Raw genomic sequence first — 102325 nt, forward strand, 5'->3', positions numbered from 1 at the left:
CAGGCGCTGCTCTAACAAACAGACACAGTTATGACAGAAGGACGCAGAGCTGAAGATGAATTCACGCTGTTCAAAGAAACAACTGATGCACATAAAAGCGGTAACTTCAGAAAGTCCTGAGTAACTAAACTAATATCAAACCAGGATTTAGATTCTGACAGATAGTGAACCTCCGCTAATGAATGCTTTGATACAGACTGCATGAACGAGGAAATGAAACTCTGTAAGATGGAGGAGACAGAGAAACCCAGAGTTGAAGTTAACTCTCTCTCTGTTTCCCTCATCTCAGGGTGAACACGCTGTCGATTTATTTCCACAAACACAGGACTTGTTTGATCAGATGATAACATGTTTACTACTCACTATCCTACAACCACTTAAAAAAAAAAAACCTTTCAAATCCACACGGACATTGTGAGATCATCCATCCAAACACAAAGACTGTGCAGTGATAACATCTACATTGATTGTTTTAAAGCATCAGTTTATCTTTAAACAGCCTTTAAAGAGGCCATATTACACCCATATTTTTCCACAAGTTAACACAGTTCCCTGGAGTCTAAATAAAATGTATCGGAGATGCTTTGATTAAAATACCACAAAGATCAAGCGCTGCAGCCTTCTCATCCTGTATTTTCATCCTTAATTGCAATAAACGGATCAAAAGGAAAAAAAAAAACATTGATTTGTAAAAAGTCTGAATTCATCCTTTGTCCGGTTTGTCTGCAAGACCACAAGTTCAGATGGATCAGAGCTATGCTAACATTGTATCTGCTCCATCCACACTAAAAATAACTAAAGACATAAATACAGCAGCGACGTTATTGTTTATACATATAAACATACTGTGTAACTTTGTTAACTCACCGGCGTTTATTACTGATGACAGCAGCGGAGGTGGTGTGTGGTTCCGGTGTTAGCTCCGGCTAGGTTGAGAAGTGAGATTAAACATCCTCAAAAAATCCACTTCCCAATCGCAAAAGTTTAAAAAATAACCTCCTCTTGGCAGTAAAACTGCTCTGGATCAGAGCAGAATCAGGTGTTTGTTCCTCCAGAAGACAACAGCAGCAGCGACACCAGACTCTTCAGCCAGTGCTCTGTTAGCAAGCAGCGGCTCTTTGTCCCGCAATACGAATTTTTCACCTTTAGCTTAGTTTAGTTTAGCTTTACCCCATGTGATGTAAGAAGGGGCATCGAATCTGAATGGCTTGTTGAATCTCATGAGTGCAGAGTATGCCAGCACACATCAAACTGACTGGCTGGGTGATATTTCACTGCTTGTGTGCTAGTAGAGACCTGAATACATACACAGAAGCACTGAAATAATTTCATAGTTTGGCCTCTTTAATTGTTTCCAGACAGTGTTTTGTCATCGTGTGCAGCTCTGCAGTGATTACTAGAAACAGTAACTTGTAATTTATTTTCATGTTGACAAATCTGTACCAGAGGGCAACATATCACAAGAAATAAACATTTCTCTATTATAATAAATCATTTTACTGTATGAAGGTTTAGATAAATTCATTCCAAACGTTAAAACTTTCCTGTAAGGAAAAAGCTCTTTTAGAGTAAGTGTGTGGCCCTTAAAAGAGCCTTTGTGTTCTTGTCTCAGCAGGTCTGGATCAGGTTTAACCTCCGAAGCCGTACAGGGTGCGGCCCTGCCTCTTCAGTGCGTAAACCACGTCCATGGCGGTCACGGTCTTCCTCTTGGCGTGCTCGGTGTAGGTGACGGCATCACGGATCACGTTCTCCAGGAACACCTTCAGCACACCGCGGGTCTCCTCGTAGATCAGACCGGAGATACGCTTCACGCCGCCGCGGCGAGCCAGACGGCGGATGGCGGGTTTGGTGATTCCCTGGATGTTATCACGGAGGACTTTACGGTGACGCTTAGCGCCTCCTTTACCGAGTCCTTTGCCGCCTTTTCCTCTTCCACTCATTTTCGATGATAAAGCTTCTTTATCTGAAATGTTGCACCAGCCTGATGCCCAAAAATATATGTCCGACATGAGGACGTAATTGAAGACAGAGGCGGGTCTTTTCTCCTTCTTTGGATTTGAGTTTCCTGTCGATATTTAACTTTTTTGGCTCATTAGCGCCTCCAGCTGAACATGAATCAGGGACACTTTATATCTATAAAATGATCAGAATCACAAACAGGTTTATTGCCAAGTAGGTTTTCACTTACAGTGAATAACAGCCAAAATATGCAAAATAGAAATTTACAATAAAATGTGTAAAATATATTCTGAGTGAAAAGAGTTTTTACCAGTTCAAAGTTTAAACTGAAGAGAATGAAATGTACAAAATATGTGCAAATGTTCATAGTGTGAACAGCAGTGTGCAATTAATAATAACACATGTTTGCATCAATGTAACGTGCCGTGTTAGCTGTGCTGGGTAATGAGTTAATATAAGGTGTGATGTCTATGGGAGGGATAGAGTCCAGGTCCGTCGGGGTCTCGGGTCTTGTTGATGAGGCAGCTGCAGTCAGGAAGAATAAAAATCACCTTAATTGACTGAGATGCAGTCAGACTGTAATGTGCCACAGCAAAAAAGGTTTGAATACTTTTCTAAATGATTTTTAATAAATATACAAAAACAGGTTTTCACTTTGTGAATCCACTGTATCTATAATACAAACATAAAGCTGCATCAGATCACTGTGACTCTGTCATCCTACCTGTCCTCAACATCCTCGTTTGAAAGTCAGAAAACTTTCACTTTCACACAGCAATGAAGCCGACAGAGTCACATATAAAAGAAGTTTAATTTATTTCAGAGCAGACTCATCTCTGCACAGTTCAGCCCGTCATCAGTGTGAGCGCTCGTGGACAAGAGGTCATAAACCAGAGTCGTGCATTGTGGAATAAAACAGCTGTGATTTGATGCTGGATGGATGCAGGGACGCACACACACAGTTTATAAGATGCTGACAGCAGTCACACAGTGTTTGAGCCGATATAACAGAAATACAGTCCATGGGTAGATAGAAGGTCAGAGTGTACGTTGAGTACAGCACAACATTTAGACGGCAGCGTTGCAGCAGGAAAACTATAATCCATAAATACCTAACTCTGCTTTCATTAAAGCATTTATATTATTAATTATAGGGAGCTCAAAGCTGACGCCACTTCTTTTATTAAACATTCTGACAGCTTGTTGTTGACTCAGCTTGTCATCAGGAAGCAGAACATGAACAACAAAACAAATGTGATGACAAGACACTAAAATATGAATCTTCCAGATAAAACTGAACAGCTGCTTGTTAACTTTTGTTCAAACATGTCAGAGCTGCAGTGTTTGCTGTAAATGAAGCTTCTCACAGAGTGAAGGATGTTCAGACTGCAAACTGATTTTACTGTTTATAGTGGTGACAGATTCACTCTGCATCAGTAACTTCAGGGTGATAATGTGTCTGCACCACATAACACTTAAATTATGCAACATACTCTGCTTCATATTTCAATCAGCAGATCTTTTTACAGGTATTAAGATAATAGACAGCTTAATGTTTTATGAAAATGAACACCTGTGAGTTTCGTTCTCCAAACTGGATGTTACTCTTTAAGGTAAATGTGGTTGGCTCTTAAAAGAGCCGTTGTTGTGTTGTTGAGGAGCCGGTTCCGTGTTTACTTCTTGGCGGGTTTCTCGGTCTTCTTGGGCAGCAGCACAGCCTGGATGTTGGGCAGCACGCCGCCCTGAGCGATGGTCACTCCGCCCAGCAGCTTGTTGAGCTCCTCGTCGTTGCGGACAGCCAGCTGCAGGTGACGGGGGATGATCCTGGTCTTCTTGTTGTCGCGGGCAGCGTTTCCGGCCAGCTCCAGGATCTCAGCGGTCAGGTACTCCAGCACCGCCGCCAGGTACACCGGGGCTCCGGCACCCACACGCTCCGCATAGTTGCCCTTCCTCAGCAGCCTGTGGACTCTGCCGACCGGGAACTGAAGCCCGGCCCGGGAGGAACGGGTCTTTGCCTTTGCTCTGACCTTACCGGCACCCTTACCACGACCAGACATTCTTCTGTATTTAACTTCTCTCGTAAAATGAAACGAAGATAACGCCTGCAAAACTATGTCTGATATATATACAAAGCGTCTCGTCGTTCATTGGTCGAGTAGAGCTGCTGTGTGGTCGTCCAATCAGAAAAGGCCACATCAGCGTTACTATAGCAATCATGACACTTCCGCCTCGCAGTAGCTGAGATTTACAGAATAAGACTTAACATAATAATAAAAAGATAAAACTAAAAGCTCATGATAAAATTTTAATGTAATGCTAAAATAATATGTTTTTAGGATACATTTTAATGAATATAAAGAGTTCATTCTTAATTAAGTGAGCTTGACTGAAGTATGATTAATAATACTAGTTTTATTTGTATAGAACTTTTCTTAACCCAGTTACAAATTCCTTTAATAAAGGATATAAAAGATAATGACAAGATTAAAGTAAATACATTTTAGAGTAAAATAAAATATAGAAAAAACAACTAATTATACACATCAATGTTAAATAACTTAAAATGCCAAAAGTGAAACTGATTTCACCAAATGTAACTGAACTTCGACTGAATTAATCTGAATGAATTAATACTGAATTTGTTGTAAATTTGAAATTACTGAGCAGATCTGAGCAGCCACTTATTGATACTGGGATTGATGTTGGGCGACTATTTTGACCTTTAACAAAATGGTAAAATACTTCCAAATGACATTCAGATAAATATATATCATTGTATGTAATGTAAATTTGATTTGTTTACTTTGCAACTAGTATTATACTTGATCATTTTACTTAGGAAACATGGGACTAACATGTGACATGTTAAGTCTTATTCAAGTCATCACTAATGCCAGTTTGAAATCAAATCATGTAAATAAATCATAATTAAATGTCAGTGAGTCATTATAGCAAGTTACACAATTAGTATAACGAAACCATAATTACAATCACCTGTTATTCCTGATGTTTTTGGCTTCTTGAAGAGCTTTTCTCTCACTGTTATATGCTTCTTACTTTAAAACTGGATGTTCATAGTTATACTTTAATATAATACACAATTTAACTGTTGTCTTGTTGGTTTAAGATAAAAACTACTATGTAAAAGACACTGTTGAACATGTCACATACAACTAACTGCCAAACATATAAAAATATACATTTATTAGCAAAATAGAACAGCAATACTAAATGTCTTTAACAAACTGAAGGGAATCCTGTAATATACAACTTTCACTCGTTTCCCGAGATGTCAACATTAAAAAAGGAGAAATTATTCAACACACAAACAAAACACGTTTGGAGGAAAAGTGCTCTTTTTGGATTTGGGTGGCTCTTAAAAGAGCCTTTTTTTCGGAGTGAAACCTGCTTTGGAAAGTTTACTTCTTGGCTGGTTTCTTGGCTGCTGCTGCCTTCTTCGCTTTGGGTTTCACCACCTTCTTGGCGGCTTTCTTGGGTGTCGCTGCCTTCTTCACCACCTTCTTTTTCGGGCTCTTTGTGACCTTTTTCACAGACTGTTTCTTGGCTGCTGCGGGTTTCTTGGCCTTCTTGGGAGTCGCTTTCACTGCTTTTGTCTTCTTAGCTGCGGGCTTCTTGGCGGCTGCTGCCTTCTTAGCAGCGGGTTTCTTCGCTGCGGGCTTCTTGGCCTTCACGGCGGGCTTCTTTGCTGCGGGCTTCTTAGGCTTCTCAGCGGCTTTGCTCGCCTTGAAAGATCCGGACGCTCCGGCTCCTTTTGTCTGCACCACAGCTCCTTTCTCCACCAGGCTCTTCACGGCGCGTCTGATGTGAGCACTCTTGTGCTCCACATCGTAGCCCTGAGCTGCCAGGGCCTTCTTCAGGGCGATGTATGAAATACCTTTGCGCTCCTTGGAGGCAGTGATCGCTTTCAGGACGAGCTCGCTGGCGCCGGGTCCGGACTTCTTCGTCGTCTTGGTGGCTTTCTTCTTCGGGGCCTTGGCCGGTGCGGCCGGGGCGGCGGGTGCTGCTGGAGCGGCGGGAGCAACTTCTGCCATCGTAGTATCGAGTATCTTCTCACAACTAGTCTTATCAGACTGATAATCGACCGGCAGCAACGAGAGGGACTTAAACACACCATGAGAACCGTGGAGACTCAACTCAGCCTGCTGCTTCCCAGAGCATCAGGAACACAGCCACACTTGTGTTTTCTCGCCACATATAAATGTATAAAATACACATTTAAACGAAACAATCAAGTGTAAAATTTAATCCAGCGGATAGCGATGAAGTTCTTCTTCATGTGGAAGCTCCGTAAATATTTGAACTTTTCTGTATTTAATTTGGGAGGCGTTTAAACCTCTCCTATCTGCCGCGGAGTGAGGCTCTGCGCGGTGACTTTTCTCTGTTATTTCCGTCCTAAATGCTTCGAAATACACCAGAAGTCCACTAAAAATATGTAGATAGTGAGAGGACATGTTTGTTTCGAGTACCAAAGTAAAAAAAGTCCCCATCTGTGAATATGTTTTTAATAAACTGACGTTATTTCGGTATCTGCAAGCACACTCAACGTGGATGCCATTTGCACCTCCTATGACACAGTTAGTGTTTGTCCTTTATTTCCTATGTTTATTATTTTTAATTCATACTTAATACAATGATACTTATATTATAGTTATTACAATCTGACATGTGTGACACAGATAGATGGATATATTTCGTTTTGTAGAATATGAATCGGACCAAGCAACCAATTACTCAAATGAGGAAGATATAACCAGACACCCAGGAAGGGGCTTTGGGGGAAAAGAAGCCACTTAAATAACAAGCAAAAATCTTTGAGTAATATAACTAAACAATTCAAAGGACTTATTATGATACTTAAATACATGGAAAAACACATTACAAATTTAAATTCTCAAAGTAATGGGAGTTATATAGTTGAATCACACTGTCAATGTGAAAAGACACATTGACAGTATAGTTATAATGAATAAGCCCTGAATGCAGTGAAAGTAAATATGTACAATTAAATATATATTAAAGAACAGCTATATTTGTTATGCTCTAACTTCACAGAGTTGCCAGTTTTGTGAGGTACACCAAGCTGAAACTAATGCAGTCTAATTACAACAGTCTAAACTATTTGATATAAACCAGACAAACTCTCTAAAACAAACAAAATCAGATCATTATAGCTTTGACTTTTAGCTAGAAATGCCTAATAAACTGGCAACTGAATGTTGTTAGGGCCGGAGCACAAAAGTGCCAAGGGCCCTAATCATCCCTCGCACTGAAAGTGTGAGGAACGTCTTGTTTTTGTACAGATTATTAGGGCCTGAGCATGAAAGTGCCAGGGGCCCAACAGTCCAGCCACTGCATTCTTGAGGGGCTTGGGATGCTCAAAAAGTCACAAAAATTGGCACACATGTCAGAACTGACGAAAACTGCAAAAGTCCTGGTGGCTGGGCCCGGGCCAGGCCAGCGGGCTCTATAGCGCCCCCAAACGCAGTGCCATGTTGGACTAAACTTGCTTTGATCTTCATGAAATTCAGTTGAATCATTGCTCTCATCATTTTGGTCACAATACATATTTTTTCATACTTTTTTTCCAGACAGGAAGTCAGCCATTTTGTGTGTCAATTTTAAGTTCACAAACACATTTGAGGCCTTTAGGATGCACAAAAACTCACAGACTTTGCACTCATGTTCCAACTGGTAAGTATTTCGATTTGATATCGTAATTGGGCTTGGGCATGGCATGTCGGCTCTATAGCGCCCCCTAATTACTTTTAGCATTTTTGAGGTGCTAGGGGTGCTTGAAAACTCACTAAACTTTGCACAGGGATCAGAAGTGGCGTAACTTGATATCTGATGTGGGTCTTGGGTTTGGGTTTGGCAAAATGGCTCGTGGGCACCCCCTAGAAAATTTCAAAGTCAAAGCCCCCAACTTTAAATTTAATACAGATGTACAAAATTTGGTTGGCGGATGTAACAGGCTTTACCAGGCTTTAAACATAAAGCCTCATGGAGACATACCCTAAGTCCAACAGGAAGTCAGCCATTTTTGTATTTATTGTGCAATTTTTCCACAAAGTGCAGCCATTTACAGGCTTTGTAAACAGAATTAACCCAAGCAACTTCAAATTTTATAGGTGATATCTTAAGACCTTTGTGATGCTAAATTGCAAAGCTTTTAATGAAACAGGAAATTGTTGTAACTTAAATGTACATTGTCCAATCTGCCCCAAATTTCTCATACTTGAGTCCAGGCCTGAACAGATCTACATGTCAACATTGAGTCAGAGTCATAGCACCACCTACTGACTGAGGAAGTCAGGCTTATGTGACAAACATCATCTAGTTTACATGAAATTTACATGGTGTGGTCTACAAATGATATACAACATGACATATAATTAGTGAGTGTTCTCTGGTGCCACATAGTGGACACAGGAAGTGATAGGTATCTCCTACATGCAATGTCCAATATTCAACATCCATGTCAGTTGCCCTCTGGTAAATGTATTGCTGCAATAGTATTTCACTTATGTAGTATTGCCTACGGCTAACAGGAAGTAAAGCCTAAATGACACCTAGTTCATGAAATGTAAAGGCAATTTCCAATATGTCATCTCCAGCTTCACATACAGCACACAAAAAAGAATATATTGTCCAATAATCCTGAAAATTCAGAGACATGTCAACCGACCTCCAGTAGCGATACCACGGCTGAGGCTATCTCTGACACACGTGAGGTGCGAGGGTTCGTTCATTGCCACTTGCAGCTTTAAATCTTGTATTATATTTCGTAAGAATTTCCTCTTCTTCATTAACTTCATTAACAAGCTGGAATCAGAGAAGAATTCTTAAAGAATGACACTAATCAATGAATTGATTATCAAAATAGTTGGTGATTAATTTGATAGTTGGCAACTAATCAACTAATCATCGCAGCTCTACCTTTGTTGCTCTCATTAAGGGCTTGTAAATTAACATATTAAATATGACAGATTAAAGGACAGGCTATTAAGCTGACGTTATTATATTATATAGTATTTACATATTATTATTAAATGTAACATGTAATAATATAGTGACTATACTTTAAGGCAAGGCACTTTTATTTATGGTGTATTTTTTTACAGGTAAAGTCAATGTTTTTACATTAAAGTGACAGTTAACATGTACAGAAACATGCAATAAACAATAAACTTGCATTATCTGACAGACAAAAAGACCCACAAAGTGACTACTTATAGCCAAAGAAATATATAAATATGGTTCCCAGCCTGAGGGTCCAGTCCCAAGATCATTAATAGGTGAAGAAAGAAAAACTACTGTATATTTTTCTGTTAAACCAAATTTTTTGATTGTTCTGACTTTGTTCTTGTTTTCTATAAAATGCTGAACACTTCAATACTCGATGAGTAGTCACAAGTAAATATCGCTTCATTCATTTTAAAGCGGGATCACGAGCCAATGTGTTGGAAAGCACTGCTAAAGATTTCAGTCTGCATTTTCTTTTAGAGAACACTAACTATTCCATGTAGGCTACAGGAGGAAAATCACCACCTGATGACATGCTGATATCAGACTGTAGTCAATGAGCAGGTTAGAAATATACTTAACCATTACATAATTGAAATAATCTTAAAATATTAAAGTTGATTCTGTATTGCATTGGAAAAAATAAAGAAAGAAAATGTAATATAGTATCAATTACAGTAGCTTCAGCTTTGCATATATTGTAGTTGCTATTTATCAATAATCCAAATCAAATTTAAAATCAAAGGCCATCGATGCATCATGAGGATGTGACGTATGCAGGGAAATAAGTTCATAGTCCAAACAAAGTATTGTGTTTTTCTTTAGGTTAATTCATCAAATGTCACCAAGCAAACAATAGGACACAGAAATCCTGGCTCCTGAAAACCATAGACTGTCCCATTGACCCTCCAGGTGCATGCTGGTCCCAAACCTGCCCACCTACCTGTATCACCTGAATCTCACCAAACAAAACAAAATGCCAGCAAATCAAACTAAATATGCTTAACAAAACAAATGATCACCACAAGGAAATACCATTGAAATCAGGTCTAATTAAAGAACACTCAGAAGACATACTAATTATTAATAAAACAGCAAACAAATGAATAATTAGCTCCTACATGTGCCATGTAAAGCTAACTGCTCTGTACTGAATCTGTTTGAGCCTTGTTGTTTGTGTAATCAAGCAAAGACAGAATGACAGTATGCCAACTCATTTAAGATAAAAGTATTAACCAGTTTCTTGGATTCAGCTTGACATATTAATTCTCAAACTCCTGATACGTTCCTCAAGTCATAGAAAGCCACTTAGGTTACTGATGTAACTAAAAGTTAAGATAACAAAATAACAGACATTGTTGATGCGCTCACTTCTTTTCAGAGACACTGGATAACTTTCCTGTGTCAGGTTTTTGGATCTATGTAAAACCAAATATTCAAAAACATATTCAAGTCTACCTTCAATAATCATGTATAAAACCGATGAGCCAGGCTGCTTTTAAACCAAAAACAATTTAAACCCAATTGTAGTTTGGAAATCAGCTGAAAACATTTGCATTCCAAGATATTTTTTACGTGAATAATACTACTACATACTTAACAATAAATCAGTACCCTGACACTTATCAGATTTATATACTTATTACATTTACATTTTTTTTATTCAATAATGTAATTCACCACAACTTAACACATGTCTTATTGGGTCACAGGAGAAGCTTGTGTTCAGTAGATCACATCATCCAAAATGAAAAATAAATACGTAAAATGTTCATTTTTTGTGCATTCATTTTAATGACAGACAGTTTTTCTAAGTACATGTGAAGTTATAACGCAGACTAAAATAAATGATATACACAATGACTGTGTGTCATAGGTGTAGAGTCCTGACTCGAGTGTGCTTGCAGACGCCAAACTAACCTCAGTTTAATACAAAATTATTGTTAGGAACGGAGTGTTTTTACTTTTAGTCTTTGAACAAACATCCCCTTTCACTAACTAACTGGTTTTACTGGGCTTACAAAGTATTTTAAAGCATTTCGGAGTGAATTTATTGGGAAAAGTCCCGGAGCATTGCCTCACACGGAAGTAGTTGGCGGAGGTTTACAGGCTTCCCAGACGAAATACAAAACTCTCCAAAGCTTTATTTGATTTACACATGAAGAGACACTTCCCCGCTATCAGCCCAGTTTGAATTTAGAGGTTAGTAATGTTTCCCAGTGTTTATTTTACACATTTATATGTGGAGAGAAAACACAAGTGTGGCTGTGTTCCTGTTGCTCTGAGGAGCAGTAGGCCGGGTTGAGTCTCCGCGGTTCTCATGATGTGTTTAAGTGCCTCTCATTGGTGTCGGTCTATTTACAGTCTACTCAGATTCGCTGATCAACACGAGACGATGGCAGAAGTCGCCCCAGCAGCACCCGCCGCCCCGGCCGCACCGGCTAAGGCTCCGAAGAAAAAAGCCACCAAGGCGACCAAGAAGTCCGGACCCGGCGCCAGCGAGCTCGTCCTGAAAGCGATCACTGCCTCCAAGGAGCGCAAAGGTATTTCATACATCGCCCTGAAGAAGGCCCTGGCAGCTCAGGGCTACGATGTGGAGCATAAGAGTGCCCACATCAGGCGCGCCGTGAAGAGCCTGGTGGAGAAAGGAGCTGTGGTGCAGACAAAAGGAACCGGAGCTTCTGGATCTTTCAAGGCGAGCAAAGCCGCTGAGAAGCCTAAGAAGCCCGCAGCAAAGAAGCCCGCCGTGAAGGCCAAGAAGCCCGCAGCGAAGAAACCCGCTGCTAAGAAGGCAGCAGCCGCCAAGAAGCCCGCAGCTAAGAAGACAAAAGCAGTGAAAGCGACTCCCAAGAAGGCCAAGAAACCCGCAGCAGCCAAGAAACAGTCTGTGAAAAAGGTCACAAAGAGCCCGAAAAAGAAGGTGGTGAAGAAGGCAGCGACACCCAAGAAAGCCGCCAAGAAGGTGGTGAAACCCAAAGCGAAGAAGGCAGCAGCCAAGAAACCAGCCAAGAAGTAAACTTTCCAAAGCAGGTTTCACTCCCAAAAAAAAGGCTCTTTTAAGAGCCACCCAAATCCAAAAAGAGCACTTTTCCTCCAAACGTGTTTTATTTGTGTGTTGAATAATTTCTCCTTTTTTAATGTTGACATCTCGGGAAACGAGTGAAAGTTGTATATTACAGGATTCCCTTCAGTATTTAAAGACATTTAGTATTGCTGTTCTATTTTTCTAATAAATGTATATTTTTATATGTTTGGCAGTTATTTGTATGTGAAATGTCCGACTGATTAGAAACTTGAAACGTGTCGTATCGATTCTATCTATGTATTTATCTTTTTTTTATAAAACATCACTTATTAAATAGTTGGTAGATTAAAATATATCCATGTTAATATTGTTCCCTAACCAGGTAATATTGATATAACTTTCCATTGATATTCCAAATCTTGTTTATTTTATAAATGAGTTTTACAGTATAAGTTTTACAATATATAAATCAGTTTGCAATAGTTTTTCCTCAAATTATTTTTTATTTTATAAATCATAAACACCCATAATGAGAACAAAATGAAAGAAGAAAGAAATAGGAGAGAAAAAGCAGTACTTAAATAATTATCTTTTGTCCATATAATTTTTCCCCATAAAAATATATTAGATCTCTTTTATGTCAATGAATCTTTGTCCCACACAACATCAGATACAAGTTTTAAATGGATCAATAAATGATGAAATAAACGAGTTGTTTCTGTGTCAGTAAAGGTTTAATAATCATACTCTTCCTCTCAGCGGTTAGTAGTTGGTTTTGATTTTTAATGCTTTCCTCTGATAGGTGTTCTGCTGTGTCACGTGCATACAGAGGGCCAATAGGCGTTGCCATCGTCTCAGCGCCGCGTATATAAAGCAGAAACTCCGCAAACAACTGATTCTCTAGAGGAGAAAGTTGACGTAAAGTCGCGATGGCCAGAACCAAGCAGACCGCCCGTAAATCCACCGGAGGAAAAGCTCCCAGGAAGCAGCTGGCCACCAAGGCCGCCCGTAAGAGCGCCCCGGCCACCGGCGGAGTGAAGAAGCCCCACCGTTACAGGCCCGGTACCGTGGCTCTGAGAGAGATCCGCCGCTACCAGAAGTCCACCGAGCTGCTGATCCGCAAGCTGCCCTTCCAGCGCCTGGTGAGGGAGATCGCTCAGGACTTCAAGACCGACCTGCGCTTCCAGAGCTCCGCTGTCATGGCTCTGCAGGAGGCCAGCGAGGCTTACCTGGTTGGCCTGTTCGAGGACACCAACCTGTGCGCCATCCACGCCAAGAGGGTCACCATCATGCCCAAAGACATCCAGCTGGCCCGCCGCATCCGCGGAGAGAGAGCTTAAACTCCCCCAGACCTGCTGATACTCACAACGGCTCTTTTAAGAGCCACACATCTACTTTAGAGAGCTGCTCTCCTGTTAATATTAACCAATACTGCAGAATCTGTCTAGAATGTTTAACTAGCAGGTTATTAATTGAAAAGTAAAACGGCAAATGCCAAAACAAAGACAACCAATATTCCTTAAGGGGTTCTTTATTCCCAAGATGAACGAAACAGGCTGTTATCTAGAATAAGTTAGTACAACGTCATCTGGTCTAACAAGGGTGCAAGTGTTTACTTCCTGAGAGTCACTTATCAAAGTAGTAGTACTGAGTTACTTTATTCTTCAAAGTCAGGTCTCTAGGGAATAAGTCATGTGCCATGTGAGATTGTTTAACATTGTAAACAGCATCCAACGCCACATTATATTCAAGCCTCTTCATACATGAAATTGTGAAGTTACTACAGTAAAAACACGGATATCGTCTCTTAGAGGAAGTGGCGGCTCTTAAAAGAGCCTTTGTGTTCTTGTCTCAGCAGGTCTGGATCAGGTTTAACCTCCGAAGCCGTACAGGGTGCGGCCCTGCCTCTTCAGCGCGTAAACCACGTCCATGGCGGTCACGGTCTTCCTCTTGGCGTGCTCGGTGTAGGTGACGGCATCACGGATCACATTCTCCAGGAACACCTTCAGCACACCGCGGGTCTCCTCGTAGATCAGACCGGAGATACGCTTCACGCCGCCGCGGCGAGCCAGACGGCGGATGGCGGGTTTGGTGATTCCCTGGATGTTATCACGGAGGACTTTACGGTGACGCTTAGCGCCTCCTTTACCGAGTCCTTTACCGCCTTTTCCTCTTCCGCTCATTTTTTTCGATTTGTTACTTCTACGGTGAAGACAAACTGATGTCGACTTTCCGCAGAGCACCGTATATAAATCCTCTCTGCGGACGTAAGTGAAGTCAGTCAGCTCGCGCTCTGATTTCTGGCCAAGTTTCCGCTTCCTGTAACTAAGTTAAGAAAGAATAATAAGGCACTGCATATCCGGCTAAGACATTGAGCCTTCAAAATAAAAGCAAAACTATAACAGGAAAAAAATCAAACGACTATCACAGTATAGTAATTAATTTACCTTTTAATTACCATCGATTTCAACCACCCACTACACCAAATCAGCTACAATATTAAATAAATACATAAAGACATTGTTTATATTATATATTGTTTTGAGTTAAAAGCATTGTTTAAAGCCAGTCTATTTAGTTCATTTTTATTCTATTTAACTGAAGCCCTTGACTGACTAATTAAATGAGGATCCCGTTTCTGTTTCTTCTTCGTTGTTGTAGTAGTTGTTTCTAGAATAAAGAAAATCTCTGAGACACAAAGCTGTGCAGTGTCTGTGTGAGTGTATGAACTTTGATGGTGGAAGTGGTTGTGATACAAGGGGCACCAGCTAAACTCTTGCCTAGGGCACCAAACTGGTCACAGCCGGCTCTGCATACAGTAAAATATTTTGGACCCTCTTCAAAGAAGTATAAATAAATAAATCTGTGCTGTTTGGAGTAGGGAATTACCATTTAAAGACTGATATTTATACAGCATTTACCTGCTTTTGATTTTTGGAAAGTGCCACATTCATATCAGAAAATTCTCAATCCAAACACCAAACTTGTATGTTTTAATGCCACTTTTAGTATCAGAGTAGTATGGCAGAGACTTGCTATGCCATAAAAACTGTCTCTCATATACGTTCAACCCTCAATCATTTGTTTTTTATTTAATATTTACCTGTGATGTCTGCATCGCATATCTTAGATCCAGTTTTGTTTGCTCCTCCTAATTTTTTTCATCTTTAAAGATTTTTTTTTTTAAAGCGCATCATATCATTAATTTAAACATTTTTTCTACAAGACATTAATCCCAACTTTAACCACAAATAATGAATTATGTAAATAATAGAATATATGTTAAAGACAAAGTGTGTGATCTCAATGTAAAGTTAAAAACAGGATTGAAACCTCCTTTGCACTTGAATCATACAGACAGTATAAATCCCCAACGTCACCAACTGGTGGAAATAATCTTCTGGTAAATATTTCTGTAGAAGTTCACACTGTGTGTCGGGAACATGTGAGTTAATTTTGACCCATTTAACTAATCAAAAGGAACAACGTACTTGTGACCCTGCATTAGCAGGCAAGAGGACTGCACTATTCATAAATGTGTCTACAATTTGCAGGTAACAGTCATTTGTAAAACGGACCCCAGCTCTATAATGTTCAAATCATTTGTTATCATGTCGATATGTGAAATATTCAGAAGACAAAACCTTTAGCTTTAAAAATTAAACAAATATATCTTTTTGTTTAGAATAAACTGATTGGGAAGTTTTAAGACAAACAAAAAATTATTAATCTTAATATGATTATTTCCCTGCTTTTTAAGTACTTTCCATCTTTTATTGTGTGTAAAGATCTTGATGGCCATCCTTAAAGGACAGGTTCACAAGCTTTCAATTGTGTCTTAAAACAACACGTGAACATTAAAGCTGTTTTTCTTGCTGTAATCATTCCTCCTGTTCATACTGACCATTAGAAGATCCCTTCATAATGACCTTACAATGGAAGTGATGGGGGACAAAATCCACAGTCCTCCTTCTGTGAAAAAATGTATTTCAAAGTTTATCTGAAGCTAATATGAAGCTTCAGCGTCCAAATGAGTCAAATCAAGTAGATATCTTTCAACGTTACAGTCTTTTTAGTGCCAAAGTTCCTGTTTTTGTTACTATACTTCCACCTGCAGCTCAACAGGGAAACACTGTCCGAGGAAACACAAAGAGGGAATTTGATGCTAAAAAGACTGTAAATGTGTCAGATATCCACTTGATATGACTAACTCAGACTGCTGAAGCTTCACACAGACTTTTAAATAACTGTGTGGACACACTGTGGATTTTGGCCTCCATCACTTCCATTGAAAACACATTTGAAGGATCTTTTAATATCCAGTATGAACAGGAGGAATGATTACAGCGAGGAAAACCTCTTTCACTGTTCATATGGACATCTGACTGCTGTTATAGACACACTGGAGACATGGTGAACCCGTCCTTTAATGAATGTGTGTACTACATGGTAAATCTGAAATGACACGCAGAAGTCTTCACAATGGCGCCATCTAGTGGTATAAAATGCAATGCAACCTTCCTCATTGCTCCTAAATCAACAGCAAACAGCCACATTTGAGTTTGTTTCAGTTTATTTCATAACTCTTCTGCATATATTATTAACAGTTTAACAAACAGGATTCTTTTTGTTAAAAACACAATGTAACATTAACGGGATGAGGTTTAACATGTGATACACTTAAACCACTTATACACAGAGAACGTCAGAAGTTTTGGCTTATTCAGACCAATTTGGCAGCGTTGTTTTGGGGAACGGTGTCAGCAAAGGTACTTGATGGACGGAGGCAGTTTCACGGATGATTCACACTCACAGGCAGCAAAGTCTACTGAAACTACCTCCACTACTGTTGGCAGATCACAACATCCCTGGGTGAATATGAATGTAGGGCTGTATTCAAACAAAACCATGCATTTGTTTAAAAAATAAAATAAAATACACTTTGCAGGTACGCCTACAAACAGTCGCTTTTCAAAAATATTGAAAAATGTCAAAAATGCAAAATGTGCATTTTGTGCACCACGAGCCCCAGTTTGTGCCTCTGAGGGGTTTTTATCATGATTACACTCCAGCCACAGAAACAAGCTGCTCTCGTCATTAAAACTAAGCATAAATCAAACTTTGAAAATCCAAAAAGCTTTCCTAATTCTGAGATATTTAAAGACTCTTATATCCCAACTGTACAAAAATATTCCACCTCTTGTTCCGTAAAGTAGATTTTAAACCAGTTTCACAAGCTGTGACTCTTCAACCAAACAAAGAAGGAAACCTAAAGTGACATTTTGTTATGCATCACCAAAATACAGACATTTTTTTGTCGGGTTCATTTTAAGTATTATTTTCTGTTGTTTCATATTTTCATACATTAATAACATGTTTATATTTTCTATGCTTCCTGCAAGACGAGAAAGAAAATATGGCCACGTACTTTTAATGTACTTTTGCTCTGGGGCTTGGTATGAATTAAGCAGAACTCTTTCTACAAATCAAGTAGAACTTTTTGTACAACTTAAGTAGAACTCTTGATACAAATTAAGTAAACTCTTTGTACAAATTCTTAATTAAGTGAACTTTCACGCCAGATGTGCAACTGTTCATGCCCGTGCACATGGCAGATCATTTTTGTTGATGTAATCCTCGTCCCTACAGCAGCACAGCGGAGCTCTTTGCTTGATGGAATTAGATGGAACCACCAAAACCACCTGGAGAAAAACCTATAACTGTTATAATGACCACAATGCAAAGCTTAGTGTGTGTAACTTGGTTCTCATAATTAGAGAAATGGTCCAACAATAGCATATGTAAAGTATTTAAGTGATCATGACAGCAAAGCCCCCCAATAACGATACATTTTGGAGGGAAGGGATTGAAAAAAAACAGTTGCCATGTTACATTTAAATCAGCATTAACATCACAAGTAGAAACAATAATTAAACATTTTGTTTCTTTTGTTGGAATAAAGCCAAAATGTTTTTTATATGACAGATCAAATTCCTACTTTCGGTTGTACTGATGGTCCAATTCAACACAGTCTGGAAAAATCCAACATATCCATGATCAGATAGCCACAAGCAGGCAATACTGTCGGACATTCATCCTCCATTAGAATGAATGACTTCCTGTCTCTGTTAATCTGAGTTGTGCAAGCAGTGTTAAGGCCTCAGTATGCGTCAAACAAAGTGCTTGTTGAGTCCTCAAACGTCTGAAACCTACTCCCCCAACACCTTTCCCATTTTGGAATTTGAGGCTGCATCTCACAATTTTTGTAACTTTCCAAAACCTATAATCACAAAGTTTGGAGGTGTGAAAGTATGCAGGGTTTTATCTTATAAGGGTGTTTTCAAAGCTGCGTAGTTCAGTGTGATTAAATAGGATTCTGCTTGGTTTTCCGCCTTGTTACGATTCATTTGGGCAGATCTGAACTGAGCAACCGGACCAAAACAACCACACAGAGACTCTTTGAGGAAGTGATCCGACCTCCATCTGATGACTACAAGGCTGCCGGAGAATGAATCGAGGTCTGACCTGGACTAACAACCAAGCACGTTGTCTTCTTGATATTTGGGCAGATAGGAACTTCTTCAGGATCTTCTTCCTATGTTTACGTTCTCACTCCCACCCCAGACACATCTGACCAATGAGAGGAGAGAGCGTTCTCACCTGGATTTTAGTGATGCATTTGAGTTTGCTTGGATTTTCGCACAACTATTTACGTCACTATTTACGTGAACAACTGAGTACAACACTATTAATGTCTTTGAGGAAAGAATTTCTGAAAGTACACGCCCTTATTCCCATTTCTATGATTCATGGCGTCTCTATGATGGCAGGTTTTTCACCACGACATAGACATGTTCAGACGAAACATTCGCTTGAAGCGTACTGAACCTTTTTAGACAATAGTGTGTTTCCATCTTTGTCGCAACAGTTTGTCTCTTTTCTGTCTCAATATGACAATTCCCCTGTGTGCAAAGCCAGCTCCATAAAGAAAAGGTTTTCCCAGTTTGGAGTGGAAGAACTTGACTGATCTGCATAGAGCACTGACTTCAAAACCTTCCAACACGTTTGGGATGCACCTATGGTTGAATTGGAGCCAATTTCTCCTTAAAAAGATCAATAAGGTATCTTCACACTGCTGTCTTAATCCAAATTCTTTTTTTATTCTAAATGGATATGACAACATTTTCATCACAAATTTGGAACAAGACAGCTGTGTGAGTCCTTTTTTGTGCAGTTAATTGTTACCTAATTGCCTAATTGTGCAGTTACCTCCTGATGATACCAATCCTTTTTCAAAATGATCCCAAATCTTTTAATGCAGATCAAGGCTCCTGGTTTTGGTATGACATGTCCAACTGTCCTGTCCCCATACTATTGGCCATGCACTAAAGAGGTTACCATATTTGTTTGGTTAAAGGAATTACTGAACATGAGACAAAATAGTTTTTGAAAGGTAGAAAAGTCTTTTTGGATCAAAACACAATTAATAAATTTGAAAATAACGATTCCCTGAAAGGCACAAACTGAATTGAGTGAACCATTGATGCATTTAATCGAGCTCATGATGTGTGTGTGTGTGTGTGTGTGTGTGTGTGAGAGGTATATGGAGAGCTAATGGGAGGATGTTTGTAGGACTTCAGGGATAAGGCTGGGCATCTCCAGTCTACACAGTACAGGGATAGCAGCTTTAAGGATACACATAACACAATTTACAATTGCAGAAAACAGGATTGAAACAATAAAACAGGAATTACTGTAAATTCTCAAATAATGGTGCAGGTCTTTATAAGAAACTGGATATTATTTATAATAGTTTCCCCTGTTTCCCAAGTATATTTTATCATATCTTATCATATATTTAGCTGTACAGAGGGCGTAATACTTATACTTTCCTGCAAGACCTGTGTTAAACATCTGCAGAAATTGTTGAATGTAATTACCCATCAGCTTAAAGTGATAAAATCAGAGTGAGAACAATATAATATGATAATAAGGAGAAGAAATCATGCTCTGGAAACGTGAAATACACTGAATTTATCGTGTGAGTATTTTTTGCTAATGTAAATTTGCATTTGACAGTTTTGTGACATATTTAACAATAATTCAGCACAGAAACACAGTCCCATGGATGATTAAACATATTATTTTAATATGTTAGAAATTAAATTGCTAAAATGTAATTCATGGGCAAAATTATTTTGGAAAAAGGGCTCTAAACACTACGGTAATTTTAGTCACTCATTAAATGCTAAATTCTGCAAATTTCTATGTATCTAAATGTTTTATTTTAAACACCCCAGGATATAATGCCAGGGAATATATATATACATATATATATAGGCTAATATTTGTTATCTGTGTATAACTGTAGATTATAAACTCAGGCCATGACCTTGTTTTTTTTTTTTTTTTTTTTCAAGTTTTGTCATTGCAATCAGAGACAAAACTCACTATCATGATTTGAATTGATCAAAAATGAATGACTTTACCTTGCCATCAGAGACACAGCAACATAATTTGAAACTCTTTGATTTTTTTATCAATAAAACCATAATTTCCCAACACAATTAATAACTGTACATACTGATGATTTACCCAGGAGAGTTTAATGCCCATTCAAGAGCTGGAAGCACTCCAATAGCCAGTCACCTAGCACCATTATTTCTTTACCATAACTCCCAAATGCCAAAAATGGATAATCACATTCACACAGGATTGTGAATGTTCTTTTCTCATTCACTAGTTTGTGAACGATAGCTAAGTTAATTAGACCAGATCTACCGGTAGACTGAGATTAGCTAACAAGGCACGAATCTAACATAACAATTAGTGGGTTTAGTGACATCTTCGTGTCATATAGGATGGATGGTAGAGGTGAGAAAGGTTCTGAGGTTTACAACTTCAGAAATGGCCATGTGAAGGTTAAAAATACTGTGACAATATAGCACTATACCCTTTTAATTTGTGTTTAATTACCTTGAACGACAGGCTGACATCAATAAACAATAAAATGGTATATTACTGTTAGCTGAGGTTAACAAACTAGCAAGAAAAAGAACAGGAACATGAGCATTCATCATTCTTGACCTCTGGGAACGATGTGGTGGTGGTGAAGAAAAAGTGTGCACAAAGACTGTATAAGCTTGTAAACTAATAAATGGACCTTTGTTGTTACATTTGGGAATAATTTATGCTTTAACACCACAGAGATTGTGTTTATCTTGTGCTGTAAAGACAAGGCAAGAATGGAAACTCAATTTGAATGTTGGTGTGAACATATTTACATCTCTGAAACTGGTAATTGACATAAGCTATGATATAAACTAGGATCCAACATTAGCTAACAGGGTACAAAGCTAGTACAGCATTAGCATGGCTAAGCTTCACATGAAATTTTTTTTTTCTTTTCTTTTTTTTTTTTCAGCAGAAGCTTTTCCTTTTCAAATGAATAACGTTCCAGAGCAGATAAATCTTCAGGATTGCACACAAACATTACTTTGGTGTTCAGCATTTGGCCAAGATACCAATAGTTTCACAACATTTAACTAACCAATTAATTAGCATTTTCTACCACCACTAATTTTCTGTTTTTTTTCTTCCCATCTTTCATTCTGAACTGGGCTTTATTTGTGACCTGACCACTTTTATTTGATAATTTACAGTATTTTACCTTCCATTCTGGCGAACACACCCATTCGCTTTTCTCACTTACACACATGCCACTTATAGTTGCTTGATTGATATGTAGGAGGAAGTACAAAATAACAGCAAGAAGAACAGGCCACACAAAGGTAGAGAATACTAAATACTTTAGATTCAAGCCCCTGAACAAACAGTAGAAACCAAAACATTGCTCAGAAAATCCAACAGCTAAGATGAGCTGACAAGAGGAGCCTGTGGTGTCGGCCCCAAAACTGCGAGACCCTGAATGCATCTTGCTGTTGGGGACAATGGTGCATTGTTAGCTGAGATAGGCTATGGCTTTGGCCCTGTCAGGGCAGGAGGGGATGCTGTTGAGGAAAACTAAACTTGGACAAATTGTCTTTTAGCAACAACCAAACGTCTCCTCTCCCTTAATGTGTTCAGATGTTTTGTTTTTTTTTTCTCCTAAGTCTGTCTTACACCGTTATCCTTTTAGAAAAATAGAAATCAGGAAAACATCATTACAAAAATAAACCAAAATGAGCAAAAGTTCATCCAAAGTCTACATCCACATGACAACTTCACATAAATATCGACTGATATTGCACAGCGAGGGATTTCTTCCGATATGAAGTAAATCACTGATACGATTTGTAGAAAAAAAAAAAAAAAACACACAATAGGACATTAAAATGATTAAAAGTTGCATGTCCTGATTAGGTTTGATTTTTTTTTTTCTCCAGACAGACAAAGAGTGAGAGCAGCAGCACGATCCCCAGCCCTCCTACATCAGGCAGATACTGTATATCCTCTGAGTCCTGCTCGAAAGAAAAAAAAAAAAAAAAAAGCAAAAAGAAAAAGCAAAAAAAAAGCAAAACAAAAGCTTCAGAAGTATCACCGGTGAATTTTGGTTGAAGGCACAGAGTTCCAAAAAAGGGTAGATGATGCTGTTTTTTGAAGTGCAGCAGCAGTTTTTGTGTGTGTGTGTGTGTGTTCTGGTGGAGGGGTTTCCTGTGGTCGGATCAACTCTCCTGATGGTCGGAGGGCAGGGCGTCAACTCTCTGTGGAGACAAACAGAAGATGAGAAAATTAGGAAAAAGAGGAAAAGATTTTATTATTCAAGTGTCTCTTTTCAGAAGCTTCGCCAAAGTGATGAAAGCAATAACTGGCGTAGATAAAAGTTGGATTAAATGGGACACACAGCAACCCAAGAATGAGAATTATAAGTGTGTAAATTGTCCTGCCGTAAAGGCGTGTTCGGACAGAACACAACGAAAATGGTCACTTTGCGTTATTTGTGTGAATTAGACTGCACTGTCGTCAGTTCTTGTCTCCATACTTACATAAAAGGTCATAAAGCCACTGCGTCCATTAAAGGGGACGCATCATGCACATCTCCAGCTCTATATTTATATTCTGGGGCTCTACTGGAATATCTTTGTATGATTTCCAGTTAAAAACTCCTTATTTATCTTCTACTGGTCCTTTATGCAGCCCCTCAGTTCAGCCTCTGTCTGAAACAGGCCGTTTTAGCTCCTGTCTCTTTAAGGCCCCGCCTCCCGATGAGCCCACTCTGTTCTGATTGGTCAGCTTCAGGAAGTTTCCTCCGGCTCCGGAGGCTACGTAAACAAACTATAGTAGCAGAATTTCATTTCTTTTTCTCCTTTACTCCAAATGTCAACTTCTCTAATACATCCGTACATGTTGGAGCTGCTGAAATATGAGAGTATATACAGTATATACACTATAAAATTGACCAATCATAACCATATCTTCCCTCTAAATGGGCGGACTTTGTTGTCGCTACTTTATGACATGTTTAAAGATTAAACTCCATTTAAACACATAGTTTAAACAGTTTTCCCGGCCTTCACTATTCCGTGTCAAGCGGTGCACCAGCGCACTGAAATGGAGCACAACCAATCACAAACTAGCGGGACAAAAACAGATAAACAAGCCGGGAGTAACCATGGCTGGTGAGGATTATCCATGCCATGTTCAAGATTAACTTTTAATCAAAAGTTGGAGTTAATCGGCAAAGGAAGACCTTCACCAGAGCTAATTTGCTGCAGAAAACCGAGGCTTTATTCAACTCTAGGATTTTGTTTTAAAGTAACTTGTGTTAATGTGATCATCAAAGGGTGAGTTTTTAAAATCTAATAACGGCCGCCGTGCCAGCTGATATTATCCTGACCGCTGCTGCCACTGTTGTGTATGTTACGGTTTATTTTGGAAAACGGTCATTAATATGCACATGTAGCTACTGTTGACTGTGAGCATGCTGTGGTGTGTGTGTGTGTGTGTGTGTGTGTGTGTGTGTGTGTGATGTGTAGGTTGGTTTTGTGCTGTCGTGCACCTTTATTCTGCTGAAGTGCACACAGCTTGTGTGTTGATGTGATTTTTTTTGTAGGGAGGAGGTTTGTTTTGGAGATAACTCTCACTCCCTCCATGCTGTTTGCTCGTTACATTGGTCGGGGAGGGTCAAGATTAAAAAAAACCGTCACACCCCAGCCACCCCCCCCCTCCCTCTGATAACAGTCCCCGATCTAAGATGTTTTCCACACTTACATTTTGCAGCTAAAAACTAAGATGCAGTCTGTAATTTGTGTGGTTATTTAAGAGGTGGCGTCAATTAAAAAGTATCAGACAGCTTTTATGGATTTGAATGTTCTGGTTCTGCAGGGTGGTCGACAGTTCAGGGTCTATATGTGCCTCCGGTCCTCCCACCCCCCACCTTTCCCCATCTTCCTCGAAGTTAATCCTCGCCGCAGCGGCAGATGGTGCCGGGAGCATCCACGACTGCGCCCTCAACAGCTCCTGTAGTTATGAATGATTGCATGGTCTTAGGCATTAAGTTGGATCAGTGTAATCCACCGCAGCATATGCAGCAGCCTGCAGGGCCAAATCCAGCATGCAAGGGAACTTTCCTCCTTCACTTTCCCTTGACAAATGCTCTCCAAGGCGGCCACGAAGTGTCAACATCGCCTCCAACATCCTGCCACACTGCCAACTGAACATCAGTGTGCTGTCACTCATGCTACCTGATCATGACATACAGTACTATATGTAATTATACATGAAAGACTCGGGGCTAACAACAACATCAGTTGAATAAAGTTGCCTTGTTTTTTATTTACTGAACATTACCCTTTAGACAAACTGAAACCAGAGAGCTCATGGAGGCCTTGATGGAGCGCTGAATAGTAAAGTTTAACAGCTCACAACCTTTATGAGACTGTCCTCCGAAAAACGACAGCTAACTTTAACCCTGTAGTGTTTATTGTAGCCATGACAACGAACGTGGCCGAACTCCAAGGAAGTAGTAACGACGTTTCTCAAACCTTAACAGACTTTAATCTTAACCCGAACTGTGATCTTTCTCTAAACCTAACCAGACCTTAACCACAGTGTTGCCACATCATTAAACATTTTTTTTTAACAGCGATGTGTGACGGCTTTTATCCTGCCGTTCACATCTCTCACTCTTGCTCACTCATAACTTCCCTCGCTGTCATTGTCTGCGGTTTTGTCAGTTGAGCTGCCAGCTGTTCACATCAGTTGTTCACATCTATCCAATAGCACAGCGACACACCTCCATCGTAAGCCTATCATCCTGCCCGCTGCTGTCTTTTTAAATACGCTTCTCTCTCTCTCTCTCTCTCTCTCTGCTGTTATTCGTGCCCCTCCACTTCCCCATCAACCGCCGAGCCTTTGCGGATTCATCAGTTTCATCACTTCATCATCCTCATCAGCCTTATCAGTGTCAGCAGAAGTCATCAGCACCATTACCCCAGCGTCTGGACTCCATTGGGGGATTTATCTCCCTGTAGAGTCTGAGCGCCAAAGACTTTCTTAACCAAGACTTAATTACCACTATATCATCTGTAATAATAAACAATTATCTGTACTTCTTTCACTATGTCTCTCATGGTTGAAATGATGTCGTCCCACCGATTACTGCCGACTAGGGCACCAGATTAGAAGACGCTCCTATGTGTTGAGTCACATGGTCAAACCACGTAGCTGGAGTTTAATTTGAAGGACTTGTTGATTAGTATAATTCTTTGATTTGTAGAGGTGCTTTTTGGGATTATCCTTCACTAAACACACAACAGAGCTTAAAAAAAAGCTGGCGGTGTAAACTAAAGTAAATTTCTAGAAACAGAAGCGTCTCTGTTCCATGAGGTAGATGTTTAAAGTCGAGATGAAATGAAAAATACCTTTAAGATCACATCCATGGTCATATTTAACAACTATTTAACAATACATGCCAATAAATATAAAAAAATCAATTTCTTTGTATTCTTATATCAAAATTCAATCATAAAATTCAATGACGTACACTTACGTTGGCTGAACCGACCCCATTTCAACCAATAATATCATGACATCCACTCATCAGTCTGTCTTCAACTTTTAGCAGCACAGAGATAAGATTCATTATGAAACACAGAAGTTAGATACTCTCGAAATGCTGTTTTATCTGGATTTTAAAATACTCCAAAAACATTTCATTTTCTTCCATTTTGTCCTCGTTTAAAGGTTTTGGGAAAGTTTTTCCTTATCTAAATCACCGGTCTAAGGAAAGAGGATGTCATATGTTGTACGGATTGTAAAGCCCACATTTGTGATAATAAATATAAATAAAATTTCACTTGACTTTTTTTGCTAAAGGCTAAATGTTCTGTTCATTCAGCACTCAGTAGCTGCATTATCTGAGAACAACTGAGCATATAAAAGTGTGTATATGCACAGTGGTGGAACAAAGCACGTTTATTCAGGTACTAAAGTACAATGTTGAGGTACTGACCTCCTCTCATGTTTTCATTTTTCATTCACAACATGAACAAATCTCTTCACCTTCCTGTGATCTTTGCTTGTGAGGCCTTCAGCTTCGTGTCTGCTGGATTTTTTTTTAATGAATGGCTTAATGATTGATTACACTGCGCTCACTCAGCCTCTAATCACCGGGTCGTCCTCAGCTGGACGTCTCGGTCTGTCCTCAACAGACTCATGATTACTGATCTGACTGAGAAACTGAAACTAGGAATCACTGCTGAAATAGGAACAAGAGGAAAAACCCGTTTTGAGTGGAGGGAGACTTTAACCAATTTTATGTGGACTTATTGTAGCCCAAGTATACATTACACAGATATATTTGAATAGAAAATACAGAGAAATGTAATAAAAATACATATTCAAAGTGCTTCATCTTAACCATTACAAATTGAATTTGTAAATTGAAAGTAAAAAGCCTCACAGTTGCAGTTGTGAAAAACATTTTAAGATTCAAATATCATAGTATGTAACAGGAGTGCATAAAAAAAGGAAAAAGTAGTAAAATAAAACAAACAAAAGATAAACAAGTGGGAAAAAAAATCTTACTTTCTTTTTTCCATGTTTGTGCCTCTGTAATTATGGGTGGTATCACTGAGTGTAAATCAGATCGTTTCCTGGTAAACTCCAAAGTTATTTTAACTTTTACTGTTTTTATCCTGTGCTGTTTACAGTTGTACAGTGTATTTCTGCATGTCCAGGCTTTATGTTTATGATTTGTGCTTTTCTTTTTTAGTTTTCTTATGTGAATATGTGGGAAAGTGCATTACATGTATTTTATGACAAAAAAAAAAAACAAACCAAAGAGTTTTTGTTCAGAAGAGGCCATAATTGTACAAAATAGATGCTCGTTACAGAGTTAAAAGCATTAAATACTGTATAACTCTGATATCTTCAGTCTCATGATCATCCACTGGGTGGAGCTGCAGTATTTCTCCAAATGTTCCCTCCTCTCTGGTGTGGGAGGTTTATTTCTTATTTTGGTGTCAGAGGAGAGAAGCTGCTCTGTTTTGTTTACTTCATTTTGTTGAGGTTTCCTGAAAAAAAAGGTTGTTTGATTAAGACTTTCTTTTTTTTAATTCCAGGGAGTCATTTAATCATTAAGACTCTCAGGAGGGGATTAGTTTGTGTCTGAGGAAATTCTCTAGAAAGCTTTCGATGGTCTTTTTCTTTCCATGTTCACACGCAGCTCGACCTCTGCAGATGTAATTTTACATGAAGATGAAAACAGTGACATTTGTCTTTCTCGCTCCAGCAGTCTTGTTCCCTGCTGGACTATTACGAGCATGAATGTGCATCATGCATCGGACGATGCAAAGCAGATTAAATGCAGAGAAAGAGTTTCTGTATGTCTGCATGTTATTGGTTCGGTGCAAGCTGTAAAGATGAAGACGTGTCCTGCATGTCTGTCTCGTTACACAGAGGGAATATATGCACGGAGAGAAGCAGTGTGTGTGTGTGTGTGTGTGTGTGTGTGTTGGATTTGATGATTCACTGCTCGGGTTGTGAAGCATCACGCTCACCTGCAGGGCTTTTTATCTTTCTGCTCTCAGCTTTGACAGTGGGAAGATTTTCTGTTTTTTTGGATTTTTTTTTTTTTTTTTTTATCTCAGTTCCATCATTAATTTTGATTTATTCATGGTTACCATGGTTACGATAAGCCCTTTGACCTTGACCCTGTCTTTCACCTCAGTGCAGAGGTGAAAACATGACAGTCGTAATAACAATAATATTAACAGTAATAATAAGTGGCTGCTGAAGGTCATTTGCACTAATCACCACATCCATTCTTCATGCAGTATGAGTCATATCGTAGCTTTGATTAAATATTAGCCAGTCAGTACGGAGTCCCAGTGAAGACAAAATAAACTAATTAAACAAAACTAAAATGATTGTTCTTACTTTTACAATTGTGTTATTGTAACATAATAATAATAATAATAATAATAATAATAATAATAATAATAATAATAATAATTCACAAAAAACATGGTAAGACTGGTGCAATGACAAGATGTGTAAAAATATGTAAGTAAAATATATTAATTTGTTTTTATCAACTATAATGTTATGAAACACTAAAAATAATCAATTTAAATGATGTAACTCACTCAACTATTAATTAATGTGTTCCCTCTGGGATTATGGCCCTAAATTTTCAGCAAAATTCAATATCAGTGCTCGAAATCTCCTTGTATATATTTATTATTATTCAACCAGCTGCTAAAAAATGTGAGATGGAATATAATATTAAAATATATAAAAAAGTAAATGAAATGACCTTTGGAAAACACACTTCACAATACCATGTAAAATTTCAATTAATTAATCAATTAAAGGTTGAAAAAGGAAATAACAATCAGAGCAAGCAAATTCAACCTTTTTTAAAAGCTTGAGTTTCATATTAATATCATTTGTGAGTCTTGAAAATGATAAAATAATAGATTCTGGACATGAAACAAGATATTAAATAAAGCCCTATCTACAGCTTTAATTTATTTCATTACTTATTCATTTATTCACTTATGTGACATTCGTTGCTTTTGGGACCCCTTAGTTTTAGCAATGTTAATTTTTTTTTTTTTTAATTTTTATCCTAAAAAAACTGTGTCAATGCTTAACCAAAAATTAGATCAAAGAAAAAGTAAAATATATACTATAATAGAAATAAAGTATCATGTTCTGTGTTTCTAACAGATTTTCTGTAGATGTAGTGAGGAAGGAACATCTGTCTTATCACAACATCTGTCAATATTACACAGTTATGGGGTTGAGTAAGTTAGTTGACATTTGTTGTCTCTGGGACTCCGTACAATTACGCCCCTTAGTTTTGGCAATACTCAAAATGTATTATATTTTAAAAAAGACCACTGTGATATATTACTGACTTTCAACAACAATTACATTACAGAAAGAAATGAAATACTTCTGTCTGATATCAGCTTTAAACCATCATGGGGCCCAGAAGTGACAATATTTGGCGTTTTTGTATGTATTTTTTAGAGTCAACGATGTATAAGAACATTAAAAACAGAAATATAGAATCTTCTGAACATTAAAGATACTGAATACAACTAACTTTATCTGTTGCTTTTACAGAAAAAATATGGCCGTTGATGGCGTTCTAAAATAGATCTTAGAGGTGTGGCTGTTGGATCCTTTTTTTCACCAAAGACCCTCCATGACCTCTGGCTGTGAAGATGGCCGGCGGATCACGTAGCGCGCCCGGCATTATGTACTTAATAACAGACACTGCAAATCCCAGCGGGACGGGTCCCAGCATCAGTCAGCACAGCGCTGCAGCCTGCAGGACTTAGCTTGAGCCAAAGTGTTTTTGCAACCATTACACAAATACGGCTGCAGTTTTAAAAGGATCTGCACACATTTCAGACCTCAGCAGGGAGAAAAAAAAAAAAAAAAAAAAAAAAAAACCCACACACTCACATCTCAAATCTGGATGCATTTAAATTGACCGTATCCAAATCTGTTTTCACACCCAACCTACATAATCCAGGGACGGGCTCGCTGTTTCTTGCCCGGACGGGAATTAAGGGGAATCTGACAGTGACAGGCACTCAGGAGGAGGCCTACAGATGTTACTGTACACTGTATATTTTTATTTATTTACTGTAAGTAGTTGTCCTTAAAAAAAAAATCCATATACATCTACCCTCTTAACATGGTACTACTGTGGATTTGTGTAATAACGGAGGGTAAATTGAGTTTCGTAAGTGGAGTGGATCTAATTCTAGGTTTTGTTTGGTCTGTTTTTCAGCATTTTATTGCCAGTGTAACAGTCGCTTTGAATAAAACCATCTGCCAAATGACAAAATGTAAACATAACACCATCAACAAAGTCACTAAGCCAACATGGTCACAACTCTACTCCTTGTTACAGACATTCCTCGACAAACTTCTCTTCTAATTATCAGATTTATGTGTAAAAACATAAAAACATCACTACAGTCACTTCACATGTGCTTTAGCAAAGTTAAGAGCTAAAAAGCTAAGAGTCAGTGTTTCCATATCGGTCAGTTTTCCTCCCAATTGGGCCATTTTTTTAATTAATAGTGGAAGTTGTGATAATTTAGGCTACTTTTTGTACCATTTGGGGCGAGAAGTTTGGAGTATTTTCCAATAAATCGGCTCCTCCTCTCATCATCACAGTAGATAAAGGTTGACAGTGCACTGAGTTCAGTCCGCTCAGCTCGACACGTAATGACTAACTGATGTCCGTCAAAACCAAACATAATATCAGTTTATTACAACTACACTGAAACTTTTCGCCTTTTCTTTCTTTCAGTTTTGTGATAAAATACCCTTAAATATCTGTTCATGTTACTGAAAACTTTTAATGTTTAATGTCACTTTTTATTTTTTTTATACATTTTTCATTGCTGTAACTGTGGTTTGGAGTTTGCCTGATTATACTGATAAAGCAGAAAACCGCAGACTATAATGCTTTTTTGATGATAATGCAGGTTCCAGGCTTTGACTGGAATACTTTTTGATTAGTTGTCAACTATTAAATCAATCGCCAACTATGTTGATAATCCATTAATCATTTTGAGTCATTTCTTAAGAAAAAATGTCCAAATGCTCAAATTCCAGCTTTCTGGCTTCTTTAGTCTTGTATGACAATGAAGCTTTGTTTCTAGCAGGCACGGCTGAGTCACGATTTGGCTGCGACGCCGTTTTGTTCTGTCCTCCACGCGGCGTCATACCGTTAAGAAGTGGAGCGTTTTGAATTTTACATTCAGTTTCGCTGCTCCTACATTAACTATAGCAGCCTAAAGTCAAAGCCAAATGAGTGCCTTTAGACTACCGTAATTACTGCAGTATCAGAGCAACTGAACTGCTCGATATACATATATATATATATGTTATACGATCAGCTTCGGCGGCTACGTTGCAGCCGGAACACGACGCAGCAACGCTTGGTGGAATCAAGCCGTTACTTGGACTTTGGGAAACACTGGCCAACATTTTTCACCATTTTCTGACATTTTATAGACCAAACAACTAATCGATTAATCAAGAAAATAATCGACAAATTAATCAATAATAAAAACAATCGTTAGTTGCAGCCCTACTTTGAGCTAAATGCTAATGACAGCATGGTAACATGCTCACAATGACAATGTTAACATGCTGATGTTTGGTAGATGTAATGTTTACTGCTGTACAGCTGAGGCTGATGGGAGTGTCATTAGTTTTGCGGGTATTTGGTCATAAACAAGGAAATTAAATTTTGACCTGATGATGGCGCTAGAGGAAAAATGAAGTGATCATCGAAGTTATTACAATTCATCCTGAGGGGATTATAAATGTCTGTACAAAATCTCATTTCACTTAAATACACAAATGCATGCAATTTACTCTCATGAAAATATATCAGCGACAGTATAGCATCGAAATAGGAAATATAACACCTGAAGTGTTAAGATATACTTCTCAAAATAAAAATCTCCACTTAATCCAAAGAGACATCCTGTCCACACATATAACATACAAACTGCTACATAAACATGTTTAGGAACATGGCTGAGGCCTCTGCTGAAAATGTACACCTTTTAAAAAAAAAAAAAAAAGGTACCATTAGCTACCAAAAGGTGAAAATCATTTCTCATGAGGTTTATAGAGGTGATCTGTTTGACCGTGTCATTTCATCCCTGGTTTATAAAACCGTCTGAGATGAATGAAAGAACATGTAGCAGCGCTCAGCGTCGACACAGCCCACCACTTCACACCCTCATCCTCGCTGAGAAGGAAGCGTGACGGAGATGAACTGCAGTGAGACTGTCTGCTACAGAGATGTTCGACAGAGTCACAGAGGAGACACGAACTGATCCCGACCAACACCAACACACTGCTGCAGTCACTCTCTTAAAGGATCTGCAGGGCGTTTGCAGAGCGTTACATCACCCAAATGACCAAAATCACAGAGTCATGCTATTCAGAAACTGTATCCAAGATTAGGTAACACTTTACTAGACCCGGCTGAAAGCACTGCAGGAGAAGAGATCTTTGGAAAGGTCGCATAAACATGCAGTGTTTTGTAATTCAGGAAGCCTTTTCATCATTGACTCAACAGTGTTTACAAAACTCTGCACCTTTATGGAGCTTTTTAGCCTCTTTCAGCTCCTAGTTTTGATTTTTCAGCACATTTCTAGTCTGGTTTAGTCTCAGCTGTTTTCTGATAAACCCACTGTACACTACTTGCCCAGCAGCTGACATCAGAAACAAAAAAATGTGGAACATTTAGCAGCTAAATAACCAGATATTTTTCGCAGGAGTTGGTGGAGACCCAACCAGAGCTAAAAGTAGACAAGGAGACACAAACACCGTTCTAAGGGGACGGTCATGTTGCTGGATGTGGAAGTAGGCAGCTGTTTGCTAACATGTTACAACTTCAAAAAACATGTTGTGTTTTCAGCTTGTGGTGCCCTCTAGTGGCCACTAAATCAGTTAATGCAGCTTTAATAAATGCATAAATACCAAATCATGTTTACTCACATGTGAGTGTTAGAAATTAGGCACTTTTTTGGAAATGAATTTATAGCTTCACAATATTAATGCTAGATACTGAAATTCAATTCAATTCTTATTTATTTTTATTAAATTCCCCACCAAATTAGAACTTAGATTAGTCAAAAATGAGTACTTATCACAATTATTCATATTGCAAAAAATATATTTTGTTGTGTTGGAAAGACAAGACTGCTCCAACTTTTAATTTATCTCTTGATCAGATATCTTATTTTCTTCTCCTGGAGAAGTTCTTGTTGGAAAACAAGAACTGTGGACATTCTCTCTATGATTTTTGGTCACCTTTGATCTTGTATTTGGAAAATGCAAAAAAGAGATTTTTTTGTCATACAAAATATTGTTTAATGGACTTTTTGTAAAGACATAATTTGAGCTTATTGTCTATAACTGAAGCACTGCTTTTGTTTGTTTGTTGTAGGCCTGGGGTTAGGGTTATAATAAAAAATATATTGTAAAAATAAAAATTTGAGAGCTAATTGATCTTGTACAGAGAGCTGAAGTTCTTGGTTCTGTTTCAGTAATCAGAAAACTTCATTCAATATCCTCTTGTCATATGTAACTATGCTAATAACTCAAAAGACATCTAACCCTAACCCTAACCCTGAAAGGAACCAGAGGATAGTCCAAGTTGGTCCAAAATAAACCCAAGGAAAATTAGATACTAACCAAAATGCACCGAAAATAACCCGAACAGAGAGAAACACTGGCAGCAGCGTGATGCTCCACCAATTAACAAGCAGCAACGCATGTCATTTTTTCTGCACCTCACAGTTCACATGCTCTCTGTCTGCCAGAGAAAAACACAGCGTGGATTCACTCAGGTATCAGACATACTGACACACAGACCTTCAGCAATACAAGACCCCTACCAGAGCTGATTGGACTTGATCTAGACCTGGCTCAAGTCTGGTCTAGATCAGAAACAAATTTTTAAAAACGAGAAAAAAAGTAAACCTATTAAAGTCAAAAGCACTGACAAAGATTTATCTTTCAAAGGTTGAAAATTCATTCAGATATTTTACTTATGTAAAAATATCAAAACCAACAAACACTTCATTACAAGTTACATTAAAAGTTCTGCATCCTAATTTGTATTTAAGTACATAAATATTATCAGCAAAATGTACTTTAAGTATAAAAGTAAAATTACACCATGCCAAGGCAAAATGAGCTCTATTAATGTTGCATTACTATTTATTATACTATTGGATTATTACTGATGTGTTAACATGTAAACTGCATGTTAATGATGTACACTGAAAATCACTGGGTTAAAAATTGACCCAGAACCAAAGATGTACTCAGTAATGAACGAGCCAGTGTTAATGTTAATCTTTGTGTTACTGTTGGGTCACTTGGGTGGTTTTCTACTCATTGATAATTGGTAAAATTAACCAATTGCGCCCATACTGGGTCAATTTTTAACCCAGTAAATATTTTTTAAATTAAATTTTTTGGGGGTTTTTTTGCAGATGTTGCAGCTATGTGGCATCCCAACCAGTAGGCTACTGGGGCACCATTAATCCAGTCATTTAACTGGCTACAGTCAACTAATTTTACCCATTGTAAACATTGTTTTCATCATCCTGTTTTTCCATACTGTCATTTTTCTATCTTGGTCTATTCTGTACACACAGCATCTCTTGCATGAATGTTCCTGATGAGGTTGCTTCCATTTTTTCCCAGTTAAAGGGTTTTTAGGGAGTTTTTCCATAATTGGAGGATCTAAGGATTGCACAGACTGTAAAACCCCCTGAGGCCAATTTGTGATATGTGATATTATGTTAGATAAATGAAAACTGACTTGACTTGACAGTTGGGTGGTTTAATTTACCGTATAAAAGTGCATCATATCTTATATACATATACATTTTTAATATTTTGTTGGAAAAGTTAATTAACTGCAGCTGTAAAATCTAATGTAGTGGAGTAGAAAGTACGATATTTCCATCTGAAATGTAGTGGAAGCAGAAAATTGCATAAAATTAAAATACAAGTAAAGTACAAGTACCTCAAAATTGCACAGTACTTGAATAAATGTTGATTGTTTCCACTACCTCCATCTTTTTCTAAAGCTTGGTTGTTGTGAGTGACAATAATAGAAATGTAAGTAAAACTGTATCTAATAAATTTATTTAGCCCTCAATGTGAAAACGTTTTCGTGTAATCCGTCAATCAGATCGATCACATTTAAAAGGAAATTTAAAAAAAAGGTCCACTGATACACACCGTCGTGTCTGCATCAGTGCTGACATACATCTGTGAACAGCATCCACAGCCTGAGGCTTTATTAGACGCCGTGTCGTTAACGTAGGCCGACCGATGAAATTCAATCAAGCGAGACCCGCTGTGATTGGTCCCCGGGAGCATCTGACCCCGCCTCCTGCGTCTGCTGTTGTGGTGTGTGAGCTTGCTGTGCTGTGACACCAACAAGCAGCTCCGCTCTGATTACTACAAACAGCACAACACACACACTCGCATATCGTCTATTTATATCTTGGGTTAGACATGGTGAATATTATTACTGAGTAATTAAATCTGTGTGTTCATGCATGACTGATGCGGCACATGGAGTCGAACATGCGACTGTAGTCTGTCAGCTGAAAAAAACATTTAAAAAAAAAAAAAAAAGAGAGAGAGTTACATGACGCAGTTGTGCCATCTCATCTGTGGATAATGAAACACCACAAACAGGATTTTCCCTCTTTAACCCTCTAAAAATAGCTCCCAAATTCAGGGGGAGGGGTCTGTTACTGTCCATCCTTTCAGCCAAGTGGAGGGTCAGATACAAAACTATCACACATCATGAAATTATATTACAAAACTGTTATGTCTCATTACACAGAATATAAATAAAATCAAATTTCTGTTTTATTCTTCAATGTAATTGGACCACAATTAAAAAAGAAATTCATGGCCTTTTTCTCACTGATTATTTGAACGATGACTGTTGTAAACTATATGCCAATATGTTGCTTCACAAGTTTGTTCTGTCGGTGTAAAACGTTGATTATTTAGAGCTTTCTGCACACCTCTGTATACAGCTCATCTTTGGTGTTGCTACGGGAGAAGCAGTATACGGAGGCTGATGGTGGCTTACAATGATGCTATGAGGTTCCCAGATGGCACGGTGCCAGTCAACTGTCTGTGTTCTCTGGTGTTCCTACATGTGAGGCACTTCTATGACATCTGATGTAAAATTTTATGTGTCGCTTGGATGAGTCAGAGAACAGCATCACGGAGGCTGTAACCAGCCCCAGGAAGAGCTGCTCTCGCTACTCATCCAGGCTCAGAAAACACCGAGATAGTCCACATATGAACTGGTTTTTAAACTGAATGAATGACAATCGATCGTTGTGGTTTTATCTTGTATGTCTTGTTCTTTCTTTTTATGTGCTACGGACCCTCTTATGAGTCCATAATAAAGTTTGAAAAAAAAAACTGTGACAAATTTTAAAGCCCACCTCCACTCAAAAACATGTTGTTCTTCTTGTTCCTTCAGTTGGATGTTGTCTCAGTTTAACACATGTACCTAGCATGATTTATGACATCATAACTAGTTTTAGTCGCTCCGGGTCCAGTATGTGATTTACACAAGTGTGATGTGGACTAAAGGAGGAAACATCTGGTGTCCAGCAGGAAAACTCTAAAAATGAACAATATTTGGTTATTCAGAGATTCTGGATTTTTACATGAAGCAGTAAAAGTAGATGTTTTTTCAGGCACAAATTATTATTCAAGCAGAGTATTTTTACGTCTTAAACACGTCTATGTCTGGAGAGGATCTTTAATGAGCCAGCTCATAGCCTTAGATCCTCAGGTGGGACCTTCTGGCTGTTCCAAAGTCGAGGTTTAAATCTAAAGGGAACCGTGCTTTTGCCATCAGGGCTTTGGAACGACCTGCCTGAGGAGATAAGGCTCACAGAATCAGTAACTTCTTTTAAATCACTTCTTAAAACTCACTTCTGCAGTCTTGCTTTTATGTGATGTCATCTTTTTTTTTAATCATCTTTTAATCTTTTTATACTCTCTTTATTGTTTTTCATTATCTTCTACTGTCGTCTTCTTAATGTCGGCCTTGTTATTGCTTTCTGTGTCGTGTGTCTTTGCTTTTGTGTTTTACTGTCTTTACTTTGTCTGTCAAAGCATTTTGTAAACTCTGTTTTTAAATGTGCTATATAAATAAAGTTATGACTATGATTATATTTCATGTATTTACTGATGGTGTTGATAAAATATAATCTACCAAACTCATACTCAAGTAAAAGGACTTAATTGTTGGTTCAAAATCCTTTAACATTCAAGAAATCACAATTGGTCATTTTGCTGTCAAAAATCACATAATTTTAAAATTTAGTTAGTTTGTTTTTCTGTGGTACCCTCGAGCCAATCACCTCCTTTTCCACCTTCTTTAAAACCACATCACCAACTAGATAGCCGACATAGTTTTAAAGACAAGACAAATGAGGTAGCAGGTAGAAGAATACAACAATACAGGGGCTGTACTAAAGCGACATACAGCCGTTATAAAGTTTTAACAAAGGAATGTCACATGGCACTTTTCCTGTTTTTGTTGACTTTGTGAGCGACCAGCGTGTCGGAGAGCAACAGTGTCTTTGACTGACATTAGCCGACCGGCTGAGTGTCGGTGTTGTAGACAGATGGTGTGTTGTTAGCAGTTGTATTGAAGAACCAAACCAGCATCTAACAGGGACAGAGGTGATATTTGCAGGTATGTTTACATGATGTTTAATGTGCTGCAGCTGAGCAGCTAATTAGCTATCTATCCTGCTAACTGACATTAGCGGTGCACTTTTCTGAATGTTTGTTTGGTGGCTCGTTCAACCAGCAAAGGTGCAGGACAAGATGTTTTCATGTTTCTAAGTTAGATAAGAAGGAGGCTTTAGCAGGAAAGCTAATGTGGGTTGTTGTTGTTCAGAGTCTGTGGCTCTTGTGTTGTGTAGCAGGATGCAATCAGGCTCAGTGTGACCGTCTGCTCTGCAGATGATGGAGCAACACGTTATTGCTTTATGCAAGTTCTGATTTGTACTCCATGAAATAAATGCAAAAATAGGGGCTGTCATCACACCAAAAAAATAAATAAAACTGGATCCAGATATTTTCTCAAAGGAGATCACAGTTATTTAGAGAGCAGCCCTGTAAGATGGAGCAGAAAAAAACCTGTATTTTACTTTCAATCGGACTCTAAATAAGTCAATATTGCAGCAGTTGCAGTTATATCAGTTAATTCAGAGATATGATGTTACACAAGACAAGAAAGACGCTGTGATGTTTGACACTGATCAGGACAGACTGTGAGCTGGAAAAGATCCGCCTCAATTTGACCTTTGGTCAAAGTGAATTCATTACGCAGCCCTGTTGTACAGTGTACATCCAGTCCTTCCTAAACCATAAATTTGGGTGGACGTTGAGCCGCCCCGGAGGCATCACACAGGCCTCAGGGCCAACTTCATGTATCTGTCATCTCTCCAAAAAGCTCCAGCCTCTCATCTCAGCTGCCTGCGTGACTGCTTCACTGTTCACAGAACTATCTGATGAAGACATGCTGATGGTTGTAACATCAATTACTGCACCTTACTGAAAGCTTTATTTATAACCATCTGCTAAATATCTCATACTGTACATCACATCATCCTGCCTGTTGATGCATCGATCCCTCTGCTATGTTCTACTGAAAACCTTTAGACAACCTGTCTCTGACAAAGTACACATACAGTATATCATACAAAAAACATCATTTCTGCATTCAACATTTTTTCCAGTTCTGGAAATGTGACGTTCTTATACTGCAAAAAATTCACAGGTAAGTGGTCAGTGGACTTCTCGTTTAACTTCTTTCTTTCTTTCTTTCTTGTGAGATGTTAGATAGTTCAATAATTTATAGACGAGAGGTCACAAGACAAAAGGTTGGGAATTACTGGGTTACGGTTAGGGAATGATGGTGATTTTAGTTAAATGTAGAAAAAGTCAACGTGTGCTTTGAATCAGTGTTGACTTTATCTGTTTTTAAGAAAGGCCAACATCTTTTCTAAAATTAACCAAACCATAAAAACATTCATCATGCTGTAGTTCAAACAAATAATGTGATATGTTGACAGTAAACAGTTTTAGAGCTGCAACGGTTAGTCGATTAGTTGCAAACTATTAAATTAATCGCCAACTATTTTGATAATCATTTTGAATCATTCTTTCAGAAAAACAGTCCAAAGTCTCTGATTCCAGTTTCTCAAATGTGAATATTTTCTGTGTTTCAGTAATCAACATTTTACAGCATTTTATACACTAAACAACTAATCGATTAATAATAGACACCTGAATCAATAATGAAAATAATCATAGTTTCAGCCCTTAACATTTTATTATATTTCCTATAAAACATATTTGTTGATGCAAATTAGTTATTTATGAACGTATTTTTTCGGGGACGGGGCTGTTCAGAGTGATAATGAAACTAAACAGAAGTGATGGATGTGGATTCATGTAAAATAACATAAAATAAGTTATGAAATAAAATTTGTTGGGGCAGAGCCTTTATTAAAGAGTCAAACAGCAAAGCAATAACAGCTTATCACCAAAAATATGTGGATTCTCACTGTTATAAAAATGAAATTATTTTATTGCCAAAATATTTTGTTAGAATCACAACCTTGATAAAGCCTTGCACCCATCTGCTCATTTATGTAATTTAAATTCATTTACATTATTGACTTTATTGGCTATCAATCAGACCTTTTCCTGTCTTGCTTTCACCTCCCCAGTGAGGTAAATTTCCAGTAAGATGTATTTCATTCTCATCTACAAACACTTATTCTGATTTTTATTATTAATATTATCTTATTCTATTTAAGCAGAATCCTCTTGCCCACCACACTGTCTCTTTTGTGCTTTGTCTCCTCCTGTGCATGCATTACTTAACAGTTCAAACTGACCTCTGATCTGTCTGTATATTTTCAGCCTGCTCAGACAGACGGTTTGCAGCTCGACGCTCGGCCTCGCTGGCTATTTCTGCAGTGTGAAGCGATGCACGCTGACCTTTATGTTCCCACTGTTGTTTGGAGAAAATGAGCAGCCTGCTGCATTATGTAAACACAACACGTTTGCATGTTACTTTTAGCACTAAAAGATCTCCATCTGACTGTCTTATTTGTGATTGTATAGGAAATGTCGTCTTTTCTTTACTGATCTGCAACCTTTATCTTTAAACTGGGGCATGATATTATAGGTTAAAACATTTTTAGTGTAGATTATATTTTAGAATCAGATGTATTTCAGCAGTTTTGGTCACGACAGTCGGTGTTGCTTCTGCAAGCAGAGAAAAAGAATCAAATAAGCAGAAAACAGGGAAAAAAGAGGCATCAGTCGAATGTATCTAACCAGACTGACTGAATACAACGCTTCCACATGAGCGGCTGCTGCCATCACTTCTGCATCATCTGCTTTAAATGCAGCGACCTAACTGTCTGCCAGAGGGCCCCACAGCACCTACACTGCTGCTGCTGCTGCTGCTGATGATGATGATGAAAGTGATGATGATGATGATGATGACATCCCACAATGATGCTGCTTACAGCCAATAAGACATCCCACCCACAGAAGCCGATTTTGGGTCCAATAATATCTTCAAAACAAGGAAACGTCTCTGAATCGTGTAACTGGTTTATTGAAAGTATTTTTTAATAGCTTGTTTAATTAATTTTATCATGGCATAAATACAAATGTGGCATTAATTACAGCTAATTATCTGAAGGTGGTCAGTGGTAGAAGAGGTACTCAGATCCTTTACTTAAAAAAAAGTACCAATACAACAATGTTAAAATACTCCATTACAAGTAAAAGTCCTGCATGAAAAATCCTCCTACAGTAAAAGTACATAAGTATTATGAGCTTGATGTAGTTAAAGTATTGCAGTAAAAGTACATAAGTATTATGAGCTTGATGTAGTTAAAGTATTGCAGTAAAAGTACATAAGTATTATGAGCTTGATGTAGTTAAAGTATTGCAGTAAAAGTAGTGGTTTGGTCCCTCTGACTGATATATTATTATATATGACATCATTAGATTATTAATAGTGAAGCATCAGTGTTAGAGCAGCATGTTACTGTTGTAGCTGCTGGAGGTGGAGCTAGTTTACACTACTTTATATACAGTTAGCTAGTTTAGTCCAGTGGTTCCCAACCTAGGGGTCGGGCCCCTCCAAAGGGTCAGCAGATAAATCTGAGGGGTGGTGAGATGATTAATGGGAGAGGAAAGAAGAAAAAACAAAGTTCTGATACACAAATCTGTTTTCAGTTTTTGGACTTTTTCTCTAATCTTTGATTTTTGCTGAAATATTGGATCATTTGAACATTTATTGAAATGAAAGCATGTGAGAAGTTTAGAGGGAAAAATCACTATTTGGTGGAGCTGTTAACAACTCATAGACATGTGAAATGTGACCCCGACTACACACTGCTTTTTGTAAGGCTTGTTATATTATCCATTGTGTCAAATCTTCATCTGAAAAGTAACTAAAGCTGTCAAATAAATGTAGTGGAGTAGAAAGTACAATATTTCCCTCTGAAATGTAGAAAGTAGCATCACATGGAAATACTCAAGTAAAGTACAAGTACCTCATAATTGTACTTAAGTGCAGTATTTGAGTAAATGTACTGATTTACTTTCTACCACTGGTACGGGATGTGTGCTGCTAATACAGGACTCTGAGAGCTAAAAGATTAAAAGCTATTAGCGAGCTGTAGCCTTAATATGTTGCTCTCTGTTATTTGGGCAGCATAAAGATGAGGACACACCAGGACTTAAAAGGGCAGAATTTTGTGGCAAATTCATTTAACTCCAATGGAATCGCCACAATTAGTTGAATTAGTTTGCGTTGAGTTCAACTTTAGTGAACTTTGAAATGCGAATTTGTGCTGTTGACCAACAGCAAGCTGTCTCCACAGAGCTGTCATCTGACGGGACTGGAGAGTCCAAAGTGGAGGAAGCTATCGTAGCTTGTTAGCTCTGTTGTACTATTCACTTTTATTTAATCTCCTTTATTGGAATAAAACTGTTCTACAAAAGAAAGTTATGAGACAGGAGTCAAAGGTAGAAATATGCCTTTTGAATAAACTATGTGAAGTCATTGTCCTGTTAGCAACTAAGCTAACAAACTGACAAGCTTGGACAGATTTATTTTCCTTCTTCAATAAGTTTTTGTTTAATGAAAAGATGTACAAGGGGAAAGTAAACAGAACAGTAGAGAGAAAATAGAGTGAAGCTGCAGGAACCATTGTGATTAACTAGCGCTAGCTGGACTTAGCAGTTAGCTCAGCAGTTAACCAACAAGCCCTGAGTGGTCACTATGTCACCAAACCTCTGAACCTATTTCACATGTGAGTGAGAGAATGTCACTTTATATATTTAGCAGTTTAATAAAGTATTATATACAGAAACAAAATAAATACAGCACTTTATAACCAAAACCAACAAAAATTTGAAATATCATCTTGTATCTCTTGAAAAGTTCTATATAAGTAAAATTATAGTAGTATTATTATAAAAGGAAACAAGATGTAACTTTTATAAATTATAGTATTTAAAAAATGATCATGACATCACAGAATATAAGGTGTAAAAGTATGTTGTATAGTGCAGGAAATATGTCACACACCATTTGTAGGATGTTTGATGGGCGACTTTCTCTGTGAATGAAATAATTTCTGTCATACAGCTTAAATGGACGAGTCCACGAGTCCTGACCAACAGTCAGGAGCCCAGATAAACATTAAAACTGTTTTTCTTGCTGTAATCATTCCTCCTGTTCATACTGTCCATTAGAAGATCCCTTCATAATGATCTTACAACGGAAGTGATGGAGGACAAAATCCACAGTCCTCCTTCTGTGTAAAAATGTATTTCAAAGTTGATCTGAAGCTAATATGAAACTTCAGCGTCCAAATGAGTCAAATCAAGTAGATATCTTTCAACGTTACAGTCTTTTTAGTGCCAAAGTTCCTCTTTTTGTTACTATACTTCCACCTGCAGCTCAACAGGGAAACACTGTCCGAGGAAACACAAAGAGGGAATTTGATGCTAAAAAGACTGTAAATGTGTCAGATATCCACTTGATATGACTAACTCAGACTGATGAAGCTGAATAGAAGCTTCACAGAGACTTTTAAATGACTGTGTGGACACACTGTGGATTTTGGCCTCCATCACTTCCATTGAAAACACATTTGAAGGATCTTTTAATATCCAGTATGAACAGGAGGAATGATTACAGCGAGGAAAACCTCTTTCACTGTTACTATGGACACCTGACTGCTGGTTTAAGACACAACTGGAACTATTGTGAAGCTACCCTTTAATACTATCTTATTAGATCTATATCATAACACATGTGGGCGATAATTAAAGTGCAACATCCACCAACCATGAACAGCCGGGGACCCTTGTTACATATCATTCCCGATCTCTCTCTCTCTCTTGTTTTTTCATTTTTTATTTAACCAGATAAAATCCCATTGAGGTTTTCTGTCAACTGTCCACTTGATAATAAAGGTGTTAAAAAAACAGTTATTTTCTGTGTTTATGTTTTATGAAAACATACTGTGTACGTACCGCACTGTGGATTATAAGATACACAAAAACAGACCTGCTCAAGAGCTGTTACTTCAGGATGAGTCAGTGTGGTATTAAAGTGGAGGTGATTTTACTGTGCGTGTGTGTGTGTGTGTGTGTTTGAGGCACAATTAGATGTCGAGCCTCCCCTCTGTTTGGTTTGATGCTTACAATAAAGGAAACAGCAGCCGAATTTATCCAGGAAGGAGATGGCAGCGGAGGGCGGGAACACTGAGAGGGTTTAATTAGCATTCTCAGTGGAGTTTACATATATTTGATTAATTCAAGCCTTCACAATGCTTTCCATTTTAAAGATAACTGCTCTTCTCTGAGGCTAAACAATTAGGTTATATAAGCTCATCTGAGTCTTACATTTCCATGTCACAGACCTCGAGCCAGCTGAGCAGCTCGGCTGAAAACCCTTAATTATCACACGCCAATGAGGCAATCATTCTCTATTTACTCGTGCGCTCACTTCTGCACACACGGCTCCAGTTAATGACCCAGCACAGCCCAGGTTTAAAATAACCTACGTGAGGTTGTAGGGAACTTCTCGCTGCCATTTTGATTAGACTCTTTTAGATAATTATGTAAGCGTTCACTATAAAGGACGACAAATGTGTTTAAGGCTTGTCATGCTTGACACACACAGTGTCTTTGTGTACTCTGCTGGTATTGCAAAGTCCATTTGTGTTTAGTTACTGGTGTACAATGAAGTTCACAGCAATCTTAAAATGGCTCTGCACTTTCAGGCTCACATCATTTTATTATTATTTCAAGTTATGTTTAATTTCTTTCTCTAAAAACAACCTGGAATGGGTTATTTTATATTGAAAATCAGATTAAAAAACAAACAATTAAAAAAACAGATGAAAATTATATACTACAAAATATGTAGCTTATTTGCTTCCGTGCCGAGAGTTAGATGAGGAGATTGATACCACTCTCATGTCTGTACAATAAATATGAAGCTACAGCCAGTTAGCTTAGCTTAGCATAAAGACTAGAAACAGGGGGAAACAGCTAGCCTGGCTCTGTAAAAAGGTCACAAAAATACAACAAAATTTATGGACACGAGTCCAGGAATTTACTGCACATAAAGCCACATAAAAGTGCAACTTGTCATTTTTAATCAGTGTATTAATGAGTTTTTTAGAGGTGCTGGTTGGTGGATTTTGTAGCCGTGTCCTCCTTGTTTTCAGTATATATGCTAATTATTATTTATTCTTAAAGTAATCTAAGGGACTTTAAATTATTTAATGAATACATTTTGAAAATTGTAAGAACAGCATCACTACGGTAAGGACAGTGTTAATAATGTCTGTTACTTTACATCACTTATTGCATATTATAATACGTGTGATAAGTTGTAGCTTCATCGTAGACCTTAAATGACTCGATATTACATTGTAATTTTCCAATCCACTGTTGGGAGGCCTTTTTGACATTTGTGTTAATCAATACAATTTCAGTTATTATTACTTAGATCAAATCTGGCACATATGTGTCAGTTTGTTTGAAATCGTGTTCATTTTTGCCCTAATTTTGAACGTATATACTAAGCATTTACTTAGTTGTCCCCATCTGTGGTGTAATTTACAGTTTACAGTGCACACACTTCAACTGCTTTCATCTCTAACGCTTCAACCGTTACTTAAACTACACAAGACCTGACAATCCTACTGCCTACTGGGTTTAACCTTGAGGCGAAAATTACAAACACAGTCGGAGATTACGCTTCAACTGACACTTCAACTCCTTTCACACTTCAACTGCTTTTAAACTGCAACTCCCATACAACATTTCAAACGTAAAGAATTCACATTTTAACACGTTTTAACCTGTTTATGGTGTTAAAACCTGCAACTTTAAGCATAAGTACACTTAAAAATAGTCTAGAAAGTTCAACCTTTTCCAGTTTTATGTACTATGTGAACATCATGAGACACTGGAGAAATATGGGCAGAATTACTGTCAGACTAAAACATATTTAGCTGCATATAAACATAAGTCATAGAGATAAAGTCGCCTGTGGACATGAGCTGTGATGAATACCTTTGCTCTTCTGCCTACGACTGTACCTCCATACAGAAGATTGGTTCTTATGCAACCGCAGGCTTAAATTCTGCCCATCAGCAGCAGAGATTACAGTCAGCGAATGTGATGGACAGAAGTGCCGAAATCTGAGGAGGAAAGGAGATTTCTGTGCGGTGGACTTTACATTAAGCCTGCATTTTAAAACAATATGTTTTTACTCACATAAAGCTGAAAATACAAATATAATTTGTCACTTTTTAACAAAAGTCAACGGTCAAAGACACACAGTGTTTTTTGGGGTTTTTTTCCTCTGTGTTCAGTTTCACTTACATCTCTTTGTTTCTATTCTAGTTCAGTATTCGTTCTCCTGTGAAGCTTCATGGTGACTCAGCTGTGGGTGATGAAGGTGACTGTGGCCTTCAGAGAAACACCTGGATGTGTTTGAGGATTTAACAGCAGCTTTGTGTGTTTGCCTTTGGCTCATTGTTGCTTTCTAGATTTCAAAAGAATATCCAAGTTCGCCATACGCATTCGTGTTTATTTTTAAAAATTAATTAAAAATCTAATTAAAAAAAACCCAAATAAAAATATTGTAAAAATACAATTTGCATGGCATTTATTTACTATTTTTAATTAGAGGTGCTGATTCATGTATTCTCTCCATGTTTCTCTTAATTTTCTGTTACATGAGAGAGTTTCCAAGCTGTGAATATTATGATGATGAAAAAAATATTTTTTTTTTTTTGCAACCCAGTATCCCGAGGACTTTAGACAACTGGACAACTCTGCAACACAACGTTTATGTCCAAAGCTGATGTTCAGTGCCAGTGCTGGAAGTAATCTGCCCTTTGAGCAGAAATATACTTTAACCAGACTCACATATTGTACAAAACTATTTAGAAAACACTAGAGCTGAATGTTCCAAAATGTTGTATTTGAGTAGTAAAATTCATATTTTATTTCATATCTATGGGTTAACTTTTGGACATCATGTCACGTTAATCAATGTACTCCATTACCAACACAGAAAAAGCTGCACATTTTATTTTGCAATTTAAATTGTGACAGTTTATCAAGGCTGCCCTTTTAACTCGAATCATCAAGTAGAAGAAAAGTCAAATCTCATTTTGTCAGTCAAATCACTGCACTCTGTTTTTCTTGTTTCTTTTTGTCATGGCTCATCTTGTCATTAGGTTACGTTTTGTTTTTTCTTTTCCATTAGTCTTGCATTTCCTGTTTTATTTTGGTATTTAACTCTCCTCTCGTTTCAGATCCACTTCCTGCCCTTGTGTGTTTCCCGCTCCTGTCTTCGTCATGATCCCCTAACGTCATCCACCTGTGTCTCATTACCCTCGCTCCCCTTGTGTATTTAGTCTATGTGATCCCTGCTCCCTGTGCCAGTTCGTCTTAGCCTTCTTTGCAAGCGTTCCAGCATTATTATTCCAGTTATTAACCTCTAGTGTTTTTTTGACCCCGGATCTGTCTTTTGACTCTGCCTTAGTTCAGTCCTTCTTGTCTTGTTGCCTTTTTCTGACTGCCTGCAAGTAAAGACTTTGTTTTTTGGAACTGTTTGTTTGAGTCGTGCGTTTGGGTCTAGCACTGATGTACCAGACACCCCTTGTCACTTTTTAGCTGGATCATAGTACAAACAGCGACACAGAATGTCAGCACAACAGGCTATAAACTTACAAACCGAGTCTTGTCTCAAAATAACTACAAAAACGACTGTGATGGAAGTCTAGAAGGGTGATGGAAACAGAAATCTGCGCAACGTGAACCCAGTCGCCTCACAGGGTGAGACAGTGATAGACGGTGATAAACAGATGGTTCGTCCAATCACCTGCCAAGTATGTTTGCAAAGTGCCTTTTCCAAACAGTTTCCAAGGACGACTTCTCCGACGGTTCTGTGTAACAAACCATCTGGCCTTCCTTGTCAAAACCTGCAGCCTACATTACCCATAATGCAACTAAACCATCAACAGTTCAGACGGAGATTCAGGTGTGCTATGCTAGCAGCAGCAGCTAATTTTCAAACTTGTAGTCTTTAGCCCCAACCAACGCTGACTTAAGTGACATCACTTGAGGCAGTTTATCAGATTTCACACAGCTCCCTCTGAAGACACAAAAGGTTTTGTGTTACTTTTTACACAGAGCACACCTGGAAACAATAACCATGAATCTAATAATAGAGGTGGCAGATCAGAAAACCTGCGTCATTTCGGCGGTCTAAGCCTTTTTGGAAGGCACTAACAAATAATGTTATCCTGCCAATAGGGGAGCAGGTTCAGAAAACACCACTGACACTGTTAATTATGTCATTTAAAATATATAATCTATCTGTCTAGGGAAGGTTACAATAGTTGGTTCCATTTTAGATCTGGTTCCTGATCTACAAAATACCTCTTACGGAGCCTTTAATCTCTTCTCACTGCATTTTCATTGGTAAAGATCAATGGAAAACATAAAGGTCAAAAGTTACTGTGTTCTCTGCAGCTGGTGTCTGTATTCAATCAAAGACTGTTTGTGAGCAAATAGACACATCACTCTGTAACCCCACTATGGATAATGTTCAATAGCATTTTATCAAATCTAAATCCTTTTGAATCCCTCATCAGATCTGAAGTTTACCTTTCAACATTTGCAGTAACTAAAGTCTAAGTTGACTCTAACTTTCAGATGTCTAATCAGCTTTTGTTGTCTAAGAAGCAGAATTTTTAATGTTCAGAACCTGAAAATGATCTGAGCAGCATCATAAATTAAATATATCTGACGCATTGAGCTTGACCTGACTCCTAATACTGAAGCTCCTGATTCACATGTTGATCTGTGTGTGTCTTAAACCAGCAGTCAGGTGTCCATATGAACAGTGAAAGAGGTTTTCCTCGCTGTAATCATTCCTCCTGTTCATACTGGATATTAAAAGATCCTTCAAATGTGCTTTCAATGGAAGTGATGGAGGCCAAAATCCACAGTGTGTCCACACAGTCATTTAAAAGTCTGTGAAGCTTCTATTCAGCTTCAGCAGTCTGAGTTAGTCATATCAAGTGGATATCTGACACATTTACAGTCTTTTTAGCATCAAATTCCCTCTTTGTGTTTCTTCGGACAGTGTTTCCCTGTTGAGCTGCAGGTGGAAGTATAGTAACAAAAAGAGGAACTTTGGCACTAAAAAGACTGTAACGTTGAAAGATATCTACTTGATTTGACTCATTTGGACGCTGAAGCTTCATATTAGCTTCAGATAAACTTTGAAATACATTTTTACACAGAAGGAGGACTGTGGATTTTGTCCTTCATCACTTCCATTGTAAGTACATTATGAAGGGATCTTCTAATGGTCAGTATGAACAGGAGGAATGATTACAGCAAGAAAAACATTTTTAACTGTTCATTTGGGCTCCTGACTGTAGTTTTAAGACACACTTGAAAAATTGTGAACCCGTCCATAAAGGGCACATATTCAGCTTTTTGTGATTTTCAGTTATTTATATCCTGTTATGATGTCGGATGTTAAACATGATCAAAGTTCAAAAACTTGAGGTGAACGTATGTAGAAATGCTGCCTGCAAGTCAAAAGTCAGGGCTTCAACCTGATCTGAACGCTTCGTTTGCAACGTTTTTTTCTATCTTGCTGACAAGTTGACGTCAGATCGTCACACATGCCCATAAACAGCCGTCTGTTCCATAGCCTTAGTTGCTAAGGTGGTTGCTAAGGTTTTTCCATGAGTTGTTTGTGTTGTCCACTCTCATATTTCGGAGTGGATTCCCGCTTAAATATGTTCAGATGTATTTGAGAATTTGACATTTTGAGTAAAGAACAAGAAAAAGTAAAATCCTGCTACTATAGTTTGTTTCATGGTTTGTTGACGTAGCCTCCCAAGCCACCAGACGTCAGCCGTGACACAGCTTCCTGAAGCTGACCAATCAGAACAGAGTGGGCTCATCAGGAGGCGGGGCCTTAAAGAGACAGGAGCTAAAACGGCCTGTTTCAGACAGAGGCTGAACTGAGGGGCTGCATAAAGGACCAGTAGAAGATAAATAAGGAGTTTTTTGAACTGTGAATCATGCAAAAATATTCCAGTAGAGCCCCAGAATAAAAATATAGAGCTGGAAATGTGTTGAATAGGTCCCCTTTAAAGTGAGAGATTCTTAAAGTGATGTGAGGCGAGTCTGCAATCTGTTGGTCCCTGAGTGGATGAGTTATTGGATTTGAATTCTTTCAAATACTATCCAACCCCATGACTTCTATCCAAAAGCGAATTCAGAGAAAGACTGTGGAAGTGGAAAAATACTGTTTTCTCTGGAGTCATCGCCTGTCATTCACACTGTTAGCCAGGACGAGCTCAGCCCCATCTTTGCTCTCTCACGGCTTTATGACTTTTTTTGAACAGCAGCAGAGGTTGCAGCTGAGGACTGCCACTGTGTGTGTGTGTGTGTGTGTGTGTGTGTGTGTGTGTGTGTTATGTAACTTCCTCATTGCATTGTCTCTCCTGCTTCCAGCGCTTTCCCAGCCTGTGCAGAGCGGAGCATGGGTTAGGAGTCAGGAGGCTGCAGATAGAAGCTCACACTACTCTCCTCACCCTCAATGTATTCACAAAACGCCTCGTCTCTGCCTTCGTATTAACCAGCTCGAAGGTTCCTCAGTGTCAAAACCATCAGTCATCTGTCTGCAGCCGAGCTACACTGTCACGTATTTACTTTTCACAGTCATGTTTTAATAATACTAATGATGGCTGATGGGTTTGTGTGGTAACAGCAGTGTAATTAGTTGTCCTGCAGAAACTACTCAGCAATATCTCATCTCGTGCTCCACTGTCACGCAAAGCATTAGACGCCCCCGGATTAAATGCATTTATGAGGGTAAAAATAGAAACATGATAATGCATCACATGTAAATAGTGTACTTCTTATGTGTGTTTATTTGTATGAATGGTTGGAAACTGCGTTGGCCCAAGATTACAGAAAATACACAGTGAGCAGTTTGGATTAGTCAAGGATACTCTCTCAGTAAAATGAGATGTCAATCATTCTGACAGCTACGACTGGATATTTTTGTCAACATGCAAAGTTTTTTAATCTCTTTCAAGTTTTTTTGAGGGCACAGCTTCACTCAGGCTCAAATCCAGCCATCACACCAACATGAGGCGTTCAAGGACGGACAACGAATGATGGAAAAATCTTTTAAAAATCAAATTTGAATATATGAAAGAGGTATGACATATAGGTATGACAATTTATCGATGAATCATTTATAAAGCAAAAACATCAAATATCAGCTGCTTTCAGCTTCTTAAATGTAATGTTTTGCTTGTTTTCTCTGTATTATATTGATGTAAATTTAATAATTTGGGGTTTTGGACGGACTATCAGACAAAAGACATTTGGAGATGTCACCTTTGAGTCTTTCACTATTTTCTAACATTTATAGATTTGATTAATTGGAAAAACAATCAGGAGATTGGTCAATAATGAAAATAATCTGCCCTAATGTTATACACACACAGTAAATAGTCATTTAATTCTAATTACCCAAGTTTTATAAGTATATATAGTATATAGAGAGTTGTAGGTCGCTCTAATCATTCCTCCTCTCCATACTAGCCGTCGAGAGATCCCTTTAAAGTGCAACTACGCTGTAAGAAATAGTCCCTGTTTTCAGCAGATAATTTGACTCATCATACAAGAGAAAGCACAGGTGTTACATTAAAGTTTGAGAAGGCAATAACAAGGCTCAGAAAGTGAGCCAGCATGTGCTGTACAAGGAGCCTGAAACTGACGCAGCTAGATGGAGTTCAGCCAACATTCATTTTATTATTTACACTTTGACTCCTGTAATACTTTAAAATGTCATAGTGTCTCAGCAACAGTAGACGACTGTTATGTGCTGTATATCTAATATAAATATGTGTGTACAAATACATGATACTGATAAGATTGGCAGTTATAGTTTTGACCTTTGTTTTGTTGTTGTTTGTTTGTTTTTTTCTTTCCTTTATTTATTTTTTGCTTTTTTTTTCTCTTCGGGGTATAAGGGATGGGTACGGGCTATATTTAAGACAAGTGTTCTTCAAGCTTTGTGTTTGTCCCTTTTCAACAGCTCCATAAAGAAATGGTTCTCCCAACTTAACCTGACTGACCTCACCCCGATCAAACAGCTTTGAACTGGAACAAACATCTTTGTTTTTTTGGACTGTTGGTCAGACACAACCAAGGCATTTAATATCATCAGTTTGGGCTTTAGACAAATTCTGGTTCACTATTTTCTAACATTTTTCAGACCAGCATGTTGTTCTGAAGTTTCAGAACTGGTCCTTTAGCTTCAGACTCTGAGTCAGTGCTGTTTCTGTTTTGTATCTTGTGTTTAAAGAAAAGCACACCATTTTCATCCTCTCAGACTTCTGCTGTGCTGTAAACACTTCTGTTTGTGGGAACTGGGCTTGTATTTGAATGCATTATCACGTGATTTTTGAACATATTGTTGCACAGCATGACAGAACACACTGACTAACTTAGTTGGTCATCAAGAAAAGTACACAATGTCCTGATGTCATTGCTGAGGGGAGTCCTTGTACTCAAGAGTGTGTTTCATGTTTATGTCCACAAACATTGAGTCAAATGTCCAAAATCAACGACTGTAACAGTAACAGTCTTGACTGCGAGCCAGGCCTTATCGCCCCACATCAGCGGCCGACCTCACTAATGCTCTTGTGGCTTTATAGCAGCAGATTAATGCTCATAGTTTTGGAATAACATATTCAACATTCACATATGGGTGTATTATTTATGTGTCCATATACTTTTGGCCGTGTAGTGTAACCACTGTATCACTGTCACATCTCCACCTTTTCCCCATTGTTTGGTTTTATCAGACTAAACTGCTCTACAACATCAATTAGCCAGATATAACCGAGCCGTCCACAAGCACTGGGACGCCGTCCAATAGTCATAAATTCTGGCAGAGCCGTGGCTGCCCTGTAATCTGGTGAACTGGCGGCCGATCTGCAGATCCCAATTAAGGGAAGCCGTATGCTGCTGGCGGCCGACGGCTGCAGCTCGACCAACACTGCCAAGGAGGAAACTAACTCAAGTACTGATGACTGTTTGTTTTTCATCAGAAAGTACGTTTTCTTATCACTTATTGGATATTGGGCATTTACAGGGGATTTATCTGATATCAGCCAGTCAGTGTCATCCACAGATACATGAAAACAACCTGGAAAATCGGATTTCCTTCTATAATTCTTCTTAAGAGGTAATCATTTATACAAGAATAAATTACTCTTGAAAGAGTCAGACAGAAAGATTGATAGTTTCAGAGTTTTGATCTCCTAACAATGTCCAGATGTCTTCTGGCAACAACTTTAATTAGATAAAACAACTTTCAGTGAATCTAGAGATTTTCCCTTTTTGTGTCTTTAGGTTCATAGTTCAGTTGAATTGGTCCTAAATTAATTAAAGCAACAGTTAAATTTTTTTTTTTAAATCTTCTTGTTCTGTCTTTTCTGGACAGATGTTTCAGATGGATAACAGTTTCATCTCTGTGCATCCAGTACAGAAATAGGTGTTTTTCCTAGCTTAGCACAAAGACTGGAAGAAGGAGGAATCTGCTAGCTTAGCTCCATCAAAAGAGAAAAAATATCCAAAGCTGTGGAATTATTTGTTAACCAACCGCAGCTCTGATAAAATACACATCATAACAACTTATGAAAATGTCTGATTTACAGTAAGTAGGGGGAAAACTGCTACATGGTGTAGCCAGAAAACTAACTAGCATAATCTGTGTTTATAGCTCGATTATGTTATGGTAGCTCCACTGTTAGCATATCCAACATTAAATGAGCTGTGTAGTTGTTTGTAACTAACCAGTGTTATAACTGGACATCTCTAGCCTAGCTTAGCAAAAAGACTGAGAACAGGGGGAAACTGCTAGCTTCCTTCAAAAGTGAAAAAATCCACCTTCCAGCAACACAGTGACAGGAACTCTGTCATCTCTTTAATACAAATAAGTTGCACTTAAGCGATATTTGCTTTTAAACATGTTTGTGCAAAGGAAACCACATTTAAAGGAATTCCTCAGAGCATCAACATCCACTTGAGAATAAAGCCTTTTCCAAATGTAAATGTGTGCAATTAAATGTTTTAAAAGAAAATCACACGAGAAATACTAAGATATTTAGTTAAGATACAAATAAGCACTAGTGCTGAGAAGTTTGTGAACAAACTATATTGTAAAAAACATAATTTAGTCCTATTACACATACGCCTTCACAGTTGATGCTGCTGTCACGTCAAGTCATATTTGTGGGTTGTGATTGTGAACATTTGGCTTTGTTGACGTTCACATTGCCTTTAGCCACTATTGACATACATACACTTTCACATCTGCCACTCCTTCAGTTTCCACTCAAGAATGAAAACTACGATGTAAAATGTAAAAAGAGGAAATTAGAAAATCTATCACTGGTGTTGACACATATTACAGCCTCCCTGTGAATGTTTTTTTTTTTAAGCAGACAAACAAGCAGAAGTCCTTAACAAACAACCAGAAATGTGCATTATGCTGCAGCAGCAACACAAACCAAAGGAGATGGCGATGGAGGCTGTAATTACTGAGTGAAATCAAATGAAAGTAATAAAAGATGCAGGCTAACATGTACATTGGCTTTTGGTTGACTGCATCCAGATGCTGCACTGCTGGCAGTGTGTCAGCGTAGGTGAGGCCACGTGGATGTGCAGGACAGATTTTTGTCCTGCAGCTCTCTGCTCACTGACACAAGCTCAACACAACAGAGATGCTAAAAGACTTTTTCTTTGTGCAAAAAGCAACCGTTTTCTTGGTCATAAAGTCCACATGCTGTGGCAAGTGGGGGGAAAAATTTAATAAACAAAAATGTTATGTAATCTAACGGGATTCAGGCAGCGAGGGGACCTGGATGGCTCACAAAAATCAGCAGAAGAGCCCCTGAAATGATTAAAGGCAGGAGGAGAGAGCTGATGGATGATGAGGTCAGCAAAAGCCGCGCCAAGTTGATTTAGCAGGAAAATTACTTTTTTTTTTTATTTGAGATGCCTGAAAATTTGGATTTACATCTACAAAGTGACACAATTCTGCCTCATTTTGAAAGCCTAATAAAAGCCTAAAGTACACTGAAGTGCCGACGATGCCTACATGAAGGGGGACAATAGAGTCAGAGCATTGGCCAAAACTACATGGACACCCATGTCCACATATTGTACTTTCAAATATGTTTGCTCTGGGTCTGGTTTTAATGGTTTGATCAAAGACCCTTATTTCCAGTGAAGGAAAATCTTGAAGTCTAACTGAAGTCACATTTAAGCATCCTCTTTCCAGTCAAAACTAGTGTCAACATGTTTTTTTAAAACCTATTGTTAATAGTTCTGCAATATTAGAACGAAGAAAAAAGATCTTATCAGAAGTACCAGAAATGCTCATTTTTGTCTCAGCCGGCTGGAGGGGCGTGTCGGTGTCTGTGTTTGATTGACAGCAGTTGGACAAGCGAGTCAGTGTCTGTGTTTGATTGACAGCAGTTGGATGAGCGTGTCAGTGTCTGTGTTTGATTGACAGCAGCTGGAGGGGCGTGTCGGTGTCTGTGATTGATTGACAGCAGCTGGACGGGCTTGTCAGTGTCTGTGTTTGATTGACAGCAGTTGGACGAGCATGTCGGTGTCTGTGTTTGATTGACAGCAGCTGGACGGGTGTGTCTGTGTCTGTGTTTGATTGACAGCAGTTGGACGAGCATGTCGGTGTCTGTGTTTGATTGACAGCAGCTGGACGGGCTTGTCAGTGTCTATGTTTGATTGACAGCAGTTGGACAAGCGTGTCCGTGTCTGTGTTTGATTGACAGCAGCTGGACGAGCGTGTTGGTGTCTGTGTTTGATTGACAGCAGCTGGACGGGCTTGTCAGTGTCTATGTTTGATTGACAGCAGTTGGACAAGCGTGTCGGTGTCTGTGTTTGATTGACAGCAGTTGGACGGGTGTGTCTGTGTCTGTCTTTAATTGACAGCCAGTTAGCAGGATACGGATGGAGACAAAGTAAACAAACTGCTGTAGCTACGCTAGCTAGCTAGCTAAATTGGACAGACGATGTGTTGTTATCAGTGGTACTGAAGAATAAGACCTAAACCAGCATCTAGCGGGTTATGCAGGTATGTTTACATGCTGTTTAATGTGCTTCAGCTGAGCAGCTATCTAGCCTTCTAACTGACAGTAACAGTGAGTATTTATTTGATGGCTCGTTCAACAAGCTAAGCTACAGAACAAGACGTGTGTTCATGTTTGTAAGTTAGATAAGAAGAAGACTTTAGCAGGAAAGCTAACGTGGGTTGTTGTTCAGAGTCTGTGGCTCTTGTGTTGTGTAGCAGGATGCTATCAGGCTCAGTGAGACCATCTGCTCTGCCTGCGATAGAACGACACGTTATTTCTATAGTCAAGATGTGATTTGCTGTATGGAAAGAAGCTATGTAAACGGATGATGGAATTGTATTTAATTGGAATAATGCAAAACTTGGGGGCGCCATTATGAAATCAAAGAATTTAAATTTCTCCCTTTTGGTATCTGATTTTTTTCTCAAAGGAGAACAGATGACAAGATATGTTGCCGTAGAAGATGAGGTTCAACTGATAAATTATCCACTGATTCACTTGAGGTAATTTATCAGATTTCACACAGCTCTCTCTGGAGCCACAAAAGCTCTTTATACTACTTTTTCGCATATGCATTAGTACTCTCCAACACCTGGAAACACACTGATGTGTAAAATCAGTGGAGTTCACTTATAAAGATGCTCCGATTCCACCTCTGAGTTCTTTGAGGTCTCTCAGGACAAAAGTGCAGGAGGCACCCAGCTGCTTCAGAGATAACACCCAGAGTAACAGCCTACATGCCTGCAGACTCCATCTGTTGACTGCAGTTTTTAACCAACCTTAAAAAATAAAAAAAAAACATTCTCACATCCACCTTCCACAGTGTGAGGTGGGAGTCGTCCATGAACCGAGTTACACAGAGCTATGAATGATTACCGGCTTTGTTCTCTACTAAGTTCACTGTGCTCATTTTTCTCTATTTTCATTTATAAAACGTTATTGTTGTTCTTGTGCATTGCAAAAAAAAGCCTACACACACACACACACACTCTCTCTCTCATCCCTCTGTGATGCTACAGTAAAGCTCATTGTAATCTGCTCTGAAAGATTTCCAACTTGTCATCCAGTCAAACAGGTCAAACTCAGCCTTCATTTTTTTGTTCAAACTCCCGCTGCTTGCTGCCACAGTCTGGGTCACTTTTAGTAAAACGTTTGAGAGGAAGATGTTGAAATAAACTGTTTATAGCCTGAAACCAAACCCACCGTGTGTCGAGGATTAATGTTTAGCTTGAGGACTGTAAACTTTAACTAATCCAACAGTGATTTTAGACCGTGGGCTGTGAGAGTAGGAAGAATCATAATGAATCAGAAATCTTACAGGGGGGAGGTTCAGTGTTTTATGTTTATTTAGTTGACTGAATAATGTTAAAGAAACCCAGACCTCCAAAATAAATCAATATATCTAAGATGAATTCTCTTTTTGACTGAATACTAATCGAGCGGAAACAATGAGTTGATTAACTGATTTGTCAGTTAGTCGATGGTCAGAAAATTAAATATTCTTTAGTTTTATTTTCTCCACTGTGAGGATTTCCTGCTTTTCTCTTTTTTTATGTAATTGTACATTGAATATATTTGGTTTTGGACTGTTGGTTGGACAAAACAACATTGGAAGACGTCACCACTGAGTTCACATTTTATAGACTAAATAATTACACATTTGCGCACCTATAAATATATTTTTGTTCTTCTGTATATCAGACGTTGTAGTTGCATTTGTGATCTGTGTTTGTGCTTCACATATTTACTTGCAAAAATATGTGAGAAATTACACTTGAAATTTAAGCCTCTCAAATATATTTCTATTTTTTAAGAGTTTTGAGCTTTAAAGTACGACATTTAACTTGGTTGTTATTAGACAGTGGAGGAAATTTTTAGACTTTCACAAGTGTACGGGGCTTTTTTTCTGTTTGTTTTTGTATTTTTTTTTTTACAAGTGCAACTGTGATACGCAAGCACAGATAAAATTATTACACAAATTTAATATAAATGTACAATTACATTAAAATTTAAAGTTACATCACTATTTACACATATGTTGCCTGATAAATAACAATAAATGTCAGAACAGAAAAGTTAGATGTTTCAGGAAGAGTTTAAAAGTTTCCAAGGTCGTGAATGAACTTTTAAGCTAGCATGCACAACAGGTCCTCAAAATACTCAGGAAAAAGGGAAATTTGAATGAAATCTACAATTCCATGACAACTGAACGATCGCTATCTGCTGATGAAGAACATGTGATGTGACTGAAAGCACCAGAACAGCTGAATGGACCTCATGGTGAAATTATTTTGTCAAATGCTTACAGTTATTTAGAAAGTGTCTCCAGTGCATAGTTTAGCCACCAGAGGACTGTGATGTTTATCTTTCATCTGTAAAATTTTCCCTTCATTCAGTACAGTATACTGAGTATAAATAGTGTACTATACTAAATATATAGTATGTACTATTTATTGGTTTCTGTTCATACTGTAGAAATCATAGCTTCACTGCAGACATCATCATGTATGTATTTGTGTTTATTTTGTATATATAACAGTAATATCCCCTCCTACTATCAATACCATGTTGGTTTATCATTCATTCTGTACATTTGTTTATATTGATATGTACCTAAACACACTTTTGCTGCTGTTTATACTATCTGGATAGATGCTAAACTGCATTTTATGTATTGGTACTTAGTGTGTGTAATGACATTAACATTTGAATCCAATCTAATATCTTGGTCACAATATTTTTAATAACCAAACCTGTAAGAAATTCTTGTTAAAAAATATTTATGTTTATGAAAAAAATGAATATTGGACAATATACTTTTGTCAAAATTGGCCTCAAAAATCTAGGATGAGTCAGGCTGCAGTAGGTAGTGTAGTGCTGATTCGATTAGTCGGTCAACTTAAAATGTATTGCCAACTATTTTGATAATCAAATAATCATTTAGGTCATTTTTAAACAAAAATGCCAAATATTCTCTGGTTTTAGGTTCTCAAATTGTGAGAATATGTTGCTTTTCTCTGTTTTATATCACTCCAAATTCATTTTCTTCTGGTTTTGGACCATTGGTCGAACAAAAGAAGACATGTGAAGACGTCACTTTTGGCTTTAAGCAGTTCTAACAGGCACCTTTAGTGTTTCCTGACATTTTTGTAGATTAATCTACAATGAAAATAACGGGTGGTAGCTGTCATAGTGTAGATGTTAAATAATTCAGTTATAGAACACAAACATGCAGATTTAATTTTGTGACAAATGTTACTCCATACAGTGAGGAGCCACGTCTGTGGTGCTGAAAGAACAGCTCCTCGCTGAACAGAGTAACATTTATGACAAAACTGCTTCTCATCTGCACAAATCTGATCGATCACTGAGAGGTTCCATCACATAAAAAACACATTATAAACCCAGAATATGTTTTTTAAAAAGAAACAATCACATATTATTGCTCTGTGACACTAACCTGGTATCTGTGTTGCTTGATCTCTCCAGATGGTCTCTGCGCTGTCCTCTTTTTCTTGGCTATCATTCCCTCAGTTACTTCCATGTTATGTCCTTTTTTTTTTAAATTCAAAATGTTCTTTAGTTTATTTAATTTCAATAACAAGGCTGTTTGTTCAGCATGTAAAAATCTTCTCTTTAGGTCCTCTGAGAGCGAATCAACTCTCACTTAGAAAAAGGAAAGAACTCACTTCTTTGACAGAACCTGAGTGGAGGGAACAGGTGTCTGCATCTCAAAAAATAGTTATTTTTTCTCCAAAACTATAATAACACCATAATCCAATTCATAAATAGTAGGCCTGTGGGAAATATGTACACATTTGCTGATGCATTAATGCAACTTTTCAGCGTAAACATAATGACTAAATATAGGGTAGGTATGAAAAATAAAATTTGGCTTTTTTCTTTTGTTGCACTACTGAATATGGACTGTTTCCTACATTATGTACAAGAGTCTGGTTGGTCCTGTTAATCCTCTCGTGATGTCAAGTAATTATTCCAAGTCCTGCTTGTCCTTGATTATCTGTAGCATAGGCTGGATGTCCTATTTTCCCCCACACTAATTCATCCATGAGTTTGATGTAGTTTTGTAGGTGTTCCTACTTTAAAGGGCCACTGTGTTGCATCACATGCACTGTGTGTTTGTTCATAACTCCTCAGTTTTTTCTAACGGATGTGCTTACCAGATGAGGGGGATTAAAATGTGCTTTTTATAAATCAACCCCCGTCGCTCTTAAAACTTTTCAGGATTGCAATGTGTTGATCCTCCGACTGCTATGTGCAAAGACTTAAGAGCCCATTAATGGGGGTTTATTCTACACAACTATGGGCTCTAACAGTTAAAGAGGTGAAGAAGTAGAACACTGGACTACAGGTCCGTCTCCCGTGTGTCCAAGCAGAAAGCGTAAAGGGATCTTTTGAAGTCAATGCTGCTGTTCGCTTTGATATTCGCCTTCTCCACCGAAGCGCCCGCGTCGTTGTTCTCCACATCCTGAGACTTGTTGGATGATTTACTCCCTTTGCGTTTCAGTTCCGGGCTGTCTCGGCCACAATTGGGCTCGTCCTTCAGGGAGGACTGGTCCTGGTCCGTCTCTCGGTGGTAGAAGTAGTTGAAGTTTGATACGATGACCGGCACCGGCAGCGCGATGGTGAGCACGCCAGCGATGGCGCACAGAGAGCCCACGATCTTCCCCCCGACGGTCACCGGCCTCATGTCGCCGTAGCCCACGGTTGTCATGGTGACCACGGCCCACCAGAAGGCATCGGGGATGCTGGAGAAGTGAGACTCCGGTTCGTCCGCCTCTGCGAAGTACACGGCGCTGGAGAAGAGGATGACTCCAATGAAGAGGAAGAAGATGAGCAGGCCGAGCTCCCGCATGCTGGCTTTCAGCGTCTGACCCAGGATCTGCAGCCCCTTGGAGTGCCTGGAGAGCTTGAAGATCCGGAAGACGCGGACCAGGCGGATGACTCGCAGGATGGCCAGAGACATGGCCTGCTGGCCGTTCTGGTGCTCCTGACCCTGCTGCTCCGCCAGCTCCGTGCCCACTGTGATGAAGTAAGGCATGATGGACATGATGTCGATGATGTTCATGATGGTCTTGGAGAACTCCGACTTGCTGGGGCACGCGAAGAAGCGCACGAACAGCTCGAAAGTGAACCAAATGACGCATGTGGTCTCTATGATGAAGAAGGGGTCTGTGAAGGTGAGGGACGGCCGGGGCGCGGTGCTGTTGTCCAGCCGGCTGGTGACCGGTAGCTCCCTCTCATCCCTGAACTCTGGCAGCGTCTCCAGGCAGAAGGTGATGATGGATATGGTGATAACGATCACGGACACGATGGCGATGCCCCGGGCCGGACTGGAGCTCTCCGGATACTCGAATATAAGCCAGACCTGTTTCTGGAACTCATTCTGAGGCAGCGGCTTCTCTTCCTCTTTTATAAAGCCCTCATCCTCACGGAACCTCTCCATGGCCTCCTCCCCCAGCTGATAAAACCTAATCTCATCTGCAAACACATCGATTGACACATTGACAGGTCTCCGGATCTTCCCACCGGACTGATAAAAGTATAAAATCCCGTCAAAACTCGGTCTGTTGCGGTCGAAAAAGTACTCGTTCCGGAGCGGGTCGAAGTATTTTATCCTCTTCGCGGGGTCTCCCAGTAAAGTGTCCGGGAACTGGTTCAGGGTGCCCAGCTGGGTCTCGTACCTCAGCCCAGCGATGTTGATGAGCACCCTCTCGTTGCTTTCCGTGTCCATGTCCATGTCCAGCATGTCCTCGTCGAACAGATGGGGACTGTGGTCCGCGCGTAAAAGCGCATCCATGGCGTTCTCGCTGCAGCTGAAAGTGTTGTTCATGTCGTTGATTTTCCAGGAGCTCTGCTGCTGAAGCGGCTGCTGATGATGATGATGAGGACTCCCCCGGGTGTTCAGCTCTTTACTGAAGTCCTCTCCAAGTCCAGTTTGAACGAAACCCGACTGAGGGACATCCAGCGCGTTCCGGCAGCTCTCCTCGGCATTGTTGCCTCCACCGCCGCCGCTCCCTTTAGCGCCGCCGTTCTCAAAACTCACCAAGGCTATCTCCATTCCGCAGCCATCAACAGTTAATGTGTCAGAAACAGAAGAGACTTGTTGAGCAGAAACGCAAGCATCCTCTCCGATGTAAGTTCACAAATAACGTGCTGCTGATGGATACGGAGCGGGTGAAATCACGGCCGGTGCTCCTGCAGCCGCAGCTCCTCTTTACGTGTATTCATGTGTTGTTGCTGTTGTTGTTGTTGTTAAGGCTTTAAGCCGCCGCTGCTCTGGATGAAGTAAATATTAAAACCACAAGAGAAGAGGAGAAGAAGAAGACCCGGATGAGAGAGAGTAGGCTGTAATGATTATTCCTGACGTCAAAAGTGCTGTTCAGACCGTTTAGCTGCCTCTGAAAATGTCTGTGGGTGTGAGACAAGCTGTCATCCTCCTCTCTCTCTCTCTCTCTCTCTCTCTCTCTCTCTCTCTCTCTCTCTCTCTCTCTCTCTCTCTCTCTCTCTCTAGGGGCGGGGACGCGCTCAGTTATTGTGGCTTTACGATAACAAAGTGCGCGCACATGGTCCCATCGTCACACTGTGGTCTGATGGGCTCTCAAGTGTAATTTTCATTCATTTAGATAGACAAAATATCAGTGGTGGAAGAAGTTTTGAGATGTGAGATACTTGTGAAAATGTAGCAAAACCACAGTATAAAAATACTCTATTACGAGTAAATACAAAACATTGTGATTTAAAATCTTATTTTCATTTTTCAGGTGACTCTGTAACATCTGTCCAGAGACTACAAATGAAAAACAGCCTCTTAGCTAACTCTGCTTTTACAGCAATGTTTATTAATATACACTGTGCTTGTTAAATAAACCAATAAATAAATAAATAAAAGTATTGCATTCAAATACATAAGTATAAGTATTAGTTGCAAAATTTACTTAAAGTATCAATAAAGTAATTGTTATGCAAAATGGCCCCACTCAGTGTTATAAAAAAGAAAAAGGATTGAATTGTATATAGATAAATTGTATTTTATATATATTTTACTTTGCGCATTTTATATATATATATTTTTTTTTTTTAAAATATGTAATTATATTCTTTTCTTACATATAGCCTATAAACATTATATACAAACACAAATACATACTTATAATCAATATATGACAATAATCCATATCAATAAATACAATAAATTAATAATAAATATGAAATGTAGTAGAGTGGAAGTATCCTCAAGTACCTCAAAACTGTACTTAAGTTCAGTACTTGAGTAAATGTACTTTGTTACCTCCCACTACTGCAAAATAACATAACACCCCCCTCCCCTTCCAAACATACGGTGGACGCAAAACTCACTAAAAGTGCAAAAGGCCCTCTCAAGAGCCAGTATTTGTCCGTTCTGGGCTACTGTAGAAACATGGCAGTGCAACATGGTGGCCTCTGTGGAAGAGAATACAAATATGTTATTCAGCGAATATGTTATTCAAATATGTTATTCAGCGAAGCACAATTAGTGTTTGGGTTTTTTTACGAATATTTGTGTCATACAAATATTTTTAAAATTATTTGTCTTCAGGAAAGAAAACATCAAATACCAGCACACAGATCGGTTACATCACTATCTCAGTGTCTCTCCTCTGCTCCACTGTTACATCTATCAGCAGGTCTCAACAAGGGGAGTCACATCCACCTGCAACATGACGCACATTGCCTAATTTGGACATCACTCCTGGATTTGGGGGTGTTCCCCAGAGATAAAGCTGAGCTACTGACACAAGCAAAGTGCTCCCAAGGGACTCTCCATAACCTGTTGTTCCCCTTCTCCTTTCCACAAAGTTAGGTTGTAAAAAATAGGCAATAAATGAAAAGTTTAAAGCAAGAATCACCTTTTAAGTTCTTCCCTACACGTTACACGCTGTGCTGTCTCTATATAAATAGATCTAGATCTAGGTCTATGATCTGGGAGACTCCAGTTCAAGACCCGTTGTGGGGACCTCCTTCATAAGGTAGTTTGTTCATAAACACTTAAGCCTCTTTCCACTTCAACAAATACAGATACAAATACAAATACTGGGCTCTCCGCACATCCCTACTATATAGATATAAAGGTTCATTCTAAGGTAACGAATTTACAATGATTCTTATTTTCAGGTGATTATACACTAATTAAAACATGCTGGTGAATATTATATTCCATTTCTGCCAGGTTTGTTCCGCTAGATGCCACTAAATTCTACACATTAGTCCTTAGCTTGTCCATTAATTTCAAAGAGTAAAACATAAACCCTTTAAAACAACTTGATTATAAAATGGCTTCAGTAGATTTTAAGGGATTCATGACTTTCCCTTAATTTACAGATTAATTTGCTGTTGCGAAACTTAAGAAACAACTTCCTTTAAGAAACATTTTAAGACCTTTTAATCTTGCTTTTAAGACAATTTACATTTGTATTGTTGTGCTGATTTTATTGAATGTCACTGAAATATTTTATCTTATTTTTTTATTCAGTTTTATTGTATTTTATTGCTTGTGTACACGCTTTAAAGTGTGTTTAATGTTTTTATGAGGTTTACATGAAGTACACCTTGAGCTGCATTTCATGTAAAGGTGCTATAAAATAAAGTTTATTATTATCATGTTACACATGTTTTCTGTTTTGTCACATAAAATCATGGAGATATTGAATGGATTGTACTGTTAAGGGATTTTTAAGGGATTACATGCACAAATAAAGAACTTTTAAGATGTAAGAAACCCTTAATTTTATCAGCACAGTGTTTTTCCTACTCATTTAATGCATTGGGGATTTTGTGTGTGTGTCGTTATTTGTGCTAATAAACAAAAACCAAAAAAATTACATTTTTAAATCAATTTCAAAACTGTGAAGTACTTTGGGTGTTTTCCATCTCTGACTCTGACATTATTATTTGGTATTGCACATAGTATCATCTAGTTGTTTTTCTATCTTCATTGTCTATTCTAATTTTATTTTTACATATTTTATTCAGTCTATTTAGTTATTATACATAATTTAGCTGTTAATTACATTTATCTTTTACCTACCTCATTGTTTTTGTGATTTATTGCGGTGCAACTTTCCATTTGGGATTAATAAATTAATAAAGAACTCTCTTCTTTTTGAGACAAATAATATATACAACATATAATATATACAGTATATACATACTGGGGTCACGTAATACGGCCGTAGAAGTAGGACTCTATCTATCAGTCTATTAGATTACACAGACACAGTGTGTATTTTCAGATAACACACTGTCACTGGTGTCATCTTCTCGAGAGCAGCATCCTCCAGTACGTCCGTTATTTAAATCAGGTTATCCTGTACACCGTAACGCCCCACCATCATACTCTCTCCATGAATCTTATGTAACATCAGCTGGTCTTTCTGCTGTTTTAAGGTACATTTGTGTGCACACGGCGACATCCTTAATGCACACAAATCCATCTTCTTACAGGCTGAGCACAAAGGCCGCCTTTCCACACGATGACATCCATGGTTTCTTCTCTTTCATTTGTGGTCTTTTTGTTGCCTTTGTGTCCTCTTCTCTTCTGTGGACGGAGGGTCGGGGGGCCCCGGGGCCACTCTCTGCACTCCGCTGCTTCTCCGGATGTTTGAAGGAGATGAACAGGGCTTTTCTTTACCACGACACACACACACACACACACACACACACACACACACACACACACACACACGTTCAGATACACTCATTTTCTATCTGCTGGTCCTGCTCACATGACTTTTATTATTTTTTATTAGTAACTTATAAAACACAGACACAAGCAAAGAAAAACAAAATCCCAATTTCAGATTCTTTAATCAATAATCAAACTTAAAATATGGTTAATAAATGATTTTTTATAGACCGACTCTAACTTGTTTATAGTGTTTTTTTTTACAATCGTTAGGACAAAGATTTGTGATACATTCATTCATTTTTTTTGTTCACAACTTCACTACGTATAAAGTTTTTTTATCCATTTGGTGTTTAACATACAGATTTCTTTTATTTTTAAGAAAATGGATCACATAATTATGAAAGCTGGGTCTCGTAATTATTATTAGGTGTATTATTATTATTATTTCTTAAAGGTGGTAAATAGACGCAATCTTCTAATTGTATTAATAAAACTGTAACATAAAAACACTTTAAAATGTAAATATTGTTCTGGACAAACTAGGTTTCATTTTTATAGTGATGACTGATGAATAGTATAGATAGTTCTTATTTTTTGAAATACACATATTATAGTACATTATAGTATAGTGCGGTTAGCATAGCTTAGCATGAAGACTGGAAGCAGAGGGAAACAGTTAGCCTGGTTCAACCAACACTAAAGCTCACTAATTAATATGTTGTATCTTGTTTGTTGAACTTTGGACACAAGCAAGCTGTTTCCTGTCTTTATGCTAAGCTAGGTTAACCACATCCCGACTCCACCTTCATACTTACAGGGACCCTGTGGAGTTCTGTTACCTTTAGTAGCAGTTTTTTCATGGGCGGGTCTTTGTTTTGTTTTGCAACACACAATCCCGCCAGTCGTTTCAGACTATTCAGTAACGCACAAAGAAACACAGCAATGTGCCAGCAAAGCCACCAAAGAAGAAGACTGCTTGATTTGAATCCATCTTGCCTTCTTTCCCATATTTCTGAGACATAATTTGTCAACTTAAAGCAGCTATAATCAACATTTTTCATAACCCCACTGTCTGATGTGTCAGTGTGTAATGTGTTTGGCTCGTAGTGATGAACCTACAGAGAATTATCAGTGATTCTGCAGCTCCTCTCGGCTTTACGGAGCTTTATAGTGAGTTTCAGCTCATTGTTTATCTGTCCGGCTGCTACTTTACTGTTCTGGTTCACTCTCAGCGTCTCATAACGTCGTTTTCAGAGAAAAAGCTGTAAAAAGCCACTGTACACTACCTGCTCAGCACCAAAACAGCAAACAGACACAGTTAGCTGTAGACTAGCTGGTGAACATAGTGGAGCATTTAGCAGCTAAAGAGCCAGATATTTCCCTCAGGAGTTGGTAGAGAGTAAAAACAGAGCTAAAAGAGAGTGAATATTGGACTTACATTCACCAGGTGGACAGAAACACGACTCCACATGAATGATAATGTTGCTCCGTAACTGCTGGATGTGGAAATAAGCAAATGTTTGCTAACAAGTTCAACATATCAACTTAAAAGCTGATGATATGAGTTGTGTTCACTGCTTGTTTCTGCTGAAAAACGATGCAATTTAAATGACTCTGAATCACGTCTATGTCCTTCATTTCATCTTGATGATTATTTCTGTCAGTTATGATGACATTTTACTCAGCAACATCATTGCAGAGATATGAAACGTACGTGTTATAATCATCGGCTGCACTAACATGATGGTCATATTTTTTTTTTGTAAGTGTGTTATTCGGGTGAACTGGCCCTTTAAGAGAGGACCAACTAAAATGTACTCACTCTGAGCATCCGAAACTTAAACTGGCTCCTACAAAGGACAAGCACACACACACACACACACACACACACACACACACATAAAGCCAGTGGACACAGAGAGCCTGAGTGCGTTTCTAAAAGCAGAGAAGGTGACCTATTTAAAAGGTTAGTTTCTTAGCCCCGTGGGTGGATTAGGAAAACAAAGCACGAGCACTATATTTATCCTTTTTCTTATCTAATGCCCCAGCCTCATCATGATAAGAACTATGTGCATCTCCCCGCCCCTGGATTAGAGCACTGTCCTCAGACTGCAGCCATGAATAATAACTCGCCAACATCTCACTGTGTGACTGGCCACTGGCAACGCTGCAATTTCACGCACTGGATACAGCCATTAGGATGTTTTTACAATAAACTTTATATTCGTCATGCATGCGGACGAGGACGTCTTCGCAAACGTGAAACTGTAGCGTCCTGCTGTGAGGTTTTACATCGGAGGGGTGGGGGGGGGTTGGGGGGTTGGGGGGTGGGGGGGGGGGGGGCATGAACAGTAAACAAGGACACAAGAAAACAGCGGATGTATTTGTTATATTAAGTGTGTGCACATTATGTATGTCCCTGAATCCAAATACGATTTAACATTTGTTCTACATGAATTTGTTTTGTATTGTTCATTTTTTTGGGGAAGCACTTGAAAGAAACACTGCCATCGTTCAGACTAACATAAGACGGATAAATGGTGCGTTTAGGTGCTGTGAGAAGCTCTGAAGTCAAATCTGAACATACAGACATGAAGCACATATAGATATCATTCAGTTTAACTTACACTTGCCAAGGAGATCATTATCTCTGATGTCCATCGCCAATAAACTTCCATAAACTTCCATCTGCTTAGAAACCAGAGCATCATCACATTTGTAAGTTTTCTTCAGTATCACAGTGATCCAGTGATGTTACACTGCAAACAGGAGCTGCTAACAGCTGATTCAAATGTTAACAAATATACATAAAACCGTAGCTGATGCAACCTCGTCTCCTAGAAATGAAGCTCATGTACGACAAATTTATTTGTGAATTACGTTTGACAAAAGCGTGGATGATGTTCACGGTTAGCGTTTCTTCGAATGAATGAAGCTACATTTCTATGTGTCTCTGCAGTGGGAGGGAGGAGGTCCGGTGGATGGGGGGGGGGCTACAAGATGCAGGACTCTGACAGCAGAGACATCCTGAGTCCTGTGTTTGTTCTACATTTTACATTTCTCAAAGAACTTCTGTACTAAGTCCAGAGGTTGTGATTTGTAGCACAACAAACTAGTAGGGGTGTTCCCGAATACAAATACATTATTCAGCAAAGCACAAATAGTGGGGGGGGGGGGTTTACAAATATTTTAAAAACTATTTGTTTTCAGGAAGAAAAATAAACCATGTCAACTACCAGCATGCAGGTCGGTTACGTCACTATCTCAGTGTCTCTCTTCTGCTCCGCTGTGACGTCTATCAGCAGGTGTTAACGAGGGGAGTCACATCCACCTGCAACATGACGCACATTTCCTAATTTGGACATCAGTCCCGGAGTTGGGAGCGTTCCCCAGAGATAAAGCTGAACTACTGACACACGTTTCAACACTTATTGTAACACTTTAATTTTCTAAAATTAAAAGTTTAATGAAAACAAAAACAGGATTTTTAAGCCTCTTTCCACTTTTATTCGAATACAAATACAAATAATTTTGCTGCCTTAACAAATACAGATACAAATACAAATACTGGGCTCTCTGCATATCCTTAGTGTTCAGGTTTGGTTCAGGTTAGTGAAAGATGCTGCTGTGGCTTAAATGTTCAGAAACATCTTGAGAGACCAGGATCTATCTCTGACCTGAACCAGGTGCTTCCAGAGTCTGAACACAACCACAAACACTTTAATCCCGCTTTAGTTTCTACCAGCTGATATTTTACTGCAACATCAGATATTTTGGTGGGAAAAAAAACAATTCACATTCAACATTTTAGATACTTGCCAAATACACTAATTAACAACATTTTTTTCATGATGTTGAGAGAGAACGTAATTCAGCAGCGTTACGTTTCTAAGAAAACATATTTGCTGTTGCAATTTAGTCACGTATAAACGTCATTTCTAGGAGTTGTTATGCTCTCCTGATGCTTTTATTTTTTTCTGTTGTCATATTGGTTCCCAAACAGGTTGATATGTTGGTGTTAGCGTGTTTCCATCTGTCAGATTAGTAAAAACATTTTTTATAGTAGAAGGAAAAAAAACCCCAGAGATCCACTTTAAAATACAAAGGCGTGAAATGACAGGAGGAGCAGCAAGTTCACTGAAAAGCAGTCACTCATTGCAGCTGTAATTATTTACTGGGATGGAGGTGAAAAATGAGCCACATACAGAGAGGGACTGTATTAAAACCACTGACACCTCCCCTACAGACACAAATACAGCCTGAATAGGGTTAAAAAATATAAATTTGAAGCGTCAGATTCAAGCATTTCAACCCCATTCTTGTTTCTATGAGGTTCTGAGGTGCAATAAAATCTCAATATAGTGTGTTATAAACCATTTATTAATTGATTATATAGGACTTATAAATGCTAAATAAGGGAAAGTGTTGTGGTTAAGGTGTGTGTGTGTGTGTGGGAGATGGAGAGAGCTGAGCCGAGCCGAGTTCCACTCTTTGGTACTCGAGGTCTTGTTGGCAGTTACAGAGGGAAACGGTAACCATAACAACAGGTAACCACTAACAACCAGCATCCATAACGACTGCAGCTCACAAATTAGCTCTCTAATTACAGAGGCACAGTTCAGAGCTGCTGCGGCTGATAACAACAAGGTTTTCTAAAGTGTTTTCCAGGCATGAAAAAAAAAAAACCCACAACAGCCGTACATCACCACCGCAGCTCACCTCAGTCACACTGAAGGTCAGAGCGCAGAAGAAGAAACAGACCTGCAGATAACGAGTGTGTTCAAATTTGTAATTATTATTATTATAAGGTAGAAATTCTTAAATATTACATTTTCTTCAGTTTCAGCTTCAGTGGGTGGCGTTCTTTTCTTGGTTTGTCCACAAATACAGAAACATAAAACACATTAACAGGATTTGTCTGCTAATTTACAGCTTAACCTTTTTAAGGATGTTGAGCTATAAAGTCTCAGCAGTGTATATTTGAGAGATGAAATGACATCAGCATCTCATATGTTGCACTCTCTGATTTTGTTTAGTGTCCAAAAGTGGACAAATGTCCCAAGTTTCAAAGTTCTGGGAGGAAATTTGGGGATTAGAAGCAATAAAAGGTAAAATGAGCACAATAAAAAAAAACAAGTAATACTATAAAAATGATTATTATTATAATTAATTTGATTTTGGAAAGTTTTGGTGATTTAACTGTACTTACTGATGTTTAAGCAATAGAAAGCTAAAAATTATTTTCATTAACAACTAACTGTTTGGCCTAAAAAAAGCCAGAAAACACAAACTTGTGTCTGTTACAGTTTCTTAAAGGCAAAGGTGACGTTTTCAGATATCTTGTTTTGTCCGTCTGATGGTCTAAACCTCAAACATATTCACTTTACAATCATTTAAAACTGATAAAAGCAGCCAATCCACAGATTTTTTGCTTCAAAAATGACTTTAAAGACTATTAGATTATCAAAACAGATGATGATGGGCTAATCTATTAATCTATACAATAAATTATTAGATTGAGTCGGGACTACAGGTGCAAATTAGCTGTTGAGCTAACCCGGATGCAATTATTTTCAACTTGTCAAAACGTCATTGTTGATTCATGTGCATTGTCCCTTATAAATAAACAAATACATAAATGAAATACTAATCATTTTAGCTCTACAATGCAGCAAATAACAAGCCATGCTAGCAGCTCTGTGGGGCTGTACTAGCACTAAATGCTAACATCAGCGAGCTAACATGCTCAAAATGCTAACATGTTGACGTTTAGCACATGTAATGTTTACCTTGTTCAACATGTTGGTTTAGTGTTTTCGCATGCTAACATTTGCTAATTAGCAGTAACCACAAAGTACAGCTGCGGCTGATGGGAAAGACACTAGTTTAGCAGGTATTTAGTCATAAACCAAAGTGTTGGACACAATGAAATAAAATTCATCCAGAGGGGAACATGAACATCTGAACCGTATTTCATGAGATATTCTGACAACAAAAGTCAACCTCATGGTGGTGCGAGAGGAAAAGTCAGCGGATCACTCAAAGTCAGTCGGATTCATTGTCTGGGAACGACCATGAAGATTTCTACCAAATTTTGTGCCGATTCATCCAGTGGATATTTGTCACCAATGTGGATTAAATTTATCTTCTTAGAAACTTTAGTATCTGTTGTAAATTGCCAGAAACACTCACTGAAGCACCAAATGTGGATTCATCCGCCACTGAAAATAGTCCCCGACAAATGCTCTATTTCCTCCTGTTTATTTGTTTAAAAACTAGTTTCCAGCTGTTTTAGGAAATTACTAAACTATATATATAAGATCTTCTGTAGGAACCAATGAGCTCGAAGCGGAGTGAGACAGACAGAGTCAGAAGTCACACATCGACACATAACTCCTGATACCTGACTATAACCGCGGCATTAAAACTCGTTAGCGAAACGTTAACGTCACCAGGAGGAGGGACGATGTCATGTTGTGTCCTTTAATGCACCTGTCAGCCACCATCACAGAGGAGGCAGAGATTTGTTCCTAAATGTGTTGTTATTTGTGAGTGTCGGTACAGTAGCAGTGAAACGTCAGATTTGGTGCATGTGAGGAGACGAGCGGCGCTGCGGGGCTGACAGTAGGCCTGAGTCAGACTCCCCCAACACCTGAGGGAGCATCACCAACCTCCCATCATATCCGTGTGTGTGTGTGTGTGAGTGTGTGTGTGTGCTTCCCCGCTGTGTGTCCTCACCGTGTTCAACTCTGCATGTGTGTGTTTGTGGAAACAGAAGGGGGCTCAGGGCGGCTGTATGGAGACAGTGGCGTGGAGGGGAGAGCGGGAGGAACGCTGCGATGAGTTTAAGAAGTCTTGACAGCAGATGCCTGCATAATAACACACAGAGAGGACATGTGCAAGCAGGAAAATCAAGGACACCACGTCATGCGTGCCAGTCATTTAAAGTAACAGTTTCCTCTCGCAGCTTAAAACATGCTCACAGATTATGTGGAGAAAAGGCTGCAGTTGCTGCTAAATGGATTTGTAAATCAGTGCTGTGAAATATAGCAGAGAAGGGATTTAAAACACCATATATGTATTTTGATGAGGTCGCAGCGGCGTTGCTAGGGAGAGGACCTTTTTTTTTTTTTTTTTTTTTTAAATCAGTAAAGTGTGATTGGTGATTCTCGGCTGCGGCGAGATTTGCCAGCAAGCATTTGAACAGATGCTGATGTGTAGGAGGAGGCCAAGTTCACATTCAGCCCAAACCAGCAAAAACATTTATACAATCTGATGTCATCTAAAAAAAAAAAACACGTTCAGCTCCTGACTTGCACGCAACCATCTACAGATATTTTCGTCACATCGGTGAAGGCGTCTCTGTCAACGTGTCGTCGGCGTCACGTTATTTCCTCGCTCGTCGCTCCTGATTCTCACAGAAAAGCAGCGAGTGGCTGCGGCCGTCGTCATGCAGAGGAACAATCTGAGCGTGCTCACATTCTGCTTTGGAGAATTGGCCATCAGTGTCAAGATGGCAGCGGTTTAAAATGGGCTCCTATCTATCTGCTTCCTCCTCCTCCTCCTCCTCCTCCTCCTCCTCCTCACCGTGTGTGTGTGTGTGTGTGATCTTCTATCTCTGTGAGGGCCGGCTCCAGTCCTCTCTCTGCTTTAAAGGGCAGTTTGAAGGTTAAACATGGTGTTGTGTAGCCATGCAGATAGTTTTCTTTTAGATGTTTTGGTGTCTTTGCGTGCTTTTCATGCTTTCTGCCCTGAGGCCACAGACTCCCCGGAGGCCTGAAAGCCTCATGTTCGCTGTGCAAAAACTGGTTTGTGTTATTTTACCTGCTGAAAATTCAAAAAAAATAATCTCTAAATATATCAATATTCCTGCTGTCTGAGGTGTAAATGTAAACAGACTGAGTGAATAAACGATGACGTACATGAATCATGTGACTCAAACATCACTGAAGAGCTGAAAACATCAGATCTGTGTGGAGCGATGATGAGGAGACTGTAACCTTCCTCACATCAATACATGAAACTAACACAAACGTCATATTTCCATCATGTCTTCCATCGTTTGAGCTTTTACTGTCGCTCTTTTAATGACGTCATCTCATTGTGTCTTCTTCTTCTGCGACGGTTTAATGGCAGCAACTGAAGAATTAGCGCCACCTGCTGTTAATATCAACAGCAGTGGATGGAAACAAACTAAAATTCATGTTTTCTTTTGATGATTTTCTGGGAATTCAGATAAAAGTTGCACTAAATCTGGATGGAAACGTTACTCTGCTCAATCCACAGAGCACACTGAAGTATTTCAAAATAAAACGGCTAAAGGGGACATATTCTACTCTGTCTTGTTTTCTGTTATTTATTCTGATTTATTGTTCTGATGTCAGATGTTAAACGTGGTCAAAGATCCAAAACTTGAGGTGAAAGTAAGTAGAAATGCTGCCTGCAAGTCAAAGGTCAGGGCTTCAACCTGCCCTGACGCTTCATTTGCTTTAAGTTAACAATCCTGTGTAAAACAACACAAGGGGGTTGTGTTGTTTAAAGTGCCGGTGAGATAATGAAATACGATCCAGCAAGTCTGGTTGGAGAAACAGATTATTAAGTTTAAAGGCTGATCAGAAAAAACCAGAAGAAACCAGAATCAACTTTTGGAGACACACACAACCTGAAGTCACGCTGTGGTGGCCAATCACAGCCAGCTGTAACCCTACCATGACGGAGGACAGAGGAAGAGGAAGAAGACATTTCTCACTATTAGATCATATTAAAAGTAAAGTTAGGCTTTGCTGACGGCTTCCCAAAAAGACGAGAGACAAAGAGAGAGAGAGAGAGCAGCGGTGGTCGAGCAAGCATGAGAGTGAATGGAGAGAGCGAGCGAGAAAGCCGGTGAATAAGAGTTTTTTTGGTTATTACAAATAAACACCTGTACAGCCCCACGGAGGTGTGCCGCAACGCCTGATTTGGTCTGAATACAACTTAAAACTCACAGACTGGATTTTACAACTCTGGAAAGTTATCACGCCGCCCGCCGCCCTGTTTACTGGCGGGAACATGTGGGATGCGTCTGTGTCCGCGGACCTCTGAGAGAAGTATGAATGGAACCACAGCTGTACCCAGACTCAATCTCTTTACTTCTACTTCCTCCTCATGGTGACATCAGATTGTTCGCACATGCTCACAAACGGTGGTCGGTTCTGTAGCCTTTGTTGCTAAAGTGTTTCCATTTGTTCTTTTCTCTAGTTATTGTCTATTTCTATATTAAAACAGTATTACATGCCAGTGTTCTGTTGGGCTGTTTGTAGAGTAAGTGTCTCAAAGAGACCAAGCTCAAGTCGGCTAATCGCATATGCTCATAAACAACCATCTGTCCTATAATCTTGGTTGCTAAGATGGTTGCTAAGGTGTCTCCATGTGTTGTTCAGCTCCAACATGTACGGATGGATTTGAGAAGTTGACGTTTGGAATAAAGAAGGAGAAAAAGAAGCGAAATCCTGCTACTATAGTTTGTTTACGTAGCCTCCGGAGCCGGAGGAAGCTTCCTGAAAGCTGACCAATCAGAACAGAGTGGGTTCATCAGGAGGCGGGGCCTTAAAGAGACAGGAGCTAAAACGGCCTGTTTCAGACAGAGGCTGAACTGAGGGGCTGCATAAAGGACCAGTAGAAGATAAATAAGGAGTTTTTAACTGGAAATCATGCAAATATATTCCAGTAGAGCTCCAGAATATAAATATAGAGCTGGAAATGTGCAGAATAGAATATGTGTATGTGTGTGTGTGTGTGAGTGTGTGTGTGTGAGTGTGTGTGTGTGTGTTTGTGTGTGAGTGTGTGTTTGTGTTTCTGTAATTTGGGTGAACTAACCTTTTAACGTTATAGACTTTAGGGTAGCAACTGGGGAATATATTATGTGAATGAGAGTCCTCGCAAATATGGAAGTACATAAATGTGTGTGTGTGTGTGTGTGTGTCTTTGTGTGTGTGTGTGTGTGTGTGTGTGTGTGTATGTGTGTGTGTGTGTGTGTGTGTGTGTGTGTGTATGTGTGTGTGTGTGCTGAATGGCCACTGAACTGGAAAATAACTGCGACTGGAGGAACCGTGGGCCAATCATCGGCCTCCACTGGTCACGAATCACACCTCCAGCTTTAACATGCAGCCTGGGTACCTCCCCTCCACCCTCCAACACACACACACACACACACACACACACGCACACACACAGAGGTCTGGGTAGGACTTCCCTCCTTCATCCTACCCACCACAGTGTGTTTGCATGTGTTCAAAAGCCCTCAGGAACCCAGATCACCAGATACAAAAAGAAAATCTCTGCTTGTTCACAGCAGCCTACAGAGGATATTAACAACACACACACACACACACACACACACACACACACACACATACATGAACACACACTCATGCACGCTCATGCACGCTCATGCACATCCAAAGCTACAACAAAGGCTGTGTGTGGTGGGGGAGAGGGGATTACAGCCTCGGAGAAATAATAACAACAGCCTCGGCCTGCTCTCCACACACACACTCATGCATGTCACATTCATGAGGGAGGTGTAGGAGGGTGAGGCAGGAGGGGGGGGGGGGGAGTAAAGTGGAAGACCTGAACCATCATCATCATCATCATCATCATCAGTCATGTACAGTATCTGTGGGCTGCAGGAGTGCCGTTGAGCAGAGGGATGGCGGTCTGGTGGGGGAGGTGGATTGTGTCGAGGGATTCTAATTGACAGCTGTCCAAATCCCCAGACAGATCCTCTCCTCTCTCTCTCTCTCTCTCTCTCTCTCTCTCTCTCTCTCTCTCTCTCTCAGACGAGGGTATTAAGAGTGAAAAGCATTAGGAAAAGCGAGGTATTAAGAGTCTTCTGCTCTCTCTCTCTCTCTCTCTCTCTCTCTCTCTCTCTGTCACACACACTCTCACACTGTATATCCACGTCTCAGAGTCAGTGCTGGAAAGTAACTAAGTACATTTACTGTACTTAAGTGCAATTTTGAGGTGCTTTACTTGAGTATTTCCATGTGATGTTAATGTTAACTTCATGGCGTGTTAACGGTGAGCGTCCCTGTTAGATTGCAAGATTCCAGGTTTAATATTATAATATTATAAGAGCTGCAACCTTTATTTTTTATGCAACTGAAATCTGATCTTGCTTATTATTGCTGTGTCATGTTCAGCTCAGTGCGTCTCTGTCTTGCTAACATGAGGTCGTACGTTTGATCCCACCTGCAGGAAATATTCATCTTTGTAGATTTTCAATACTATTCAGCTTTCAGCAATGCAACACAATCATTTTCAGCTTTCAGTAATCACGTGCAATTTCTTCAGAATTGTGCAAAGACTGTTTTCATATTTAGACTTTTAATTGCATCTCTAACTGTTCAGTGTGCATATAGAGAGCTGAAGTGAAACCAGAACTTGCAGCTTTTCTTCCAGAAGTAAGAGAAGCTCTTTCAAACCTTCCAGTAAATAACTAAAATACAGCCTTGGAACGTAACCTTACCGGAGCTGCAACAATTAGTCGATTAATGGATTAGTCCTTGAGCTAATATGAAGCTTCAGCGTCCAAATGAGTCAAATCAAGTAGATATCTTTCAACGTTACAGTCTTTTTAGTGCCAAAGTTCCTCTTTTTGTTACTATACTTCCACCTGCAGCTCAACAGGGAAACACTGTCCGAGGAAACACAAAGAGGGAATTGATATGACTAACTCAGACTGCTGAAGCTGAATAGAAGCTTCACAGAGACTTTTAAATGACTGTGTGGACACACTGTGGATTTTGGCCTCCATCATTTCCATTGAAAGCACATTTGAAGGATCTTTTAATATCCAGTATGAACAGGAGGAATGATTACAGACACCTGACTGCTGCTTTAAGACACACTTGAAAAATTGTGAACTCGTCCTTTAATATAAAAATAAAGATAATTAGATCTGTGTCGTTCCTGTACCTGAATATCTGCAACTACATAAATATATAAAAATCTGAAGGTATGAATATGACACTGCAGCGTCTGTTTAGACTGAAGCAGATGCCTTCAGAGCCCACAGAGAGCTGCGACTCACACACACACACACACACACACACACGTATATATATGTAAACACACACCCCGAGAGAGAAACAAGAAAAGGAAGGACAGATTTTTTCAGCATGAGGGAACATCGTCCTGCACATTGAATTCCCAACCACAACACACACATTAAAAACACACACACACACACACAGGTTTGGCCTACTATGCTTCTTACTGTGCCGCCAGCCTGCAGTCTGCATTCAGAGGTCATTATATAATTTCGGAGCCCTTTTTCACATCTGACAGCATCTGTGAAAGCTCGAGGGGCTTGACCATCGCTTCACTTCAAACCGCCATGTTTGTTCCTTCACAGACACAAGCTCGCTGTCCATCAAGTCATCAGGTTTTAAATGCGTTTCTGATTATCGTCACATGCTGATTTCAAATCCATCCAGTTGTTAGAGATATCTTTTTAACCTGATCTCTGAGATTTAAAGGATACGTTTGCTGATTTTTCATGTCTGGATCCAAACCAATATTGAACTGATCTACTGACAAGTATTGTGTGTGTATCAAAGCTGATATATCTTATTCCTCCATTGTTGAGTCACACCGCTGCACTGGCTGACATGTTCCTTCATCTTGAAGAGTACAACATTGTAAATTTCTTGAAGGAACTTCAACACGAGGTTCAGAGTTTGTGACGTGTAGCACAACAAGCTAGTGAAGCTCAGCGGCGTCTGCAGACCGGATGTGATGACGTACGTGAAGTCGACGGATTGTGGAGAGCAGGGGATGGATGGACCATGCATGATGGATACGGTGCATCGAGTTGACGGATTGTTCACCGTGTCTGTATTTGCATAAACACGACTCAACCTCAGCGTTATGTAAGTGAGTCCGTAACGCAGCCGGCTCACGAAACTCAGATCAAACTGTCAAACTGCCGTTCTGATCAAATATGAAGATTCTGTTACTGCGTTGTTTATTTCTCGCCTCAAACATTTTCAGAAACATATTTTAGTGAACCGTTCAGCTGTAATATGAGAACGCTTTTGACCAGGCCGCCATTTTCTCCAAGAACCGCCCGTCGACCCAATCAACCGCAGCGTGTCGACGTCGAGAGTAAAAAACGTCCATCGTGATCACGGAGGAAACAGCATCGCCGGAGCGTTTAGTGGAGAAACAAACCAAGACTTCTTCAGCTAAACTCCATCCACTGATGAAGACCATGAGACGCAGTTAAAAGCTCCAAAAAGCAAGTAAGTGGAACGTTTTTTTTAAAGAACAAACTTTCCTTCGTAAATTATTAAAGTTTACTGATGCTGTTAAAAATTTGCAGTATCGACAGTAATCTAAATTCAGCTGGAAAATACACGAAATTCTGAGTTTTAATCTGCAATTTAAACTTTTAATTATATATAATAACACATATACCTAAATATCAGTTATAACCTAATTAAATATGTGACAATATATTTAATTTATAGGACCAAAGTGTCCAACTCTCTCATCTGTCTTAATTATTAATAATAATGTAATCAAATAACCAAATTGTACAGTATTTAATTACACATTTAATATTGCAGCAGCACTAAAAGTAAGTCAGATAAATGTAGGAAGAAGATACAAATAAGTAGAAGAAAATAAATACAAAATGACACATAAATTAAGTTAAAAAGCATCTACAGAATGTTTCAGTTTCCTGTAATCATAGTTGATACTGAATATTTGAAATATAAAGTCATATATAACGTATTTAAGTTGCATTTTTCTGTAATTTTCTTAATGCATCATGAAGCACTTTGACTTGCTTTAGGTGCTGTACAAATAAACTGTCTTGCGTTTGCTTTTTATGCATAATAAAGACAATCAGGTCTCCAAAGTCTAAATTTAACATTATGAAAACTGTCATAGGCAAAAAAAAATAATAATAAATGATGTTCTGTTTAGCAGCAGTGCCTCTTGTGGTCCTCCGTTTGTTTGTTATTTACCGGCGTTGTGGGAGGGAGCTGGATTTGTTTGAGAAGTGCCCAGCAGGAAAAGGCTGTCCTACTTTATCTCTCATTAAACAGGTCATACATCAGGGACATGACTCAGTTTTGAAAAAAAAAAAAAAGAGCAAAGCGGTGATTTAAGTGAAACGGTAGCAGCAGCGAACGTGTCGTCCAGGCTTTTCTTGGCCTTATTCTTGAGGAAATGGACCAGAAATTATTCTTTTTTTTTATTATAAAGATTTAGATGATTTCTTTATTGTCACTTCGTAGCACTAACATACACTGAAATGAAATGAATCCTCTGCATCTGAGCCGTCGTGTACACGTATCACACATATACATACATGTCTTTGATGGTGGGAGGAACATGCAAAGTCACACCTTGTTGCTGTGAGGCAACAGTGGTAACCAGTTGATTCCCAATCAGCCATTATCTCATCATCATCATCATCATCATCATCATCATCAATAAACCTGATGGGAGCCTGAGCGAGTCTCTCTGTCTTACATCATATCTCCAGGGCAGTTATTATTATTTGTTATTTAGCGTCACTTCTCCCTCATGCTTCGACGTTCATTCCCCTCTCTCGGTTTTGACATCTCCTCCTCTCTTCCCTCTCACCAGTTCACAGGTTACCATGGTGACACACAGTAGTATTTGCCTGTTGCCAAGGCTCGTCTCCATGCGAGCGCAGCATCCCTCCCACGGCGATGTGATGGATTGTGTAGTGGATATGGGGATGTGTATTCCATAATGTGTCTTTTTTTTTTTTTCTAATGATATTCTTAAAATGTTGTGTTGCCATGGAGCCACAAGGTGGAGCCGGAGGCCTTTTGGATGACATCAGGGTTTTGACAGAAGAAAGGTGATGCTGAGTGAGTTTCTCTTTCTCTCTTATGAATGATAATCATTTCCATGGCAACCACAGGAGGGGAAGGTTGTTATTAAAGTATTGGGCCTGATGAAATGTTATATTTATGTTTATTTTTTAAAGGAACAGTTCAGCATTTTTGGGAAACCCTCCTCTGCTCATTTTCTTTAAAGTCACACAAGAAAACAACAATGATGGAATACAACTGAGTATATTTACTTAAGTACTGTACTGAAGTACACATTTGAGGTACTTGTACTTTACAAGAGTATTTATATTTAATACTTCCACATTTTGGAGGCAAATTTTGTACTTTTCATTTCACTACATTTATTTGAAATCATTAGTTACTGTGCAGACTCAGATCATTAATACAAAATATAATCAACTAATACATTCTGATATATTTTATTTAATTAATGTTTATTTGTATAAAAGCAAGTATATCGCATTAATGCCACATACCACAGATTTTATAGCCGAAGCTAGTTTGCCATGGGCCTTTAAATCCATTTTAATATATATATATATATATATATATATATATATATATATAAATATATATATATACATACAAAGCAGCATATTAAACAGTTAAAATTAGCACCAGCTGCTCACATTAATGCATTAACAACATGTATATATAATCCAGTGTATGTCATATATATGATTCTGAAATGGGACATTCTGAGTACTTTTACTTTTGGTGCTTTAAGTATAATTTGATACTAATACTTCTGTACTTTTACTTGTAACAGAGTATTCTATACTGTGGTTTTGCTACTTACACTTTTTTAAAATTATAATTAACTCTGAATACTTCTGGAAAATAGAAATCAGCTTCATGTCTGTGTCCAGCTCACATTTACACTGTAAAATCTTAAATAATCAATGTAAATAAATAAACTCATCTTTTATCAGTAACTTAACTGTAATTAGATTCATGTTTCAAGTCAATTTATGTTGTGTAGTTTTTAACATTCAGAATGATTCAGAGCTTTAGTTGAGTCATTGTCGTTATTATTATTTTAATTATTTACAAATCCTCCTTTTATCAATTTGAAGATGCTTTTTGCACGTATCTCAAAAGAATCACATGACCTTCTTTATTTCTACTCCTTTACAGCTGCACAATAGAAGTGTCTTTCTCCATTCTGCATCATGTAATGATCATACAGCTTTAAATTACAGCTACCAGTTTAAATTATTTCATCTTGTAGCCAGCCAGAGATGTTTTGCATATTTTGCATTTGGGAACAAAACACGTCGCCATACTTGCTGAATAGATTAAAAATGGCACAGAATTGAAAAGTAAATTGATTTAATGTGCAAACCTTCGTCGAGTCGGGACAACTCCACTATGAGGACGTTTGAGATGCTAGTGGTTGTTGGTCAGTAAATAACTACATGCTGCTAAAACCACAGTGTCTTGTTTTGTAGCCACACTAGCATGACTATCAGTTTGACTTTACAGCTAGCACCACCAGTGCAACTAAGCAGCTAAACTAATTTTGCAGATGAATTTTTATTTTAGACATTATGGACACAAGAGATTTGCAAAAAAGGATTCTGGGGAAAAAAAAAAACAGGCAACTTCTGTGATTTATAATAATAATAATTTGGTTAAAGGCCATGATTGACAGAGACGTCACAGGCTTTCTAGTAAACATATTAAATCATTTAAACAGTTTCAGGGAAAATAGGCAGACTACAAGCTATATCAGAAACTTTTATCACAAAGTATCTCCTCTTCATCAAGCATCAAGCATCAAACACTGACGTTGTATAACTTACTGTATGTGTGAGCTTCTTTATTAGCAGACTCCAGCGTCCCTCTGTGCCTCTCCCGTTGCTCTGTAGTTAAAATCCTGCAGTCGCTGCAGAGGGATATGTCGAGTTTTAGGTTATGACCTGCCATTACTGATCCACAGCCCGGGAGTTAGCGATGACCCAGAAAAACCTGATGACAAACCTCCCACAAGCTGTGAACAAGCTGCTGGCTGCAGAAATCATCAGGAGCGACTGAAGTTTATAAAAAGACAGTCAGAGTTTTACAGGGACGTCAATAACCGACATGCAAAAATATATCTTAACATCTGTCTTTCTTTGGAAAGTCGAGTTAAGTTGAAGAGATTTGATTTAATTCTGAAACAGACACAAATTTAATTAGCAAACTTTGTGTATGTTGAGATCTAAAGAACATAAATGGAATCAAGCCTGAAGGAGAACAAACATCAGTTTAAGATACTGGAACTCTGGACTTTAACAAAAGAAGTTGTGGTAAATAAATATCCACATAATCCAACATAAAATACTGTAAAGAGATAAAAGTTCATGGAAAGTTATAGAAATATATCTGTATTTACTGATCCATGCTTTCTGGGATTGTTGTAAAAGTCACAAGACTTAGTTTGACATTGAATTGGTTGTTTAAGTTATTAGTAGTGAAACCTTTAATTCATCAGTTTGTATATTTAAAGAGGTATCCAGGGAGCGTGACAGTTATTTCTTCATCAATTTTATTTAACATTTCCAGCCTCTATATTTATATTCTGGGGCTCTACTGGAATATCTTTGCATGATTTCCAGTTAAAAACTCCTTATTTATCTTCTACTGGTCCTTTATGCAGCCCCTCAGTTCAGCCTCTGACTGAAACAGGCCGTTTTAGCTCCTGTCTCTTTAAGCCCCGCCTCCTGATGAGCCCACTCTGTTCTGATTGGTCAGCTTCAGGAAGCTTCTCAAATCCATCCGTACATGTTGGAGCTGAATCACATCTGAAATATGAGAGTGGACAACACATGGAAACACCTTAGCAACCACCTTAGCAACCAATATTATAGAACGGACAGTCGTTTGTGAGTAATGAGCCGATGTCAGCACGTTGGCGAGGTAGAAGAAAATGCTGCAAACAAAACGTTGACAGCAGGTTGAAGCCCTGACTTTTGACTTGCAGGCAGCATTTTTACAAACGTTCACCTCAAGTTTTGAAACTTTGAACATGTTTAACATCCAACATCAAAACAGGATATAAATATCTGAACATTTTAAAAAGCATAATATGTCCCCTTTAAGACACTCACTCTACAAACAGCCCAGGAGAACAATGTTATACTGTTTTAATATGGAAACAGACAATAACTAGAGAAAAGAACAAAATAACCCAATTAGAAACCATTAGGAGAGAAGTACTGCAACCTCTGGGTACCAATAAAATCTTAAAATTTGTCATTTGAAATAGAATAGAAGGAAAATAATGAAGCCAGAAACTGTTTAAGTTTCAACCATAAACTATTTTGATCATCGATTCGTCGTCATTTTTCAAAAAAAAATGCCAAACATTTGACTTTTCCAGGTTCTCAAATGGGAGAATTTGCAGCTTTTCTTGGTCTTACATTATAGTAAATTAAGTATTTGGGGGTTTTAAACTGTTTCTTGGACAAAACAAGACATCTGACAGATGTCACCTCCAGCTCTAAAAACAGGCATTTTCACTGTTTTCAGATGTTTTATAGACCAAACTATTAATCAAGAAATAATCAGCAGATAAATCAATAATGAACATCATTGTCAGTTGCAGCCTTAGTCAACATACTTGGCCACTAAAGTTGATAATGAAGAAGGTCTACCAAATGAAATGCTGTAATTAAAATAGAGCTGCAACGATTAAGCAATTAATTGTCAACTATTATATCACATCATATATAATAAGTCTAAATTCTCTGATTCCAGCCTCTTACTTGTGATTTTCTGGTTTCTTTAGTCTCTATGATAGTAAACTGAATATTTTTGGGGTTGTGGACAACCTTTGAGGACGTCATCTCTGGTTTTGGGAAACACTGATCAATGTTTTTCACCATTTTTTGACATTTTAAGGACCAAACAACTAAATGATTAATAGAGAAAATAATTCGTAATCGTTAGTTGCAGCCCTACATTAAATAAAGTGAGTACAAGTGGCTGACAGTGTGCAGAGTTCCTTGTTTTCTTAGAGGTGGAGCATCTCTTCCAGGGATCACCTCCACATGACGACCTTCCTCAGCTGAACACTGTCAGTCCGGCTGACAGCGGAGCCATCGCCAACATTAAGACGACACCAGTCCATTCAGCTCTTCTGTCCTTTAAAGATGACTCCCCAAATCGTCCTTTTGTCCTGAAGACTATTGTTTTGACGCATTATTCACAGTTCCTATTTTTAGAGTTCTGTCTCCAGCCTTAAAAGGCAGTCAAATCCTTACAGTATGTGCACTTACACAAGCAGAAAGCCAGTATCCGCTGTCAGTGTGTATTAAAGACACGTCGTCCCGTCCTGTGGAAGGCCTCGCTGCAGGGCAGTGAGCCCACGTGTGACGACAGCAATGAAAACAAACCAAAGACAGAAAATAAAAAAAAAAAAACAAAACAAAGGGTAAAGGGGCAGGGTTATGTAAATGATGCAAAGGCCGGCTGCCCACGGGAAGAGGCGCACGCCGCTGCATCCGAGCGCACTTTAAAGACAAGTTTTCATATCGTGGTCTTTACAAGAGAGCAACAGCTCCGGGCATCAACAACACCAGCATGTTCTTGAATTACTCGCACGGTGACTTCACCTTTTATTCATTCCAGTTTTGACAGAAAGAACTTTTATTAACAGTACGTCGTGGTGCTGCAGCGTTGATAACATCTGCCAGGACGATCTTAACAGCATCTAGCCCGAGTACTCTTAGAGACATGTCAGAAAATAACTTCAAGTACGTAAAGTGTTACAACAACTACAAAGATATAAGGTTCCTATGAATTATGTGATGCTACATCTCCCATTTCTTGATGTTTGATTAAAATACGTGGTGGAAGAAGTACTCAGATACTTTACTCAAGTATAAGTACCAATACAAGAATGTAAAAATACTCCATTACTCCATAAGTATTATGAGCTTGATGTAGTTAAAGTATTGCAGTAAAAGTACATAAGTATTATGAGCTTGATGTAGTTAAAGTATTGCAGTAAAAGTACATAAGTATTATGAGCTTGATGTAGTTAAAGTATTGCAGTAAAAGTACATAAGTATTATGAGCTTGATGTAGTTAAAGTATTGCAGTAAAAGTACATAAGTATTATGAGCTTGATGTAGTTAAAGTATTGCAGTAAAAGTAGTGGTTTGGTCCCTCTGACTGATATATTATTATATATGACATCATTAGATTATTAATAGTGAAGCATCAGTGTTAGAGCAGCATGTTACTGTTGTAGCTGCTGGAGGTGGAGCTAGTTTACACTACTTTATATACAGTTAGCTAGTTTAGTCCAGTGGTTCCCAACCTAGGGGTCGGGCCCCTCCAAAGGGTCAGCAGATAAATCTGAGGGGTCGTGAGATGATTAATGGGAGAGGAAAGAAGAAAAAACAAAGTTCTGATACACAAATCTGTTTTCAGTTTTTGGACTTTTTCTCTAATCTTTGATTTTTGCTGAAATATTGGATCATTTGAACATTTATTGAAATGAAAGCATGTGAGAAGTTTAGAGGGAAAAATCACTATTTGGTGGAGCTGTTAACAACTCATAGACATGTGAAATGTGACCCCGACTACACACTGCTTTTTGTAAGACGTCAAAAGACAAAAAGGTTGGAAACCACTGGTTTCATCTTTAACAATGTGTTGTATTTTAAAAGCTTGTTATATTATCCATTGTGTCAAATCTTCATCTGAAAAGTAACTAAAGCTGTCAAATAAATGTAGTGGAGTAGAAAGTATAAAGAAGCATTCCACCACTGCAAATCAGTGCACATCTTTAAAAACACTTTTGTTTTCTTTGGCTTTCTGTTGATTTTATATTTTGTGGATTGTACATGTAATTCTGCAGGTTTTTACATATTGTTTTCTGTCTTTTATCTCCTTCTTTCTCCTTTTTTCTTCTGTTTTGCTTGCAGTAAAAGTGCAACTGATCAAGAATTTAGTAAGTGCAAATGAATCTTGTTCAGTGTTTAAGTGTGGTTGAGAATTGGACACTTGTGGTGTAAATATGTAAATATCTTTCTGTTTCAGATAGTACAGTGTGTCACCTCTCTGTGTTGGTTTACACCCCTGCAGGGATCCACTCTGTCGGCCGTCCACTGGCTGCTGGCATGTGAACAAGAAGAGTAAATGATTGATACCAAACAAAGCTCTCTAAAGCAGGCCTGTAAATGATGGATGACACTGATCTTCAGTCAACACACAGAGAAGCAGCGGCTCACACTCTTGAGTTACAAGGTGCAAAGTGCAAAACCTGACAGCTGATTTTGTCACCTGAGAATGTTGGCCTGTGTGTGGCATTACACAGTTAAAGTGAGCAGGAAAACAAAACCAAGAGCCACTTCCCAGCCTGGGCAAGATGACAGCAGTACACAGAGTTCAGACAGGCACAAACAAATACACACTGATGTAAACATACAGTAAAAAAACAGCTTACAGTCAGGTTGGCCAATAGCAGCTTGTTGGCCAACAATATTTACTCCCCTGCTTCCACAATAACATTTTCCACATCGCACTAAATTTGGAAATTCATCTTCTTCTCTCCGTTTTGGTGCTCAAACAAGGAACTTTTTCAAAAATGGCCACTAGAGTGTAAATGTGAAAACGTTTGCTTGGTGTTGGAGTGTTTAAGTGGGAAACAGAGCTTTTATATCGCTGACAAAACAGATGGTGGCAGTCACGCCGCATTTCTTCAGAAGAGGAAGAAGAAGAAGAAGAAACACAACAACAATAAGAACAATGGCGGACGGCTTCATGGCTTCATGTTGTTCTCTTTATTGTCAACTTTGACAGCTTGTTTAGAGTTAAACATATCTGTCACCTTTCTCTGCTAAAACTGTTAGAATCTGTTACAATAAACTAAATGTCAGGAGGCCGCCATGTATACTGTTTCTTCTTCACTGATTTCTGTGGTTGACTCACTACTCCACTACATCTCAGAGGGAAATATTGTACTTTCTACTCCACTACATTTATTTGACAGCTTTAGTTACTTTTTAGATGAAGATTTGACACAATGGATAATATAACAAGCTTTTAAAATACAACACATTGTTAAAGATGAAACCAGTGGTTTCCAACCTTTTTGTCTTTTGACGTCTTACAAAAAGCAGTGTGTAGTCGGGGTCACATTTCACATGTCTATGAGTTGTTAACAGCTCCACCAAATAGTGATTTTTCCCTCTAAACTTCTCACATGCTTTCATTTCAATAAATGTTCAAATGATCCAATATTTCAGCAAAAATCAAAGATTAGAGAAAAAGTTCAAAAAGCTGAAAACAGATTTGTGTATCAGAACTTTGTTTTTTCTTCTTTCCTCTCCCATTAATCATCTCACCACCCCTCAGATTTATCTGCTGACCCTTTGGAAGGGCCCGACCCCTAGGTTGGGAACCACTGGACCAAACTAGCTAACTGTATATAAAGTAGTCATAGAGACCAGAAAATATTAACATTTGAGAAGCTGGAATCAGATCATTCTTTTTAGACATTTTTTTCTTATAGAATGATGAATTTAATAGTTGACAACTAATCGATTAATTGACTAATCATTGCAGCTCTATGACGTCATCTACAATAAATGAGAACATATGGTGTCTCTTGAAGGTATTTGCTTACATGTCACTTTAACATTTTGACTTAAACACGACACTTTAGTCCAGTCGTTCAGTGTGAAGGAACCACTTGTTAGAAATGATCAACTTTCATAAATTACAGTGGTTTTTGGAAATATTCTTGATATTTAGGAAGTTTCATAAGATTTTTTGATCATTTTGTCTTAAAAATGGTTTTGGGAAATATGGTCTCATTCTGTTACTCTTACTGCATGTGATGTAGAATTAATACAATTATCTAAAGGTTGCATATTCACCCACATAGACATAAAAAATGTCCCCAGACACTTTTTAAGATATGTTGTCATGTTATCAAGCAGCATTTCTCTCATTTCATGCTAAATACTTACATGTCTGTCTTGATTCTGGATAAATATTCACCTGGCATTGCCTTAAAATAGCAATGCAAATGACACATTTTTACATTACAGCTGGTGATAAGCATGATGGACTGTTCAAGGGTCATCTTAACGAGTGGAGTGTAGCATCCCAAATCCCCTCTCAGCTGCTCTAATCTAGTGTGAGAAGACATATAGTCCTTCATGTTTTCCTCCAAGGCATTCTGGGAGATGGAAGTAGTGAAAGAAAGTTCAAGTTATTTCAATATAACTGAGTTCTTTTGGTTTTCAAATGTAATTTCTGCCTCATTATCCTTCCAAAATATTAAGTAGTCGGCCTTTTAAGGTTGATACATTATGAAATCATAAAGCATTTATTTTACTCACTATGATAACTATTAATGATACTAGTGTTTTATTTTTCCAGTTACCAAACAACAATATACCAACAATATGTTTGAACCATAGACTGTATAAAAATATGGCATGGTTACCGTGACGTCACCCGTTGGTTTCTGAAGAACAGTTTTGAAGCTCAAAGCGAGCCGCTCTGGCCGTCGCCATCTTGGCAACACGTGACTCTGCCTAACTCCCAGCCAATCAAAAATGGGCACTCAGAGCAGCTATGTCCTTCATTATGCATAACTTTATGGCTATTCACCCCCCGTCCAGTTGTCATGAAAGGGGAAATTAGCTACAGGGACCAAAACCGTTTTTTGTACCAGGCTGTAAACATGTTTATTTCTGCTGTAAAGTTGGGCATTTTAACATGGGGGTCTATGGGGATTGACTCGCTTTTGGAGCCTCAAGTGGCCATTCAAGGAACTGCAGTTTTTGGCTTCATTTTACAGCCCCGGAGGTTGCCGCTTGGTTTGAACCAACCAGCAGCTGCCACATCTTGAAGCTGAAGTATTTTAAAGTGCCACCAACGGCCGCAAGATGCTCCAACTGGCACTCAAGAAGCCTCAACTTCTCTCTAGAAATACTGAGTTAATCATTGTTTTCAATGAGTCATTCTGGTCGCAAGCTATAAATTCAGACCCTCTAATAAGTGAGCTGGTGGTCATTTTGGAAATCATTGCTCCATTAATAAGATTTGAAGACTTATAGTAGCTTTGATGTCTGCTGTGTTGGGCGTTGATTGACAGCTGTGATTGACAGTTGGCTCACCTGCTGCACACACTGAGTCAGACTGTTGTCGCAATATTTCACTAAGTTTAACGTTACTTGGTTATGTTTCAGTCTGAGGTAGCGGGGCGTGTTTCCAATGAAACCTCGCTACGTCCATACAGTCTGTGGTTTAAACATGACAAGTGTAGAAATAAAAAATAACTGACCATTAGCAAGATATTAGCAAGCTTGTTAGCTTGGAGAGCTTTATTTTCCCTCTTCAATAAATTTTATTGACTGAAATGGTGAAAAAAAAATACAAGGAGGAAGTAAACAGAACAGCAGAGAGAAAACAGACAGAAGCTGAGGCAGCTTTTGTGACTGGCTAGTGCTAGTTAGCAGTTAGCTTCCCAACTACAGCAGCTCACCAACCAACGGTGCAACAAGTCTCTGGCCTCATTTATTTCACGTGGATGAACAAATGTCACTCTATGTTTTGACCGCTGTTTAATATGACTACTCGCCTACAAAAAGCTCGCCTTATATGGATATTTTAGGGGCACCGATGATGCTAATGATGAAATCTCACGTTCACCTCCTCATGAACATGTGGCATTTATCAGGCTGAAACAAGTGATTCACTTCAAGTTTTGCAGTAAAATTAAGAGCAGTTTGGGATAAAAAGGCCCAATTTATGTTCAAAAACTGTCTTCAGACAAAATAGAAGTAATATTGTTACCACCTAGCTGGAATCAGAATAACAGACAACATCATTTTAAAGCACAACATCACGATACATGAGAAGATGACAGTTTAAACGTGTGAATAAGACATCCAGAGTGCTGGGAGTACAGTCGTCCTTGTATGGTAGACAATGAACAGGTGCACTGAAAGAGCCTCGTAAAAGCAGGCACATGGAAAAAGTTAGCCGGTGACTGTAGAGCAGACATGTGGAGATCACATGCTGGGACTGCTGGTGATAAACTGTTAATGACAGACAGACTCAACTTCATCCACCAGTGTGCCAACGAAACACTTCCATGTTCTACTTTTCTGTGGTGTGTCAATAAAATAGTGGTGACCAGAGGGGTTATCAGAAAATAGCTGCTGCAGCTGGAAACACTGAGACTAAACCATATATACATACATAAATAATAATAAATGTGCCGTAAAACCAAAACTAGGAGCTAAAAGAGGCTAAAAAGCTTTCATAGAAGTCACAACATGAACACCACATGACGTCTCAGTGCTAATACTGTACTTCCTTCTCCTCTTACAGAGCTCGTACAGTGCAGCCAGCACACTCAAGAAAGTACAGATGTGAATATTTTATAACCCAATATGATCCATGAAGGGAACAGGACACCAGGCTGTCCACTGAGCAGAGGTCCACCTCTGACATGGTTTCCTGGGTCAAAGGGTCTTTGTTGTTGTAAGTGCAGAATGCTTAAAACCTGAGAGAAGGTATTTGCCGATCCTTACAAAGTCTTAGATATTAACCTGTTTATTGAAGGTTATTTTACTCTAAATGATGCTTTTCTTTACACAATCACATTTTTAGCTACGCTAGCAGCGAAGCTCTGGGGATACTGTCAGTCCGCCACTTTGGAAATATCTCAACAACCATTGGATGGATTGCAATGAAATTTGGTTCACGCATTTGTGCTCCCCAAAGGATGAATCACTCTAAGTTTGGTGATTCTCAGACTTTTAATAAATTATCCATCGTCAGGTCAAACTTTTATTCTGTTCAATACTTTGGTTTATGACCAGTTACCTGCAAAACTAATTACCAGCCTCAGCTGTACTTAGTTTAGCACTGTTAAAAAGCTAATAAGCTAAACTAAGCTGGTGTACGTGGTAAATGCTCAACATCATCATGTTAGCATTGTCATTGTGAGCATGTTAGTATTTAGCTCAAAGCACCGCTGTGCCTGCGTACAGCCTCACAGAGCTGCTAACATGGCCAAAGACTTTTATCTTTGATGTCTGACAACGTTGGGAACACATGACAACCAAGCCAATTATGAATCTGATTTGGGTGTGGAGACTGGTGGGGGCCAGTTGTAGCGAGTCTGTTCCGGTCTGGGTCCATTTGTGTTGATAAAATCATAAAGTGTGTGATGCGTCTTCAGATTCAGTCACTGCCAGTCGTGCTCATAAAGAGTTTTTTAAACATGTCTGATATTTGCGACCGATGGCGTCATTTGCGTCACCTGAGGGAGACGTACCGATAAATAAACAAAAGAAGAAGAAAGGTTTGTGGTGTGAGAGCCCTGGAAGAAAAGCTGATTGAGCTGTAAAGAGAACGAATGTCTCTACAACATCAAATCAAAGAACCTGAAGTTAGCTTTATTTAACAAACTTCACCCATCTCCACTAACAGTCCACATTACCCACATCTCTCCATCCAGGATCTCACACCAACTCTCAGCCTTTTTCTTTCTTTTTAGTCTTTTCGGAACAAACTGCTCTCTTATCTGCTGACCCTTTGGAGGGGCCCCGACCCCTAGATTGGGAACCACTGGACTAAACTAGCTAATTGTATATAAAGTAGTGTAAACTAGCTCCACCTCCAGCAGCTACAACAGTAACATGCTGCTCTAACACTGATGCTTCACTATTAATAATCTAATGATGTCATATATAATAATATATCAGTCAGAGGGACCAAACCACTACTTTTACTGCAATACTTTAACTACATCAAGCTCATAATACTTATGTACTTTTACTGCAATACTTTAACTACATCAAGCTCATAATACTTATGTACTTTTACTGCAATACTTTAACTACATCAAGCTCATAATACTTATGTACTTTTACTGTGGTAGGACTTTTCATGCAGGACTTTTACTTGTAACGGAGTATTTGCACATTGCTGTATAGTTTACTTTTACTTAAGTAAAGGATCTGAATACTTCTTCTGCCACTAAAAATGTGCATAACTACCTCCAGTATATGATAAAAAGAGTGACTCTATTAAACAGAAGAATTGATGCTGGTTCTGGTCTCCTGTCGCTGCCTGTCCTTCACGCTGTGAGTCCATATGGACGCTTGGCGCTCAGAGCTCTGTGTCAGCAGACGGAGGGAGAGCTGAAACCCAATGAGCCAACTGTTTGTTCTCTGCTGTGTACGGCTGTCTGGCGTTTTGTGTTGAAGCAAGAGGCCCGGCCCGATTCACCTCCTCTCTCCCTGAATAGATTGATGCCAGCTCAGGTAAGAGCTGGAACGCTCCAGTGGAAAATGAAACTCGAGGAGACAGCCGGACTATTATGTTAGCCATGTCTACATGAGAGAGAGAGAGAGAGAGAGACGGAGCATGTGGGTGGATGTGAGTGGGTGTTTGCAGCTTGTGCCAACGGTGCACCCACGCTGTGTATCAGAGAGCTCTCCAAGGTCAGTGATTTTCAGTGGATTCGGCTGTGTGTTCGAGTTAAGAGCACACTCTGAGGCCCTGCAAAGGATTTATTATATTCTGGTCAAAAGTTCACTTTCATAACACTGGAAAGCAACAAATAAGTTAAATTAGTGCACATAAATGATTGGCTCATTAACTCATATTGTGTGGCTAAGCATTGTTCAAACCCACACAACTTATTTTAAGTTTAGGTCCCAAAGTTTCCAAATATTCTGAAATAGGCTGCGACTATTGATTATTTTTATTTTTATTATCAGTTTATCTGCCGTTTATGTTCTTCATAAATCCTGAATTTCACTGTGTGGGATCAATATGGTTTATCTTAATCAATTGATTATTTTGTCTATAATATGTCAGAAAATAGTGAAAAATGCTCTGTTATACTTTCTTAGAGCCCATGGTGACATCTTCAAATGTCTTGTTTTGTCTGATTATGAGTCCAAAACACCAAGATATTCAGTTTGCTATCATGTATGACGCAGAAAAGCTTTAAAACCTTAAATCTGAGAAGCTGCAACCAGCAGATATTTGACATTTCTGCTTTAAAAAATAACTAAAACAATTATTCGATTATCAAAATTGTTAATTTTCTGTCAATCGACTGATCAATTAATCGACTAGTGATTGCAGCTCTACTGTTGTTTAGCAGGTACACTGTTTACCATGTTCACCATCTTAGTTTAGCGTATCGCAGTAGCTTGCTAACATTTGCTATTAAACACAAAGTAATGAAGCTGATTATCAAAATGAACACCAAGTATATACGACTGAGTTTTGGTGAAATCTGAATAAAATGAAGCAGAAAACATCCAGAATATTTCCCCTCACTGTTCACTGACACACTTGGCCAGGATACCACACAGCAGACCTCCGCTTTCTTTTTTTGCTGTTATTTTTTTTTTTTTTTAAATAATCGTTTTCCCAAATATAGCCAGAGGTGCAGGAACTGTGCATATTTACAGTGTTTCAGGTTTCAGTGAGATCAGCCTGCTGGCAGATTTCCACTTCAACAATAGAGAGACTGAACAGCTCTCAATAATTGAGCAGAGCTCGACCCTGCAGCTCAGCACTCTGCTCCAGTGGACGTTACGCAACCAGCGTGTGACTCCATCCAGCCATCCATATATGCATGCATCGATCCATATATCCATCCATCCATCCATCCTGGAAGGTTTGCGTCCTCCCATACATGATAAATCCACATAAACCAGATTTACTCAGATTTTTTCAGATGTTTTCCACTTGTAAACAAACGTAGTCCTGCCTCTTTAGTTACTGACATTACACCTGTCAATCTTTTCATTCTCACATCACACACATACAGTTTACAATGATTACAGATTCATTTTATTTTAAAGAAAATGGACAGAAATAAACAAAACGAACTTCTCTCTTGCTGACGACTGCTGATTTTGTCGTTGCTGCTAGCACATTTGATCAGCTAGCAGGAAGCTAATTAACACTGGCTGAAACCACAACGTTTTCAAAGAGAAATGGAACATCAGAAGAGGATAAAAACATTAAAATGGACATAAAATAAAAACAGTACTAGTATATGAATATACAGGTACAATAGATATAAAGTAAAATCAACACAAAATACAATATCGTTCTATTTACTTCCCCCTGACTTAAAATAAAGCTCTCCGTTAGCTTAGCTCTGTCGCACAGTTTATTCACAATACGTATCTGTACCATCGACTCGTCTGCCAAACCATTGCTCTTCATGGAATAGTTTTTACTCCAGCAGAGGAGGTTAATAAACACCGCCAGAAAGCTACGATAGCTTCATCGGCTCTTCGTCCCCTCAAAAGTCAGCATTGTCAAAATAGCGCAAATTTGTGATTCTACGCAAACCCCCAGGAAGAGCGCCAGGCTGTGAAGCCAAGTGGCCAAATCGTGTAATTACAGCTTCCAGGTCTGTCGTGTGATGCACACTGGCCCAAAATGATTTTTTTCCCACAAACAAACATTGGAAAAGGAGCGGTTGTAAAACGGTGAATAAATATTTTTGAGCATCACAAACCCCACAAAATGACTCGTTTTATTAGAGTTTGATCCGTCCAGTCCAATAACATTTTGAAAGTCTAGAAGAGCCACATGATTAAATGTTTTTATCCTCATTTAAGTAAGTGGAGAGCCAACCGTAAGTTAGCGGATATCTGTGGTGAGCATGCTGTATGAGCCTAAAAATCAGGAAGCGTGAGCAACATCCGGGTCATTTTTTTTACAGCCGGAAGCCCGTTTCTTGGCAACTTTCATAGTGATGAACGAGGCGGCGTCTTTGAGTCCAGTATCCAGTTCTCCTCAATACATCCATGTGTCAAAGTCACCAAAATCAAACTCGATGTGAAGATTTTCTCAGATTTACGACGACCACACGAACAAATCCACTGATCACAGCGATTCACCAACTGAAATGTTGGTGTCACCAGGCGTTAACACACTGTTAGAAGAGAGGTTTAGTGAACTATCAACTGGCTTGAACACACTTGTCCACTGACACTGCAAGAAATTCTGAGCCTCTGACTACATTAAATTTGGAGCCTTGAAACTGAAAATACTTGTAACACTCGGTCCGTTCCAGGTCTCCTAAAGATGTTTAAAGCTGTCGTTTGGTAGCCTGGTTTGAAATCATTTTTTCCAGACAGTTTTGAGTCCATACTGGACGTTTTATTCCTCTCTAACTCTTTCTCCCATCTTCATCTCTCCTCTTTCCTCAAATAGCAAAGTTCTCAGTATTTGATTGTCTACCTCGTCCTCCTCCTCTACCCCATTTCCTTCTGTTTCTCTTTGTCTCTGTTGGGTTTTTTCTCCTCTGGATCTCCCTCTGCGTCCACCCACACTAACCTAACATGCACTCTGCCCCAGGCTCCCTCTCTCTGTCTCCATATATACAGAAACAGCTCTTCTCATTTTCAACACACACTAACATTTACTGTATGCTGCAGTGGTCTCTGGCTTCAGTATGATTCATGCAAGAACAGAAAAAATAAAACAGCTTCTTGTAGGAAGTGAAGGACTTAGTGTCAGGATTTACATGGAGTGGAGACGTGGAGCTCCGCAGACATGGAGTCTGTTAAAGGAGCAGTCCAACATTTATGGGAAATATGTTTGAGAAGATGGATATCAGTCTCTATGTATCTGGGACATTTCTGTTTGTTCCACACAGATCTGATGTTTTTTGTCTCTTCAGAGGAAACTTGAGTGACGTTTAAATTCATCATTGTTTCGTCATCATTTATTCGTTAAGTCTGTTTACGTGGCATTTTGTCACATTTTGCTTTTATCAATATGCCAACTTTTACACCTCAGCCAAGCTTAGAAACTTTTTTTGTGATATTTGGAGATCTCTGATGTTGTTGTTGTTTTTTTAAAGTTCAAATTGAAAATGTGAATAGTTGTACTCATGATTGGCTCTTTTAGACGTTTTAGCATAAAAATACCCAGACAACATTTAGCAGATTGTCTGTTTACAGTTTCACTTTGCAACTCAGCGTATCTTATTTACAACATCCATTAAAACATCACAATCGCTGCTATTGTGTAACTCAGTGTAAAAAAACTCAAACTTTTATCCTTAATCTGTCTAATTTGCCCAAAAATCTCAGTTCTTTATATATGGTGTAAATGCTAACAAAAGGACAAAAGGAGTTGTATGTTATATAACTTTATCATGTTTTAGATGACACCTCTGAGGTCACACTGTGGCTGTTTGCAGTATATGACAGCTCAGAGTGTGGAGCAGAGTATCTGTGTTGTGGTGGTTGTGTAGAGCAGCAGAGTATCTGTGTTGTGGTGGTTGTGTAGAGCAGCAGGGTATCTGTGTTGTGGTTGTGTAGAGCAGCAGAGTATCTGTGTTGTGGTTGTGTAGAGCAGCAGGGTATCTGTGTTGTGGTTGTGTAGAGCAGCAGGGTATCTGTGTTGTGGTTGTGTAGAGCAGCAGGGTATCTGTGTGGTGGTTGTGTAGAGCAGCAGGGTATCTGTGTTGCGGTGGTTGTGTAGAGCAGCAGGGTATCTGTGTTGTGGTGGTTGTGTAGAGCAGCAGAGTATCTGTGTTGTGGTGGTTGTGTAGAGCAGCAGGGTATCTGTGTTGCGGTGGTTGTGTAGAGCAGCAGGGTATCTGTGTTGTGGTGGTTGTGTAGAGCAGCAGAGTATCTGTGTTGAGGTGGTTGTGTAGAGCAGCAGGGTGCGTTCATGGAGCTGTAACAGACGCTGCTGAGCTGAGAGTCGTATTCTTAGCTCAGTAAGAATAGCTCCTCTGTGACTCAGACGGTTCTCTGCAGCCCACAGAGTGAAGTGACAGCTACACATGAGGAGAGTATAGAGTCCATACTGCAGCACAGAGCAAACACACACACACACCTAAACATGTGTGTGTGTGTTTCAGCATTAAGGTCACCAGCGTTGCAGCAGGACTCAGTGACTCACACAGTGTGTCCTCAAGCCCAAATATATTCCATCTGTCCTTTTCACTTCCTTTCCTTTACATCCTTAACGCAGCTCCTGTTCTACTATCTCTCCTTTCCTTCTGTCTTTTACTTTTCTTTTACCGTTAAACAATAATGATGTTTTATGATGTGACAGCGATGTGGTTCAGGTCTGGTTAGGTTTAGGGAAAGATCACAGTTTGGGAAACATTAAAGTTGCAACTTCCTTAAAGTTAGGCCACCTCTGTCACCATGGCAACAATAATAACCACGGGGTTAAGGTTAGGGGATTATCCCAACTCGTGGCTGGAAACAGGAAACGAAACGTTAAAGCCTCCACATATATATATACGTCATCTGACCTGCACCACTGCTCCCAGTCACAATTAAAACAGCCGCTAGATGGCAGCTGTCATTCAAACGTCACCATGGCTACGTTCAGACTCCTTTTTTTGCTTATATGTGACTCAGATGTTTGTTTGTTTTTTTCTTTTTCGTAACAATGTGAACGACGGGCCACTTTCATGTCCTACATCAGATACAGGTCTGATTTTTTTTGCAATGTGACTTCAGTCTGAATTATCGGATTTCATTCGTCACAATTCACACATTCGCTGGTTTCCGCCGCACATCAACTCATAATGAAACACTGAATTCATACATGTAATGTGAACAGCGACTGACGTTATGACCTGTTGTGTCATCCCACATGTCATCCATCACTTAAACCAGTAACTGAATATTATTCTGAATCCGATGTACCTGACACCTCTTGAATTATTTACAATCATTTATTCTTTGCTTTTTATCATGAAGTTGCTTTTAATATATCGTATTTAAATGTGACGTATGATGTGATACCTGATGTCTACTTTTGTGCATCAAAGGTGAACAATAAAGTTGTTTTGATTCTGCTTCTTTTTCATTTCCTTCCCTTTATTCCTCCTTCTTTTCCTTTCATTTATTTTCTTTCCTTTATGGTTTTTGTTTCCTGACACTCGTTCTGGATTTTATCCTCTTTTCCTCTTTAACTCGCCTCTACTTTTCTTTCTTCATTCCTTCCTCTCCTATTATTACTTTCTTTCTCTTTCTCCTCCCCTGATTTTCTTTCCTCTTTCTTCTTAACTCTTCTTATAGTTTTCCCTTCCTTCTTCTTCTTCTTCTGTCCCGTCCCTTTTCCTTTTTAACACACATCTGATCTTAAACAGGTTTCTGTGGTCAGTCAGAGTCGTGTTGATGTGTGTTATTGTTCTGCAGGGTCATCGTGTTCTGACTAACTGTCGACAGTCTGAGCTGCTTCACATGCCGGACTATTTTAGAGAGGTCACATCTACACGTGCTGCTGTACTCCAACATTTGTTGTTCCTGGAGTTTGACTTTGTTTGTCTTGGTCCTCTGTTGTCCTGACGTGTTACAGTAATCACATCAATTAAACCTCTGACGCTGCAGCTAATTGTTGCTAATAATTTACTAATGAATTATAATAGCTAATAATTTGTAACACAGAAAAGTGAAGGAAACTAAACACAAGTCATTTAAATGTAAGCATTTTCATTTAAATATTTCAGTGTATATGTAGAATGTGTTTAAAGTAGATGAAGAACTATTTAAGACTAGTTTAAATACTCGACATGGTTAGCCTAGCTTAGCATAAAGACTGGAAACAGGGGGAGACTGTTAGCATGACTCTGTCCAAAGTTCAAAAATACAAATCTAACATTTAACATGTTTTATCTTTTTTTGTTTTGTTTAATAGCACACAAACAGAAATGTAGAAAACACACTTTGTAGTTTTAGGGGAGATACATACTGGAACTATTTCTTTACAAACAACAGCGTATCCATCCACCAGTGTATCTGTTGATTATAAATTGATGAATCTCCTTTTCATTGCTATTTATTTTGACAGTTTTGTTTTTATTGTACCTTTTCATACAGCATGTACAGTTATTCCACATCATTTCTGATTCTTATATATGATCCATGTGATTTGTTTGTTTTATTGTTGCTGTTTTTTGTGTGAACACCAGGATCCAGTGCTGCTACCAGTCTTTATGCTAAACTAGGCTAACCAGGTCCTGACTCTGTACTGAACACACGGACACGAGACTCATTTACATCTGAAGTTTAAGATCAGTGCACAGCATGAATGAAATTACTGCTTATTTTATTTAATCTGCAGATTACTTTCTTGATTAATTATTTGATCTGTGAAAATGCCAGATAAAAATACTGAATATCACATAAGACTAAGAAACATATCTTGCTTTAAAAGTAACTAAAACGCTAAATTGATTATCAATATAGTTACTAATCAATTCTCTGTCAATCTACAAGCTGATTAATCAACTAATCGTTGCAGCTCTAAATGAAATTTAAGACTTTAAACCTTCTAAAGCCTTTTACAATAGAACTGAAATCAAAGCTTTTTTAAGGACACATATTCTGCACATTTCCTGCTCTATATTCATATTCTGGGGCTCTACTGGAATATCTTTGCATGATTTCCAGTTAAAATCTCCTTATTGATCTTCTACTGGTCCTTTATGCAGCCCCTCAGTTCAGCCTCTGTCTGAAACAGGCCGTTTTAGCTCCTGTCTCTTTAAGGCCCCGCCTCCTGATGAGCCCACTCTGTTCTGATTGGTCAGCTTTCAGGAAGCTTCCTCCGACTCCGGAGGCTACGTAAACAAACTATAGTAGCAGGATTTCACTTCTTTTTCTCCTTCTTTACTCCAAATGTCAACTTCTCAAATCCATCCGTACAACCCTACCCTATGAGAGTGAACAACATGAACAACACATGTAAATACCTTAGCAACCACCTTAGCAACCAAGATTATAAAATGGACAGTCGTTCAAGTTTTGGATCTTTGAATCTTTGACCACCTTTAACATCCGACAGTAACAGTATGTAAATAACAGATAATCACAAAAAGCAGAATATGTCTCCTTTAAGACTTTTGATGGACATATTGATTCTCTCTGATTCAATTCAGCAACAATAAAGAAACAGCACAGTCATATCTTTCAAAATTTATTGAAACTGTTGTTATATGATGAAATCAGAATGGACATAAACTGTCGACTCACCTTGCATAGGTTAAAGACTATGCCTCACCAACAAATGACAAACATTGCAGCAAGAACCAATAAGAAAAAAATTTTTTAAAAAAAAACTGACATACTGTGATGTTAATGAGGTTCAGGGAGGATCTTAACAGCCCAGTGGAGGGTAAACAAGTACATTTTTTATTTTTAAATATGTCTCCAGCACTGGGACTTTCAGTCGTCATGGTCGGGACGAGACTTTGGCTTAATGACTTTAAGTTAGAACGAGAGGGAACAGACGTACTACCGCTAAATGAGAACCACAAACCGATTAGTCCCAAAATAACCAATCCTCCGTTTGAAAATAGACAATTTTTAAAAGTTATTTTCTGAAAAAGAGAAACAGTGTCGATAATAACGGTGAGAATGTTCGTATGAGTAAAAAATTTATAACCGGCGTTAATTTATTTGAATGTTCAGATCATGCAGTTCAGTCTTCATCAACCCTGAAGTTCACCCTGCGGCGTCGACAGAAATCACCGACACATGATGACACTTTTTAGGAATTCCTCAGTGCATCATCATCATCATCATCATCATCATCATCATCATCATCAAACATTCCTGTGAACACTGGTGAAACATTGCAGGTTCTCAACCTATTTGTTTTTACTTAACTCAAGGTCTTTCCCAGAGGTTTCAATCACATCTCATGCGCTTCATCAGTGCAAACTCTATTCTCTGACCCACAAAAAGCTAGTAAGTGCAACCTTGAGTTAAGATTTTTTTTTTTTTTTTTTTTTTTAAACTGCTATTTCCAAAATCAAGAATGAACTCTCAAGCTCCATTTTTTTTAATTTTTAGGTCCCAAAATTTGAGCAGGGCTGCAGCTATTAATATTTTTAATTATTGATTAGTCATCATTTTCACTTTTTTAATAGTTTTTTTTCAGTTTCAGTAAAACTTTAAATGTATGTAACGTACGTACACATACATTTTTCTTTGCTTTTGTTGCCTTTAAACTATATTTTTGATTACAAAATTGATTAGTTAGCCAATTGTAAGTTCCCAGAATATAATTTGATGTCTTTAACCTGCTTATTTTGTCACAATAGTCTAAAAAAAATAGAAGGGGCTCAATTTATAAAGATGAAAACAGTAAATCTTCATATTTGATTAGATAAACCAGCAAATTTGGGGTATATTTACTTTACAAATAGTAGATTAATTGATTCAGACATGAACTTGAACATGCTATATTTTTGTAATCTTCTTTTAAGGGAACGAAAGCAGCTCCAAATGGATTACATAGAAATCATTCAATATTTTAAAGTGATTTCGTGCTAAGTTCTGCACTAATCAATACTGTTAATGTTAAAAATGGATAGAATCAATGTATCTCCAACTCTGCAGCTCTACAGAGCTTTTGAGCCTCTTTTAGCTCCTAGTTTTGCTTTTAGAGAGTGAACATTGGACTTACTGTCATGCCTGATATGTAGATAAGCAGCTGTTAACATGCTAACATGTTAGCCACACAACTTTAAAATGTGATACTATGTCAGATGTTTTGTTTACAGGTTGTTCTGCTGCCCCCTAGTGGCCAGACATCAATTAACACAGCTTTAAGTTAAAAAAAAAAAAAAAAAGTCTAAATAACAAATATCAATAATATATTTGTAAAAATCTTCCCAAGGTTGAGAAACTCTGCGGTGATGAATTCCAAACGCAGAGATTGTTGATATGCAGCTCGTTGGAGATAAATCACGTGATCGTCTGTAAATCAATATTTTGATCATTTTGGACCTGGCAGTTGGAAGCTTGTAAACTGAATCATATTTAATTATAAAAACTGGGTTATAATTTGTAGAACTGATCGTCCCGTCCTCTTTAAACTGCATATCAAACAAAAA

The 102325-nt window shown here is 38.7% G+C and overlaps 7 protein-coding genes and 1 long non-coding RNA gene across 9 annotated transcripts; 3 read left to right on the plus strand and 5 right to left on the minus strand.

The window, feature by feature from the left end:
- Positions 1–1575: 1575 nt before the first annotated feature.
- Positions 1576–14235, minus strand: LOC121890764 (histone H4). The gene is made up of 2 exons (XM_042403302.1): positions 14212–14235; positions 1576–1940 (listed from the first exon to the last, which is right to left on the minus strand). The coding sequence occupies exon 2, from the start codon at positions 1938–1940 to the stop codon at positions 1629–1631; it is 312 nt and encodes a 103-aa protein (XP_042259236.1). The 5' UTR covers positions 14212–14235; the 3' UTR covers positions 1576–1628.
- On the minus strand, positions 3583–4038 carry LOC121890760 (histone H2A-like). Its single transcript, XM_042403298.1, has one exon. The coding sequence runs from the start codon at positions 4014–4016 to the stop codon at positions 3633–3635; it is 384 nt and encodes a 127-aa protein (XP_042259232.1). The 5' UTR covers positions 4017–4038; the 3' UTR covers positions 3583–3632.
- LOC121890753 (histone H1-like) lies at positions 5149–6395 on the minus strand. Its single transcript, XM_042403291.1, has one exon. It carries the CDS (start codon positions 6009–6011, stop codon positions 5379–5381), a length of 633 nt encoding a protein of 210 aa, XP_042259225.1. The 5' UTR covers positions 6012–6395; the 3' UTR covers positions 5149–5378.
- LOC121890751 (histone H1-like) lies at positions 10849–12249 on the plus strand. The gene has a single exon (XM_042403289.1). The coding sequence runs from the start codon at positions 11324–11326 to the stop codon at positions 12017–12019; it is 696 nt and encodes a 231-aa protein (XP_042259223.1). The 5' UTR covers positions 10849–11323; the 3' UTR covers positions 12020–12249.
- Positions 12916–13416, plus strand: LOC121890757 (histone H3). Its single transcript, XM_042403294.1, has one exon. The coding sequence runs from the start codon at positions 12958–12960 to the stop codon at positions 13366–13368; it is 411 nt and encodes a 136-aa protein (XP_042259228.1). The 5' UTR covers positions 12916–12957; the 3' UTR covers positions 13369–13416.
- LOC121890766 (histone H4) lies at positions 13666–14653 on the minus strand. The gene has a single exon (XM_042403304.1). The coding sequence runs from the start codon at positions 14209–14211 to the stop codon at positions 13900–13902; it is 312 nt and encodes a 103-aa protein (XP_042259238.1). The 5' UTR covers positions 14212–14653; the 3' UTR covers positions 13666–13899.
- A 6333-nt stretch (positions 14654–20986) lies between these two features.
- Positions 20987–62350, minus strand: LOC121890392 (potassium voltage-gated channel subfamily A member 1). 2 transcript variants are annotated; one of them, XM_042402588.1, is made up of 2 exons: positions 59342–62350; positions 20987–22731 (listed from the first exon to the last, which is right to left on the minus strand). In XM_042402588.1, the coding sequence occupies exon 1, from the start codon at positions 61961–61963 to the stop codon at positions 60248–60250; it is 1716 nt and encodes a 571-aa protein (XP_042258522.1). In that variant the 5' UTR covers positions 61964–62350; the 3' UTR covers positions 20987–22731; positions 59342–60247. The 2 variants fall into 2 exon arrangements, with proteins under 2 accessions (XP_042258522.1, XP_042258523.1); XM_042402589.1 differs by lacking the exon at positions 20987–22731 and adding an exon at positions 45780–45861.
- An 18021-nt stretch (positions 62351–80371) lies between these two features.
- LOC121890968 lies at positions 80372–86855 on the plus strand. Its single transcript, XR_006093995.1, has 3 exons — positions 80372–80463; positions 86367–86392; positions 86527–86855. It is a non-coding gene; the product is annotated as an uncharacterized LOC121890968 (long non-coding RNA).
- Positions 86856–102325: the final 15470 nt, after the last annotated feature.

Source organism: Thunnus maccoyii, chromosome 23 (assembly GCF_910596095.1).
Source record: "Thunnus maccoyii chromosome 23, fThuMac1.1, whole genome shotgun sequence".
Taxonomy (NCBI): Eukaryota; Metazoa; Chordata; class Actinopteri; order Scombriformes; family Scombridae; genus Thunnus; species Thunnus maccoyii.

Coding starts and splice junctions, on each gene's coding strand:
- LOC121890760 (XM_042403298.1), bottom strand. CDS start 4,016: ATGTCTGGTCGTGGTAAGGGTGCCGGTAAGGTCAGAGCAAAGGCAAAG.
- LOC121890764 (XM_042403302.1), bottom strand. CDS start 1,940: ATGAGTGGAAGAGGAAAAGGCGGCAAAGGACTCGGTAAAGGAGGCGCT.
- LOC121890766 (XM_042403304.1), bottom strand. CDS start 14,211: ATGAGCGGAAGAGGAAAAGGCGGTAAAGGACTCGGTAAAGGAGGCGCT.
- LOC121890751 (XM_042403289.1), top strand. CDS start 11,324: ATGATGTGTTTAAGTGCCTCTCATTGGTGTCGGTCTATTTACAGTCTA.
- LOC121890392 (XM_042402588.1), bottom strand. CDS start 61,963: ATGGAGATAGCCTTGGTGAGTTTTGAGAACGGCGGCGCTAAAGGGAGC.
- LOC121890757 (XM_042403294.1), top strand. CDS start 12,958: ATGGCCAGAACCAAGCAGACCGCCCGTAAATCCACCGGAGGAAAAGCT.
- LOC121890753 (XM_042403291.1), bottom strand. CDS start 6,011: ATGGCAGAAGTTGCTCCCGCCGCTCCAGCAGCACCCGCCGCCCCGGCC.